Here is a 144,179-nt window from a genome sequence, read left to right as displayed (position 1 = left end):
CACTTACTATACCTCACCCATCCAGGGAACATTTGTTCTGAATTCACAACCCCTCTCCTTATCCAGAATTCCCATGTCCTCCCCAAAGTTCAAACTTGGTGAATATTTCCCTTACCAGATAGTGTTTCTCCACATCCCACCAAACATAGCTCATATCTCATTATGTCCCAGCATAGTCTTGTCACTTACTTTTTTGCATATGTAGTAGTGACCACAAGTTTTCAACAGACTCCCAAGTCCCAGGGCCTGCTCCTACCCACTACTCCTGGTCTGCATCCCACAAACAGGATCCTACAGAACTGGCCGTCCCTGCATCTACACACAGTACATTTTATGCCACCTACATTACCCCTCTGCATACCCACACTTGCTGAGGCCTCCTCCATGGTATAGCCTGCTAAGGACTCCCTCACAACCAGATACTTCATTTTCTATATCTGTCTGCATCTATCCTGGTTCCCAAAGTCAATACTATGGCCTACTGATCAACTATGCTTTGCATAGCACCACGATGGCTTCCACAGGTTCCCAAATCCCATGCCCCAGCCTAGTCCCATCACTTTCAAATGTGCTGTGGCCAACATACAGGCTCTAGACAGGGTGCAGCCTGAACCCAACCACAGGACTCTTTGTGCTACCTCCACCACCCCATTCCATACCCACACTTCTGTTGTCCTCCTCCAGGATTTGGCTTTGTTTATAAGCCCCTACATGATACGTGTTCTGCACATCCATCTGGATCTAGTCTGAGTTCAATATCCAGTGCTCGTGGCTTTTCTGCATGTCTGTCCTGTGAAGTATGGACATTTAGGCAGGAGAATCTCAAGTCTCTCATCTCAGACTAGACTCACAAATCCTCCTGTACTATAGCTAACATTGAGGCTATGCTAGGACCTGCCCTACCAGAATCCATCCACAGGTCATGTTGTGTAAACTGTACTACATTACTATTTATTCAGACTTTCTATGTCTTCCCATGGGTCTAATTTGTTGAGTACAACGCCCCCCCATTCCATACTTGCTTTTACATATAGTGCTGGACGGAGGCCAGATCCCATAGCCAGTGTCCAGGCTTTCCCCAGGAGCCTCCACTAGCAACCTCTAGGGTTCCTAGTGCCATCAACTTCTGCTGTGCTGGAGTCACTATCTAGAGTTCCACCAAGACCACCCCTCTGTCATCAAGCCACAGGCTCTTTGGATGCATACATCACTCTCTCCATTCCTTTCCAAATCCTCCTCCAGAGGTGAGACAGCTAAGTACCCTGCTGTAACTGATAAGTCTTTCCAGTGGAGTCAAGACTGGATGGAATATCCAATGACATCCCTATATTATCTGCTTCCTCTCACTAGTAGTGACTTCTAGCTTTTGGCAGGCTCCAAATTTCTCTGCTCCAGCCTAATCATACCATGTCCTCCTGTGCTATAGGCGACATCTATGTTCCTGTCAGTATCCACTGTAACAAGACTTACCCACAGGACAATTCATGCTACCTAAACAATCCAGTTCCATCCCTGTGGGGCATTTACCCACCAACTCCTCAGCTCCCCAGAGTTTTATTGAATGTGAGCAGCAGGAAATATTAGATAGAAGAATTTATTGCAGAGAATCTTGCAGAGATAAACAGAAAATAAAGGATAGCCTCGAGAGGGCCTGGAACCTTTTCCAACGGGCCCTGACTGTCTCTGACCCAGGGTACTTATAGAGACACCAAGGGGTGGAGCAAAAGACCTCCTCCCCCAGCACAGCCAAGTGCAGACCATCTCAGACACCTGCACTCAAGCCCGTGGTTCTAATCATCCTCTATGTGGACCTTCTGGGTAAAGCCATGAGGAACCCGAAAACAGGCTCCCACACATCCCCATATTCCACAAGTCCTCTCCAGAGTCAAGCCTGTTGAGTAACCCTAAATTACTCTTGATACATGTGCTTCCACATCCTGATGAATCTATCTCAGTACCCAAGCCAAGTCTGAGAACCTACAACACATAGTAGGAGCCTCTAGGCTTCAGAAGGGTCCAAAATCCTACACCCCTGCCTAGTCCCACCACCTATTCCTATGCTACAGCTAACATATACTTCATTTACTACATACCTTAACCACATCCATACAGAGTACATAGTACTGCCTATGCTACCTCTCTCTGTATCCAAACTTCCTATGTTCTTCCTCCAGAGTCTAGCCTATTGAATATTCAACAATCAACCTAATACTTCTGTTTCATATCCTGCAGGATCTAACTCATATCCCTCAGGTAGTACACCATGGTGGCCCTGTCTCCTTGCCTTGCAGTAATGGTCTCTAGGCTTCAATGGGGTCCCAAATCCTAGACCCCAGCCTATTCCCAGCATTGCAGCCTTTACTATAGCCAACATCTCTGGTCCCTCCAGGTATTACTCTACCCACATATACCTTGAAGAGACCTTGTGCCACTTAATCCACACTACTCCATAACCAGAATTCATATGTTTTCCACCTTGGTTAGCCAGGTGAGTACCTCCCTATCTGATACTTGTTTTTCACCATTCTGCAATATCTACATTGATCCCACAACCAGTGCCCATGCATGGTCTGGGCACCAGCTCCATGTGGTAGATAGCTCTTTGCTTCTACAGACTCTAATCCCTCCAATTGGTCAGGTTCTACCACATTGCACAGTGCTGTAGACTACATCTATACTCCCAACAGGAACCATCTTACCTGCATCCATCCACAAGACAAATTTAGATGATTAAACATCCTCACTACATAACCAGACTAACCACATCCACCTCAGTTCTACCTAGTGAATAACCCTTACCACACAAATGAATTCTTGATTTTCCACAGGCTGCCTGACCTACTCTGGACACATGTGCCTTGCATTTACAAGCTTCAGGCTTCTACAAGTTTCCAAGTCCTTCACCAAATCCTAGTCCCATCAACTCCTTCTGTGCTATAGGCAGCATCTAGATTCCCTCAGCACTTCACATACCTGCACCCACCCATTGAACATTTGCTCTGCATTCACAAACCTACTCCTTATCCAGATTTCCCATGTCCTCCCCAAAGTTGAAACCTGGTGAATATTTCCCCTACCAGATAGTGTTTCTCCTCATCCCCCAAAACATAGCTCTTTTCTTTCTGCCAGTGTCCCAGCCTAGTCTTGCTACTTACATTCCTACATATTGCTATAGAGATCACTAGGTTACAACATAGTCCCAAATCCAGGGGCCTACTCCCACTACATACTCCTGCTTTGTATCCAACATACAGGTCCTACCAGGACCCGCCTACCTGCGTCTACACACAGTATGCTTTGTTCCACCTGCAGTACCCCACTCTATATCCAGATTTCCAGAGGCCTCTCCACGAATAGCCTGGTGAGTACTCCCTCAACCAGATACTTGTTTTTCTTTGTCCTTCTGAATCTGTCCTGGTTCCCACAGTCCAAACTCGGGACTAGTCTGATCAACTGAGCCTTGCAGTAGCAACGTCTAGGCTTTTAGCAGGTTGTCAAATCCCATGCCCTGACCCAGTCCCATTAATTCCAGATGTGCTCTAGCCAACATACAGATTCCAGACAAGGTGCTACCTGTACACAAATACAGGACCCTTTGTTCTTCCATCACTACCCCACTCCATACCCACACTTCTGATGTCCTCCTCCAGGGTGTAGCTTGGTATACAAGCCCTACGTGGTACTTGGTTTGCACATTCATCTGCATCTAGCCTGAATTGAATAGCCAGCACCCCTGGCTGGTCTAGCTTCCTGCCCCTTGCATTAAGGACTTCTAGGCAGTAGAGGCCCAAATCCTACAGCTCAGACTAGTCTCACAAATCCTCCTGTGCAGTAGCTAACATGCGGCTTTTGCTAGAACCTGACTACCAGAATCCAACTCTGTGTATACGATACTTACATTACTCCTTATTCAGACTCTCCATGTCTTCTCAAGGGTCTCACTTGTTGACTAAAACCTCCACTCAATACTAGTTTTTACATAGAGGACTGTTCTAGCCAGATCATATATTCAGTGTCCAAACCTTCCCCAGCCTTCTCCCCTAGCAACCTCTAAGATCCCTAGTCCCATCAACACCCCCTGTACTGGAGAAGAGAATCTTAATTCTCACTAAGACCACCCCTCCCTTATCAAACCACAGGAGCTTTGGCTGCCTACATCCACCTTTCCATGCTCAGGATGTCCAATATCCTGGAGATCCTAGACAGGTGGTTTGTGGTGATGTACTGTGCACCCCAATAAAACTTATCTGGGGAACAGAGGACAGAGCCAGCCACTATATTAGACATAGAGGCCAGACAGTGATGGCACATACCTTAATCCTATCACTTGAGAGTTCCAGACCACATTGGGAACAGAGCCAGGCATGGTCGCACACACTTTTAATCCCAAGACTTGAGATCTCATTCCTTTGCTTGGGAAGCACACACGCCTTTAATCCCAGCAAGTAAGATGACAGAGCAGAAAAGGGTATATAAAGCATGAGAAAAATAAGAACTCACTCTCTTGAGACTGATGATTTCCTAGAAGTAAAAACTTGTGCCTGGCTTCTTCTACTTCTCTGATCTTTCAGCTTTCACCCCAATATCTGGCTCTGAGTTTTTTTTTTTTATTAGACCTTTTAAGATTCGTGTTACAGAGAGTACCCATCTGCATCGGATAATTGTTTTCCAAATGCTCTAGAGTCCAAACTGCTTGGAACATCATCAGGTAACCCTAGAATAGCTGCTTGCTCTCACTAATAGTGACATGTAATTTTTCACAGGGTCCCAAATCTTTGCTGCAGCCTAGTCCTACCATGCGTTCCTGCGCTAGGCAACATCTCAGTTCCTGCAATGACCTACCACTGTAACAAGACTCACAGGACCATTTCCATATCTCTACAACACAACTCTGTACTCAGATTTTCCTTGTTCTCTGCAGGATTGAGCCTGTGGAGCAACCCCAAACGTAATCTTGACACTTTTTTTTCCACATCCTGCTGAATTATCTCAGTACTCCAGCCTAGTCAGACAACCTATGAAATATAGTAGGGGACTCTAGGTGTCAAAGGGGTCCCAAGTCCAAGTTGCTAGCCTAGTGCCAGAATTTCATCTTTTGCTACAGCCCAAATCAATGTTCACACTAGGACTTATACTACCCATATCTTCCCACATCTACCTTCAGGACACCTTGTGCCACCTAAACTACTCTATACCTAGACTTCCTGTGTTCTCCTTCTTGGTTAGCCTGTTGAGTACATCTCTACCTGATACATGTTGTTCCACAATTCTGCCATGTCTAGATTGGTCCCACAACCAGTGCCCATGCCTAGTATTGCTATCATCTCCTTGTCATAGATAGCTCTAGGCTTCTGCAGACTCTAATCCCTCCAACTGGCCTAGTCCTGACACATTCCATTGTGCTGTAGACAGCATACAAACTCCCAAAGGGATCCATCCCACCTGCATCCATCCACAGGACACATTTAGATGTTTAATCCACTTCAATATATAACCAGACTTATCACAATCCCCAGCTCCCAGTATTTAGCCTGTTGAGCAATCCCCAACATACAAATGGATACTCGTGTTTCCAGATACTGACTAACCTACTCTGGCCACCTGAACCTCACAGTTGAAGGCTGTAGTCTTCAAGATGCAGAAGATATAGGAGTATCAGTTAGGTCTAGATTCTAAAAAAAATGGAACATAAAGCCCAGGAGAGAGGAGTCCATGTTTTTTTTCCCATTATGAAAGTGGAAGAAATCTAATCATAACTAGATTGAAATAAACTGTTTTAGTACAATCTCTTTTGGCCTCCACTTGCATCTCTGGTTCTTATGATCTCCACTGAAAGAATTTGGAGGAGGCACACAGTATGAAATAGATAAAATAAACAGACATTGTTGCATAATAAAGTTATATATTCTTAAGGTAAGAATATGGGAAGTGGATATTGGCAGGGAAGAAAGCATTTGAAGGGACATGCTACCAGGGATGATAGTAGACAGTGGCCAGAGAAAACATTGTGAAGTTCTACATGGTTTAGACAGGCTTTATACGATTTCTAAAGTCTCTGAAATGGACATCTTCCTTTAGGGTCACATTTCCATTCAAAGATGAGGCTAGAAGGCCCATTCGGATTGACTCTTTTTTTTTTCCTAACCATAACCCAAATCCTAACTTGATTTGAATTTTAATGGGGTTCTTTACTGAAAGCTGCTTACTAGATTTCTTCTAAATTTCCTGGAAGATCACAATATTATCTGTCTACCCAGGGCTAGAGTTAGACTCAGAGCCCATTCTTTAGACCCATAATGATATTCTTTAGCTTGATTTCCTAGTTTTATAACAGATTAACTGATCAAGAAGAAAAGGTCAATCCTCATGAGAAAATGTTGTAGAGGGAAGAATTACTAACTGTAAGGATATTCTTAAAAGCCATATAGAAATCAACAAATCCTATTAGCTACTATTCCATAAGTATAATTTAACCCCACACAGTGGTTAATACTTGAACCAGATACTTGAAGCCATGGGTTGCTAAATAAAAAGCCTGGTGCCAGGTATGGAAGGTGTGGAATTTCTCAACTGGAGTTGTTGGTCAGGGATGCCTTAGACTATCCCTAAACAATACAGGCTATTGGCATTGTTCTCTCTTGCCCACCAGAAGTATATGGTAAGATCCTATTACTGAACACACCACATGCTTTTCATTCCAAGACATGGAGAAATCAAGTTGTTACTGACCATATAGCTTCTTTCCTGCTGGCTAGTTTTTGTACTAACAGAAGGTGCTGTGTAGGCTGGTGTGTGTGTATGGATGGAAAGATCATTTGGCAGTCTTACCTAGCTAAGAATCTTGCAAGCTATATTAATGAACAACATAGCAAAATGTGTCCATGAATGCAATAGTGGAACAAACTTTATGGGGATAGTCAACTGCTTAAGAGTGAACTTAAGGCCTACTTCACAGAAAGCAACACATGCCTACTGCTGTAACCCCTGCTGAGAACACATGGTTATGGAAGACAGAGGACCCAGGACTGAACCTAATACTATTATTTTGCTAAATGAATGAAGTAACACACTGTACTATAATTCATATTCCTATAACTACAGATTAGTGCACTTCTTAGAACTCCTCAGAGAACTTTATGCAGTAGATTGTGGTTTAAAAAGGCATTCAGAAGTGGTCATCCTACAAAACATCAGTGGCTATGAAATGCTCAGCTACAAAATGGACCTCTGCACCCATCTCCTCAAGGTTCAGAGACCATTGCAGAAAGAATTTAATAAGATTTTAAGAGTCAAAGGTGGCAGAAGACAAGAGTGAAGTAGTGTCCTCTAGACATGACAGGGCCATTGCTCTGGTGAATTCAAAGCAGTTGTAGTTGCATGAATAAAGACTGCATAAGATTTATCCAGTGAATATTCCAGGATGCACTGGGGGAGGGCTCAGGACTCTCCACTTCTAATGGATGACCTACTGACTGTGGCTTCTAGAGAATTATGACAAAATGAGAATGAAATCCATAATATCATTTAGTCACTAGTTCCTTTTTAAACTTGATTTTTAAGGGGTTTGTTTTTTATAACTTAAATGCAAAAATTAGGAATAAAAATATGAATGCTTAGTCACCAAGGAGTGCAACTATTTGGGATAGATTGGAACGTGTGGCCTTGTTGGAGTGGGTTTGGACATGTTGGATCAATAGACTAGTAACTAAGGCAGGGAAAAGGAGTCAGTTAGTTTTAAGAGCGTCATCTGTGGTAAGTCAACCATGCTCAAGTGGATTTTCCACACCCATCATTATATGAGGAGATTGGACTGAGTAGGTTACTATTAAAAAAAAGAGACATAAGTGGGTAGGGAGGTTGGGCTTGGATCTGGGAGGATCAGTTAGAGGAATGGAAAGACAATGCAGTCAAAATATATTTCATGCATGTACAAAATTTTCAAAGAATTAACAAATATTATATTAAACACATATAACTAGGCACCTAAATTTAAGAAACAGAAAGTATTACAGTAAAATAATTTTATTTAAATTTTGGCTAAGCGTGTGTGTGTGTGTGTGTGTGTGTGTGTGTGTGTGTGTGTGTGTGTGAAACTGAAAGCCCATAATAACTGTTGCTATCTTCCAATTTATAGAAAGCAGTGAGACAAACTTTCAAGTATATGAGTGAGACTGGTTGGCCCTTTCATGGAGACCTTGGGCACAAACAACCTCTGTTCTTAGATGTGGTATCAGTTCTGGGTAAGGGAAAAACAAGGACTTAATGGTTTTCCATTTTGAAAATGAGAGTGGTTCTTCCTGGGTTGAAGTCCCACTCATTAGGCAGGAGTCCTTGGTCCATAAGCTCACTCCTGTGGTCGACATAGAGCAGAAATCTTTGTTCCTTTTTCTTTGGAATCAAACTCCAGCTCCCCATTCCTGTACTCCTGTTAATCACATGATTTTACCATATAAAAAAGAAGGTGCTAGCCTTTTAGTATAACTAAAGTGAAGGAACATAACTATACCTACTTAAAATATTTTCCCTTACCAGAGCTGTCGAATAGGGGCAATTTTATACTAATATGTATCATACATTTTCATTTCCTACAAGTTGAGGCTATGATAATATACCTATGCACTCTTTAGTATAAAAACCACAGTCTTGTCTCTTGTTACATTTATATTCTAGTTTTATTAATTACATTCATATTTTCATTCCTAATTGTTGCATTTTAATGACATAAAAGCACCACTTTAAAGAAATCAAGTTTAGAAAGGAACTAGTGACTAGTTGATATTATGAATATGGACATCACAGCATTATGATTACTTTTTCCCCCCATTTTCCCCTTCCCATCTTGTTACTAAATTAGTCTTCTGTCAAAAACATTCTCAACATATCCCTTCTATATAGTCAGGATTTTTTTAATCTACTGTATATTCTGGCCAGTTTAATATCACAAGACAGAGTCATTTGGGAAGAAGGAATCTCAACTGAGAAAATTACCTAATCCAAGTTTAGCCTGTAAGTAAGCTTGTGTGGCTCTTTTTTGATTGATAATTGATGTTGAAGGGCCTATCTCACTGTAGGTGATACCACTCTTGGCCTAGTGGTCTTGAGACCAATAAGACAACAGGCTTAGCAAGTCAGGAGGAACAGGCCAGTAAACAACACTCCTGTGTGGCCTCTGCATTAAGATCCTGCCCTATTTGAGTTCCTACACTGACTTTCTTTCATGATGGACTGTGAGATTGAAGTATAAACAAAATAAACCCTATCCTCCCTAAGTTACATTTGCTCATGCTATTTTAACACAGAAATAGAAACTGCAACCAACACACTATAAATTGACAAACTTTTATGCTTGTTACATAAATATAGGTAAGTTTAGAACATAGTAATAGATTATATTTACAGATAATATTTACTGACAACATTGGAGGTGTAAATAAATTTTGTGTAACATCCGATGTACTCTAAGAAGTTAAGTTCAACCACCTATCCTCAGCAAGCCAATTAAAAGTTCCAAATTAACAGTAGAAAGAAGAAAAGAGAGAGCGGGGGAGAGGGAGAGGGAGAGGAAGAGGGAGAGGGAGAGGGAGAGGGAGAGGGAGAGGGAGAGGGAGAGGGAGAGGGAGAGGGAGAGAGGGAGAGGGAGAGGGAGAGAGAGAGAGAGAGAGAGAGAGAGAGAGAGAGAGAGAGAGAGAGAGAGAGAGAGAGAGAGAGAGGGAGAGGGAGAGAGAGAGAGACTTATTCAATGTGGGCAATTTGGAAAGAGGGATAAGGAGATCCAGAGACCCTTTGAAATCTCTGATGTACATCTGAGGTTTTGAAGTGAGATTAAAGTTTAACTAGAGGGCCAGGCATGTTCATATTTAAGCAGTTGTGGTCAAGATGTGGCTTCCACTCACCATCAACCCAACCATCACTGTCTGATCTTTAGTCTTATCTGGCAAGTTGTTTTGGTAGTTAGAATTGTATGAAATTGCTTTAAGGAGATAAGTTCTCCTTCTGGCTAGAGATCTTTCATTCATCAAGCATGAGACAACTATAGAAATTCACATTACTTTAAAATCTATTGTTTCAGTAGTCTGATAGATGGAGAGACACAAGTGTCTCTTTAGTATACCCTCATCTCTGCTAGGCCTGTCATAGAAGCAGCCCACTCTGAAGTCCCTGCTACATCCCAAGTTTCTTATAAAGGATGATGAAGATTATACTTGTCACTTTCAATTACCATTACTTTCTCTGAGATATGATTAGTATATTCTAATATGCTAAGTGTTTGGTGCTCCTGAAAGACTTTACTTACATTATAGGGTGAGGTATAAAAGCAGCAGTTGTCTAAAAGGTAATGTGTCTTCTCTTTGGGGGGATAGTACTGTCACTCACACACATCACCTCAGATAGGTTGTGGCAATCCACACCATTGAGTTTTGCCCTGTTCTAGTAAAATACATTGGTTCAGGTACCTAGTCTTCTTCATCCATCTCTAGGAGATAAGGTAAATAGAGGAAATTTGTTTTCAATGCCCCATCCATTATGTCAATTTGTCTGACAGTGCATTTGTGGTCTGGCCCTCAACTCTGTGGGGCCTGAAGTCCCTTCTTTGTCATATGCTTACCGAAATTCCCTTCCTTATTATATACCCAGCCAAATTCCTTGTCTGGCTTTCATCCCTATAGCACCCCCAAGACCTGTCTTGCTATATACCCACTCTAAGTACCCTCTGTATCATACAATCACCTAAGTTACTTCTCTGGCCCCCAACAATTTGAGACCAAGTCTGTTTCTTCTCATATACCCATCCAAAGTCCCTCCTTTATCATGTGCCAATCCAAGTATCTTGTCTACCCCCAACCTTATGAGACCCAGATCCCCTCTTGTCATATACCCACCCAAACTCGCTCTCTTGCTGTATACCCATTTCTCTTCCTCTTTACCACTTCCACTATTAGTGACTAATGCTCCCTCCTTTATATCCATGGGTCTGATAGTTCATTTGTGGTCTGTCCCTCAACTTTGGGGGGCACAAAGTCCCTTCGTTGTCCTATGCTTATGCAAATACTCTTCTTTGTCATATAGCCAACCGAATTCCTTGTCTGGCCTACATCCCTATAGCACCCTAAATACCTGCCTTGCTATATACCCATGCAAAGGCCCCTCTGTGTCATACACCCACCTAAGTCACTTGTGTGGTCCTCAACCACTTGATACCAAGGTCTGTTTCTTTTCATATATCCATCCCCAAGTTCCTCCTTTATCATGCAACCCCCCCCAAACCTTGTGAGTCCAAAATCCTTCCCTTGTCATATACCCACCCAAACTTCCTCTCTTGGTCTCATCCACCATTTCTCTTCCCCTTTACCAGTTCCACCATTAGTGACTCACAAAGACACATAAATTTTCAAATTGGAATGCATTTATTTTTAAAAATATCATTTTGAATTTTATTGTTTATAGGAATGGGAATTTCCCATCTTCAAGATAGCCATCTATTGGCTATCCACATTGAGATTCATGGAGCTTGCCTCAGAGGGGCTGGGTTGATCTTCAGCAGGCTTTGAGTGTTGATGTTCAGCTGGCTTTGCAGGTTGCTCCACCAGAGGCTGTCGCTGCTCTATCAATGGTGAATCATTGCCTTTCTTCTGAAAAGGTAGAGTTACTTCTTCAGCATCAGTTGAGGCGCTTTCTTCAGATGTACTGGGTTGATCTTCAACATGCTTTGCAGTTTGTTCCAACATAGGCTGTGGCTCTTCCATCATTGGTAAATCTTCGCCTTCCTTTGCCATGGGTGGAATTACTTCTTCAGCACCAGTGATGGAGCTTGCTTCTCTAGTAGTGGGTCGATCTTCTGCAGGTGGTGCTGCTTGATCTGCAGCAGGCTTTGCATTGTTCTCTGCCAGTGGTTGTGGCTCCTCCATCAATGGTGAATCTCTGCCTTTCTTTGGAGGGGGTGGAATTACTTCTTCATCATCAGCCATGTAGCTTGCTTCACAGGTAGTAGGTTGATCCTCAGCCGGTTTTGTGGGTTGAAGCTCAGCAGGCTTTTCATGTTGTTCCACCAGAGGCTCTGGCTCCTGCACCATTGGTGAATCTTTGCCTATCTTTGGCATGGGTGGAGCTGTTTCGTCAGCATCTGTCATGGTGCTTGCTTCACATGTAGTTGGTTGATACTTAGCAGGCTTTGCAAGTTGGTCCACCAGAGGCCATGTCTCCTCCATCGGTTGTGAATCTTCGCCTTTCTTTTGCATTGGAGTTAGTTCTTCAGGATCAGTCATGGTGCTTGCATCACAGGTAGTGGGTTGATACTTAGCAGGCTCTGCAGGCCATGTCTCCTCCATTGGTGATGAATCTTCGCCTTTCTTTTGCAGTGGTGGATTTAATTCTTCAGGTTCGGTCATGGTGCTTGCTTCACAGGTAGTAGGTTTATCATTAGCAGGATTTGCAGGATGCTCCATCAGTGGCTGTGACTCCTCCATTGGTGGTGAATCTTTGCCTTTCTTTTTTACGGGTGGAGTTAATTCTTTAACATCCTTCTTGGTGGAACTCCTTTTCAGGGCACGTTTCCCATGTTTGTTGGCCTTTAGGGCCTGGAATGACAAGAGGGAAGACACAAGAGTTAATTTAGGGCAAGGGTCTGGATATGCTTGTGAAGGGTTCTTTGTCAGAACAGGTGAGGATAGGTAAGGGGATTTAGGCCAGGCTAGAGAAAGGTAGTACTTTAGACAAGAGTAAATCTCCAGAAGAGGGTGCTTGGGTAGGATGGTTATCTTACCATTTTATTAAGAAGGCCTGGGGGATAAAGTTTGTAGGCTGCCTTGGTCTTTATCGGTGTGACAGGCGTAGCCACTGCTTGAGTATTCATCGAAAAAGCAGAAAGATCCATTTTGGATGCAAATTTCTTGGTCACATTCGCCATTATTAGGATTTAGTTCTCTTACACTTGAGAGGTCTCCTCAACTGCCCGAGCAGAGCAGGCCACACCCCTCAAGCCTGATTGGTCATCAAGGTCTTAACCAATAGTAGGGGAGCTCGTGCTGTGACATCACAAAGCATGGCTCTGACCCTGGTGAAGGAAAGAACAGCAGGATGTACCAGTAGGGACACTTCTTATGATGGGGGGAAGATACTGAGAAGGCAAAGAGACTCCAGTCTTAGAAGGAGACTTCCCTTTAACAACTCTAAGACAATTTTCCATGCCATCCATCTTCATATACCCACTTTAGTCATGGCAGAACACAACAAAGCATTTGCTTCTTCAACTTCTTCCCCAAGACTCCCCCTGCTCAATGGTTTATTCCAACATGTCTTCCTTAATCTTGGACTAAAATCTTGAATGTCTTCCCTAAAATCATTCCCAAGTAAGATTTCTGTATTTGAATATCAGTATATATGTTAGCCATCCTACCAACTGGTGCTATAGCAAACATCTAGGCTCCCACCAGGACCCAGCCCCCTACTCACAGCCAGCTACAGGATACTATGGACTGTTGGGCATTTTGATGTCTAATTTCTTGAGTTCTTTATATATTCTGGATATCAGCCCTCTGTCAGATACGGGGTTGGTGAAGATCTTTTCCCATTCTGTAGGCTGTTGCTTTGTCTTGTTGACCATGTCCTTTGCTCTACAAAAGCTTCTCAGTTTCAAGAGATCCCATTGATTAATTGTTTCTCTCAGTGTCTGTGCTACTGGTGTTATATTTAGGAAGTGATCTCTGGTAACAATGCGTTCAAGACTACTCCCTACTTTCTCTTCTATCAGGTTCAGAGTAACTGGATTTATGTTGAGGTCTTTGATCCACTTGGACTTAAGTTTTGTGTACAGTGACACAAATGGATTTGCAGCCTTCTACATGTTGACATCCAGTTATGCCAGCACCATTTGTTGAAGATGCTTTCTTTTTTCCATTGTACAGTTTTGGCTTCTTTGTCAAAACTTACATGTTCATAGGTGTGCGGATTAATGTCAGGGTCTTCAATTCGATTCCATTGGTCCACATGTTGGTTTTTATGCCAGTACCAACCTGTTTTTATTACTGGAGCTCTATAGTAGAGCTTGAAGTCAGGGATCGTGATGCTTCCAGAGGTTGTTTTATTGTACAGAATTCTTTTGGCTATCCTGGGTTTTTTGTTTTTCCATATGAAGTTGAGTATTGTTCTTTCCAGGTCTGTGAAGAATTGCATTGGTATTTTGATGGGGATTGCATTGAATCTGTAGATTGCTTTTGGTAAGATTGCCATTTTTACTATGTTAATCATGCCTATCTATGAGCATGGGAGAGCTTTCCATTTTCTGACATCTTCAATTTCTTTTTTCAGGGACTTAAATTTCTTGTCATAGAGATCCTTCACTTGCTTAGTTAGAGTTACCCCAAGGTATTTCATATCATTTGTGGCTATTGTAAAGGGTGATGTATCTCTGATTTCCTTCTCAGCCTGTTTATCAATTGTATATAAGAGGGCTACTGTGGTTTTTTTTTTTTTTTTGAGTTGATCTTGTATCCTGCTATGTTTCTGAAGGTGTTTATAAGCTGTATGAGTTCCTTGGTCGAATTTTTGGGGTCACTCATGTATACTATTATGTCATCTGCAAATAGTAAAAGCTTGACTTCTTCCTTTCCAATTTGTATCCACTTGATCTCCTTATGTTGTCTTATTGCTCTGGCTAGAACTTCAAGTACTATATTGAATAAGTATGGGTAGAGCAGACAGCCTTGCCTTGTTCCTGATTTTAGTGGATTTATTGTTTTTTCTGCTTTATTTGTCTTTTCCTCTAGGTTTGTTTTTATGGATTTCTTCCCATTTTTTGTTTGACTTTTCATTTTATTTATTGATTTCCTCCACTTTTTTGTTTATCTTTTCCTCAATTTCATTTTTGATTTCTTCTTTAAAGGCCTCTAGCATCTTCATGATGCTATTCTTAAGGTTGCTTTCTTCTGCTTCTTCCACTTTGTGATGTTCAGGTCTAGCTGTTGGAGGAGGGCTAGGTTGTGGTGATGCTGTATTGCTCCTTATGTTGTTTTGTGTACTTCTGCCTTTATGTCTACCATCTCCTCGTGGATTCGTTCTCGGTCTAATCAGGGCTCTTGGTCCAGTCAGAGCTGACAGATTTGGTGTTTCAGGAAGCCTCTCTTGGTCCAATGAGAGGTGGCGGATTCTACTTCTCAGAAAGTCACTCTTGGTCTAATCAGGGCTGGCAGATTCCCTGTCTCCTGAGTTTACTCTTGGTCCAATGACTGTTCTTTGTCCAATGAGAGCTCGCTCTTTCTCTGGACTGGATGGGAGCTCTCTGGGCTAGATGGGAGCTCTCTGCCTGATGAGAGCTCTCTGGGCCAGATGAGAGCTCTTTGGGTCAGATGAGAGCTCTCTGGGCCAGATGGGAGTTCTCTGGGCCAGAAGGGAGCTGGGGGCTAGTCTGTAAATCTCAGGAAGTGGCAGGAGTCTTGGGTGGATGGGTGTGGGGGCAGGGAGTGTAGATTGCAGGGTCCGCTGGGGGATCTTGGAGAAGGGGAACCTTCCTGCTGGAGCTCTGCCTCCTGGGTGGCAACTGGGACCAAGTTGGGCAGGTCTTTCCTGGGAATGGCTGGGGCCCAGGGATGGGACCTAGGGGCAGGCCTCCCTGGGTATGACCCCAGACACTCACCTCTGGTCTGGATGGGAGCTCTGGGTCAGATGGGAGCTGGGGGCTGGTCTCTGTTTCCCATTTTTTAATGTGGTAAAAAAAATTCTCTTTTAACTAATTTCTCCCTTTAAGATATCTTAATTGACTTACCAAATCTGTCTACTGTGTAGAACAGTAGAAGACCAAGGGAATTTCAAAGCAGCTACCTAGTGTGGTGGCAGTCTGAGATGGGAATCCAGAGACAACCCACCACCCACCAGGAGAGAAAAATCCAACGTGGGATGGAGATCCGGCAGCTTTCAGCTCAGGCCTGGAGGGGGTTGGGGGGGTATAAGGCCACAAGTGACTTATAGTGAATTCTTGTAGATAAATTGCTAAATGGTCTTATTAAATAAAAACCCAGAGCTAGATACAGGGGTAAAAACCTGAGAGATCAGAGGAATAGGAAAAGCCACAAGCTAAGCTCACCTTACTGGCACCTCAATCTCCAAAGAGACCTACTTCCTATATACCCATGCCTATATGCCTTTCTGTTCTGTTATATCATTTGCTCTCTCCTGTCCAGCTACATCATTTCCTCTTCCTGCCCTGCTCTGTCACTTCTTGTCTGTCTGTACAAACCTCCAGACCTCCATGGCTAACTAGTGTTGGAATTTAAATCTTGTGCCACCATGCCTGGCTCTGTTCCCAGTGTGGCCTTGAACTCACAGAGGTCTGGATGAATCTCTGCTTCCAGAATGCTAGGATTAAAGGCATATGCTGTCATTGTCTGACTTCTATGTTTAATATAGTGGCTGGCTTTTTCCTCTGATTCTCAGATAAATTTTATTGAGGGACACAGATAAAATATCACCACACCTAAGGCTTTGGAAAACCAAGAAAAAAGACACCCCAAATCAAATAAATAGATGGAAAGAATTAATTAAGATAAGCAGAGAGATTAATTAATGGAATCAAACAGACAACAATGACAACAACAAAAACAAACAAAACCCAAAGAATCAATAAAACAAAAAGTTTATTATTTGAAAAGTTTATTATTTGAAAAGGCAAGGCTGATAAACTCTTAGTCAAACTAAACAAATACGTAGAGAGATGTGAATTAACAAAATTAGAGAGAAAAGGGGAAATTACCCATGAAATTTAGAAAAATCATTGAGATATGCTTTAAAAGTCTATATTCCAGACTTAAATACGTCTTCCATCAAGCCTGACGACCTAAGTTTTTAGCTCTAGGACCTATGTTGTCGGAGAGAATAGACTTCCACAAGTTGTCTCTGAGCTCCATGTATGTGTCATGGTACTTGCACACTTCTCTGCATCTCTCTATATATCTCTGTCTCTCTCAATAAGTGTAAAAATTTTAAAATTAATACTCTGCTAAATTTTAAACCCAAGATCCTGAGGATGTCATTCCTTTGGTAATGATTGCCTAGCATACATCAAACCCTGGATTTCATCCCCTAGATTACAAAAATCTAGATGTGGTGGCCCCCACTTGTAATTCCAACACTTGGGAGATGAAAGTAGGAATATCAGAAGTTCATATTGTGTTTGAGGTCATCCCACACTATGATGTATATAATGATAATGGTAATAATAATAATAGTGAATAAATAAAAGAAATTAACACATAGATGCAATATGACCAAAATTAAATCAACACAAGTCAATTTAAGTATCTACAGCAAGCCATGAGAAATCAGGGGCAATAAAAAACATTTTGCATTGATTGTTTCTAGGCAAGCAATGTCCTCTTCGCAGAGGAGAGTTTATGGTACATCTGAGAAGGACTGCAACTAATAGGGGTTCTCTGATTTGGATGAACTCCAGCTTGACTCTAAAATATCCCAAATCCAATCCTTTGTCTGGACCTATCTTCATTTTCTGATGAAGTAGTAAATTAAATTGTGGCAGATTGTGTTGGTTGACTAGCTGACTACCATATATAACCTTCTACCTTACCTATCTCTCGATACAGGTTTGTGGTGGTTTGAAGTATTACAACAAGAAATGAAAATGGCCCCCACAGGCTCATAGGGAGTACCACTATTAGGAGGTGTGGCCTTGATAGAATAGATGTGGCCTTATTGGAGGGAGTGTATCACTAGAGATGGGCTTTGAGGTTTTAAAATGCTCAATGAAGGCCCAGTGTCACTCTCTCTTCCTGCTGCCTGCCAATTCAGATGTAGACTTCTCAGCTACCTTTCCAGCACCATGTCTACCTGTGCACTACCATACTTCCTGCCATGATGATGAAGAACTAAACCTCTGAACTGTAAACCAGCTCCAATTAAATCTTTTCCTTTATAAAAGTTGTTGTGGTTGTGGTATCTCTTTACAGCAATAGAAACTCTAACACGTACCAGATACTGGGGTATTACTGTGATAGGCCGGGGCATGCCTTTGTTTGGAGGAATATGGAACACTTTGGGCCTTTGGACTAGAAAAGCACCTGTGAAATAAAATTCCTCTCTGTCACATTTGATTGAACCTGTTCCATTACAATCTGCAAGCTTCTATTTCCCACTCAGTGGCATATACATGTTCCCCTGGATCAACTTTGGGTCTGCAGTTTTGTGTGTGTGTGTGTGTGTGTGTGTGTGTGTGTGTGTGTGTGTGTGTGTGTGTGTGTGACATTGCACACATTTGGAAGTCAGAGGAGAACTTGCAGGAATGAATTATTTCCTTTTACTATCTGGGTTTTGGGAAATTGAACTCAGGTTGCCAGGCTTGGCCACAAGCAACTTTACCTGGTGAGCCATCTCATTGACTCTGAAGCATAATTTTGGCAATATGGTTACTTTCATCGTCTTCCTACTGTTCAAATTTACATAGAGATATGGATTATATGTTAAGCATATCCTCCACGATATTTCTAACCTCTCTTCCTCCCCTCTTCTCTTCCATTTGCCCCCTTTGCTCTCTTACAATTTTATTTCCATTTTCATTTTATATATTCATAAATGATTTTATCTAAGTATATAAAACATAGGAACGACAAATGAGAGGAAACACACAATATATATATTTTGGAAACTGGCTTAATTAACTTAACATGATTATCTCCAGTTGCATCCATTTGAATACAAATGACATTATTTCCTTCTTCCTGTGTGAAGAAACTAATAATGCAACTCCTCTCTTTTTACTAAGTATATGTAAGTGAATATAAATTACACACAGATATGGCATACTCATTTGTACTTAGTTATTAGGGTCATAAATATCCCATCCATCGGCCTGAAAACTAACAGGAACTGTAGCCTTTTTGTGATCTAACAGGAGATACCAATATTTCAGAGGAATAAGAACAAATTCACATATGCTCATGGCATAGCTTTTAAAAATAGATGCATAATTTCATGGCTTAGAGCAGTAGGCACACACTGTTTCTCTTGAGTATATAATTTATTATAGATAATTCTGATCCAGGATAGCTCATCTAATTGCTAAAATCACTGGATACTCTTTTTAAACTGAATTCTCTGGTATGGCCTCACTCATGTGTCTAGTTTCTTTTAAGCTAAAACAGCTTAAGTACCTCAACTGTGAAGATTCATTTCTGTTCTATATGGTGTCCAGTCTTCTTCAAAGTGCATAAAAGACAATACCAAGTTGTCAAGTACTTTACAAGCCTTTGCTTCTGTTGTGTTTATTATTTTTCTATTAAACATAGCAAGTCATATTCTATGTATATATAATATACTGTGTGCATATTTGCTGAAACTATCTGGCCCAGCCACCTGCTGGTTAAAATGCATGTGGTGTCATTTCTCTCACTGATGTTCATTTTCTTTTATATGTAAAATGTAGATACTATTAATATTATGTACCATTAAAGATGAGTAGTTATATTTAAAGTTCTTTGCACTTATTTACATGTTAATTTCTCATACCTTAAGCATATTTTAATGTTTCCTTCCTAGGAGCTATAGAGGAGACAAATGTAAACAAAAGACATTCACAAATTATCTCCTGTTTGTAGACATTCAAACAATTTCCCTGAAAAATGGACCAGGTTTTGTATGGATTTTCCCATAGATGTTTTGCATTTAATATTTTCCCATCATCCCAACCTTAAAATATGGTCATGGTAGAGAGATATGTGGCAATAAGGAAAGTAAAACAAATTCATATCCTAATGCTGAGCAATAACCATTTCAAGCATCTTAGCAGATTACTCCCCCATCTTGTTCCCCCAATAGATTCTGATCTTATTAATAGCTTCAAAGGAAAGATAACATTTCTGAAAAAAGCAAATGAATTTAACTATGGCCCACTTTGAAAACTTATTTAAAGTATTTGTGTGTGAAATCCACCATAGACTACTGGCAATGGTCGAGAGAGTGCCTGAGCTGACCTACTCTGGAGATCGGATGGCTGAACACCCTAACTATCATCATAGAACTCTAATCCAGTGACTGATGGAAGTAGATGCAGAGATCCACAGCCAGGTCCCAAGCAGAGCTCCAGGAGTCCAATTGATGAGAGAGAGGAGGGATTCTATGAGCAAGAGATATCAAGACCATAATGGGAAAAAGTACAGAGACAACTCGCCAAACTAGTGGAAACACATGAACTGTGGACCAATATCTGAGGAGCCCCCATGGTACTGGACTAGGCCCTCTGGATAAGCAAGACAGTTGATTAGCTTGAACTGTTTAGGAGGCCCCCAGGCAGTGGAACAGGGACCTGTCCTTGGTACATGGGCTGACTTTTTGGAACCTAGGGCCTATGCTAGGACACTTTGCTCATCCTTGGTATAGCGAGGAGGGAACTAGACCTGCCTCAACTGAATCTACCAGGCTGGGCTGAATCCCCAGGGGAGATCTTGCCTTGGAGGAGGTGGGAATGGGGGGAGGGGGGAATTGAAGGAGAAAGCTGGGGGTGGGAGGAGGGAGGGAGGACAGGGGAATCTGTGGTTGGTATGTAAAATGAATAGAAAATCTCTTAATAAAAAAAAGAAATAAGAACTGACTGAAATAACATTTAAATTTCATTTGAAATATTGGGAATGGTAACTGAGGGATTGCCTTGACAGAGAAAAACCTCCATGTGCTTGCTTGGTGGCAAAACAACAACAACAAAATCACAACCACTGACAAGTTACAAATGGATCTATCCCATTTCTATTGTTTAATCTAAAAAGTTCTCTATATAATAAAAAAAATCGAATTTCTTCACTGACTTTTTGGTGAAAAGCCAGAAAAGAAGAATACAAATAGGTCCGTATCTATCACCCTGCACAAAACTCAACTTTGAATGGATCTAAGAGCTCAACATAAAACCAGACATGTTGAAACTGATGGAAGAGAAAGTGGGTAATATCCTTGAATGTATTAGCACGGTAGACAACTTTCTGAAAGGAACACTATTAACACCAGCTTTACTAAAGTCAACAATTAATTAACGGGACCTCATGAAACAGAGTTTTTGTAAGGGAAAGGACACCATCATTCTGACAATACAGCAACCTACAGAATGGCAAAAGATTTTTTGACCAACTACACATCCAGTACAGGGATAATAACCAAGATATATATATATATAATGTGCAACTTTTTGGCTGGAATCTCCAGCTCAGCCCCATTCCTCCCTCTCCAAAATCCACCCTCTCAGAAAGACCATCAAAAGTCCAGTTCTGAATTCCTGGTGCTCACAGTGGGTCCTCCCCTAAGGCTGCCAGATCACCAAGCCCCACCCAGAGTGTTATAACTGGGCACAAACCCAGCTTGTGGAGGATATTGCCTTGTATCTACAGGGTATTTAAGAGTATTGACGCCCCCTCTTTTAGGCCAGCCATGTGATTTTTCTCTGGCTTCCTTCCCCTGCCTTGCTCATTCAGGGCTAGAGAGTCACCCAAGAGTGCTTTGCACACTTGGTCTTTTGCTTTTTAATTTGGCTTGATCTGGCTTACTGCATCAGCAGATAAACCTATTATTGGGGTCCAGAAAACCTATCATCAACAACAACAAACCCCCAAAATTTAGACATAAGGAAAACAAATAATCCAATTAAAAATGGGGTAGAGATCTAAACAGAGAATTCTCAAAAGAAGAAACTGAAATGTCTGAGAAAAACTTAATGAAATGTTCAATATCCCAATAGCCTTAGTTGGCATGGACTGCGTGGTGACCACTGCTGCTTGACAAAGTTCCATCAATTTGACATTGCGGACCACACTTCTCCAGCACCTTTTTACTTTCATTTTTAATGACACTCAATATTAATGCCTTTCGCTTTGGGAAATTTTGTGTGGGTTTTGGAAAAGGACAAAAATGTGTACAATGGTAGCCTCTCTAAACAAAATAATTCTTTGGAAAAAAAATTCCCACCACCACAGACCAGGAATTCCATTGTGCCCTCCTAATTACACCAAGCAGGAATGTTAGAGAGTTACTAGACAGACCTGATCCCATGGATGAAATGCCTATAATTCAGACCCAGAGCCTGAGGCCATTAAAGGCAAGAGTTCAGTTAATAAATACAGAGAAATCAGAATGGTATGGTATAATGGGAAAAGAGTACAGCATCAGTGTTACAATTTAAAAATGGCAGGAAGGAGTCACGCCATACAACAGGGCTCATGTGGGGGGTTTATTGGAAGAAGAGAAAAAAGGGGCAGAGAAGGGGCTATAGAAGGGGGTAGAAAGGCGGGTAGAGACTGGTCCCTGGGGACAAGAGTGGCAGGAGAGAAAGAGAGGGGAGGTGTACAAGGCCCATCTTTTATAAGCAAACATAGTGAATGCACACAGGGGGTGCTCTTAGTGGCTGCAGCTGAGGTCTATCCTGTCAGGACCCTGAGGGCAGGCCAGTACAGATGCCTAAATGCTAATATTCCTCCCTTTTGTTTATTATAAAAAGGTGAGGGGTTAGAAAGTGGTAGCAGGTGAGGTGGGGATGAAGACACCATGTTCTCAAGACTGCTTCCTGTTGACCTTGGGGGCATCAGTCATCTTTGAGGGACCTAGGAAAGCTGGGATCCTGGCCACATCTTGGAATAGCTAGCTGATTTACTTCACTGTACAGGCTCTGTGGAATCTAGCAAAATGCTGTTTGAGGTGGATCCAAGTTGACTCCCTGGAGCTCACAAGAATTTTGAGTTTACAAAAAGAGATAAGTGTAGATGAATTTCTAAATGGTCTTATTAAATAAAAAACATGGAACCAAATAGAGGGGTGAAAGCCTTAGAGAGATCAGGGAAATAGGGAAAGCCACCAGCCAACCTTACCTCACCAACTCTGCAGCTTCCAAATGTGAGTTACTTCCTGTCTACCCACACATGTATGCCTTGCTGTTCTGCCATCTGATTTGCTCTCTTAGCCCAGCTACATCACTTCCTCTTCCTACACAGTTCTGTCACTTTCTGTCTGTGTGTACAGACCTCCAGACCTCCATGGTTAACTAGTGTTGGAATTAAGGTGTGTGCCACCACACCTGACTCTGTTTCCAGTGTGGCCTTGAACACACAGAGATCCTGCCTGCTAAGTGATAGGATTAAGGGCATGTGCTACCACTGCTTGACTTCTTTGTTTACTTATAATGGCTGGCCTTCTCCCTCTGATCTCCAGGCAAGCTTTATTTATTAAAGCACAATAAAATATCACCACAGATAAGTTTTACATACTTTAGAAAGCAAAAAAAAGGGTGGGGAATTTAAAATCCTTAACTTGTGCCTATGATCCTATAGTGGTAAAGTACAGTGTTTAGTACCCTGCCAGAGCTAGATTAATAGCTCATCAGAATTCCATCAATTGATGTCAAGATTCTAAACAGTAACATAGTGAGAGAGAAAAATCTGGAACATGTTTCATTGTAGTTAGAAGCTTTCCTGTGCCCTGGCCGGCTGGCAGTGGGGACAAATCTCTCCCACTTGCATCCCCCAAGTAAACACACAGAGGCTTATATTAATTATAACTGCTTTGTCATTAGCTTAGGCTTATTACTAACTAGCTCTTACACTTAAATTGACCCATAATTCTTACCTATGTTTAGCCACATGGCTTGGTACCTTTTCTCAGTTCTGCCTTGTCATCTTGCTTCCTCTGTGTCTGGCTAGTGACTCCTGACTCAGCCTTCCTCTTCACAGCATTCTTCTCTTCTGCTTATCCTGCATATAATTCCTGACTGGCTACTGGCCAAACAGCACTTTATTTATCAACCAATCAGAGCAACACATATTCACAGCATACAGAACAACATCCCACAGCATTTTATTCTTTCATATATCTTAAATCACTTTCTCCTTATCAGCACTTAAGCTTTCCTATCTTTACATACACAAACTTTAAAGCACCTGTTCCTTTCCCATCACCACAACATCACCTTGACACATTCTTTCTATTGGTTTTACCAGGAGAGAGAGGTGATTGATTACTGACAGCAGTCAATAGTAAAAAGTTACATTGAAGTCTGTTCTGTGAGTTTATCTCTTTTCTGATCTGGTAACAAGGTAAACTGTGTCTAGACCTAGTAGTAGCTCTAGGAGAGTGAGAACTGTGGCCTGAATTTTACACATAAAAAGAACTGAGGAGGCAGCTGAAGCCTTAGTTGCTGCTATTAAACTGACAAAGTCATCACTAGCCCAGTCATCAAACAGCATCAGAGTTCTGAGAAGGAAATTTTACCTGAGTTAGTGATTAAAAATGACAGAGACTTACTTGATGGCTACCTAGACAGCCACCCCAGGGTCCTCCATGGTCATTGAGGACAGAGGTGCTGTGGGATGGTCTGTATGTCAAATTGCTCTGATTGGTCAATAAATAAAACACTGATTGGCCAGTGGCCAGGCAGGAAGTAGGTGGGACAAGGAGAGAGGAGAATTCTGAGAAGCGGAAGGCTGAGGGGGAGAGATACTGCCAGCCGCTGCCATGACAAGCAGCATGTGAAGACACCGGTAAGCCACCAGCCACGTGGCAAGGTATAGATTTATGGAAATGGATTAATTTAAGCTATAAGAACATTTAGCAAGAAGCCTGCCATGGCCATACAGTTTGTAAGCAATATAAGTGTCTGTGTTTACTTGGTTGGGTCTGAGTGGCTGTGGGACTGGTGGGTGACAAAGATTTGTCCTGACTGTGGGCAAGGCAGGAAAACTCTAGCTACAGAGGTATCAGGGCAGCATCAATCTTCAGCTGCCACGCCCAGAAGATCTGACACACTTAACTGTGCAGTAGGAAATTGTTGGGGGGACCAGCCTACCTTGTCTAGGCAAAATGAGGCCCTTGATTTCCTAATGTCCTGTTGTCCACAGTCTAAACAGGGTCTCTGCAGAAGTTGAGGTGAAAGGCAGTTTGTTTGCTCAGTGGCTAGCATTGCAACATTTAAAACAAGCTTCTAGGTGAAGGTTCGTCTGTGCCCATTCATCTTTGGAGGAGCTAGGGGTGCTGCCAGGAACTGGCAGTGTCTCTCTATCATGAAAAGCTTTTTTATTAAACAGATGCCGTATTCTACAGATATCTGAAGCATTTGAGGAATGTCTATCTATTAGGTATATTTGAATAGACAAACTTAAATGCTTGTTTTTAGTTACTTGTCTTAAGCTTAACTTTGAAAACACATAAAGGGGACTAAGTAAGGCTTATCCCTGTAATTAATTATGTTAATACTTAGCATGACTACAATTAAAGAACTTATTTATAAGGTGACTATTAACTTATAGTCCTTAACAATCTATAATATGTGAGTTTACATTCCATTCCTGTCAGGTTTAGCCTTAAAAACAATGATTTTGAATTGAAGTTCTTGTAATATCAAAACAAAACTTTTTAATCATAAATAATAGGCTCAGTAAAGAAATCAAAACAGCCATTCCATGGCTGAAAAAAGAACAAATTTGTGCCAAACTGTTAAGACTGTCTCCTGGGAAGGCAAGGAAAAGTGACAGGGGAAGATCCCCAGGGCCAAATGGGAACAGGAGAAAAGGGGCCTGTGAGCAGGCACTGAGGAAGCACAGAGGCCAGCATTGCCCTTGACAAGCCATGGGGGCCTCCGCCCAAATGCCCAACTCTGGGAAAAGGATTCTCAGGGGACCAGAAACTCTCTCATAAAATTATATCTTGTTTATCATATCAAATACTCTATTTATCAAACTTATGTCATCACTTATTTAAATTCTCTAGAAGCTTGGTGTTGAACATTTGGCAAAGATATAAGTACTTAGGTATGAATCTAAATCAGTTTTTGTTAATCTGAATAGACCTTTATATCTTTAAATTTTTATCACCATATAGAGTATATTCAAAACCAGAGTTGAATCAAATATAGCTTTACATTTCTATCATCATAAAAAAGTCCATACCAATCCAAAATACTTGAGGCTTGTTGCTTGCTTACTGTAGAAGGAGATACAATGAACAGAGAGCTCATTAGGACTAAGAGGTGTACTCTTTAACCTTAGTAAAAGATGGCTGCCAGCCATGTAGCTACTTACATCATGATGAGGTCACCAAAAAAGAGGGAAGAGAGGCACGTGGTTGCTGTTTAAAACATGTTTTTCTAAACAATAGTTACATGCACATATACACAGAGTTGAATCCAAGTTACATACACATACACACAGAATTAAACCCAGCTTACATTTACATATATAGGGTTAAATCCAAGTCACATGCATATGCACACACATATATTAAATAGGATTTGAGGAAATAAATATAAAGGGAAAACTGATGTGTGCTGAGAAAGAAGCTGGCTTCTCCATCTGACCTCCACGTTGCAGCAAACAGTCAGGACATTTAGAGAGGGAGAGCAGACAGATACAAGCAGGTCTTGGTACAAATGAATAGAAAGAAAGTGAAGAATTCTTTCTTGGTTCCCAGACTGCCTGGTCCAAAGAATGCTGAGGCCAGTCTTATATCCACAGGAATGGTCAGAGGTCGGTATCCCTGCCAAAGAACCAATTGTTGGTTTTGAATGGAAGGCAAAGGGTTGGTGAATGAGAAAGCAGGCATGTCACAAGTGGAAGAGAGCAGGTCAGAAAGCAAATTTGTTGTAGGTGGAAGAGTGCTGTGGATATCACTCTGTATGCTGTGAATGTGTTGCTCTGATTGGTTAATAAATAAAATGCTGATTGGCCAGTAGCCAGACAGGAAGTATAGGTGGGACAAGCAGAGAAGAGAATTCTGAGAAGGGTCAGGAGTCACCAGCCAGACACAGAGGAAGCAAGATGTGAAGGCAGAACTGAGAAAAGGTACCAAGCCATGTGGCTAAACAAAAATAAGATCTATGAGTTAATTTAAGTGTAAGAGCTAGTCAGTAGTAAGTCTGAGCTAATGGCAGAGCAGTTTTAATTAATATAAGCCTCTGTGTGTTTACCTGGGTCCAAGCAGCCACAGGGCCATGGGAGCCAGACAGGACCAGGAAAACTTCAGCTACAGAAGAGTAGATCTGTTGCAGGTGGAGCAAGAGGGTAGGGTTCTAGCATGAAGTGAGTACCTTTGACAGGTCCTGCCAACGTATGCCACTAAACAAAACACACCACACAGAACAGAGTTAGTACAGGAGGTCTATCGGAGGGGGGGAGTGAAAGAGTGAAAGGCTGTGTTGGAGTGGGGACTTGAGAGAGGCAGAGAAGCAAGAAAGAGAAGAGGCAAGAGAGGAAAGTAGAGACAAGGAGAGGAGTAAGAGGCAAATATAGAGGCAAAGAGAGCGAGCACTGACTGATGGGTACTTTTAAGGAGTACACATGTTGCACAGCTGGCGCGCTGGTGGTGGCAAAAGACCTGGTAACATGTAACTGCTTTGGTGCAGAGGCAGGCTGCTGCTGTGGCTGCAGAAACCAACATTGGGATTCTTTCATGAAAGAAGCAGAGTTAGACATCTAAGGCCCAGTTTTTTTTTTTTCTATTTGAGAGAGTTAACTTAATGAATGAGGAAATGCAGCTTATGAGGCTTCATAGCTAGCAGGAGCTGAGTAGAAGAACAGGAAGAAAAAACAGAGGGAGGGCCTGGAGCAAAGAACAGAGAAAGCTTGGATGTAGGGAAAGGGGAATCTCTTTCCATTTCCTCAATCGCTCATAGTAGTCATAAAAGTCCAGAAAAATATTGGGATCTAGGATGCCATTATGCAGCCATTTGGATTGGTTATCTAAGGGGTATTGGGGCCAAATTTGGTTGCAAAGATGAGTAAGTTTAGGGCCCTTCATGTCAGGAGTCAAGTGGAGAGGCTGGAGGTTTTCTAAGAGGCATCTCAAGGAGTGGGGAGGGTATAGAAGACATGTTCCCATGGATGAGAGAGGGAAAGGAAAGAGTCACTGCAGCCTGTATTCGTGGGTGGCCCCAGAACTCAGGGAGAACCAAATGAGGACCAAGCTATTCAGAGGGTTATCACCCAACTCTGGCTAAGCCAGAGGAAACTCATTGCCTGGTACCGGGGCTTCTGTAGAGGCTGGAAGGCATAGATGAAAACTGAGCTCTAAGATGGGTCTCATCCACAGGAAAGGGTCAGGAATGGGATCGCAAAAGCCACAAGGGCCTAGAGGAGCTGTGGGATTATGGGCAGTTCTGGGGAGAAGACAGGAGAAGAGATCAGGAGGAGACCCAATAACCAAGTTGGGCCTAATGAAACTGCAGGACTGTAGCTCCAAGGATGGTGGGATGGGGTCAGGTGAAGAGAGCCAGCCATAACCTTAAGGACTATGTCTGGGGGTACCTCCACCTCTAAGAGTACCGGAGGGGTGCTAGACAATCAGCCGTTTCCCTGGACTGAAGGGGGAAACTTACATAATTGGCACTGGCGGATGAAGTGCTGAGCTAGCAGTGAGCCTGAAGGTGAGCCTGCTGTGGGAGCACTGGGGATGAGGGAGAGGATCCCAGTGCAGCTCAGAACACAATGGGAGCACAGGCCCCAGGAGAGCCTATCTGAGTCCCGACACCAAATGTTATCATTTCAGAACAACAGGAAGGACTCACCCCATACAACAGGGCTCAGATGGAAAAGGAGAGAGAAGGGGCAGAGAAGGGGTATAGAAGGGGCCAGAGAAGGGGGTAGAGAACAATCCCTGGGGACAATAGCAGTGGAAGAGAAGGAGACAGGAGATAAGCAAGGCCCACCTTTTATAAGGGAACAGTAGCGAATGCACACAGGAGGTGCTCTTAGTGGCTACAGCTGAGGATGTATCCCTTCAGGACCCTAAGGACAGGCCAGTACAGATGCCTGAATGCTGACAATCAGGACCTTCCCTTTGGGGAGTGTTATCAGGGGAGCAGGCCCATATAGTAACACTAAGAAATTATAGTATGGTGTCTGCTCCCCAGAAGAAGTCCTTTTCCCAAGGTCAGGCATTTCGATAAGGGAAAGTTCCTGCTTGATAAAGCCACCATTCTTCTTATCTCTAGCAAGAGGAACTTATGGCCCTTTCATTAATATATGACTGATGCCTATTGTCAAGGTCAAGGCTAGCTTCTTCAACTCCTGATCTCAAGCCTCACCCCAGGTCAAATGGCCTCGACTCTCATTTAATCCCATGTGTCTCTTTTCAATTAAACACTGTTGACAGCCATCCTGATTCACCCTCAGATCATGTCCATCTCCTCCTTCTCTACCCCCTGCCAACTCCACACATCCTCTTTGGGCCCTGAACATGTCCTCCACCCCTACCAAAGCAAATATGAGGCACCTAGACATCAGGGAAATGCAAATCAAAACTACTCTGAGATTCCATCTTACACCAGTCAGAATGCTTAAGATCAATGACACAAGTGATAGCTAATGCTGGTGAGGATATGCAAACTTGTACAACCACTATAGAAATTAGTGTGGTGGTTCCTTGGGAAAATGGAAATTGATTTACCCCAAGGTCCAGCTATACCACTGTAAGGATTATGTCCTTAATTATGTCAGCAGCCTGCAACGGCATCCCAGCCTAAAAAGCGGGCGTGTCCTCTTTCTCCCTCTCTTTCCATACTCTCTCTCTCCCCTTCCGTATTCTCTCCCCTCTGCACGGTTTCTCTCTCTGTCTCTCTCTCTCTGTCTCTCTCTCTCCTTTCCTCCCTCCCTCCCTCCCTCCCTCCCTCCCTCCCTCCTTCCCCCTCTCCCTCTCCCTCTCTCTCCCAATAAAACTCTACAAAAGTAACCATGGCTGGTGATTCTTCCAACACTGCAACATCCAGTGCTCTCCTCCATCAGCATGGCCGCTGCGGCAGCCAGCCACGAGCACCGCCACTTGACCAACAACCACTCTTTGGCATATGCCTAAAGGATGCTTCATCCACAGAGACACTTGCTCAACCATGTTTACTGCTGCTCTATTTGTTATTTATTAGTGGTGCAGTTATTATTCATTAAGTAGCACTGTTTACCATGTGAGAAAAGCCATACAGTAAAACAAAACCCACTATAAGAGTTTATTAAGTCTTGGCAGTGGTGGCACACATCTTTAATCCCAGCACTTGGGAGGCAGAGCCAGGGGGATCTCTGTGAGTTCGAGGCCAGCCTGATCTACAGAGGGAGATCCAAGACAGGGACCAAAACTACACAGAGTAACCTTGTCTCCAAAAAAACAAAAAGAAAAAAAAAGAGTTTATTAAGAGAAGGGAACAGAAGGGATGTGCTTAGGCCTATAGAAAGATTGTGCAGGAGGAGGAGGGATACATGGAACCTGCTTTTATAGATTCCCCACCCCCACCCCCAAATCTTGCACATGCACATATGGGCTTGTGTAGCTATACCACACATGCGCATAGATTATATGATCAAGCTGTGTGCAAGTTATGTGATCACACAGTGCACTGCATGGATTATGTAGGATGTAAGGCCCTGAGATAACTAAGCACCTTGCCAGCATATTCTCAGTCATGGGAGAGTGGCTAGGAATTCTAACACTATTCATAATAGCCAGAACCTGGAAACAACCTAGATGCCCCTCAACCAAAGAATGGATAAAGAAAATGTAGTACATATACACAATGGAGTACTACTCAGCTGTTTAAAAAAAATGACCTCATTAAATTTGCAGACAAATGAATGGAACTAGAAACAAATCATCCTGAGAGGGCTATCTCAGACCCAGAAAGACAAATATGGTATGTATTCACTTATATGTGGATATTAGCTGTTAAGTCACTGATAGTCAAACTACAGTCTGTAGAACCACAGAGGTTAGGTATAGAATAAGTGACTGCAAGGATGATAGATTGTTAGGAAACAGTTATAGGATGGATGTGGGGGAGTGGAATAGGAGAATCAAGCAGGGAGGGGGAGGGGGAAGAAGACACGGAAGGGAATACAGGGAGATAGAACTAAAATTAAGGGCCATTTGAGGGGTAGTATGGAAGCTTCCTAAATATATACAAATATGAAATATATACAAATATGAAGGCTATCTAAATGAAATCTCCAAATACTGGGAGAGACAGACAACTGGACATCCTTTGTCATCAAATGAAGCTTCCAGTACTGGTGTTGGGTTATATCTAATTGAGTTGTTGGCCAAAGGGATCCCATGTTCATGATTTTGAAGGCAATTTACATTACAAAACCATACCTAGGTCCCCAATGCCTGATTTAGTGCACACGGGGCACAAAGGTCAAATTCAGAGGATGGTCAAATTGAATCATCAGTGCAGTAATCTTCAGTGAGAAAAGACATGGATACATGATACTTGTAGTTTCAGCTATGCAGGAAGTTCAGGTCCGGGTGTTTGAGTCCAACCCATGCAATAGCAAAACACACTTCCCCAAAAGAAATAAGACTGATAGAGGCAGCTCTTGTAAAGGACCTGGGTTCAGTTGCCAGCACCCACATGATGGCGCACAATACAAAATACTTTCAAGCTTAAAAGTCCTACAGTCAGCCTGTCTCGAAAAACCGGAAAAAAAAATCCTACAGTAAGGACTGGGGACTCTGGGAGAGCATGTGTGCTAGTAAATGAGGGAGCATGTTTAATGTTCTAGAACAGTGACCCTCAACCTGTATGTTAAGACCCCTCTGGAGCCTACCTAAGACCATCAAAAAACACAGATATTTATATTATGATTCATAACAGTAGCAAATTTACAGTTATGACGTAGCAATGAAAATAATTTTATGGTTGTGGATCACCACAACATGAACAACTGTATTAAAGGGTCACAGCATTAGGAAGGTTGAGAATCAATGATCTAGAAAGTTTCCAAAAATGAAGAAACAGGGCTGCAGCTGACAGAACTCCAACATCCTCTGGGACTGCTGGGGTGGGGAAAGGGATTACCTTCAATCATCCCCCATCTACATCCCAAGTCACATATTAGTATCCTTGTATAGGAAGGAGGACAGGAATGAGACCCTTATCTAGGAGGGAGGACATGGATGTGACTTTAGTGGTAATGGGTAGAAGTCCATGGAAACTGGAAAGAAATAATTTCATCCAGTCTTCAAGAGAAAAATAGGCTGTGGCTGGCCTCTGAAATAGCACTAAGAGGACTCTGCATGGTGGAAGTGTTCTATTCTGTTTTCCGTGGTATCTATTAGCCATGTGTAGCTACTGTGTACTTGAAATACGGTCAGTGTGACTGAATTTTAAGTTAACTGAAACATTAAATAGCCACATGTTGTTGGTAGCTACCAAACTGGAAAACACAGTAAAGTATGCAAAACATGTATTGACTTGGGTCTGAAGATTAGAGTATTTATATAGGCTTAATTTTTACTACTATTTGTGAATTTTGCTACCCATGTGTCTTAGTTTGGGTTTTATTACTGTGAAGAGATACAATGACCAATACAATACAATATATGGCAATTCAAAAAGGGGAAGAACCAGGGCATAGTCACAATATGAACACAGCAAAAGTAAACTCCAATAACTCATTCAATATCAAGTGTCTGGGATCAACTCTCATTCTCCTGGGCTCCTCCATAATCTGCACTGCTTTCAACATTTTATAAACTTCATTATATTTCTATTGAAAATATGTTCTCCTCTCATACACTACATCCCGATCACTGTTTCTCCGCCCTCCACCCCTCCCAGATACCCCCCTACATTCTCTCTCCCCTTGACCCCGCCTGTGCTTCCTTTCAAAATAAGAGCAGGCCTCATAGAAAAGTATGGCTCTATTTGCATTCTTCTACATGCAGATGTCCAGTTTGACTAGAATTATTTGTTGATGGTGCTTTCTTTTTTTCCAGTGTGTATTTCTGACTTCTTTATAAAAAAAAAATCAGGTGTCTATAGGGGTGTGAACTTATCTGGGTCTTCAATTTGATTCCATTGATCAACGTGTCTGTTTTTATGCCAATACCATGTAGTTTTTATTACCATAGCTCTGTAGTACAACCTGAAATCTGGAATAGAGATATCTCCAGAAGTTCTTTTGTTGTTCAGGATTGTTTTAGCTATCTTGTGTTTCTTGTTTTTCCATATGAAGTTGAGATATAGAAGAGACTGCGCATTTTTATAAGTGAATCTTGTATCCTGTCACTTTGCTAAGAGTGTTTATGAGCTGTAGGAGTTCCCTGGTAGAATTCTTAAGGTCACTTATGTAATTTAGCATATCATTCTCAAATAATGATACTTTGACTTCTTCCTATCCAATTTGTATTCCCTTTATCTCTTTCATTTTTCTTATTACCCTAACTAAAAGTTCAAGTATTATATTGAATAGATATGGAGAGAGTAGACAACCTTGTCTTATTCCTGATTTTAGTGGAATTGCTTTGACTTTCTCTCTATTTAATTTGATGTTGGCTATAGGCTTGCTGTAAACTGCCTTTATTATGTTTAGGTATGTCCCTTGTATCCCTAATCTCCCCAGGACTTTTATCATGAGGGATGTTGGATGCTTTCAATATTCTTATCTTCCAAGCTCCCACAGAATAACTCACCAAGCTTTGAACACTCATGGATTTTCTAGCCCAGGGTTCCAAAATCTTTCCACAATCCTTCCAAAAACAACATATTCAGGTCTGCCACAACAATGCCCCACTATCTTGGTACAAATTTGTCTTAGTTGAGTTAGTATTGCTGTGATGAAACACCATGACAAAAAGCAACTTGGGGAGGGACGGGCTTATTTGACTTATACTACACCATCACTGCTCATCACTGAAGGAAGTCAGGTCAGGAACCTGGAGGCAGGAACTGATGGAGAGGTCAAGGAGGGATGCTGCTTATCTGCTTGCTCCCCATGGTTTGCTCAGCCTCAACCTGTTTTTTTTTTTTTTCTTTTTGAGACAGGGTTTCTCTGTGTAGCTTTGTGCCTTTCCTGGAACTCGCTTTGGAGACCAAGCTGGCCTCGAACTCACAGAGATCCTCCTGCCTCTGCCTCCTGAGTGCTGGGATTAAAGGCGTGCGCCACCACCGCCCGGCCTGCTTTCTTTTTTAAACTTTCTTTTTATTTATTCTTTGTGTCTTCCACACCATGCATCTAGATCCCATTCATTTCCCTGTCCCTTTATATCTGCTCTCTGTCCTTGCGACCCTCCCCCAAAATAAAATAAAATACAATTTAAGAGAAAAAAGAGAAGAAGGAAAACAGGAAAAATCAATCTCATCCTGGAAACTGTAGTGTGACACAGTGACTCACGAAGTAAACCCTTTTATCCATATGTGTTTACTTGCAACTGTTCACTGCAAAGAGTCATTGGTCTGGTTCGAGACCTCTGGTTTCTGCTACACTATCAATGCTGGGCCCTCACTGGGACTCCTCTTGGATATCCGGTTGTTGCCCTGTGTTGTGGAGATCCTGTAGCTTTGGGTCTGCAGGACCTGCACCTTCACCTGCTCCTGCAGATCACAGATGGGGCGAATGTTGAAGTGAGCCAAGTCATAACCGTGCTTCTGGGCCTGGGTAGTTGCAGGGTTGGTCAGTCTGACAGCTCTCTCTTGTTCTCACCACCAGGGTGAGCTCTTCAGGGATGGCACCACCCACAATAGACTGGGCCCTCCCACATCAATCACTAATTAAGAAATGCCCTTCAGGCTTGCCTACAGCCCCATTGTATGGAAGTATATTCTTTTTTTTTTTTTTTTTTTTTTTTTGGTTTTTCGAGACAGGGTTTCTCTGTGTAGCTTTGCGCCTTTCCTGGAGCTCACTTGGTAGCCCAGGCTGGCCTCGAACTCACAGAGATCCGCCTGGCTCTGCCTCCCAAGTGCTGGGATTAAAGGCGTGTGCCACCAACGCCCGGCTGGAAGTATATTCTTAACTGGGGTTCCTTTCTCTCAGATGACTTTATCTTGTATCAAGTTGACATATCAAACATACCATGGTAGAAGGAGAAAACCTACTCTTTAAAGCTAGCTGTCCTTTGACTTCCACATTCACACTGTGGTACATGCACACTCCCCCACATACACCACACATACAAAGTAACAAATAAATACATAAACAATAAGAGCTGGAAACAGCGGCATCCTCCTATAATACCAACACTTGGGTGGCTGAGGCAGGAGGATCTACACATTCAGGGCCAAGGACATCCTGGATTATATAGCTATACCTTTTTTTCAAACAAAACAACAATAAAACCAGTGGGTGAATATTCTAGGTGCTTGTAACTTTTTTGTATGTGTGTACATTCAAGAGCTAATGAGGCTTTTTGTTTGTTTGTTTGTTTCTTGGTCGAATCGATGCTATTGGACTGTTTCTCCAGAAGCAGCTTAGCCCAATCAGTGTTAGTGGGTTCTGTCTCAGGGAGAAGTTGTTCCCAATTGGTGTAAGGTGGGCTTATGGCCCCAGTGGTTGTTGTCTTGGTGAGGGGGCAGGGAAAGAGGCCGCTGTCCAGTCCCTGGGGGCACCAATGCTGTTGCCAGTTGGTGTAGGGTGGGCTTATGACACCAGTGGTTGTTGGGTTTGCAGGGGCTGTTTTGTTTTGTTTGTTTGTTTGTTTTTTTAGAGAGCAGGGAAAGGTAGCTGCCTGGTCCCTGGCGTGGCGATGAGTAGGGCCTAGGGGCTAGAGACCTGGTCTGCCAGTCCAGAGATGGGGCCTTACCTGTTCCCAGCAGCTCCTTCTATGTAGACCTGGCTGTCTCTTTTTTTGGTTTTTTCAAGGCAGGGTTTCTCTGTGTAACTTTGGAGCCTGTCGGGGAACTCCCTCTGGAACTGCTCATCAAAGCCTAACTGCAATCAGCTCTGTGTATCCCTTATTGTCCTTGGTCCAGACAATTGACCAAAACATATTATCTTATAGTGATGGCCAAAGTACAAGAAGATACACGTGAAAAGTTTTAAATACAGACAATTATTTCTTTGGTCTTTTGTTTCCAACGTCTCCCATAAATTACAGAGAGGTTTGTTGAATGTATACTTGTTCCTTTATTACACCTTACTTGTGAAAATTATAGATATGTTGTAGTGTACTTATTCTTTTGTATGAATTATAAACATTGTACTCTTTAAAACTTTTTTTCATTAGTTCTTTGAGAATTCATACAATACATTTTGATCTTATTCAATTCCTGTTCTGGCATACTACACAAAGCTATGTGTGCTGGTGTGCACATTTTATCCCAGCACTTAGGAGACTATGGTAGGAGGTTCAAGGGTATGGAGGCAGCTGGAGCTACATAGTGAGTTCCAGTCTAGCTGGGATACTTTGCAAAACCAAAGACTGAGGGTATGTGTGAACATGATAAAGTCTTAAAGTGGAATAATAAAACAGGAAGGATTAAGTTGGGGTGGAGGATGGGATGGTAGAGGTAAGAATATAGGGATTGATAATACTAAGGATCTTTCAAAAAAGTCATATGGAAACATACTACTGTATGTATATAAGAATTAAGTTCAGTAAACTATAATAGCAAGTGTATCACACACCATGACCTTTTTATCCTGAGTACATCAAAACAGTATTTTCTTTTCTGGGGTATATTTTTTAATCATTAACAAAGGATTGCTTTTGCTCTTATCTTTAAAAAAATATTTAAAGGTCTAGACATTTGTCAAGCATCCAGCACATTCAAAGACTTCCCAGGCTATTTTGCCAGTTAGGTGTGAAGCAATGGCCATGAAAAGCAGCTCTGAAATCCCCCTAGAGAATTAGCAATAAAAAACGAATTACATTTAGAAGTAAATCTTCTTTGGTTGATAGGATAGAAATTTTCTAATTTAGGATTACCTGCTTAAGTACAATTATATAGGCTTCAAGGATTAATAATAAATAATAATGACAGAGTGACTGAAGTAGAAAATAAAAGCTTTGAAATAAATACAGCTGCAAGTATTCATAATGACCACTTCATTGAAATGAAAACATGACCACATTTCTAGAAAGAACAACTGTGGTAGACTGGCATGCGGAACCAAACTTGGATTCTCTACAAGTGAGGTAAGCTCTTTTACCACTGAGCTATCTTGGCAGTTCATTAACATCAGTTTAGAAACCACCGGGGTAGTACTTTACATTTAAATTCTCAGGCAGTTTGTTTTAAAGAAACACATTGTGGTGGATTGAATAGCTATGACCACCATAGACTCATGTGCTTGAATGCTTGGCCTATAGGGAATGGCACTATTAGGAGGCCTTGTAGTTGTGGCCTTGTTGAAGTAAATGTGTCACTGTGGGGGCAGGCTTTGAGCCTCATATGCTCAAACTATGCCCAGTGTGGGACACAGTTTACTTCCTGTTGCCTTGCAGGTCAGGATGTAGAACTCTCAGCTCTGTCTCCAGTGCTATGTTTGCCTACATGCTTTCACACTTCTCACCATGATGACAATGGACTAAACCTCTGAAACTGTAAGCCAGCCCCAGTTAAATGTTTTCCATTATAAGAGTTGCTGTTGTCATGGTGTCTCTTCACAACAATAGAAACCCTCAAACACATCTGTATGAATTTATCTCTTGGTGAGAATCTAGGCTGGTTCCTCATCTTGGCTATTGTGAATTGCAACAGTATACATAGATGCGAAGCTATCACTGTGGAATGATGATTTAGAGTCCTTTGAACATATAAGCAGAAGTGGTATAGCTGAATCGTATGATTCGGTTCTTGGAAGTGGGGAGCACAGTTGAGGAATATCCATAATGGCATACTGATTTCTACAGAGACACAGCAGTTTACATTCTCATCAGTAGTGTGTGAGGGTTCCTGTGTCCTCTCAAGCATTTATTGTCATTTGTTTTCTTGATAATAGCCATTCTCACTAGAGTTAGATAGAGTCTCAAAGCAGTTTTAATTTCCCTGATATCTAAGGATATTGAACACTTTTTAAAATACTTGTTTAACATTTGTATTTCTCCTTTTGAGAAAATCTGGTGGAATTTTATTCAGTCATAAAGAAGGAAATTGTGCCCTGTCTAGGAAAATGGGTATGACTGGAGATCACCATAAATAAACTGGAGCAGACCGAGAAAGACATATGTCACATTTTTTTCATATGTAGAACCCCTCTATATCTCTTGTAGAGGGGGCTACTATTTTGGGGTAAGAAAGGGATGATCACAAGATGCTAAGATGGGATGGGAGAGGGAAGTGGAGAAGGGAACTAAGAGCAGCAGAGAATGAGTTTATATAGAATAAAAAGGTTTAAAGGAAATTCATTATTGTGCACATGAAATTAAAATTTTAATGAGAAATTAAAAGAAATATGCCTGTTTAGTGGTTCATGACTGTAATTCTAACTCTTGACACTTGAAAGGCAGAGGTAGGATTGACACAAATTCCATGCCAGCCCAGAATACATAGAGAGACGCTGTCTCAAAAGCAAGCAAACACACAAACACACAATCCTGGACTGAGATGTAGCTAAGTGAGCAAAGTGCTTCTCTAGTAATCACAAAGCCTTGCATTTCATTCCTACATACAAATAAACAATTTTTTGAAGGGAGATTATTGTGTTATATCTGGACACAGTGGCATACACGTAGGGGTGTGGAGGCAGACAGATTATACATTCCCTACCACACCTGGCTACATAGTGAGTTCTAGGCCATCCTGAGATACAGGAGACCCTGTCTCAAAAATACAAAAGTAATAAAAAATAAGCTAGGCTTGGTGGCCTGTATCTGTAATCTCAGCACTTGGAAAAGAGATCCAAGAGGATCAGGAGTTCAATGTCACCTTTGGCTACATAACAAGCTTTAATCCGGTCTGAGAGAACTGAAACTACGTGTCAAAAAAGAAGAAAGAACCCCCAACACACACACACACACACACACACACACACACACACACACACACACACACACACACACACACACGGCTCAGAGAACATTTCATAATAAATAGCAGAAGGAATGTAAGAGCCAGAGGCTAGGGAGGCAGGCTTTGAAATGCTGTCTTCTGGGCACAACACAGCTACTGTGCTTGTGAACTCACTGAAGCTGCGGAAAGCTGCACACCATCAAGCCAACAAGCATTCCGGAAGGCAGCATTAATTGAATACAGTGTACTACAGAAGAAGTAAAGGAGAGAACATGAAGATAGGAGGCAGACTTGGTGGAGGGGGTCTGTGGGGGTGTGGGAGGGGGTCTCAGATGTGAATATGATCAAGATATATTTGTATGTATATATGAGATTATCATATAGACATATATGGGTAAATAAGTCAAAAAGGGAAAGAAATAAAGTAAGGCAACGAGACTGAAATTCTATCTCCTTTGCAAGGACATTCAATATTTTCCAGGCTTTGTTAACCTCTTTTACTTCCAGAAAGAGTCTAAAATTCATGCAGTCTCTCTTGACTTCTCACATGGCTACTTTGTGTGTCATTACAGTTTAGATATTTAGTGTTAAAGGTCTGGTCTCCAGCATAACACTGATGACAGTTGATGACCATTAGTGGGAAGTCCTCTAATTAGCGAGTGGTCCGTCAAAAGCCCAAAGAGTAAAAGCAATTGGACCAACTAATTATGGCCTGAAACTTTCAGAACTGAGCCACAATAGTCCATTTCTCTTTATAAACTCACCTATGATTTGTTATAATGATAGGAAGCCGATGTGTGTATAGTAGTGTGCTAATTACAATCTTCCAACAGAGGTTGCATTTCCTAATCCCCCTTCAAATAAAGTATATGGTTGCTGTTGGGATTTTTTTTTAAATCTTTACAGAGTTCTGTCTCTCACTTTCTATGTTCCCTATTTCCTCTCTCTGTCTCTTGTTTGGCCTTTGTAGGCATTGCTCACTTTGACATGGGTCTTCAAACACACAATTTTTTTTTGAAAGGAGGTTATTGTGTTTTTCCTCCTCTCCTTTGTATTCTTTTGGTTTTAAGACCCATGTCTTTGGTTTTCTTCTCATCAGTAAATGGAGTGCCTTCCAGGAAAGCCTCTCTTGATATGATTAGCTGAGATGAACAGGAACATCACTTCTGTGCTATTCTTACCCAAAACAGGACTCGTATACTTTGGGAGCCACCAGCATTCCATATCTAATAAAGTCTTGCTGTATCCTCAAGGAAGGCAGGAGGAGAAACCCAGTGTCACAATTCTTTATGACGCTTTGTTAAAAAGTCAAACAGTATGGGTATATACAATAGACATTAAAAGCCTGCTTTTCCATAATCCACTAAGAAGGCACTATTAATAGTTTGGTGTCAGCTTTCATATGGCCCTCAGCAGCGTTCTCTACTCATACTACAGTGGCCATATTAGAAGACAAAGTACTGTGTCATTTGTAATAGTTGGATCATTATATGCAGGAACTAGGTCCAGGATTGCAACAATAGTTTGGATCATTTCCATTAAGTATTTCTCATTTTGCCTCAACCTTTAAGGAGAATGAAAAAAGCAGAGAAGTGACTCCAGGGCCAACTTTTAGGGGATAAAATGGCTAACCAGCTCTTCTTCAAGTAAAAACTCAAGTGTTTGATTCTGAAACATGAGATGGAAAATCATTCCATAAGCACCAGGACGTCCATCAGTTATGAAGTGGCATCTTCTTGTATTTTTAAAATGTTTATTTATTATTATTGTGTGTATGATGGGGAGCGAAAATGTCATGCATACATGTGGAGGTCAGAGGGCAACTTGTGGTGTCAGTTCCCTCCTTCCACCGTTATGTGGGTTCCAGGGATTGAACTCAAGTCATCAGTCTCACCAGGTCTAGAGTGGCCTTTGAAAATGTCCTTCTTTCAGGGTGTGCTGACCCACACCTGAAATCTCAGCATGTAGGAGGCTCTGGCAAGAGGATTGCTGAGAGTTCTAGGCCAGCCTGGGCCACATAGTGAGTTTAAAGCCAGTCTGGGCTACTGAATGAGACTATCTCAATAAACAAAACCAAATTAAAACGAAAAATAAATAAAATCCCATTTGCAATTCATTAGAACGGTACCCCCCTTTTACAGCTAAAAATAAGTTATTTTTGTTTTCTTTTAAACTTAAAATATTGTTCTTTTCCTTTCTTAATTAAAATAGAATTATATACTCTTTTGCCATTTCTTCCTCCAACCCCTCCCATGGCTCCTCCCTCCAACTCCTCCTAATACCCCTCTCTACCCCATCTCTAATCCATGGTTCCTTTTTCCTTGATTATTATATGTGTGTATGTATACCTACATAAGTACAAGCTGAGTCTGTTTAGTGTTGCTTGTTTGTATATGATTTCAGGGCTTCTTAGACAGTTTCTCAATATGTATTCCATCCTGACGTGGGTGTGCTCTTTCTGCATCAACTTCCTTTTTTTCTGGATTTATTTATTTAATTTTATGCATTTGGGTGTTTTGTCTGCATGTACGTGTGTGCACGTGCATGGTGGTGCCTGAGGAGGTCAGAAGAGGGTGTCGGATTCCCTAGAACTGGAGTTACAGATGGTTGTGAGTCACCGTGTGGGTAGGTGCAAAAGGAATCCAGCTTGGACCCTCTACAAGAACCACCTCTTCAGACTCTATTCAACTTACTTTCTGCTGTTATTTCCTGAGGTTCTTTTTCATGATACCAACCTTGTTAGCAATTACTGTCATTGCCTTTGGACAGTTCTGTTAGCCTCCAAAGGCCATTGCAGATGGCATCCGCCATGCTGGGCCTTAAACACTGAGGCTGTCTCTGGGATACAGTAGGGGTAGGTGTGTGACAGCAACTTCTCAGAGAGTCTTTCTCTTTTATTTCTTTTCCTGGAGCCCTTGTCAGAGCCAAATCACCCTGCTCTGCAGTCTACTGAGATAGGGAGTAAAGCCAGGGCCTTACATATGCTATGGAAGTGCTCTAACAATGAGGTACATCCTTAGCACACTTCAGTATTTTTTAAAATATTTTTACTGAGAAGTTTGACTGGATAATCTGCCTAGTGTGGAGGATTATTATGGCCATTTACTACATGACTATCCATATCAGTCTATTTTCCCTTATCTTCAGTAAAAAATTGGCTTACATGCTTTGACTGCATAAAGTAGTAGAAATCTTAGTGTGGGACATACCAATCCAAGATGTCAAGAGACCTTACAATTTCTACGTTCCTTCCTTGGAACCAAGATTACCATGAGAAGATGTCTGAGCTATCATGCTTGGTAGGTAACCCAGCAATCAGGGCATGCTGGCTCACAGCTCCAGTTCCTTGACAAATGTACGAGAGCAACTGGGGTCAATTAGCCTCTAGCAGCTGGCCAACTGACTGTAGGCTCAGGAGTAATTCAAATGAGTCCACCAGAAATGTCTCTATTGCAACCAGCCCAGATCGATGATATACAAAATTGTGATCAATAAAATGGTTGCTGTTTCAAGACACAAAGTTCTTTTATTGATGTTATTAGCAAAAATTAATAATACATGATAATGGGTTTGATTCTGACATTTCCATAAATGTACATAATCTACTTTAATATTCACCCCATTAATCTTTCTTGTTCCCTTTCTACTCCTATAAATCCCCTTCCTCTTTCCAACTACCCCCTTCCACTTCTGACATTTGTGTGAGTGCGACTGAATGAGTTGCATTAGGTTCTTTGTAACAGCATGGGTGGGAGTTTCTTACAGGTGCAACTTACCTGTGGCTACACCACTGAAGAAAATCTCTCTCATTCCCCCATCAACCGTTTATCTGTGCCTAATTCATCAGGGAGGGCTGGAGCATCATGGGTCCCTCCCTTTCCCTATGACAGGATGTTCATAGACCCAATCTTGTGCCAATTCTGTATAGGAAATTACAGCTGACAGGAGTTCAAGAGTGCAACAGCCGAATCATGCCCAAATTCAGCATTCCTCACTATGCTTGACATTTCCTCCAGCTGTAGGCAATCTTCTGTTTCATTGTAATAGACAACTGATACATGAAGTCCATTATTTATCAAAATCTTCAACTAAGGCAGGCATGGCATTTGGTGTACACCTGTCATCATAGCATTCAAGAAGCCAAAGTGGCAGGAGGGTCATGTATTGGAGACCAGCCTTGGCTATGGTATTGAGAACCTGTCTCAAAAAAACCCTTAACTGAAATTTAATTATTTATATATATTTTTGACAGAGTCTTACTCTGTAGCCCAACCTGGCCTGGAATTCACTGGGTAGCCTAGGCTGGCCTCCAAATTCTGCCAGTCTTCCTGCATTCAGCCTTCCATGTACTGAGATGACAATAATGGATCATCATGCCAGGCTCTGAGGTGAAAGTTTACTACCAAAACATCATTAACTTAACTTCTCTTATTCGTTATTCTGAGAAGATACTTATGTGAAACACACTAATGCTCTAGGCATAGTTTACTAGAGTAACAAGTTCTTTGTTGACAGAAGTCGATTTTTTTTCTTCTTCTGATTTCAGGAAAATGTTTGCGCTTACATAGTTAAAATGGCCAAGTTAATTTGGATCCACCACAGTCAGCTGATTACAAAGGCTTGGTAAGAAAAACTGCATCTTCCTCTCTCCAATCCTTACCCTTAGGGGGACTAAAATTACCTCTGCTAAAGCAATATTTAGAAATAAAGCTCATTATTCCTTAACCTAGAAACCCAAGAACAGAAAAAGAAATAGTACAACCCTAAGGCCATTGACTTTATTGCAAGCTACATCTTTATTCAGATGGTTTGGATAAAAATCTTTTTGATGACTTTCTACAAGAGAGCTCCCAAAACAGCTTGGCATCAAAACAGTGTCTTTGACGATACCATCATAGTTGGGTATTTTTAGTATCTCTATATACAGCATTCTTACTGACTGCACAATGAGCAGAAATGTGTCGTTACTTCTCTTCAGTAATAATGAATTCAGATTATTCAAACACAAAATATCTTATCATTATTTTAAAACAATATGCTAAAGGCAAAAATATTATAACTTCTTTTTACTTTTTTATCTTTTAGATGCTGAGGATGGAATCTGGGCCACACATAGGAAAGGCAAGTGTTCTATCGTGGAGTTAGTTTCTTATTCTATTTAAAATAGTTTCCCCCCTACTCTGCAAAAAGCTAAGGAATTAAGGCGTTAAAATTATTGTTTCCATAATTGTTTTATGATTGAAGGAATTTAACTGTTTGTAGCTTATTGACATTGGGTTAAATCTATTGTGACTTTTTGTCTCATATAAATGCATTTTTCATACAAAATACTTATAAATTAGATTATTTACTGTTTTCCAAATTAGTTTGATTTTAATAATTCATGCCACAGTGCTTGTGCTCAAAAGACATAATAAAAATGCTGATGGCTTGTGATAAGATATTATTTTTAACCTTATAATTTTGTACAAAAAGTGAAAGGTACTAACCAAACAATGAAGAGTGAAAAGTAATTTATTTTGTATTGGGACTATAATGGGGACACCGTTTGGCCTTGAAATTAATTTGTCTTATATTGTCCCAAGCCAATCAACTAAGAATATATTTATACTTGCATAAATTTAGGAAAATATATAATGTATAATAATGAGATAGTGCAATTGCTAAGTGTTAAATTATAAGGTATGAAGAGAAATATTATTTTGGGTGTGGTGGTACATGCTTGTGATCTCAGCACTTGGAAGACTGAGGCAGTAGGATCACAAGTTCAAGGCTAGCCTGTGCTGAGTACTGTGTTCCAGTTCAGCCCTATACAGTAAAACTGTCTCAGACAGTAACAACAGCAAAAACACACAAAGAATACAGATAATTTTGACTTTATAAAGGTTGAAAAGCCCAAGGCAAATCAATGACTTGTGAAAATGTCAGTGGTGGTAAGCTATTAGTCAAGCCTTTGTTTTTACGATCCTAGCACTGTAGCGCGTCTGTCTCCCAGGGACACTCTGGTGCTTTTCTTTAACTGTGATTACCAAAGACCACTTTTTCCAGTACACACTGCGGGTAGTCCACAGAGAAGCCTGACCTCAGGTAGCAGTGCCACCTAGAGGCTAAATTTGTTTCTTTCAAGAAGGCAGTGTTTCTAAAAGTAACCAAGGACATTAGAGTCTATTTTAAATGGCCTTTGGCCAACTGATAAAATAAACAAGTGATGCACTTGGAGAAAAAAAGAGGAATTCTATTGATACACTTTTCAATTAATTTCAATAGCATGTTTTATATACATAGGAAGAAATGGCTCAGCATTTGTCCATTTCATGATAATTTAACTTCAGCTTTATTATGTCTAAATTAAAGCTTGATGTGGGCTTGGCATGTAGCTTATTAGGTAGAGTGCTCATCTAGCATGAATGTAGCTCTGGGTTTGATCCTCAGCACTGCAGTGTCAGGCCTGGTGACTGGAAGACAGAGGCAGGAGAATTAGAAGATCAAGATTATCCTTGGTTACATAGGGAGTTCATGGCCAGCCTGGGCTAGAAACCTGGAATCAAAAATACAATTCAATTAAACTACTCAGTAAAAATCCCCACTGAATGTGCTGTAATCCCAGCATTTAAGAGGGTGAGGAAGGAAGATCGCCCCAAGTTTCAGGCCAGCTTGAACTACAGAGTAAGACCCTTTCTCAAAAGAAAAAGAAAAAGAAGGAAAAATGAGAAAAGAAACAAAAGACACAACCATTAATTTCAAAGACCTGTCTACTAGGATCTAATAAAAGAAACACAGCTTCACACTGTGCCATCACTAGTTCTTTGAGTGAGGACAGAAATCCCTAACTTAGGCAACTCAGTTCCTTGGGTCAAGTCTAGACTCTGGAGTTGGGTATGGAAGACTCCTTCTTCTTTAGTTTTGAAGGCCATCTGTTTTTGCAGGGAGGCCCACATAGTAAACAATTTGTGCCTCTCAACTAGCCAAATACTGTTACTAGAGTTAATTAGGAGGCAGTCACTGGAATCAGCAGGCTATAGCACATGCAAAGCTGTGTGTGTAACAGGTATGAGCCTCTGAGAAGGAAGGAAGCCTCTGTGTACACTTTAGAGAACATGGTGTGTACAAATTGGATACCTGTCTGTCACAAACTTACTCCTAGTGGTGTAGCTGGAGAGCTTCTCTCCAGGTCCCACCAAGCCCCAGCAGTCTGACAGCCCACTTATAAAATAAACACACAGATGCTTATATTATTTACAAACTGTATGGCTGTGGCAGGCTTCTTGCTAACTGTTCTTATAGCTTAAATTAATCCATTTCCATAAATCTATACCTTGCCACGTGGCTCATGGCTTACCAGCATCTTCACATGCTGCTTGTCATAGTGGGGGCTGGCAGTGACTCTCTCCGCCTTCCTGTTTTCTCTGTTCTCCTCTGTTAGTCCTGCCTATACTTCCTGCCTGGCCACTGGCCAATCAGTGTTTTATTTATTGACTAATCAGAGCAATTTGACATACAGACCATCCCACAGCATAGTGGTCACTGTTTGTTCTGCCACAGAATAGCTCAGAGTTTTCTTTATCATTGTACAGGCTTCATAGAAAAAATTAACAATCTCTCAACAAAAATACATACTCTCTTTGGGGAGGGTGTCATTACCAGGCAGACATACAAATTTACACTTGATATATAGAATTAAAGGTTAACACTCAGACTTGGTGGCATATACCTGTAATCCCAGTAGTTGAGAGGTGAGGCAGGAGGATTTGGAGTTTGAGGTCATTCTCAGCTCCATAGCAAATCTAAGACATGCCTGGGTTACAGGAAGCCTACACAGACCCTGCTTCACCTCCTGCCTCAACCTCCTACTCAAACTGAGTGAAGAACTCCATTCATGGGATGGATATATAAACAATGAAAGTCATGAAAAGACCCCACCAACTTTATTTGCTGTTAGTTATGTCTCTTCCATTAAAATCTATTAGATCCAGCAACTAGAAGCAACATCTCAATGAGTGTGAGCAAAGAGGACTAAAATATAATGGAAAAGACAACAGCATGGGTGAAATTGGGTAACAGGTCTATTTCAGAGCCCAATTTTCCCTTTAATACCAAATGTTAATCATGTTTCTCTCACCCTGCCATTTTATTTTACCCACATTTCTGTCACCCTTTAAAGGCATGTTCAAAGACTAGGTATGGTGGCACATTCCAGTATTCCAGCACTCTGCAGGAGGATCAAGAGTTCAATCCCTAGCTTAAGGCCAGACTGCCTACAAAAGACACTGTAGGGCACGGAGTGGGGGATGAGAACATAGGGAAATGGGAAGGTCAAGCTGAAACAGGGATGGAGTGGGAGGGCAGGGAGGAAGATACCATGATAGATAAGAACATCATGTGAATAGGAAGAGGCAGGGTGCTGGGGAGGCTCTCAGGAATCCACAAGGTTGACCCCACCTTGGTCTGTTAGCAGTGGTCCAGAGGGTGCCTGGACTGGTCTACTCTTGTGATTGGTCTAGCGAATACCCTAACTGTCATCATACAGCCTTTATCCAGTGACTGATGGAGGCAGGTGCAGAGATCCACAGCCAGGAACCAGGCTGAGGTCCGGGAACCAATTGATGAGAGAGAGGAGGGATTCTGCTGGCGAGGGACATCTAGATCATGATGGGATGATGTGCAGAGATGACTGGCCACACTAGTGGAAGCCCATGAACTGTGGACTGGTGGCTGTGGAGCCCCCATGGGACTGGACTAGGCCCTCTGGATATGAAAGACAGTTGTTTGGTTCAAACTGTTTGGGGGGCACCCAGGCAAGGGGATCAGAATCTGTCCCTGGTGCATGGGCAGGCTTCTGGAAATCCAACACCTTGCGCAGCCTTGATGCAGTGGGAAGGAGCTTGGACCTGCCTAGGCTCAGTGTGCTGGGGTCTGCTGACCCCCCATGGGAGACCTTGATTTGGGGGATGTGGAGATGTGGGGTGGCTTGGGAGATAGGGCTGGGGGATGGGAGGAGGGAGGAGGCAGGATCTGTGGGTGGTATGTGGAGTGAGTAGAAAATTTCTTAATAAAGAAAAATGACAAAAAGGAGGGGACTTTTTAAATTTTATTTTATAATTTAATTTAATTTTACATATCAGCCACGGATTCCCTTGTTCTCTCCCCTCTCCCCCGCCCACGTCTTCCCCCCAGTCCACCCCCCATTCCCATCTCCTCCAGGGCAAAGACTACCCTGAGGATTGAGTTCAACTTGATAGATTCAGTCCAGGCAGGTCCAGTCCCCTCCTCCCAGGATGAGCCAAGTGCCACTGTATAAGCCCCAGGTTCCAAACAGGCAGCTCATGCACTGAGTACAGGACCCAGTCCCACTGCCTGGATGCCTCCCAGATTAAGCTAATCAACTGTCTCACTTATCCAGAGGGCCTGATCCAGTTGGGGGCTCCTCAGCTATTCATAGTTCAAGTGTTTCCACTAGTTTGGCTATTTGTCCCTGTGCTTTTTCCAACCTTGGTCTCAACAATTCTCACTCATACAAACCCCCCTCTTTCTCGACAATTGGACTCCTGGAGCTCTACCTGGGGCCTGGCCGTGGATCTCTGCATCCAGTTCCCTCAGTCACTGGATGAGGTTTCTAGCACTGAACATTAGGGTGTTTGGCCATCCCATCACCAGAGTAGGTCAGTTCAGGCTGTCTCTCGACCATTGCCAGTAGTCAATTGTGGAGGTATCTTTGTGGATTTCTGTGGACCTCTATAGCACTTTGCTTCTTCCTATTCTCATGTGGTCTTCATTTATCATGGTCTCTTATTCCTTATTCTCCCTCTCTGTTCTTGATCCAGCTGGGATCTCCCACTCCCCTAAGCTCTCTTTCAGGAGGGGACATTTTAAAAACAATATTTAAAAAATACATTGTAATTAAAATTGAATTACAATACTTCCCCCTTCCTCTAGCCCCTCCCATGCTCCCCCTCTCAAATAGATAGCCTCTTTTTCTTTGATTATTGTTATATATGTATAAATGTATATATATGTATGCACAAATAAATAAATACAACACACCAAGTTTACATTTTTGTGTCTGTGTGTATGGAAACCCTAATATTTTAATAAAGTTTATTAATCTTCAAGTTGTGCAAAACACGTCCTTGATGTTTGGGGGGTGAAATCAAAATGATAGCTGCAGTGATTATTTTACAGCTATGGGTGATTTACAACCCTTTCTAGCCTCTTTTATTTTCCAGTTTTTCTAAAAGTAGTAGTACTTTCATTCTCAAGCAAATAGATTTATTTTTTAAAAAAACTAGACAGAAATGCTCAGTTTACAAAGAGCTCCACTGTCAGTTGAGAAATCAGATACACGGTGTGAATTAGCAAATATTCACCACCATTTCAATTAGATTGACTTGGTACTTGCTTATAATTAATCAAAGCAATGGCTTCTAAACAAACTTACTGTTTTCTCCTGTAAAATTTGCAGAGGGAATTTTATGGAAAATTAAATGCTGATAGTTTCTATTGAAATTGGGAAAGATGATGAACAGATGAAATTAATTCTTTGGGAAAATAAAGAAACAGTTAAAAGCTTCCACTTGGGGAACACTGAACTGCTAATTATGATATTTTCATAAGACTGCCTTCTCATTTATCAAGCCCTCTCCTGCCCTGGGGGATATGAGTATAAGAGGGGAGTGAGTGGGGGTTAGCTGCATCCTTTAACGTCAGTATATTCTATTGAAGAGACTCTGGGAATGGGAATGGAAAGGCGGAGTTTGTTCCATCATATTTTATGAAATAATATTAGCAACTAAAGTACTTTTCCTCTCTAGTAAACCTTCAAGTTGTGCAAAACACAAGGTCAGCATCTTAAGTATTTGGGATGACAGATGTATATTTCTTATTTTCAAGGTTAAACACTTGAAAGACATTAGTGAAACTGGAATAAAAATGTCCACATCATTCCAATCTTGTTTAGGCAGTCATATTGTTGAGATAACGTCGGCATATCTTTCCTGTCATTTCTAGGAGACACAATTTCACAACAGACTTCCAAGTCCTCTGTCTCAGTCTTTCTGTCCCCTCCTCCTCAATGTTCCCTGAGCCTCAAGTTTGAGGGTTGTGATGTAGCTGTATCTACTGGAGCTGGTCATTCCATGGTCAAAACCTGAATAATGATAAGACCAATAGATATACTATCATGGAAGGGAGGAATCTCATGGGGCTCACCCCTAGACAAGTAACTATAGGCAACTAAGGAATGTTGAAAGAGGGAGAATTAGGGTTCCCCAGGTATGAGTCCCTTAATTGATTATCCAATACCAAGTGGTCAGCCCTGAAATCATAAACATATAAGCAACACTAAATAGATGCAGTAAGTTGTGTTTATATATTTATGTACATATGTATCTATGTATCAGAATAATAAGGAAATGAGGCTGTGAATTTGAGAGGAAGTAAGGGGACCATGGGAGGGTTTGGAGGGAGGAGAAAGAAGCAGGAAATAATGTAATTGTATTTTAATTAAAGTATTTGCAGAAAGAAAGACAGAAAGACACACACACACACATACACAGAGAGCATGAAGAAACACTGATTACTGCTTCTCATGGCTTCCTGCCTCAGCTCCAGCTGGAATCCCTGCTCTGTCTTCCTTCAGTGATGGACTGTGATCAGGATATGTAAGCCAAATACCTCCCCTCCCCCCAAAACACTTCCTTAGCACAGCAAAAAGGAGCTAACATTTATTAACATTCATTTTTCAAGGAGTAATAAATTTTATTTCTGGGATCCCAAACTCACAGGCCATCAGAGACTAGGCATTTATGTTTTATTTTACGTACATGCAAATTTAAAATAATTCTGTTTCAAACAAGCCCAGAGGTGAATCTGGGTCACTAATTCATGACCTCTGAAAATTTAAATTACATCCTATTAATTTAATTCACAAGCTATAAAATGCACACTTTTAAGTATGTCACTGGTTTTTAGTACCGTCATAAAGCTGTGCAATCATCACATCTAATTTCAGGATACTTTCATCATCTCAGAGGAAAAAAACGCTAGACCTATTAAGAGTCATTTCCAATTTCCCCTCCTCTACTTCTGGCCATCAATAAACTACTTTCTAGTTCCATCCATGAACCTACAAATTTCATTGTTCTTTATAGCTGAATAGTACGCCATTATGTATATGTCATAGTTTCATTATCCATTCATCAGTTGAAGGACACTGAGGTTGTTTCCTTTCCTAGCTATTGTAAATAGACGGTGATGAACATGGCTGGCCAAGTATCTCTGGAGTAGGATGTCTCATCTGTTGGGCATTATGTCATGGAGTGGTATAGCTGGGTCATATGGTAGACTTATTTTTAGTTTTTTTGAGAATGCTCCACGCTGATTCCCAGAATGGCGGCACCAGTTTTGAATCCCACCAACAGTGACCGAGGGTTCCCTTTTTCTCCAACCCCTCTGCCAGCATTTGTTGTCAGCTAATTTGTGATCTTACTGGAGTAAATTTTATACTGAGTGAGGGAACCAGTCCCAGAAAGGAAAACATTGCAGGCCCTCTCTTACTGTGAACCATCACTCCGAATCGTTACTTTTGAGTGGATAACCTGCAGTAACCGCAGAAGCCAGGAAAGGAGAAAGGGACCATGGGGAAGGGGTGATCAGGGAAGAAGGAGCTCATCTAGAGAAGGGGAGAGTAGGACACAGGTGCTATGAAGGGGGGGAAAGGGAAGTAGTATGGGGACTGGGGAAGTGTAAGACAGAAGGAAAAGGAGAAAAGAGAGTTAAAAAACACTAAGAACAGTTGACAAAACTATAGGAAAACACTATTTATAAGCTTACTTCAAATACATATAACAGTATCTACAACATATAAAATGTATATATGCATGTGTGTGGGTGTTAAATGGAATTAGGCCGCACAGGGTGATGATGCTCCCCTCCAGGAGTCACAGTCTATCCAACGATAACCCTAGTGCCAGGCATGGGAAACCTCTTTTCCAGTTGTTGGTCAGGGGTTTCCAAGAGGCTCCCATTGCCTTACTTGAAAGTAAGACCCATATGTTGAAGGCACCACACACTTTGGACACAGAACTTGGAGGAATCTGGTTGGAACTGACCTGGAAACCTCCTTCCTGAGGACTAGTTCTCACGGTACCAAGAAGACACTATGCAAGCAACAGCTGTAAAGTCTGCGAACCACAACAATGACTAGCCTGGCAAGATATCCCCAAGGTACGATAGTGGCATTATTATCTTGGAGGTAAGCAACATCTAATTGAAGCTAAGGCCTGATCAATAGAAAGGAATGCATGCCTGGTACTATAAACCTAGCCAGCTACCCATAGTTGGAAAGGGCATAGATCTTAGAAGAAAAACCACTACTACCATTTTCCTAAAGCAATTTACTTTCTAACTACATTCTAAATACTTATCCTTTTACCCACAGATAAAGGTAGCTCTCACACCTCATCAAAGGAACTTCATTTTGCAGCACATAGTGACTATTACAAAGATTCACAATTGTTAAAAAACAAAGAATAAGAGTCCTTGGGGTGCCCAGCCCGAGTTGACACATCTACAGAGCAACCCCTCCACTAAAAGCTCAGGGAAGATCTCCGAACGGAAGGCAGAACAATTTTAAGAGACAGAAGACCTGGAAGCTTGCTGCTAGATAGTGTCTTTTCTATATGACAGGAAAGCTGATCCATGAAATCTCAACAGTATGGCTGCCTAAACAAAATCTGCATAATGACAACATTAATCAATATACCAATGTAGATGGGTGAAACCTCACAAGGCTTTACCACTAGGTAAAGAGCTGTAGGCAGCCAGTGGCAGCTAAGAGACGGAGAATCAGTTTTCCTCAGAAATGAACCCCCTAATAAGTTATACACACATATGATAAACACAAAATGGTTTCAGTAGGGAAGATTTTATATGGGTGTGTGTATATATATGTATGTGTGTGTGTATGCATTATACATACATATATATATATATATATATATATATATATATATATATATATATATATATGAATTTGAGGAAGAGTGGAGCTGGGGCACATGAGGGGAAGTTGGAGAGGGAGAGAAAAATGATATAAATACAGTACTCAGAAATTTAAATGAAAAACTACATTCTGTCTCTAAACATTTGCCAATTCTGGACGTTTCATACAAACAGTGCCATACTACACATGGCAGTTTTGTCTATCTTCTTTTACTTTGCATAGTATTTTAAGGCTCAGATGTTTTAACTTCCATGTACAGTCATAGAACTTTTGCATATCCACTCATCAATGATTAGATCATTTGTGCTACTTTCTATTATGATTAATGTTTCTATAGAAATTCATGTACAATGACCCCTGGATTGAAGTTCAGAATTTTTAATTTTGTAATTAGTTCATTAACAAGTATTGATAGTATGCATAATATCAATGGTTTGGGTGTGTATGTGTGTGTGCTTTCTCACTTGTTTCCCTGGTGTTATATTATCATTTTATTCTGCATCCCAAAAGATCAGCACAAGTAAGAATTTGTGTTTTAACCTGGAGTTTCAATCTAGATTAGGTTGGCCCATGGGCATGTCTATGGGGGTTTGTCTTCTTAGCTCATATGAAAGGACCCAGACCACTGTGGACATTTCATAGGCTGGGCACTGCACTGTATAAGAATAGCGAGAGGAAGATGAGCAATAAGCAAGTAAGCAAGAATGTCTTGTATTCTTTCTTTGCTCTTGACTACAGACGTGATGGCATTAACTGCTCAAGTTACTGCCTTGACTTCCCCCAAATGATGTAACTTTTAATTGAAAGCTAAAAAAGAAAAAAAAAATTTCCTCCTCTAAAAGAGAAAAGAAAAAGAAATTTGTATTTTTCTGCAGTTTCAATTCATTTGCATATTTTTGTATTACTTGGTGAAAATAGGGCTTCATGTATTCTAGCCAAGTGTCCTGTTAATGGGCTACATCTTTATTTTTGTCTCTTTTTAATAGTAAGGTGGGGTACCCACACCCCAAAAGGTCACAGTGGTGGTTTTAATGAGAATGGTCCCATAGGCTCATACATTTGAATGCTTGGACCTCAGTCGGTGGAACTGTTTGGGAAGAATTAGAAGGTGTATCAATGGGGGTGGGCTTTGAGGCTTCAAAAGCCTTTAGCATTCCTAGTTAGCTTTCTCTCTGTCTCCTGCCTGAGGGATTTTCTGCTTCTAAAACCATCAACCAATCAAAGCTTGTGTAAATTGATCCAAGGAGAGGGACAGTTCCATCCCAAGCAAGCAGATGGAGTTGTCAGCATTGTCCATGTGGTCTGACATTAGAGTCATGAATATAGGAGCAGAGGGGGATGTGGAATCTCGTCTCTGTCCTTAAGGAAGTAATGCTGCTGAGGCCAGACGTGTGGAAGGGGTGTCCCTGCATTGAGGCCCAGAAAGGCCATTCATTGTGTGAAGCTGTGAAAGTGAAGTCCAGATTGCCTTGGAGAACCCAAGATATTGGAGATGCCTGAACTGTGGGATATCTGCCAAGGAGAGCCATAGACAGTGGAACCAGTAGAACAAAGAGAAATGCGTTGCAGTCAGCAAAGCTAGAGGAGAAGGGCCATCTAAGCCTTTTGATATCAGATGTGGAGCTACAGGATTTGTAGTTAACCCTGCTGGATTTCAATCTTGCTTTTGTCCAGCATTTTCTCACTATGCCCCTATTCCTACTTTTTGGAATAGAAATGTATATACTGAGCCATTATATGTTGAAAGTATGCAATTTGCCTTTTTGATTATGTAGGGGGCTACAATTAAGAGACTGCCTTGAATTTCAGAAGAGACTTTGTGCATTGAAACTGTGTTGAGACAGTGGTAGTCTATGGGAACTTTTGAAGTTGGACTAAATATATTGTACATTATGGTATGGCTACAAGTCTATGGGAGCCAGGAAGTGGAATGTGGAGGTTTAAATGAAAATGGCCCCATAAGCTCCTATGTGTGAATTATTGGTCCTATATTGGTGGGAGTCTTTGGGAAGAACTAGGAGGTGTAGCTTTGTTGAAGGAGGTATGTCACTGGGGGCGGGCAGATTTTGTAGTTTCAAAAGCCCATTCCATTTTAACATCTCTCTCTTTCTGTCTCCTACTTTTTTTTATAAGGATGTAAGCTCTCAGCAATTGCTCCAATGCCATGCCTGTCTGACTGCTACCTGCAATGATGGTCATGCACTCAACCTCTGAAACTGTAATCCCCAATAAACTAAGACAGTCACTGTACTCCCTTAAAATGAGTTACAAGAGCAGTTTGATGGTGTTTGCACCATTTTCCATTAAGTTGTAGTACTATGACATACTGAATGTTTTTCTTAAACTTCAGACTGTGCTGACCTTCATTTATGAAGTTGACAATACTGATTTCTCACTACCAAATGACAGGCTAAATTATTTAGTTTTTGTTACTTTTGAATTGATGCTTGTACTCTGGCTTTTATATCCTTTAAAATTTAAGCTGTATATTCATTGGTGTTTACATTGTTAGATCTACAGGAGGCCAATGCTGTAATGACCTTGCTCACTTATCCCAGAAAACTAGACTTAACAGTGCAGGAGGATTTTAGTGCTTTTCTCCTACAACAAACATTAAGCTGCTGTTGTCAGATATTGTTTAGAGCTCTTTAGACACCAAGAGACATTGTTATTTATGAATATACAAAAGAAAATTCTGTCAAAGTCACTTTTTTTTTAACCACATGAGGATTGCATTATTTAACTAAAGAGAAAAATACGAATTTTGGTAATGCCTGTCAACGTTTACATTGTAATCTATTTCTTTTCTATTTGGGGTGACAGAGAAGTCTTAAAGGAGGTTGGACTGTTGAATAAGAGGGGGTGACAAAATGTATGTAACAAGAAAGTAGAAGGGGGCTCTTATTTGGGGGAAGGATCAGAATGGCAAATAGGAGCAAAGTACAATTATATGTGTGTGTGTGTGTGTGTGTGTGTGTACAAACTGTGACAATTAAATCCCATTCTTTGTATGGTAACCCAAACAAACAAAAAAGACAAAATAGGGTGATAGTTTAGTGCTGTATGAGCAGCATTTTACAACTGGCTTGGTGTATTCAAGTCAATCATGCTTAATTAATAAATATATGATTTTTCACTGTTTTATACATCAAATATGCTTATGATTTGATATGCTTTAGTGATTTGATTTTGTTTTTGTGTCTATGCCTGCAGGTGAACACATAAACTTAGCTTTTTTAATAACGTGTAAAAAGATTGTATTTTTAATTTTGTGTTTGTGTGTAATAGTGCATGAAGGTACAGATGCCTGTGGAGGCCGTAAGAGTGCACACGGTCTTCTGGAGCTGGAGTTCCAGGCAAGTGTGTGCCATCAGTGGGGATGCTGGGACGTGAACTTGGGCCCTCCCTCTGCAAGAGCAGTACATGCTTCGAACTACTGAGCCAGGGCTCCAGCTCCCGGCCAAGCATAATTTTAAGATTTTGGGAAGGTATAACCAAACACTTAGTTACTTACTGAATATTTATTACCAAATATTTATTTATTTACTGAAATAAATGTATAATTATAGCCTGTCTTCCTTAGTTTAAAATGAACATGAGCCACCTGTATACATTAAAATGTACTTGGGTAAAGTGCTAAGTGGTTGTGATTTTAAGCACCACAAAAGATATTAAAATGCTCTCTCCCATGAAATCTTCCATGTTCATAAGTTACCTGTTTCATGTTACTTTTCTTATTTAAAAGAAAGGTGCCACACTTATCCAGGAGTTGGCCACTGGCTTTTCTGCTCATTCTAAATGTTTCCATTTGTTTCTAGCCAGTGTTCTCATTTTCTTATGACTGGATTACAGTTTACTCAACCAACCTTTCTTTCATGTGTGTTTTGATGATTGAAACATTTTGAATTAGCAAAATTTACTTGTGAATGAATAATGTAACAGTTAAAAACTAATAAGATTTATCATGTTTAATAATGTTGATTAAAGATAGATGTGGTGGTGCACTCAGGAGGCTGAAGCAGGAGGATCACTGTGTGTTCTGGCAAGTATGGTGTACGTTATAACACATCTCAAACACACATTGAGAGAGAGAGGGACAGACAGAGACAGAAAAAATTGTTTTAAAGCTACTTAATTTTAATAATCCACAAAAAATTAAAAAGACTTGAAGTTCTGGACATGGTAGCATATGACTTTTATCCCAGCAGTGGGAAGATAGAGAGGCAGTCAGATCTCTGTAATTCAAGGCCAGCTTGGTATATATAGCAACTTACAGGACAGTCAAGGCTATATAGGAAGACCCTGTGGTGATACTGTGTTCCCCAATATAGCATGCATCCTAATAAATTTATCTGGGGTCAGAGAACAGAACAGCCACTAGACAGATATAGAGGCCAGAAAATGGTGGCACTCAGTTTTAATCCTAGCATTCCAGAGGCAGAAATCCATCTGGATCTCTGTGAGTTCAAGGCCACACTGGAAACAACCAGGCATAGTGACTCATGCCTTTAATCCCAGGAAGTGATGGCAGAAAGCAGAAAGGTATTTAAGGCATGAGGACCAGGAATTAGAGCCTGGTTAAGCTTTTAGGCTTTTAGCTGCAGTTCAGCTGAGACCCATTCAGATGAGGACATAGAGGCTTCCAGGCTGAGGAAACAGGATCAGCTGAGGAATTGGCAAGGTGAGATGGCTGTGGCTTGTTCTGCTTCTCTGATCTTTCAGCATTCACCCCAATACCTGGCTTCAGGTTTGTTTTTATTAATAAGACCATTTAAGATTCCTGCTACATCTGGCGCCCAACATTCATGGTACAAATTCATAAAAAAGCTACTTGGCTGTGGCCTTTCAAGCCCCAGCTCAGACCTGAGCTACCAACTACCGACAGCCGGTTGTGGTGGCACACGCCGCTGGATTTGCTGAAGGAGGAGGGGGATCCTGAGTTTGAGGCCAGCCTGGGTGGCTTGCTAAGGAGAAGCTGTGCCCGTTGCTGAGCCACAAACCATGGCAGTGTGACCATGGAGGCAGCGGCTGCTGCTCCAAATTGCTGGCTGCTTCTCATTGTGTTGGTGACTGCGGTGATGATGCTACCTGGACAAAAGGTTTACTGCTGCTGGTTCAGAGAAGAATTGCCAGGACCATCGTGTTACAAGAAAGCATCGGCAAAGGTCACTTTGGAAAAGTTTGGCAAGACAAATGGTGGGGAGAAATTGCTGTGAAGATTTTCTCTTCTAGGGAAGAATGTTCATGGTTCCAAGAGACAGACATTTATCAGACTGTGATTGCTCCAAACCACAGAGGAGGCAAAAACAACAACAAAACAAAACAAAAAACAAACACCTGCAGGGAACCATGATAACACCTAACAGCAACTTTGAAATCTTCAAAAGGATGACGGAACCCCATGAACTATGGTAAAGCCATTAAGCTGATTAACACCAAGGAAAGACTGGATTACAAACTGCTCAGGACAATTTCGAGATGGCTAGCTGAGATGATCCAGATTCCCAAACTACTCGAGCAAGGACTTGAGACAAGCCCTGCCTGCACTTTCCCATTATGCAGACTGAACAAATGGTACAGGACTTGACAACCCCAAAATTTTCTTTTCAGGATTCCCTAAAGATGTCTTTGCCCCCAGAAAGCAGGAAGTAATTTTAAGAAAATGACACCCACATTCCCAAGAGGTGGGGTGGGTGGTTTTTGGTCATTCAATGGCTTGTGGATAGTTGTCACTGTTCATGATGGTTGGTTACAAGTTGTTAATTGTTAATGGTCAGGAAAAAAGCTGAACAAGGAGATTAGATTCAGAGTTTTTGTTTGAAAAAAAGGAAAAGAAAAAAGAGAATATAGATATGAGGTAGATCATTGAATCTACTCTGAGAAAAAAGATAAAGAAATAATAGGCTAAATGGGTAGATCATTGAATCTACTCTAAAAAGAAAAAGGGGAAGATATAAAAAGACAAACGGTAGATTAGTGAATCTATTATGAAAAGAAAAAAGAGAGAATATGGATATGATAAGATAAAAAGGTCAATTATTGAATCTACTTTTTAAAAGGAACTATTTGTTTTAAATAGGATAAGTAATGAAAGTTTTTGTCTGAATCTATCAAATGTTAATGGATTAGACATTGTTAATGTAATTGTTGACTGTATATATTGTATATTGCTTTTCTTGTATTAGTTATAAGCTTTTTAAATTTTAGGGGAAAAAGGGGGTAAAATGTGATATTGTGTTCCCCAATATAGCATGTATCCTAATAAACTTATCTGGGGTAAGAGAACAGAACAGCCACTAGACAGACATAGAGGCCAGAAAATGGTGGCACTCACAGTTTTAATCCTAGCATTCCAGAGGCAGAAATCCATCTGGATCTCTGTGAGTTCAAGGCCACACTGGAAACAGCCAAGCATGACTCATGCCTTCAGAAAGCAGAAATGTATTTACGGTGTGAGGACCAGGAACTAGAGCCTGGTTAAGCTTTTAGGCTTTTAGCAGCAGTTCAGCTGAGACCCATTCAAATGAGGACATAGAGGCTTCCAGTCTGAGGAAACAGGATCAGCTGAGGAATTGGCAAGGTAAGGTAGCTGTGGCTTGTCCTGCTTCTCTGATCTTTCAGCATTCACCCCAATACCTGGGTCAGGTTAGTTTTTATTAATAAGACCTTTTAAGATTCTTGCTACAAGACCCTGTCTGTGGTGATATTGTGTTCCCCAAAATATTGTGCATCCCAATAAACTTATCTGGGGTCAGAGAACAGAACAGCCACTAGATATAGAGTCCAGAAAATGGTGGCACACACACCTTTAATCCTAGCATTCCAGAGGCAGAGAACCATCCAGATCTCTGTGAGTTCAAAGCCACACTGGAAACAGCCAGGCATGGTGACACACGCCTTTAATCCCAGGCAGTGATGGCAGGAAGCAGAAGGGTATATAAGGCATGAAGACCAGAAACTAGAAGCTTTTGCCTGGTTAAGCTTTTAGACTTTTAGCAGCCGTTCAGCTGAGATCCATTTGGATGAGGACTCAGAAGCTTGCAGTCTGAGGAATTGACAAGGTGAGGTGGCTGCGGCTTGTTCTGCTTCTCTGATCTTTCATCATTCACCCCAATAACTGACTTCAGGTTTGTTTTTATTAATAAGATCTTTTAAGATTCGTGCTACACCCTGTCTCACAAAAAAACTGAAATACACCAATGCAGAAGCATTAATGCATTGTTTATTTTACGGATCAACTGTAGAACAATATCTTGAGATAGATGGTGGCATCAGTATGAAAGAACAATGGTGTGCCAGAGCCCACTGACTAACGCAGGCAGACGGAAGCTGAGGCCAAGAATGAAAACTGTAGATATATAGGTCTCAGGCAGGTGAGACTCAGCTGCTGCTGACTGCGGGCCTTGAACACGTACTTTCCGGAAGTGCTGAGGTAGAAACTGTTCAGTCTGCTCTAACAGAATGATAAGGTGCTCATCATTCCAGAAACGACTTTTGCTGTGACTTACTCCTCAGTGTGCACGAACAAGTGTAAAAAGGTGGCGGCTGTGTCTGCTGAAACATCTCTGTGAACTGAATGTTCATATGTAAATGAGAAATGCAAATAAGAAAGAAGGGGTCAATTTATTTTAAGTAAATTTACCATTAGTTATCAATGGGTACAATTTCAAACATTTATAAATCTTGCATTTTGTAAAAAAATTAATGTTATCTTAAAATTATTGAACAGAGATTTGCACAATTATTTACAATTAGCGCAACCTGGCTTTGTAGAAATATAGCGAAGTTTAAAAGTATCACTGCCAGAATAATTTCACAGTTCCTTTCTGTATTTATGCCACTTAAGTGGCAGCCATATCAGTAAAACCGAGAAGAGTCAATAATTAGGAACAGCACAATCAGCAGTAATTATCATCTACCATAATATCAAATATACCTTTTTCTATTAATATATCAATATTTTCCATTCTGAACTGATAAAACAAAATAATTAGGAAGCATTATTTTCATACTACATTGTTTCTTTACTATGAAACAAATATGTTTTAAAAAGTGATGTTAGGAGGCTAAATTAGTGAGTTATCACAAATAATTCAAAATATTTGCAAAGTTCCTGGTTTCACTGTGAGGCATTTGCAATGACAATTATTTTTTGCCAGTTATGGCATTACATAGAGGTGATTTTCTATCATACCAGAAAAGAAGAACATCTTATTAACAGGTAATAACATTTGAAGGAGGCTATTGGCTTTATTCACACATTTTTTTTCTCCTTGGCTTTTTAATTGATGACAATTCCTCAACAGCATCTCCAAGATGGAAAACATCAACCCAAAGTCCTGGAGCAGGACTGCTATTTGAGAACAGTATTTACTGTTATATGCCACAGGTGTTTCTCCTTCCAGCTGAGCTAATTCAGTGGTAGAGTTATAAGAAATATAGTGGAAATCACAATATAGTACATTTATTTTATTGACATTGAATATATACTTAAATTTCAAATGTTGGATTTTATAAGAAAAATTTTCTTCTGGTAAATAATATGCATAACCGTTGCCCAAAAATGTATACAGCTTGTTCTCCCCCCAAATTTATATACATAGTAGTCCACTTAAGACCAGCCCTGTTATAACTAATGTGCTCTTAATTTATAAATGGGCTACCCTCAGTATATAAAATATATAGGCATGTATGTTATACGTACAGAATAAAAAATATAAAAAGGAGAAATAAAAAACAGAAAAAGAAGTGTTCTATCTTGTAAGATCTAGACAGAAGCCATCATAATTAGTGAGACAGTGTAAAACACCTGAAATTTTTTCAATTTTGGCACCCACTGTTCAGAAAATGTCCAAGTTATCCGAACAGCAAATCATTATCTAACAATTCCTTAGACGTTTCCATTGAAATATTCAGTGATGTTGTGGCCTTCTAATAGGTAGAAAAGAAGACATTTGATCTGTTAAAAAGCAAACAAGCCAAAAGCCACTCATTTTGAAGACGTTAATAGCAAACCCCTTCTTCACACGTGTAGTGAAGAGAATCGAATCCAGGTTCACTAGCCTCGGAATAAACTGGATGACCCAGTCCAGTGGACAGGACACAAACTCATCCTAGACCTTAGAGGGCAAAGGATTACAACGATGGAGGGGTCAGCCCCAAAGGAAACTGGCCCAACCTTAACTGTCTGCCAAAGGGAAACAACAACACTAAATGTTTCTGGAGCATTCTTTCTGGTGCATTTTCTTTATTTCAGGCCATAGATCTACTTGGAGGATCATGCAGCAGGTGGTTTATGAAAAAAATCAGTCTATGAATAGTATCATTACATTATGAGACAGAATTGTCAGATTTTCTTATTACATAAAAAGCTTGCATCTTGGGAATCCATGAGGTGGTATTAGTTATGGGATACCTAAATGGGGACAGAAACCATAACAGTCAATAAGGCATATATGCATTTCAGGGGTTAAAACAATAAAGGCTATTCAATTATTTGAGCTACTAATTCCATACTTCTATATAACAAATTCCATTATTTCTCTATGATGCCTAATAGTTATAGAGCAACAAAAGTAGGCCAACTCCAAAATTAGCAAATATTACCACTATAGATAACTATTTGGCAAGGCAAACAATTGCTACCCTAATTGAATTTCAGTAGATGTCACCAAAAAGCAGGCCTAAAGATGGTGACCATACATATTTCAGAAGCCTACTATTTTTGATATTTAATGTGTAATTTAACTTAAAGACACACTACAAGTCTCACTTTCCTTGGAGTTTGGGACTTTTCATGCTATCATAGTATCAAAAGAAACAAAATCAATGAAGGTTTTCAGCTATGATTTTTTTCCTTATCTTTTCTAGGTCATCATCATATAGCAAAAATACTCAAGATAATGAAAAAAGTAATGGAAAATTTTCTAAAACAGTACTCATCTTTGCAAAATTAAAGTTCTCATGGCAATGTTTCGAGTCTTCTGGCAAACATCTCAGAAACAGAAAGAGAACAAATGTGTGCTAATTCTGTTACATGGTTTTGTAGACAGAGACTTTAGCATATTAGCATCAATACCAAAAATAAGGTATTGTTAGTACAGAAGTAGGTGATTTGAAAAAATTTATCCTTTATATGCTTGAACATGAGGAATACAGAAAAATCTTATACAATCTAATTTTAAATTCTCATGCAAATAACTCAGTTTCTCATTACTTAAAATATAATCTAATGTTCTGATGATAAAACAAATTTGTTTCATGCTTATATATGGCATTCAACTAATGATATCAACTTAAAGATATGCTTGGCACTTTCCATAAGCAAATGTTTCTTCAAAAGAATGTAGTTTAAATTTTATATCTTAAACCAAAGTCAGGCATCTCCATATTGAGTACAAGAATTAAACTAGCTTTTCCTCTAAATATAAATACTGAAAAATAGAAGCATTTACAAAATAACTAATTTCCATTTTAGATAAAAATCTGAAGAAAAATTAAAGAGTTGCCAGAAGTAGCTTCTCAATGGCAGTTATGTTTAAATTAATACTAGTGGTGCTATGCATTTCCCAACACTCTGAACCATTACTCTTATAAGAATAGTCAGCTGAAGACAATGTGCAAAGAATACTTCCATTTTATTCCAACCCTAATTTATTTAACTAATAATTGAGAAGATTTCACAAAATGTATTTTTTTAACTAAAGTAAAGAACTGAATATCTTTCCCAGTTTTAGGGTTTTACAGAACTCAGCTAACAATCTGACCAAAATTCTTGCAAGAATGGATCTATTTAGACATACTGAGAACATTTTCAGAAGTCTCAAAAAAATCATGGACATCTTAAAACCAAGATGGTTAATGTTAACATTTACAATTTAACTTTCATCAGTCATTCTGAAATTCCTTTCAGTTAAAAATTAACATTTCTACTTTTTGCTTTTGATTATTGTTGCAGCTGACAGCATCATGTAGACCTTCAAAGAAATCATCAGATAAGACTTTTGAAAATGTTTAAGCAAAGTCATAGTCCTTAATTCTAACTGTCCCCAAAGATGAACTGATATAACTAATTAGGCCTTTAATTGATTTCTGGATTTTTAAACATAGGAAGAAGAAAACAAACACTAAAAAGCTATCGGCTGAGTTACACATAAACACATGAAAGCTAACTAATAAAAGTTGTCTAATTGAAAGAGTAACTAACCTGAGATGTACCTTGCTCCGATTAACATTACCATGCTACTCACTATAAAAAAGCCCAAAGGCAGACTACAGAAGATACTAGGGTCACCTGTGGTCATCCAAGGAGAAGGGAATTCCAGTCAAGCAAACCAAAAGAGAGACACATAATTACAATATTTATGTTAAGAATCACATGATAGCAAAACAAGTTATAAAAATAGCATATTCATAAAAGCTGGCAAAGAGTTATTACTTTAAATCAAAAGTATAATCAATATCAAGGCTTATGAAAGTTAATGAACAATACAGATAGCATGCCACAAGTAGCCAAGAACATAACACATATAGCCAACGTCAGCTTTCCACGGGCAAAGGCAAAGAGAGCTTTTTGGGAGGCTGTGGGTTTGTGCTTTCTACATTATTCTCCCAGTGACAGAAAATAAGCAGTACAATTCACCCAAGAATATATTAGAAAGGTTTTATTAGTCTACTTTATATGAGCTTAAAACTCTTTTTATATATAATTTTTACTGAATTTGTTCTTGGACAAATATATATATATATATATATATATATATATATATATATATATATATATATGAAGTACGCTCTCTAATCTCCCCGTTACCTTTATTACCCACTCCCATATCTCTGTAAGTACTTTCCCACACTCAGGTCTTTTTTGTTTTAAACACTGACTGATCTTGTGTTAAACTAGATTTTGGTATATAATGAAATCAATCTTGAAGTACTCCTGAAACTAAAGGGTATAATAAAACTAAATTTTATTAGTGGAGAACATGAGTACTTTTGTGGTCTGAGTTCTCTTGAAATCCTTTCTTTTGAAGCATATGCATTACACGTAGCATTTACTTAAATTGAAAAACTATGTACCCGCGCACGCTGGCACAGTGGCTCAGTGGGTAAAAGTGCCTTCTGTGCAAAGCTGGCAGTCCCAGTTGGGTCGGTTCCCAGTACCCTGCAAAGGTGGAAGGATGAAAAGCAAGCCCACACATCTGTCCTCTGACCTATACACACACATGTGCATGCGCACACACACTCCTCTACACACAATGTAGCTCAACTATTTAGTACGTTCTGGGTTGTTAAAGATTAAACCTAGGGCTTTGGAGCTACACTTCCAGACCCTAGAATATAAGGTAATGCTCCAGAGTTCTGAAAATCCACTATAATACAGGGCATCATTCAAATACGCCAGATAAGGATTCTCCTGAGCGTATTTTATGCTATGTAGTCTGAAGATTGTTGTTTCTCTTTTGGAAGAGGATTTTCTCCCACTCGTCATGGATTTCTTTTCCCTTAGAAACTGGATTTTCAGTCGAGTTCAATAAGCCATTTGCCTTTTTCTGTCACTGTTGGTTACTTTTTCAAGTGAAAAATAAATCTTTTTATTTCCAGATTTGTAGAGACCATATTTTAGCTTTATTTTAGAAAGGAAAATGCCTGGTTCTCTTAAAGAAAGCCATCAGTTTTAACTTACAATCACTGATTTTTCTGATGTCCCCACAGTGAGTTCCGGTGTGAAAAGATCGGAAGATTGTGGCTAGGGGATACTTGCCTAACATTCACAAAGCTCAAAAAATTTGATCTCCAACACCACAAAAATGAGGTGGTACAGATGGAGGCATAACTTCTAGAAGTTCATGGTCATCCTTTACTACACAGTGAATCTGAGGCTAACCTGAACTACCTGAGATGCTGTTTCAAAAATAGGAACAAAAGAAAAAACAACAAAAAGATCTATTGAGCATCAGTTTAGGTAGTACCCATTTGATGAAGCTATTTCCTTTCCAGTGGGATGGTCACACATCTATGTTACATAAGTATTCATATATTTTTATACAATAAATTCATATTTTATGCATTTATAGCTGTGTAATATATTTAAACCAATTTGAACTATTTTCAAAGTGTTTGGTGTGTTGTAAATCCAAAGCCAAGTCATTACAATAGGCTTTCTCTAAAAACCCTCAAACTCCTGAGCTGGGTATGGTGGCTCACACCTATAATCCCAGCAGTCTGGAAGCTGAGGCTTGAGGTTTGAGTCTACCCTGGGCTACACAGTAAGATAAACTGCTGGGTGTGGTGATGCATGTCTTTAATCCCAGCACTTGGAGAAAGAGGCAGACAGATCTCTGTCAGTTTGAGGCCACCCTGGTCTATGTATCATTATTATTATTTAAAAATTTAAAAATAAAGCTGGGCAGTGGTGGCACATGCCTTTAATCTCAGCACTTGGGAGGCAGAGGCAGGCAGATCTCTATGAATTCTAAACTAGCCTAGTCTACAGAGCGAGTTCCAGGACAGGCTTCAAGCTACACAGAGAAACCCTGTCTCAAAAAACAAAACAAAACAAAAAAACCCTTTATCTCCTAATGTCATCTATAATATTAGTATATTGATATATGTGATTATATTATTATTAGCTATATAAGTAATATTTTATTTTTAAATTATTTATAATGCATTCAAACACATTTATAAACAAAATAATATGGTTGCTTCAACAATGACAACTCTTTTGGAAATTAAGTAATATAATATCTTTTTCATAAATTAAACTAAAGAGAATAAGTTTCAAAGTAACAATTCTAATATCTTTTTGGTTTTATTAGGTTAGGGCTCTATCTGTACTACCATTATCATACAATTTATACAAAATATAAGCTGCCATTATAAAATTTATATTGTTTAAAGGAATACATTTAGCAAAATCTTAAATATTATTCTGAGTTAATTATATAGCTTAGAGACTGCCCGTAGACACTGTACAGTTCAATGCTTTCATAAAATTATTGAAATATTTTTAATCATTTGTATAACTGTAACAAATATAAAATTAAGAGCAGGATCTGCTGGTGCAGACCTTAATCCTGGCTACCTGGGAGTCTGGGTCAGGACAATCAGTAAGTTTCAGGACTGGCAAGACTGCAGCGTGAGTTCAAGGGCATCCTGAGCAATTAAATGAAGTCCTATCTCAAGATATAAAGTAAAAAGATGGCTAGACACAATGAAACCCATTACTCTGTAAGCGAATTTTTAAAAAATGAATAAAAATATATAAAAAGAAAAAAGAGAGCTGAGATATAGCACTTGCCTAATGCATATGCCCTGGGTTCAGTCTTTAAGACTGAAAAAACACTGAAACTTAACAAGTGAAATCACCTTTACTATTGATGCTGGTAGCAGAAAATAAAGAGATGTAAAATTTTAAAGCTGGGCATAATGGCATCTATCTGTAATCCCAGCAGACGTGGAGACAACAAGATCACAAACTCAAGCTTTTACACAGCAAGTTCAGAGCCAGCTCAGGCTAGATGAGACTACACACAAAAAAGGGAAGAAAAATGAAACTAAAACAAGAAAAAAGACAAATTCAATTTTCGTTTTCTTTTTTTCAAGTATTGAAAATTCATTGACAACAAGAAACATAAATGGAAAATGGTCAGTTGGGCTTGTGCAAATGTTGAAGTTAACATATCTTCAACAGAAAGTAAAGAGAAATATGTATATAAGGTATGGGGGAGGAGAGAGGAAGCCAGGATGGTTGTATCATTAACAAAAATTCACCTAGTCCAAAAAAATCACATAACTAACTTGGCATAGCACTGATTAAGGGGAATAAGTGAAGAAATCAGAGTCCACATTTGTTATATCTCACATAGTGAGTGCTAAAGAGTAGTATTTATGACTGAGAAATGTAATTGTAAAGTGTCTCACAATTTGCAGTCTTAGCAAAAATAAGTTAATCCACCATCTTAGAAAGAAAACTGATCCTGGGGTATGTATAAGACTTAATAAATATATTTTTTTAATAGAAAGGAAAAAAAGAAGCCCAGTCTCAAAACCAAAAGCATATTAAATTTACTTAGTCGGAAAAGGGAACAATTTTAATAAGGATCACCCAGGGCTAAAAATACAGGCCACAGTGAATTACAAGTGTCTCCCAAAAGCCACGTGCATTAAAAATGGTTGTATACTACTTCACTGATAGACTCTTCCCCAGTAAAGTGTGTCATCCATTCATTCTACTCCACATCTTGGAAAAGGACTATAATACTGCGTCATCAAAGGCAGCCCACAGCTATTTCAACCTGAATACTTTATTAAACCTGAAGACTTTCCTGCCTAAGTGATCTGAAAAGTAAAACCGTCCTTTATTTTCTGCTAATAGCATTTCTCAATTATAAAACTTCCAACTAACTATATTTAGTTTACTTCCTTCTAATTTCATAGGAATTCACACTTCAAAATGGTTTACTCAACCTGAACACTTTCCATGAAGTGCCTAGAAGTTAATATATACTTCTCGATTGCTTCAGGGGATAAAGAAAGCCTCCCAAAAAGGTAGATATGATCAGGGAGAGGGGAAATAAAAGAGTCTAGTTGATTTTTTTCATAAGAAAGGAATCAGAAATAATAATTTTACTTTTGGAAAATTCAGTTATTCATTGACATGCCAGGAATGAATCAACAAGGAATGATATGGCAGGCTACAGTGAAGGTATGCATATTAACCTATAATTTCCATTTTATGTTTAAAACTCTAAAGTGTTTTCAAAATGTGAGAAACATTAGATGCTGGATAATCCTTTTCTTCAGAGCATCTTGGCTTAGTATAAACAAGCCATACACTTATATAAACTATTTAACACACTAAGAAAAATGTCAACAATAAAATAAAAAAAGTGCCAATAATAGCCAATAAAAAACACTTATTTTACCACTTTCTGGAGACTGAGTTGTAACCCAACCAATTGACTTCATCACAGCTTTCTTCCATGTGGAATAGCGGATTTCACTTTCTAGAATTGCAAGAAGGAAAACCATGTGAGATGTAGTTTGTTGAGGTGGTCAAAACAGAACACTTAAAACTGGTTACACAGCAGTCCTAATAGCTCACACTGAATCAAGATGAGTCCTTCCTGGACCACAGATTTGGCAGGCTTGTTGGTATCTGGCAGTGAGTGGAGGAGATACTTAGAAGCTGGAGGAAAGATTTATGATGGAAATTCAGCGGGAGGCTAAGGGAGATTGGGAGACGGGCTATCTGCTCTGAAGACAGGACTATTAATAAGCCAGTGGTGGTGATTTCAAAAGGAAAATCCTATTTGATTTGTTTTCTCTCCTTTGTGGGGGAGAGCTGACATGGAGAGAGAAGTGATGTGCAACATGGACAAAACAGAATTGATTTTGGTCCAGTTGAAGAAATTAGCAAATACTGATTGCTCACAAGATTCAAATCATAACTGTCCCATCTCTAGCATCTAAAAAGTAGGATTTCTAGTGTGAAAATCTGTAATATGAAAAGTACACAAAAATGAACATCGATGCTGCTCTTCTGCATAGGACTAGTTAACAGAGTAGATTTCCCTTCTCACTTGCTTTAGTTTAGTTTTTTTCTTTTTCTTTTCCCTGGGACAATGTTTTGCCATGTTGTCCTGGTTGTCCTGGAACGCGCTCTGTTGACCAGGCTGTCCTGGAACTCACAAGAGATCCGCCTACCTCTGCCTCCAGAGTGCTGGGATTAAAGGCGTGCCACCACATCTGGCTTTCCCGTCTTACTCAAACAAACAAACAAAAACATCTAACAAACCCTAAAACCCTAAAAGCTGTAACTGACAGCTTAGGTTTCTTCTCTCTTGTTTGTTTTGTTGTTGGTTTTGGTTTTGTAATTGAAGTGGGAGTGTTACTCTCCTAAATAATACAGATGGGACCTATTTCCCCTCATTTATTCTTGCTCAGCAAAACCCAATATGCTTAGCAGCCAAATTATTTTACTCCATAACTTGTGAAAAAATCAAAGGGTAAAAGTTTCCCCACATGAAGGCCATTTTCAATGTATTCCATTAAAAGTTTTATTTTTTATTTGCATTCTTCTACATACCAACATCCAGTCAGACTTGTACTATTTTTGAAGATGCTTTCTTTTTTCCATTGTATACTTTTGGCTTCTTTGTCAAAAATCAGGTATCCATAGATGTGTAGATTTATGCCTGGGCCTTCAATTCCATTCCAACAATTAATCTGTCTGTTTTTATGCCAAAATACCATGTGGTTTTTATAGTGCTGTACTATGGCTTGAAATTGGGGGTGGTGATACCTCCAGAAGTCCTTTTATTGTACAGGACTGTTTTAACTATTCTGGGTTTTTTGTTTTTCCATATGAAGTCAGGTATTGTCCTTTCAAGGTCTGTAAAGAATTGTGATGGAATTCTGATGGGGACTGCATTGAATCTGTAGATTGATTTTGGTAAGATGGCCATTTTTACTATGTTAATCCTACCAACACATGAGCATGAGAGATCTTTCCATCTTCTGATATCTTCTCCAATTTCTTTCTTCAAAGATTTAATGTTCTTGTCATACAGGCTTTTCACTTGCTTGGTTAAAATTACCCCAAGGTATTTTATATTATCTGTGGCTATTGTGAAGGGTGTTGTTTCCTCGATTTCTTTCTCAGCCCACTTGTCATTTGTATACAGGAGGGCTACTGATTTTTTGAGCTAATCTTGTAATCCAGCCACTTCACTGAAGATGCTTAACAGATGTAGGAGTTCCTTGGTAGAATTTTGGGGGTAACTTATGTGTACTATCATATCATCTGCGACTAGTGATACTTTGACTTCTTCCTTTCCAATTTGTATCCCCTTGATATCATTTAGTTTTTTTATGGATCTAGCTAGAACTTCAAGTACTAGTAGATATAGTAGTAGATATTGAGTAGATATTGAGAGAGTAGACAGCCTTGTCTTATTCCTGATTTTAGTCAAATTGCTTTGAGTTTTTCTCCATTTAATTTGATATTGGCTACAGGCTTGCTGTAAATTGCCTTTATTATGTTTAGGTATGTCCCTTGTATCCCTGATCTCTCCAAGACTTTTATCATGAAAAGAGGGTGTTAGATTTTGTCAAAGGCTTTTTCAGCATTCATTGAGATGATCATGCACTTTTTTTCTTTCAGATTGTTTACATAATGAATTACATTGTCATATTTTCTAATGTTGAACCAGCCCTGCATCTCTGGGATGAAGCCTACATGATCATGGTAGATGATCATTTTGATGTGTTCTTGGATTTGGTTTGTGAGTATTTTGTTTTATTTTATTTTGGTTTTTTGAGAAAGGGTTTCTCTGTGTAGTTTGGTGCCTGTCTTGGATCTCGCTCTATAGACTAGGCTGGCCTCGAACTCACAGAGATCTGTCTGCCTCTGCCTCCCAAGTGCTAGGATTAAAAGCATGCACCACCATCGCCTAGCCCCAAGTATTTGATTAAGTATTTTTGCATCAATGTTCATGAAAGAAATTAGTCTTTAATTCTCTTTCTTTGTTGAACCCTTATGTGATTTGGGTATCAGGATGACTATGGCCTCATAAAATGAATTTGGCAATGTTCCTTCTGTTTCTAAGTTGTAGAATAATTTGAGGAATATTGGTATTAGCTCTTCTTGGGAAATCCTGCAGAAGAGGGAAACCTACAATCTGAGGAAGGATTGTTGGAGCCAGAGGGGTCAAGACACCAAAGGAACATAGCCCACAGAATCAACTAACCAGGACTCATAGGGGCTCATAGAGACTGGACAGACAATCAGGGAGTCTGTATGGGTCTGACCTACATCCTCTGCATAGATGTTATGATTGTGTAGCTTGGTATTCCTGTGGGACTCCTAACAGTGGGAGCAGGGACTGTCTCTGACTCTTTTGCCTGCTCTTGGGACTGTTTTCCTCCTACTGGGTTGCCTTACCCTGCCTTAATATGAGGGAATGTGCCTAGTTTTATTATGACTTGACATGCCATGTTTGGTTGATATCTTTGGGAGGTCTGCTCTTTTCTGAAGGGAAAGGAGGAACAGTGGATCTGGGACAGGATGGAGGTGGGGGGAGGACTTGGAAGAGAAGAGGGAGGGGAAACAGTGGTAGGAATATAATACATGAGAGAAGAATACATTTTTTTTAAAAAAAGTATTATTCTTTAACTATACCTTCAGCATTGATCTGAGGTTCAAACCGCTCCATTGTGACAGCTGACAAATCCTCGGGTTCAAGACTCCAAACACCAACACCCTCTGCAGCTCCAGCCGCCATAGCAGCTCCTAGAGCAGTTGTTTCAGGCATGGATGGTTTCACTGAGAGGAGAACACTACGTCAAGAATTGTGTAGTTATACATGCCTGAAGGATCAGTTCTTCCCAACATTACTACTTCTGGGCTTTAAAGGAGTGAAGGATTACCAACCTACTGGAATATACAGAATGTCGGCTTGTAGCTGCATAAGAATCTTATTGCTGGTCATTCCTCCATCTACCTGCAAATGACTGAGTGGAATTCCACAGTCGCGGTTCATGGCATCCAAAATCTTAAATAAACCAATACAATTAGCATGATGAGACCACTTCACAGTAACATGTCTAAAAATGGCAACCCTTCATACACAAACCTGGAAGTATTTCTCCAAGCCTGCAAGAATGAAATTGAGACACCGTATTCTGCTCTTCCAAGCCCTCCTTGATCTGGTTGCAACCAACCTTTTCTGGCATTCTTTACTCACTCTGCTGTTCAGCAAGCTAAGCATTCTATTTTGCATCTTCATTTCCTGGATTCGTATTCTGCTCTTCCAAGCCCTCCTTGATCTGGTTGCAACCAACCTTTTCTGGCATCATACTTCTTTCCTCACTCTGCTGTTCAGCAAGCTAAGCATTCTATTTTGCATCTTCATTTCCTGGATTGATGCCTCCATTTGTGTTCTTTCCTTTGCCCAATATGTACCACCCTACCGCCTAGTCTTCTCTCCAACGTCAAATGCCCAGTGGTTGGTGTTGAAGGTATTTACAAGATAATGACACTCAGAAGGCAGAGCCAGGAGGATCTCTGTGAGTTCAAGGCCAGCCTGGTCTACAGCATGAGGTCCAGGAAAGGCACCAAAACCACACAGAGAAACCCTGTCTCAAAAAAAAAAAAAAACCCAAAAAAAAAGATAATGAAAATGGCAGGGGAGAGAGGGCACACTTGTATTTAGAGCAGTGTTTATGTAGGCTTCATTTTTCAATTGGAAACATTTAAAGTACTTAATAAGTTTCAGGCATAAATATATAATTAATATTTAATGGAAGGGTGATAAAATGGATCAAGTATAAGAAAAATAGGCCTAGATTCATTACCTCTCGGGTTTGGAAACAAACAGCTTCTAATGCAGCAAAAGCAATATGACATTTATTGGTGAACTGAGTGAGTCCACAGATGATCCTAAAAATACACACAAAAGATTTTCAGACTAGAATGATATAAGTAAATCCATGATTATTCTTCCCTCCCCAACCTCTGGCTCCTACAGTCTTTCTGTCCTTTCTCTGTCAATGGTCCCTCACTCTTTGGGAGGGGGTGGAGCTATCCCAGTTATAACTGAGCACTTTACTGACACTTTGTTCTGCGCTCTGGCCAGCGGTGAGTCTCTGTACTAACCACCTCTTCTCTGGTGAGGACTGAGAGCTGCACTAATCTATGAGCAAAGAGAGACCTGCTTCAATGAGTGCTGAGCCATAGCCCAGCACTGCGATTAAGCCACTGATCTTATGTCTCAAATATGTAAAGAGTGAATTCAATAGACAAAAATCTAGGCAGGAAAGAAAATTGGATATATTCACTGAGTAGTTCAGAATGTCTTTATAGGCCATAACCCTATATCCACAGGAAATGTCTGTGATTTAACAGAACAGATGATATTAACATAAAATCAAATCTCTTTCATTTAGATGGTAGTGCTTTAAGGGTCTACAATGTACAAGTGAAAATAGACAGGAAATAATCAGTTAAGAACTAATTTAGTAAATAATCAAGACCCCTCCAACACATATTGTCAACCTTATTCCTCTTTCATTATTGTTCTTAATTTTTATTAGCATATATTAGTTAAACCTAATGAGATTCATCATGACGTTTTCATACATCTACATAGTGCTTTTTGAACATAGGCAACACATTATTCTCTCACTCCTAATAATCCCCTTTCTCTTCTCAACTAGCTTGCCTTCGACTTTCATGTCTTTTATTATCATTTACTTTTCAATTAATACATAATAACTGTATATTTTAATGAAGTGTTGTTTGATGTTTGGAGACAGGTATATAATGTGTGATGAGGCATGTCTATCACTCCATGCATTTATCTTATGTTTGTAATAGGAACATTCAATATCCTCTTTTCTAGCTGTTTAAAAATATGTAGTAAATTACTTGTAACTATGAAAGTACTTACCCTCTTGCACTGGGCTCCCAATAAGGTGCATATAACCCTGAAAATGCTGGAACAAAGTAGCAGCCATAAGAAGTACCCACTTCTTTAGCAAGTTTTTCTAGGATTGAAAAACGAAAAGCAAAAAGAAAATCAAATCAGTATCTCGCTTTGTTAAATAAACATATACTTTCAAATTTAGATCAGGATTTTTCATTTCTAGTTCACTAGTAGAAAAGCTATAATAGAATGCTAAGAGCAGTAAGAACATTTCCCCACATTGAATGCCCTCACAAAAACTGAAATCAAGAAACTGGATTCATTTCCTTTGGGCATTTTGGTTCATTTCCACTTGTATGTTTGCTGTACTGTGTACATGGTGAGGGTGTGTGTGCAAGTAATGACCAGAGGTCAACCTTGGTTGTTGTAACTTGGGAGATGTCCATCTTGTTCATTGAGACAATGTTTCTCACCGGCCCAGAACGTGCCACAAAGGCTAGACAGCCCCAAAGAGGTAGCCAGCCCAAAGGAGCCACCTGTCTGCAACTTTCCGGCTTGGGATTAGATGTGGAAGTCAGCAAGCTTGTTTTTTCCGAATGTAGATTCTGGGGACCAAACTCAGACCCTTGTTCTTGCACTGCAAACACTCTACCTACTGAACCATCTCCCTAGCCCCATTTCCATGACTTTGAAGTTTCTTGACTAGGAGGTGGCTTCTCCTCCACCTAACCAGAAATGCATTTCTGATGGTCTTACCTTCAGGCAAAGTTAAACAAGTTGATGAAACTGGGAATAGCTGAGTTCTAATTACCCATAGCCGTACTAATACTAATTTATAGATACCAGTGTTTTAATATTCACTCTAATCCAGAAGTTAGAGCTCTTTCTCATCAGAAAAATGCAATTACACTGCTCTACCTGCAGATCCACCAGGCATTCTTTGGTGTTCAATTTCATGCATGGATAATTTTTATGTCCCATCTTACCACTTTATTAATATCCATCACAAATTACATCAATTTATTGTGTACTAAATCTTCATCAAATAGTCTTTTCTGGATAAATCAAATTTACATAGAGGGTTTTACATAATTCATAGATCAAGTTAGGGGCAAAGTAGGTATTTACAGACTGCAGGGACAAAACAGTAACCTTTTTCATCCTTTAGAATGTTTCCTTTGAAGCTCAGTCTTGCTCTGGGGTTGGGGCTGCCCTGTAACTTGCTGTGTAGACCAGGGTGGCCTGGAACTCACACAGATCCTACCTCTGTTTTCTGAGTATCGGGATTAAAGGCGCATACCACAACGGCTGGCTTTCTTTAGATACTTTAACTCTTTACAAGAAAACCTACTCACCAATTTCCTCTGAGGACTTAATAATTCCCAGGTTGTCTCTTAGCCAGCGGATGACAGCGCCGGCTATTGCTACGGAGCCCTAAGGGAGAAAGAAATCCAAGCTGGAGTATGTGCCACCACGAGAAAGGCACTCTCCATGTATGATGCCTCGAAGCAGAGAATAGTCAGACAATTCCATTCTCAGCTACCTACAAATAGGAAAACTATGACTTCCAATAGAAACCGTTTTACCCAGACTATGAGACAGGGAAAAAATGGACTCTTGTAGCACATCCTTGAACCCATCCGAAAAGCTGACCATCCACCATGTGAGCACTTTGATCTCTGTATAATCTGATAAGCTACTGAGGCATAGTGTCACCTATTTAAAAAAAACTTACATCATCCACAGAGCGAAAAATTTAAGTATGATATATATATATATATATATATCATACTTAAATATATATATATATATATATATATAGAGAGAGAGAGAGAGAGAGCGCACAGAAAAAAAAATCAAACAAAAATCTAGCAGACATAAGTGATTATTCTGTAAAATCAATCACATTGTCACATGGATAAATAAGGTGCTGGATTGGATCTCTAGTATCCCTCCTATACCCAGTCAATCTCCAGGGGATTGGGAGGGAGAAATAAGGAGGAAATGTAGTCAGATGTGAGTCGAGTTTTAGTACTTAATTGCTATGTGATCTCAGATAAATTATATAGGCTTTCTGAGGTCCATGTTTTTACCTACAGAATGATGGTAACTATTACAATACTTATCTAAACAAACTACCATACCTCTTACTATGGGCATACACATCAAGTTCCTTTCTAAACATGAACACTGGCTTCCTTAATCTTTAATTGTCAGTAGCATAAACTATGATCACATGTATATGAAATGACCAAGATCAGTAAATTCATAGAGAAAGAAAGTAAGTTAATAGTTGCTCAGGTCTAAATGAGGCAGGGTAGGATGGTATGGGGTAGAGCTGTAATGGGGTTTTTCTTTAGGGTTATGAAATATTCTGGAGTTGTTGTGCTGTTGTTTGCAAAAATGTCGATCTTAGTCCTCAGGGGAGGCTTTGCCCTGGAGGAGGTGGGAATGGGGGGGTGGGCTGGGGGGAAGGGGAGGGGGGGCAGGAGGGGGGAGAACAAGGGAATCCGTGGCTGATATGTAGAACTGAATGGTATTATAAAATAAAAGGGGGAAGAAAAAAGAAAAAAATGTACAACTATACTAGAGACCATAGATTTGTACACATGATAAGGTAAATTTGGGGCTAGAATTGTAGCTTGTTGGTAGAGTAATTTGCCTAGCATACACAAGGCCCTGTTTTCCATTCCCAGAATCAGAAAAAAAAAAATGAAAAGATAGAAAATAATCTTAAAAAATATTTTGGTGCTTGGACTTAATAAAGCAGTTATAAAAACATATTAGACCAGGGTTTTGGCTCTGTGGCTGAGAGCTTGTCTAACATGTCTAAGGTCCTGGGTTCAACCCCAAATCCTACAAAAACACAAACAAACAAACAATCAGATCCTAGAGGCAGAAAATATATCAAAAACAATATTTAAGGATTCAAATTTATTGCTCTGTAATTTCAGCCATAAAATTATTTCTGTTGAGTCATTCCACACCAAATATCAGATGATATTAAGTGTAAGAACCTGTCACCAGGTCAGTTAAATGAATTTCAAATTGTGTTTCTGGCCATCATGTTGCATATTTATAATTCCAGTACTTGGGGAATGGAGTAGTTCAAGGCCATCCAGGGCCACTTAGTGAGTTAGAGACCAGCTTGAGCTCCATTAGGTCCTTCCTTCAATTAAAAAAAAAAGAGCTGGAGAGATGGTTCAGAGGTTGAGTACTGGCTGTTATTCCAGAGAAGCCAGGTTCACTTCCCAGCCCCCAGATGACAGCTCACAACCATCTGTACACCAGTCTCACGTGACCCAATGCCCTCTTCTGGCTCCCTTGGGCACTGTAGAAAAGTATGAAGGCAAAATACCCATATACATAAAATAAAAATAATGGTTAAAAAACAACCAACCAACCAACCAACCAACCAAATGTCCCTTTTGGATGTCAGTTGCCAAAATGCAAATGAATCAGAGAATATACTGATATCCTCTACCAGTTTCCATGAGAAGTCACTATATGTCTTCACAAAGAATAATACACTGTTTTTCTTTATACAGTAACTTTATATGCAAAATTATTAAATAGTAAAATAAATAAAAATAAAATCAAAATTAAAGTATATTTAACACACTATATTAATGTAAATTTTAAATATGTAATAAATATTAAAATCACTGAGTTCTTCTTTGTATTGAGTTTAATATCTATCTAAAATATCTTTTAAAATTATGATTATTATTAATGTGTGTGTGTGTGTGTGTGTGTGTGTGTGTGTGTGTTTTCACATGCCCCTGCTATATAGTGTGCATGTGGAGGAACCACTTTCTGGAGTTACAAGATGGTTCAGCAGGTAAAGGATCTTGCCACCAAGCCTGTTAGCCAGAGCTCCATCCCTGTGACTCACATGGCAGGAGGAGAGAACTGACTTCCACGTGCCATGCCATGTATCTCCTCAATAAACACATGGAAGAAACAGGAAAAAGGAAGCAGCTGGGTACGGCGGCACACCGAGGCTAACCTGGGGTAAATCAGATCTTGTTGAAAAACAAAAGCGACAACAGACAGCAAGAGCAGCTAAAGGAGTAATACACAGAAGGAAAACCAAGGTTTTGATTACAAGGTAACAACTACAGAGCATTGTCTCAAGGAAAGCGAGTGCTCTAAAAACTACAAAGCCACGGGGCTCACAAGATGGCTCACGAAGTAAAGGCACCGACTACCAAGCCGGAGCCAACCCCCAGAATCTCCATACTGGAGAAAACTGACTCCTCAAAATTCTCCTCTGATTTCCACACCTGCACTGTGACATGTGTGCTCACAGCCACTCAATAAATAAAGATTTGCTTTTCAGGAGATAAGGAATGTTTTGTTCTAATTGAAGAAATAAAGAACAATAAAAGTAGCTAAAATGTGTATCTGAAACAAGAATGTAATTTGTTATCTTGATCTAATACATAGTATGGTTTAGACTTTAAAGAAATTAATAAAAATGACATAAACCTCTTATTTGAAGAGACAAGCATGTAAGGGGTTGGAGAGATGGTTGGTGGATAAGAGCATTTACTGCTCTTCCATTTCCAGCACTCATATCACCGGCCTCACAACTCCCTGCACCTCCAGCTCCAAGGGATGGGAGCCCTCTTCAGGCCTCTTTGAGTACCTGCAGACCCTTACACAGACAAACACACATGCACATAAATAAAAAGAAATGAATTTATTAAAGTGAATCTAAAAAAGATATGTGGTTTTCTGAATTCAGAGGCAGGAGACAAAATAGAATATAGCATGTTTTGAAGCTGGACAGGAAAAACCAAAAGTGTCTATTCAAGTCACCAGGAATTGTATCCTAAATACAAAGATGCAACTTTTCAATGTCTCGCCTACAAAGAGGAATGAGCCTCAGTTCTAAGTCTTAACTCATTGGTAAAGGTGCATGTAAGCATATAAGCATCAACAGTTGCACTCTATGGAAGACTCAATAGAAAACTGAGACGGTATTAAAAAATCAAATGATAATACAAGATGAATGTATTATTTACACTAGGCTGGGATTGCTGGCTAGTGATCCCTACAAAACCACTTGTCTCTGCCAAGTACAAATCATAATGCCCAGTTGTTTTCCAGAGGGGTTCTGAGGATCGAACTCAAGTCCTCATGCTTATGAAGAAAGCACCTTTACAATTGAGCTACCCTACTCCCTCCAAGAATGTACATTATAAAAGTCCAAAGAATGTTTATTAATGGCAAATATTTATATTCTTAATTGATATAGTTTTCATAATTTCTAATGTTCCCACTCTTTTATGATTTCCTGTACAATGGAACCAATCACTCGCTGCTCATCAAAGGTGGAAGGATTATGCAAAAATTATGTGATTATGTGGCAGAAAACCACTGCTCTGTCTTGCTGGGCACTCTCCTGCCCCTGTATTCTCTGAGGAAGACAAGGGCCAAGTTGAGAAGCCCCATGGGGCAAGGAATTACAAGAGGCCTCTGGACGCTGAGAGTGGTCTCCAGCTGATAGCTAAGAAGAAACTGAGGCCCTTTATGGTGGTATTTTATTTGTACTGAAATGTGATTTGTATGTTAATAAATAAAGTTGCCCAGGGTCAGAGCTATTAGAGCCATAGCAAGAGCGTGGCGGTGGTGGTACACACCTTTAATCCCAGCACTTGGTAGGCAGAGCTAGGTAGATCTCTGTGTGTTCAGGGATACAGCCAGCATTGGAGACATATGCCTTTAATCTCAATACCATAGAAGACCTGGAGGGCTGTACATACAGGCAGTGATGAGGCAGTCATGTGTTTGGGTTTACAACCAATGAGAAGGCAGAACAGAAAGTCTATATAAAGACGAACAGACAGAAAGTAGGTCTCTTTTGGAGAGGTCTCTTGGCTGAAGAGGCTAGCTGCAGGGTAAGGCTCTGAGCTCTGACCTCTTGGCTTTCTTTTTTGCATTGGTTCTGTGTTTCTTATTTAATAAGAAGGTTGGTTACATCTACAGCCCTTTGTGGGAGAAGGAACTAGATTCTGGCAAAAGCCTTTATCAGGCTGAAAGCAGATGGCATGCCAGATAAGCCCAGAGCCTCAGTCCACACTTAACTATAGCCTTTCGAGATGCTAGATAGAGTACCCAGAACTGAGAGGCAATAAATGGGTGTTACTTAAGTCACTCAACCTTGTGGTCATATTGCTATATATCAAATAACTGGCTACTACAGAGGCTTCCACTGAAAATGTACAAGAAAGATGAAAATCTCAAAAATAGTAAGTATTAACATGGTAATCATAAATCACACCAATGTAGAGGTAGACAAAGAGACCATTCAGGAAGCTAGTAGAAGAACATAAAGAAGCTTCTAATGCTTATATTTAAAAGGAGAAAAATATGGCTTAACATAGGCTTTAATCTTGTTTATATTTTTGCAGGCCGTTAGAATAGAGGGATATGCAAAACAGTCTGGCCTCTGAAAGCCTATGATGGGGGTCAGCAAGTATTCCCACTAGCTGCCCTCAGACCTCACACACATGCCATGCCATGTTCACTGCACATGCACATGTGCGTGCACACACACACACACACACACACACACACACACACACTTTTAAAAAAGCCTATGTCCTAATAATAAAATACAGAACATGGAAGTCTCAAGCTATAAGGTCAAGTTCATGACCAAATTACAGGCCCCCAAAAGGGAGGTTTGTTTTGTGAAACAATACCTAGAAAAAGAAGCAGAACAAGGAAAAGGAAAGCATGGCTTTGGGAAGACAGTATCCTGCTGACCACTGACAGAGGGAAGACAGAAGCACGGAAGTGCCCTCCTGTGGTCTGCTTTCTTCCACCATGGAGAAACATTTTCCAAACAGAAAGGGCAGGACAAATTGAAGCAGCTTGATACAAGACTGCAGTTTCAGAATAAGATAAAGACCATGTGCTCCAGTTCCTTTTCACATACGGTCAAGTGAGAACTCAGAGATAAAAATATTAAGCCTAGAATCACCTGCCAGCAGCCTGGGAGGAACAGGGAAACAATTTTCTTGGCAATGAAGACGATGCAGATGCTTACATAAATGTAGTCAATCGTATTTTTAAAATGCTGTTTGTTTTCAACACAGGATAACGGGCAAAATAAAGAAAGACATATAAACTAGTACACCCTGACTTAAATGCACATTAACATCTACGTGGACAAGACTGGAAAGGTGCAGCACAGTGAGACTGTGGCTTCGAGCAGGATGGCTTCTGATCGATTTCTCTGTGTGTGTGTCAAGAAATAGGAGTGGTAGCCAGAAACTGCTCCTTTAGAGGAAACTCGTCCAGAATGTTCTGTGCAAGACAGGGAGGACAATCAGGCTCAAGGCTTGGAGCCAGAGGCTTAGGTAGATCTCTGGTTGCATAGGGGTGTGGAAAAAGTCAACTTATTGGCTAAGGCTATACCATACTGGAAGATGAGACTGGTACTAAAAAAAAAAAATCTTAAATTCATAAAGAAATCCACAATAAAAGTTCACCTACAAAACTTAACATCTGGGATAAAATTCATTTCAGTCTGACAATGACCTTAACATAAGTGCTAAAAAAAAAACTTGAAGTAAATTAGGGCATGACTTCCATTAAAAATAATAACAACAAATCCAGACATAGTGGCACACATTTATAATCCAAGGATTTGGGAGACTTAAGTAGGAAGCTGATAAGTTTGAGTCCAGCTGGGACTATAGAGTAAAGCCCTTTCTCAAAACAAACAAAAAATTGTGAATCAGTGAGAGAAAAAACAAAATCCGCTAGATTTGAAAAACAAAGACTCCTTTAACTAAAAATACGAAATGAAATAAAGCTTCAGACCACACAGAGATGAGTAGATTAGTGATCCTCTACATTGCTGTTGGAGTAGGAGTTGAACTCAGTACAGTGACAAACTGTTTGCAACATGGACTCAAAGATATATATATATACACACACACACACACACACACACACACACACACACACACAATCTTTGGCTTAGAATTGTACTCTTCTAGAAAGGTGTCAACACATATACCCAAAACTACAGCAATAAGAAGGAGTGGAAAATCAGCTGTCTCTAATGACATGGGTCAATTTCACAAGAATAACGCTGAGTGAAAGAAGCCAGACCAAAGAGGCAGGACTCAGACTCAAATGCATACATTCATGTTTATCTTTCCCCACCTTCTCTAACATATAAGCTATCATCACCATGTAAAACCAAACTCTAGTGTTTGAGGTTACAGATTTAAGTCTTAGGACTATAAATAAACATAGGAAACGATTATGCTAAAAGTTAGGACACTGTTTATCTCAGGGGAACAGGGAGGCCATTGTGACTGTGGGTGGCATAAAGCGGCTCCTAGAGGTTGGTGGTATTCTACTACTGGACCTGAGAAGAGATTACATCATATTCTCTTTATAATAATTTGACAAGATGTACAGCAGGATTTAATTAATATTTTCATTACTTTTTATTTTTTAAAGCAATTTTTAAACTTAAATATCTTTTATCATATTTTTTCCCTCTCCCAATCCATTTTTTTCAAATCTGTTTTTATTTTATGTTTTACCTGTATAGGTATTTGGCCTGCATGCAGTGCCCTTGGAGGCCAGAAGAGGGAGACAGATTCCTTGGGACTGGAGTTACAGAAGGTGGGAGCCAACACACTATTGCTGGAAGTACAAACTGGGTCCTCTGAAAAAGCAGTCAATGCCCTTAACTGATGAGCTATCTCTCCAGCTCTAATTTGTATTTCTTCGGGTGTCTTCACATTTCACAATGCAAAAGCAAATGGATTTTATGTATTAAGGTTAATTTTAAAGACAGAATTTGGAAATGGAAGGTAGATATTGAGTAACTCCCCAGGGGTGCAGCACAGAGAAACAGATCAAATATATATAAACAAGGGTAGTTAAGAGACATGGAAGATGGGCGGAAAAGTTCCAATATTCATCCAAGAGCAAGTCCAGAAGAAGAAGGAAGGAATGGAATAATATTTGAAGAGATAGTTGCTGAGAATTTTCCAGATCTGATGATAAATTGGGATCCAAGTACCTAACAGGACAAATAAAAATAAATCCAAACCCAGGAACCTCACAGCTAAAGAGCACTGATGATAAAGAGATGATGGTAAAAGCTCTCAGGCAATAAAAGAAATAATCTGTAAAGGAATTCCATTTAAACTGACGGCAGTGGTCTCGTTAGTACCAAAGGCCAGCTGTGCTGGTTCAGACTATAGCTCCAGTGCTCAGGAGGCAGAAGGAGGAGGATTTAGAATTTGTGGCTAGTCTAGGCTGCAAAGGAAGACCATGTCTCAAACAATCAAATGCACCATCATAAGGGATGTGGAAAAACTAGAAATTTATACTTACCCCAAATGAGGACAAAATAAAAAGCCTAAAAAAGAATGGGATTACTATCCTACATTCTTACTACAAGAATTACAAGAACAAAAGAAAACTGAATGGAGACATAAAAGGTATGGGACCAAAGAAATGGCACCGGGGCTGGCTGTGGTGGTGAATATACAGCATGTCGACACTTGGCGGGCTGAGACAAGCATGCTAGAGGCCAGCTTGGCTTACACTGACAGAGTAAGCCTCCAAACAAGGATACTGGATACAGAAAGGGATCTAATGAGTCAATAAATATGATTTATTCTCAACTGCAAAGCAAACTACTAATGCTATGTTAAAGAAGAAAAAAAAAGAGAAAATGTAAGCTTTCAACAACAGAATTCAACATTGTTAGCAGAGTTTCTAGGAATACAGTATTTGAAATCCTCATCAAGGTTGGGAAACAAACATATGTGTGTGTGTGTGTGTGTGTGTGTGTGTGTGTATGTTATACACATGCACACACACATATACATACATACATATATATGTGTATATATATATACATACACACTTTTAGAAAACTTCAATTTTTTTAATGTAAAAGAAAAAAATCACTAAACTGAAAAAAATCTGATCTGTCAAATCAGCAGGAGAGTGAAGGAAGACTCGAATAGCTGGATGCGGCGGCTCAGATCTGGAAGTCTTTCATTAGGCAGGCACAGAGGCAGAGAGGCAGGAGGACTTTCCAGGCTATCCAGTGACATCCTATCTCAGGACTCAAAAACAAAATAGGGTGAAGATAGACAGCTATGGTTTCAGTTTCTAAAGAGTGCAGAAAGTCAAAATTTCATAGCTTTGATTTCAAAGCCCACTAACAATGTATCAAATTAAAGGCATGATTATTATATGTATTGAAAGGCTGACAAATAACAATTAGTATAAATTTACTAAGTTTTATCAACCTAGCGTTATTCCTCTTTTTTAGTTCGTTTTGATTTCTTAAAATGTTTTTAAATATTTGTTAACTGACAAAAAAGTTTAAGGAAAGAAAAAAGGGGGGATTCTACCTACTAATATTTTTAAAATTTGGTTTTTAATGGATGGGTGTGCAAGCATATTATGGCAAATGAAAAATAACTGAGACAACAGCACAACAGCCCTGTATAACCATCTTGAAAATAAGAGGGAAATAAAGTTCTCAATCAGATTAACTGAAAAGTCTTCTACAAATACACAGTGGAGCAGGCATGGTTTGTGAAAGAGGATATTTTAGCAAGTGTTCTGAGAACCGGTGGTGTACAGCAGGTATTAGACTAAATTAAATAAACTCTCAGGCCAGAATAGCAGATGCATGCTTATGGTGAGAGAGGCGCAAAGCACACTGCTGAGTAACCTTTTCCTCTCCAGGAAGACTGGAGATGTGGAATGCATCTAATACAGTATGTGAGTGATTGACACCAGGGCACTCAGGCGGTTGAAAGCGGACAAACTGAGAGATGCCTCCTAGCACTTGAGACCTACAGATGACCTAGGCCCATTACTAGGGATGTTACTAAGAAAATGTTTGAAACTGGGTGTGGAGGCACATGCCTGCAACCCCATCCTTCAGGATGTAAAGGCAGGAGAATCAGAAGTTCTAGTTCACTCATCCTTAGCTACGTAGCAAATTTGAGGCTGCTTGAGATATACAAGGCCCTGGAACAAAAAGAAAAAAAAGAAAGCCAACAGCTTAGAATTCTAACTTTTCAAAAGAAAAAGGAGACAAGAGGAAGATTTCACACTGGGTGAGAAGAGTAGGTGTCCCCGTCCTTGAGGCCTTTTCCAGATCTAAAATACCTAAAATTCTGTCTCTCATGCAAGATCAAAGAAAGCATAGTAATACTACTCCAGCTGCTGCTAGAATTATAGTATCCTCCAAACCATCCATTTTTTTATGTGAACAGTGCTGCCCTGAGCATTCGCCAAAGTGAGGAATAAAGGAGAGAAAGGGCTCATGGGATTTGAAATTCCAAGAAGTGTTAGGACAGCTTTAGATGCCTTTGACTAAAGAAGAGGGCTTGAGATTGCTGTGCATATAGTTCAGTCACAGTGTACTTGCTTAGCGGCTTCAATTCCCTGAGCTCAGCCACTGGTGCCACAAAGAAGGGGGCTGTAGGCCTACCAGCTGAGATATTTGAACTATGACTAGACGTCTAAGTCCTTGACTAAATTATCATCAGATATTCTTAAAAAAAAATGAGTCCCCATAAGTTCTCAGGTAGTCCTTCCAATGTTAATTATACAGGGTTAGAAATGGAGCTTCTAGTTAGTACGCATGAGGCCCTAGAGCCAATCACAAGACATGTGTCTGCTTTTACAAACAAACTATTGCTCTGTTTGTTTCTTCTCATGATTCTGGAGCCTGAATCTAGGATTCAGCTGGAACCTTGAGAATATTAGACAAAGTACTTTATCCCTGAGCTCTACACCAACTCCTTTAATGTCTCTTGTACAAACCTATCATGTCCTACAGATTTAGATCGACATAGTCCTACGATAACTTGCAAATGTATTTGCAACAGATGTTTCCTCTCTTTCTTTCTCACATCCATATATAACATAATAATAATGGAGACACAAGTAAAGAGAATTGCTCTGCCTTTCTGTGCCCAATGATTCACTATGGAACACTGGGGCATTTCAGTTACTAAGCAGAAAGTTTTAAGTTGAAAGAAGTGCTTGAGTCAGCCAAGCCCTGCATTAAAGTTTAAAGGCAGAAAATGTTAGGTTGTACAGCAGGAAACTAACATGCCCAAGGTGACAAAATCAATTGGTACCAACAACTAAGGAGATGGTATATTCTTGTCTCACGGAAGTCTTGACCCCTAGGTTAGTTTAGTTCAAGGTTCTTTCTACACAATCAAAGGACAAAAAAGTGGAATGTTCGAGTCCTATATATTAAAATTATGAGAAAAGAGGTTAGAAAACATGGCAACTTTTCCAGGTGTGGCAGTTCATGTGAGCGCAAGAGGAGAAGGACTGCCATAAGTTCAAGACCAATTTAAAAGGACAACAGAGAGCTCTTGAGCAGCCAGGGATACACGACAAGATCCTGCCTAAAAGTAACACCTCTTCCCCAAGAAGGCATGGTAATTTTCCATAATTGTGAATGGATGTCAGATCTGTACTGACTGAAAAGAACTTACTTCCAATGCATAATACACAGGTTTGTCTCTGCCAAGCTTATAAGCCACGGTGGTCAAAAGGCCATGTTCAGAAAATACACACTGTAGGAAAGAAAAACAAAGATTTTAGTGTGGAAAAATTTAAAGGATAGTATAAAGCCTTTTTTCTTTTGAGATAAGGTTTTACTGTAGAGTCCTGGCTAGCCTAGAACTCAGTAGACTAGGTCTGCCTTGGACTCAAAGACATCTGCCTGCTTCTGCCTCCCAAGTGCTGGGACTAAAGGCATATACCACCATGCCCAGCTTCAGTGTGAAAACATTTTTAAAGATATAATAGAATGTTTATTCATAATAATTCCATCAATAAAATAATAATTACTAAAATTAAGTCTTCATCATTGGTAGTAAGAACACACTCAGACTGCTAAAACATTATTACTTGTTTCAAATTAGATTTTCACAAAAAATCTGACATGACACTAAGTCTAGAATTTCCATTAACACAATCAAAAGAATATATAGGAATTTTAACAAAGCATAAAAGGCCTCTTGTTAGAATCACTCCAATTTCATGATTTTCAACATTTCTATTGAACCACGTTAAACAATGATAAAGATTAAGTAAAAGCTGAAGACCCAAAAAGCACACTAATAATGAATTAGATTCAAGCATTATATATATGAATGTAAACAAGACTTTTATCAAAGTGAATTTAGAAGAAAAACCAACCTTACGGCCTGTGTTACACAGTAAGAAGCACCCTGTTCCATACCTATACATGGAGGAAGAATGAACAGCATGAGAATTCTATCAAAAGCAAATAGCAAAATCTTAGTACTACCAATAATCAAAAACTGACATTTAACTTAGCACAATAAGTCATTTTATGAAGGCTTTTAAAAAGTGTTGAAAGCTACCAAACATAACACGCTAAATATTCTTTTTAAGAGTAGTTTTTAAAAATCAGTCTAGAAGGACATAGATTGAGAATAATTAATGGGGAAAATGCAGCTATAGGATTTAGCATTTAGTCAGTCACAGGCCAAGGGTATGTTTGTAAAGTATGACTAATTACAACAAATTCTACAGTCAGTCTCGTTAAGTGACTACCAGTCCACATATGGTGACGCAACATGACTGGGAGCCCTTCGCCAATTGAGTTGGCCAGCTTAGCGCTATCACTAATAATAGCTAGGAACTGAGAAACACTACTATGTTCTGGCACGGTGAAAGGATAAGCATGGACCAGCAGACAGGACAGCTGGAAAACTAGGCCAAAAGTGACCAACAAGGAGAAGCTAGTTAAGGCTTACTGATCTCATTCTCCCTGCAGGGTAAAGTATGCCAACACTGGTGGGATAATCACAACCAGAACTCAACAGTGCTGCTATGGAAGAACAGAACTTCCTTTGTGGTAGTTTACCAGTATTAGCTCTGGACTCTGCCACAAATCCGGCACTTGGACATAATGGACAGTTTTGACTCAGGTATGTAAAATCAGTTGCTATCCTCAACTGATACAGGGAAGGGTCACAGAGAAACAGTTTTCTGGTTGTTGTTTTGTTTTCTTTTTAGAAACAGGGTTTCACTGTGTAGCCCTGGCTGTCCTGGAATTCACTCTACAGACCAGGCTGGCCTCGAACGCAGGCAACAGTCTGCCTCTGCACCACCACCACACAGCTGAGAAACGGTTTTCAAGTGAGCAGAGGTACCAAGGCTGCTATAGCTACCATTGACTCTGCCTAAGTCTAGAATTCCCGTCTCACAGGTCTTGCTCCTTTGCTGTGTGCTGGCATGGTTATAACTTCATTGGTGACATTCTAAGAGTACCTAGTCTCCAAGCTGGCAGAATGGTGATGGCAGAATCTATGACTACTACCATGATGGCTTCATTTGGGGAGGGGGGCAATAAACACAAACCAAATGCATTTTTCCTGATAATATTTTCTTCATACACTATAAGAGTAATGTTTACCTCCAAATACTCCATCTCTTTTTACCCAAGTAGATTTCTGGCTGCTCAATGCACAGGTGATACATCCAAAGGTATGGGACCACTGAATATTGCAGTTTGAATGGACACTTACCAAATACACTAAGTGCGGGCAATACATTTACAAACTGGAGCACATGAGATACTGGACTTTTTTGCTGCCCATCACTAAAACGGAAACTGATTGTTTTTTTATGAAGCAGAGTAGGGATTTTATTAAAAGTAGAAAGAAAGGCACTCAAGAAAAAAATAAAACGATACCCAGGAATATGGATGTCGATGTCTCAAAGAAGAGTTGCAATTTACTGAAAGGCATTTCAAACACAGATTTTATGCTTTTTTTTTACTAGACTGTGTAGCCCTGGTTGCCCTGAAACTCCCTATGTAGACTAGGCTGGCCTTGGAACTCAGAGATCTGCCTTTAGAGTGCTGGGATTAAAGGCATGTGACAACCCACCTGATAATTTTATGCTTTTAAAAGGCAAACAGGGGATTGAGAGATGGCCTAGCAGCTAAGAGCTCTTGTTACTCTTGCAGAGGACCTGGGTTCGATTCCCAGCACCCACATGGTAGTTCACAACCATCTGTAACTCCAATTCCAAGTTAAGTGATGCTTATTATTATTATTATTATTATTATTATTATTATTATTATTATTTGGTTTTTTGAGACAGGGTTTCCCTGTGTAGTTCTGGTGCCTGTCCTGGATCTCACTCTATAGTCCAGGCTGGCCTCAAACTCACAGAGATCCTCCTGCCTCTGCCTCCTGAGTACTGGGATTAAAAGCATGTGCCACCGCCGCCCGGCCCTGATGCTCTTTTTGACTTCCGTGTATACCAAGCACACATGTGGTACACAGACACCCATGTAGGCAAAACGTTTACAGAAAACAACTTACACTAACTCACTTCTTCACATTTCCCTGTGTGTGCAATGCATAACTTAGCAGTACCACAAACGTGTTCCAAACACAGCTTCCTTCACTGGACCTCTTCCTTACTTTGGCTAATCCTAACCCTCCATCCCTGGGTCTTCTCCCTTGACTCTCTGCAGCACCCTGCATATCCCTGTAGTCTTCCTTTCTGTCCCCATCCTCGGAGTCTGTAACATTAGGATATAGTGGTTTATACGACAGGTTCTTGGCCTCTGCCTTCTCCTCGCTTTGAGACCCAAGACTGTCATCATATTAACTGACAGCTCCAGTCACACCTAAACACCAACTCATAAATGTTCAGAAGTTATCCATTCCCTATCAAGGCGGAGAAAAAAAACAGCAACCAAAAATCAAAAGAAAACAGAAAGAAAAATCTTGATCTGAAATTGCTTTCCAGCATGCTTGTTATGGTACAAATGAAATGCCCCTCACTGGCTCATGATTTGAACATTTGGTCCAGCTAGTGCTGCTATTTGGGGAAGTTATGGATGCTTTGGGAAGTGGGGCCTAGCTAGTGGGTGTACGTCCCTTGATGTATGCCTCTGAAGGTTATACTAAGTCCTCAATCTACTGTCCTGTTTCTTCCTCCTATCTGCCATGATGGGAATTTCTCCAGTACATGGTGCTGCCACTACATTGTTCTAAATACCCACCCGCCCCCACAGCCCTGTTTGGTTTTTTACACTGACTCGCCCAGGCTGATGTGGAACTCACCATTTAGCCCAGACTAGCTCCCAATTACCTGGAATACAACTCAGAGCCGCTGGGCTCATCTTGTTCTCTACCATTTTCCTACTCCAGGGTTCTCTACGTTCTCTATACTAAATCCTCCTCCTCATATCCTTGCCGAGTGTCTCTTCCACTCTCCAGTATTGCTCTTCCTCTAAAGCATCATAATGTTTTCCTTTTATAGTGCTGGGATCAAGTCCAGGGTGTTGTGAATGCTAGGCGAGTTCTCTTGAGCTTGCCACTGAGCTATATGCTGAGGCCATTTCCAAAATCATTTATGATTTGTCTGGACTCACTCTGAAAGCCAACGGCATTACTGCAACGTTTCTTATGCCATGCAAGCTCTAGTTTATACACCATCAACTGGCTATCTGTGTTGTTTCCCCTCAGGGTAAGAAACGTGAGATCAAGATCTTACGATTGGCCGTTTCCCTTCTCCAACCTGCAGTAGCTACACAGGCACTCAAGCAATTATCAATTAATAATTTATGGACTTGGCTGACAATGGGAAAGAAAGAAAGGAACAGAAGAGGGAGAAATGAAGGCTATTTTCCTGTGTCCCTACCATGTTCTATTTATCGTGCTAAGTAATGGACACACAGAGATAGCATCTGATTTACTAGCATTAGTGTTCCTGGCAGAGGAGGAAAGGGAAAAAAACAGCCTAGTTTTCTATGACTCCTGATTCAGTTGCTGGAACCCTGATTCAAAGAAAATGTTTTCACGATTATGTTGGCTCAAGTGTTCCTTCATAACCTGAGGTCATCACAGCCTACAAAGAATTTTCATATATCCTCTTCCCAACCAACTTTCATTCAAATAAGCTTACTCACTCACATGAGGGTGGCTGACCCTGCTGAGCAGCATTATTTTAAGACTGCTAGATATTTCATTATTTGCAGAGAAAGAACTTAATTACCTAAGTCAAAAATAAAAAAGTCATCATGGTAGCACATGCCTACAATCCCATCATTATTATCCCAGAACTAGCAAGATAAGGACAAGAGTATCATAGCAAGTCCAAGGACAGACTAAGCTACATGAGACCTTGTCTGAAATACAAGTCAAGCTACCAGGAAACAAGATATCTCATGAGAAGGTATAGTGATACATGCCTCTAATCTTAACACATGGGAGACTGAGGCAGGAGGATGATAAGTTTCATGGCACACTGAGATGCATAGTGAGATCCAGGCAAACCGGGCTACATAGCAAGACCCTGTCTCCAAAAAGAAAACAACAAACAAACAAACAAAACGAGAATAACAAAAACCCTTCAAAATCCAAACCAATGAACAAAAACTCTTGATGACAGAATTACGAACTCATCATGAGAAGAACCATTAAAAAAACAGTCTTTAATGTTTATGAAAATATTTTCTACACAGTATAGACAGTAAATAAAGCATAGGAGTTAGAGCCACAATTAAAGAATACAATGAGTTAAGGTACAAATATTGTGCCTCCGACTTACTAGATGCATGACATTACCTAGATTAGTTACCTCTCTAAACCTTAGTTCCCTGACATAAAATAGGAATAACTGGATTCCCATATAATAAGATTTATGTGGATTGAGTAATATCTCAAGTATATGGACCTTACATAATAACACAATAGCCATTGTCTGAGTATGTGTTATAATTGTCACTATTATTTCAGCTCTTGGGACATATTGTTTCTGCCATTCAATATGGGGTAGGCACTTTTTTTAATAAAACAAATTAAGAGAAAATAATAGGAGGAAAATATTATCAAGTCTTCATTTCTTTCTGTTCCTCATCAGTGGAGATACTTCAGATGAGAGAGAAAGCATCATGTCAAGAAAATGGCACTAAATATCCTATAAAAAATATACTTTGAAGATTGGTCACAGGTAGAAACATCTGAGCAGGATAACACACTGAAAAGTAGAATTCGTATTACGGCTTTTCCTCATTTCTTCCCAATGCCACCAATGTAGCTTTAAAAAAAGGAACGAATATGGCCTTGGGGTAAACAATAAAACAAAGCCCTAGAACATGGGGAGCTGAGACACAAGGATTTCCATGAATTTCTGACTAGTAGTCTTAAGCTACCTGGTGCAAGTTTCAGGAGGTGAGAGTCAGGCCCATCTCAAAAAATGCCAAAACCAAATTGAAAATGAAAGACAAAAATCAGAACAGGGGATGTAGTTAACTTGGCAGAATGCCAATTGTATAAAACTGGGTGTCATGGGAGATGCCTGTAAATCCTGACCTGAGGATCGGGGGTTTCAGGCCAGCCTGGGCTATATAAAACTCAAGGCAGAGAGAGAAAGCGGGAAAGGGGGAGAAAGGGGAAGACAAATTATAAAAATAATGTGCAGATCCATACTGAAGTGACTAAAGTATTGCATTTTGGCTGAATTTCAAAGCAGCAGGGAAGAAAAGAAAACAAACCAACATCGCTTCTAAGCGCTTTCGTCGACTCACGTGTTTTTGGCCTGTCCATCCTGGAAGCACATTTGTCCCACCAAAGCAGCAGACTGGTCCCCCAAACACTGAAATTATAAATGACAATAAAAAATCCTGAGTCACAGGTTGCTTTTTGTGTATTTTAATTTATCAAGGAGTGAAATATCTGTGCCTTACATTTTCTCCCATTGGCATTACCCCCATTTGATAATCAAGATAAAAGGCATCTCAAAACATAATCTCGTGTAACCCAGGCTGGCCTCTAACTCACTATGTGGCTGAGGCTAGACTTAAAGTTGGGACCCAAAGTATTGGGCTTGTACTGCATCACCACGCCAGGCTTAGAATTTCCTCAAAAGATTCTGAGTGACCGACCCTGTGGCCCAGAAGAACAAGAAGTGGCCAGTGGTGCCGCTCTGACTTGTCCTCCCCAGTTCAAGAAAAGGCAAGGACTAAGACCGAGGAGGAATGCAGGATAGAGACGGAGGTGGGGATGGGGGATATGACAGGAAGATAGTTGGTACTGATACTTACCCCAGATATTGGCACTCCTTCCAAGGCCCCAGCTTTCTGATAAAATTTTTAAAAAGGATTAGAAACAGTCACAAAATGTTGGCTCTTCTAACATAACTTATACAGGAATGAAGGAGAAGAGCAACATGCCAAAGGATGTGAGCAGACAAGACAAAGCTAGTGTCTCAACTACATGAGCAGGACAGAGACAGAGACTAAAGTACTCGTAGAAATGACAAGAAGAGACATGGCATTGCAGAGGAACAGAAAACACTGGACTAGCCGTCAGGAGACATGGGCTCTAGCCCGGGTTAGTTAGTGTTAGACCACAAGCAGGCCGCTGAATGGCTCTACACAACTCGTTTATTTACAAACTGACAACTGGGCTACGTGATCACAGATCAGAGTTAGTGTTTTGATATTGCTGCTGCTGTTATGAAACAACAACCGAGATATTTTTAAATAACTATCAAACTAGCATGGAACATAGTTTCCGGAAAGCTGTATTTTATCAACTCTTCTCTCTACTCAAACTGCTTTTAAATACCAAGAGTGCTTAGATTTCAGATATTTGTTCAGAGAAAGTTAAATTTGGACAAGTAACAGTTAATTTATGAATGTTGTTTTTTTTATTTCAATCAGTATTCCCAGCAAGAGGTAAAGTGAGATTTTAGTGGCTGGTTACCAAAACTTCATAAAATAGTTTTTGAAAAACCGTATTACAAGGCTGAGGGTATATCTTGGTGCTACAGCTATTGCCTAGCATATGCTGGGCCTCAGGTCTGGTTCCCAGGGCCACAGCAGGGAAAACATTACAACAGAGCAATTTGTGCAGATATTAAGGAATTAGAGAAATTAAGGAATGAGATCCCTAAAGTAAGGATGATGTAGCGGAAAGAACACTGAATGAAAACCTTCAGACTGTCTCCTGAGCCTACCATTTGTGAGCAAATGGCCCTGGGATCTGTAACACCTAACTGTTAACATGAAGAAGGTAACACTAGTACCCTCCTCATGTATCTTTGATAGTAGGAAACAACATTTTATATATATACATATATATGTGTGTGTGTATGTATGCATGTATATATATGTGTGTGTATATACATATATATGTGTGTATATATGTGTGTGTGTGTGTGTGTGTGTATTTATGGAAGTCCTTATCAAAATAGAAAATGTCCTCTAGATTCCTACTATTACTTTCTTTCTTTAATGCTTTCTAGTTAATTAAAGATTAGCTATTTTTCAAGGTTGGACTTTTAGTGCTAGGGATGAAACTCAGCGCCTACTGAAAAGTAAGCAAGTCCTCCACTACTGAGCTACGTTCCCCGCCTACAGCCTGATATTTATTTCTTATATATATTCTTTTAAAATGAGCCTGGATACTAATAAAGATTAGACTAAATAAAAAGGCCTAACTCTAATCATCAGGAAACCTAGAGGCTTTCTATCTTGATAATTTATTATAAGAAGTCTGCTTATACTTTCCAACAATCCAACTTTTAAAACAATCTAAGGAAATGTTCAGGCATGTAAAGCGCTCTGTTTTCTTTATGGGGAAAGGCTTCTGGAGGATTCCAGGAGGGTCCTCTGAGGAAGCATGCAAAAAAAGTGACAGTGCATTTCCAACTAACTGGTCTGAGACATTGGACAAGATATTAGAAAAATAGATACACAGGCTATTTAAAAAGCATTTCTAATTTCCCTACTAGACTAAAGGCCAAAGTACACCACAACTGTACTTTGCAATGAGTAGCATCCAAATCTCTGGAAACCTCCCCCAGAATTTTAGAAACATCTATTTTAATCTTAGGGAAAACAAATAAACAAGATTCTGCTTCCTTTCAAAAAATAAAATATGACTACAGCTTACAATATTTTGGAAGGTTATGCAAATTCTAGAAACATTTGTTTAGTGAATGGACTTGTGCTTGTCTGAAAATAAATGGAAATGCACTGTATCTTTTCGAAATGAATGGGTAGCATAATCGGTGGATAGCCTACTCACCAGACTATGAGAGATTTTCTATAGTCAGCAAGGGGAGAGAGGGGACAGAAGCATAATATTTTCAATGCAAGAGAAAACTAGGCTGAATAAATGTTTTCTTTCTATTATTCTCTGAGGCTATTTCAAAAGTCACCTCTTTTGCTCTGATCCCAGTGATTCTGTGATCATTCTGAAACTATGAAAGCACTATAGATAAGCAGGGACTATGCCTGCCTTAAGCAATTCCACATTGCCTTCAAAAGCCTTATTCTACAAAGAACACTTAAAAATTCTTGCTCAAGCATCAGCTAGAGCATTTGGCAGTCAATTCTATTTTTATTAACTGCATGAATGGCATTCCTAATATTTTTCATGAAATGGCTAGTTTTGAAGCTTCCTTAAACTTTTTCTTAAGTTTTATCATAAATTTCAAATTTGTGTGCTGAAATACCAGTTCAAAATCTCCTAAAGGTTTCTCGTCCTGATACTTGACTACAGATTTTCAGTGATGCTAAACACACTTACTTTTCTCCCTCTGGGTTTCAGTAAAATGCCCGTTGTGGAAATTGCCTTAATTTGCAACCTAATTTAGAAACAGACTCTTTGCTTTCAGTTTCTTTGTTAAATTCTTCCAAACTGACAAAGAATGAAATATACAACAATGGTTCAGTCATTGAAAGGGATTAACTAGGAAAAAGAACACTATTAAGATGGGAATAGTACCTGCTCTAAATTAAAAGCAGACATCACAGCTACTACAGTTATATGGAAGGGAAAACTGGCTTAAACATTCCCACACCACTGTTGAGAGTTAGGTTATCGATAATACTTCAAAATATTAATATTCAAAAGACAAAAACAATATTACTGAAAGAAAAGCCAACTCAAGTTTATAAATATAAAATCAATTGGTAGTAAGGACTTGAAGTTTTTAGTTATAAAGCCATTTAAAAACATTAAATCCTTATTTTACATACTACGGACATTCACAGAGAAAGTCCCAAATCCCAAACTATAAAACATAATAAAGTTGACTGTTGAATTCTAAATGGCAAAGTTCTTTCTTTTTTAATAAAATCCCCTCCTCCTACTATTTATTTTACCATTAGGCCATAGATCTCAGAAGAACTCCGGACATTGGGAAGAATTTCCTTTGGAATTCCAAAAAATCTGAAAAATAATAGCTTTGGGTATATAACACTGTTTGAATAAACTTGGAAACATTTTAAATATAAATAATTAGAAAATAGGTACATCTGAGCATAACATAGCGGTATGTTTGAGTATTTAACAGTCCAACCTTAACCAACCAAATCATTACAAATTTTAAAGCATACTCAGAAAGCAAAGAACTTTTCTAAAAGAGGCTAATCCATAAAGAATAATTAATATGACCTGTTGACCTATGTGCCATAGCTATGGTTGGCGAGCTGGCTCAGCAGGTAAAGGCACTTATCACCAAACCTAAGGACCAGAGTTTGGTTCATGGAATCCAAAGGGCAGGAGAAAAGTGACTCATACAGGTTCCCTCTGGCCTACATACACACATCATAGCCACTGTGTCCTTGAACGTGAGTGTGTACACTCCCATATAATATATGAAGTTAAAACACAAACACATGATGAGGGCAAGGGAAAGATGCCACCTAGAGAGCTGTCCCTGTCCCTCACCTCGCCTGGGTGACCATGAGGGTGGGGGTGGGGGGATGGGGGTGGCAATGCTGGACAGCTCATCCTGGTGTTAAGGACGGGGGCGCCCCCCCCCCGCGCTGATAGGCTGATCATCCTTGCAACTACACAGGTCCAGAACCAGGGTTATGAGTTGGCCCAGCAGAACATCCACTGTCTATGATCTGGTGGAGCACATGAAGGGGCTGGTCCTGCAGATCCAAAGCTGCAGATTCTCCATGACATAGGGCAATAACAGGGTACCCAAAAGGAGCCCCAGGGAGGCTGTAGTAGAAACCAGAGGCTTCAAACCAGACCAATGACTCTTTGCAATGAACCCTTGCAAGTGAAAATATATGAACAAAAGGATAACTCTCTGTGTCACACTATAGCTTTCATGATGAGATTTGTTTTAATTCTCTCTCAAATTTTATTTTACTTTATTTTGGAGAGGAGGTTGCACGGGTGGATATGAAGGGATGAAGAAATGAATGAGATCGAGATGCATGATATAAAAGACACAAAGAATAAATAAAAAGAAAGCTAAAAAAACCCACACACACAATAGAAACTGTGTGTGGTGGTTCATACCTATAATCCCAGAACTAGTGAAGCTGATGCAAGGCAATCACCACAAATTCAAGATTAGGTTGGGCCAAAAAATGCCGCCCCCGCCCCCAAACAACCAATCAAAAACCCACATACGAAAACAGACTTGCAAACTGTAGTTGAAATGTAACAATGTTAGTATACAACTACCATCTGCAAACAGTAAGATTTAGATTCTAAATAAATAACGCACACAAGCATGTATAGAAAAAAAACTGCACTGAGGTCAAACCATAACTTACTCGCAGAGTTCCTTATCCCATTCCAAAGAATGGATGTTGAAAAGCATCGTCCTACTCGCATTTGTTACATCTGTACAGTGGACACCCCCATTGATTCCCCCTGTCAAACTCTAGACAGAACAAAAGGGACAGGTTAAATCTGAACTAATCTGCACATGTATTTATATACTGTCAAGGGCAATGATTAGCAGCAGGGCACATAAAACAAATGGAAGAACCAAACCTTTCAATTATTGTGGTTTCAGCAGCATTCCATAGAAATTTGAGCTGAGCTACACATGTAATTTTACAATGTCTAGTAGCTGGACCTGCAAGATCCAGCTTCTCAGGTAAAGGCTTGATGGACCTGAGTTAATTCTGGAACCCACATGGTAAAAAAGGAGAGAACTGACTCCCACAAGTTGTCCTCTGACCTCCACACACATGTCATGGCATGCACTCACCATCCCCCACACACAAATAAATGGGATTTAAAAAAGTAGCTACATTAAAAACACAAAAGAAATAGAACTATAAATACACCTATAATTCCTGTATTTCGTCTTATTTAGCCAATCTGTCTAAAATAACATTTGAACACATAATCAATGAAAAACATTATTAATACATTTGACTTTCTTTTTGTCTGAAATCTGCAGAATCCAGTGTGTATTTTACACTCACAATATACTATAGTTCAGAATGAGAGCACTCAGATGTCCACAGACTCATGTGGCTACTCTATTCATACAATTCTAGCTCATTTCTGATTCAGTGAAAATCAGTACTGTTTTTAATCTTCTCTCTTTGGAAAATTCAGAGCCTTAAAATTTTGACTAGGTGGAATGTTACCTCCAAAGGTTTATAGAAAACTTTCTATATTCACTTTTTCTTTTTTCATAACACATCCTTTTGCACACATCCTGAAAGCAGTTTTCGATAACACCTTCAGACAGAGATAGATTGGAAATCACTGGATATAGTGACACATGTCTGCATCTCAGGACTCAGGAGACAGATATCAGAGGATTGGCACAAGTTCAAGTCTAATAGGGTCTATATAGTGAACTGCAGGTTGATCAGGTCTATATACTGAGACCCTATCTAAAAAAAAAGCCAAAACAGAAAAATGTGTCATATAAATATCTAAGCCATTAATTTCTACTGGTCTGTGTTCAGCTATAGACAAAACATTTTAATATTAACTTGTGCTATGATTTAGTTGCATATCCTGGCATGATTTCACAAGAGAAAGCTATGAAATGTTGACCATGAAGAAGAAAAGTAGTTGCGGCAGTTTAATACACAAAATAGTTATTTCTTATCTGGGCAGTGGTGGTGCACGCCTTTAATCCCAGCACTAGGGCGGCAGAGCCAGGCAGATCTCTGTGAGTTCGAGGCCAACCTGGGCTACAGAGTGAGTTCCAGGACAGGCACCAAGACTACACAGAGAAACCCTGTCTCTAAAAAAAAAAAAAAAAATGGGGGCTGGAGAGATGGCTCAGTAGTTAAGAGCACTGGCTGCTCTTCCAGAGGTCCTGATTTCAATTCCCAGCAACCATATGGTGGCTCACAACCATCTGTAATGAGATCTGGTGCCCCTCTTCTGGCACCAGACATATAGGCAGTATGTATACATAATAAATAAAATCAATCTTTTAAAAAATAGTTATTTCTTCTTAGAAATAACTAGTGGGATAGAAGGAGATGCTAGGCTTGAGAGAAAAGCTACCTAAATGACATGCTCCAATGATAAGACTTATGAAATATGGTTTTGGTAATTATCTTCTGCTGTCACTCAAATGAAACAAGAAAAATAAAAAGGGAAGTAGACAAAAATGTCTCTCAAATGGAGACAGACATTCTGCTGCTTCGAGTAGTTTTTCCTCAATAATGATGCTAAATAAAAGTCTAAAATGTTGGACAAAAATAGTAGGTAGGACAGTTAAAAAAAATCCCCCAACCATTCTCTGTGCATTCATTACATTTAAACATACCCAAATGAGCCATGAATCAATGGTCCCAAAAAGAGCTCTATTTTCTTCAACAGCCTTCTGAACCGTTCTCACGTTGTCAAGGAGCCAACGAAGCTTCACCGCGCTGAAGTAAGTGCTAAGTGGAAGGCCTGTCTTGGACTAGAACAGTTCCACAGTGCAGTCAGTAAATTACACCTACCACAGTTGAAAACAAGACTTCTAAAGAAAAGAAAACAACAGCAACAAACTGCTCCAATGGGCTTTCAAATGAAAGTACCTTTCCTATCCCATGGGACAGAGAAGCATGCTCATGACCAAAGAGCAGAGTGATTATGTTTGCAGTTCAAAGAGTATCACGTAAGCAAGGTAACAAGAAAACTAAGTGACACACCATCTTTTAATTAGTGACAGTGCAATGTCAGTTTGCAATAAATTGCTCATCTGTAGATCTAAACCAAAAGTTTGCACTTCTTTTTCTTTTCATGATAGACTGTGAACATAATAGTCATAAATTAATAACAATAACAAGAAAACTACTTTCAAACACATAATTTAATGACATATCATATTTGTGTGTATACACATATACATACATTCATACATACATATGGAAAATAAATAAATAAATAAAGCAGAGGTCAATGACATGCCAGATTAAAACCATACAGAATTGCTGTCCATAAGAAAGCAGCTGGCTAAAGTCAGCACATACAATGACTTGAAGAAAATGGAACTCATGTGTGCTTATTGCTCTTTCTTGAGAATGAGTGAGGTCCAATTCTTGTTAGCATATTAAATATCCAATTTCTTCATAAAGTTCAAGTAAAGGGATTAGAGATATAATTAAAGTAACATAAAAGTCATACAATTAGCTTTCTCTCCTTCTTATCCTATGCCCCTATTCTTACCTCATATGAACATATGTCATGAAAAAACTCAAATCACAGCTGATGTGCTATACTGATATGTAGGTGCCTATAATCTCAACATTTGAGAGGCAGAAGCAAAAAGATTGCTGAGGAGCTGGAGCGAGGGGCTTAGCACTTAAGGCACTGGCTGCTCTTCCAGAGGACCCAGGTTTCGTTCCCAGTACCCATATGGTGTCTAATAGCTGTCTGAAACTCCAGGCCCAGGGAATCGAACACCCTCTTGCCTATGTGGGCACCAGGCATGCATGCAGTGCACAGCTAATACATGCTGGCAAAACACCCAGACACATAAAATAAAATAAAAGGTATAGAAGACGATTGTTGCAAATTTGAGGCAGGCCTGCTTGGTATATACAGTGAGCTCCAAGTCAGCCAGGGAGGGCTACACAGTAAGACCCTGTCTCAAAAAATGCTTTCCAAATTTTTTATTGAAAAAAAAAAATCTTCGTACAATATATTCCGATCACAGTTCCCTTTCCACAACACCTCCTCACACCCCCACCCACTCAACTCCATGTGCTTTCTCTCTCTCTCTAGTAAACAAATAAGCAAACAAACCATAATTTTAAAAAAGCAAAGAGAAAAGACAAAAGAAACACACACACACACACACACACACACACACACACACACACAGAAAATCCATAAAAACATATAACCAGAAACCATTATGTTCTCAAATATTTTAATTCCAGCGGCAAGTTAAAAATCTTAAGGTTTCTAGCTTTTGGGGGGTTGTTGGGGGCAGAGAGTATCAATGCTCAGAAATAATGGAAGACAGTAACACATGGAAATATTATTTGAGTTGCAAGGTCATCCGGCAGAGGTACAGGCTGTCCTCCAGAAGATCCTGCAAACCTAATAGACACAGTCTTAAATGATGCAGACAGGGAATGTAAAAGTTGCCAGCAGTGGTAATGCAGGGAAAACTACACAAGCCTTGAAGCTCAGTGCAGACGGTCGGAGGCAGGGTTATGCAGGGTGACAAAACAAAGAAAAATAGAAAATAAATGGGCAAGACAAGCCTGAAACTACTTAGGCAAGGAAGGGAGCAGACATGGGATTGTCTGCTAGCCTGTTATAATTAATGGTATTTGAATATTAGCTTCAGATCCAAGAACCAACATAGTTCCCACTGGCAAATAAAAAGGGGACACATCTCATTAAAAGAAAAAGAACTTCTTCTTTTTGGGTTCTAGAAGAACTTGAACTTGCTAAGAAATTAACTTCACTTATCTAAAGAGAGAGATCTATATGAGGATTTAAAATTAGACATATTTTATTATTCTTTTTCATGTGAAAAAAGTTTGTTTTATTTTTTGCTTTGTTTTATTTAAAAACAAAAACAAAAAAAGGTCTTTAGTGAAAGTCTTGAATACTACTTACTTTTTCTTTCTCACCAAATCCAGGTTACTAAAAACTCAAAAGCACTCAGGACGTTCTTCAGTGGACAATAGGGAACTATGCTGATGGATTCTGAAAGTATGGGCGAATTAAAGAAAATAGCCCTTGGGGAATATGATTTAAGCTACTGAGACATTAGGATCTCTACCAGTCTGTCCTCTTGGGGTATTGTTATTTCATTTCCCCACAGAACAAGAAAGAAAGCTAAAGACTTGATTTGACCACAGTTATCTGAAAGAAGTATTCTACAAGTTGTATAAAATAACCATTTTACCATAGGTTGTAAGACTGAAATAGTCTTTCTCATGAAATCTGCGAACTTTTTTTAAATACACAGTCTTACAGTGTACTTCTGAAAAGATTTCTTACCTTGACAAAGTTATTATTTCCTGGAATTCTTTTACTAAGGTTCTCAACGGTAGACTGGGTTCTTAGGTCAAGCCACACTATGGATCAAAACATAATAATACATAAGAAGAACATCATAAAAATGAGAACTTAGCAAAATCACTGTCACAGATAAGAGACTGATTAGTTTCCATAAGCAATTAAAATGCTATAGCTTTTAAAGGATAGAAATTAGAAAATTAGAAATGAATAGACATACTGTTAGAAGAAAATATATTTACAAAGGAGAATTGAAAGCTTTTATGCAAAATTACAGACCAAATTATAGGAACAATACAAACCTTGGGATTTTTATTTTGCATTATTTATTTTGTATTATTACAGGAAAGACAACAACTATGAAAGAGCATTTGGAGTAGGGATTTTCTAAACACACTAATAGAGAGAAGACTTAAGAACCGGGCAGGCTAGTTGGCAGTGCAAAACGCACAGCTCAGGAAAAAATGTATGTCTTAGAAACCTTGGGAGAAGACTGTGACAAAGACGAAGTAGAGAAGCCGATGGGATGCTTATTTATAATAAAATCTTTCAAGGGATGCAAGATCTGAAATCATTATTTTCTTTCATTACAATCCATTTTGTTGCTGGATTATATGGGGAAAACTCGACTTTAAATGGACCACCATTTTCTTTCCTAAGTTTCTGTTACCTGCTTTCTGAACTCCAAGCAGAAAAGATCTCATTTTGCTTTGTGACAGAAGCTTGGGGAGGAGAATGCACTAAAAGCTATAAAATAGATTGCATAAGTGATCAATAAACCAGATTTGCTATCTTTTGTTTTTTAAGAGACTGGGTCTATTGTATTTAACTTTTATAACTTTTAATCTACTAGTGGTAAGTCAGTATTTTTAGGACACTATGCTCAGATGCTTCCTGAAAAAATCTGAGGCCCATAGTCTATTTAAAGGACTCCAGGGCAGATAATGCAAGCTTGCATACTACATTTTTTAATGTTGCCAGATACCTTGTTTGGTTCACTTAACAGTGTTATTCTGTTCTATTCATTTAGAATCAGTTCTTCACTGGAGTAAATTTTTACAAATTCATTCTAATTATCTAAATAGCTCTGAGCTTCATTTTGACAGTACTAATTCCCATGAGATTTAAACTAGAGACTTCAGGATAAAATACTGGTTTCCGTAGGTATAAAAAGCAGCAAGCAAGTGACTCACATGATAACCAAGAAAAGAGAAGGAGAACAAAACTCATTAAAATAGATGGCCTATAGGTAAGATCTTCATTTGGTACCCAGCACCTACTCCTGGATTCCGGAAGCATTATCTCAAATTTCAAATTCCCTTGGGAGATTTAGATTTCTATAACCCTCAGCTGTGTGGTTTATCGAAGAATTTCCCCTACCCCAAGTTCCAGGGTGAGGTGTGAACCCTAAGTTCTTACATAAGAGATTTCTTGGCCAAATCACCGAACCGAGATTTATCGTCAGCCTTCAATTGTCATTTTCAGCTACATTTGGCACTGTGTGTTTTGGGCCTGCTATTTTCATGACAGGAGATCTGAGTCTGTCATGTGAGGAGCCATCTTGGAAAAGATAGACTTGAAGGGGATACCAGTGACTTTCTGTATTCAGAACCAATCAACACCTAAACTACGCTACCACTGGGTGACTAGATCCATTAGCAAAATAAACTGCTTTTATTATTATTTTTTTCACTTGACTTAGTTGCAGCTGAGTTTTCTAGTACAATGTCAGGACACAAACCATTAGCAATATCATCAGAGGTGGCAACATCTCCCATATCAAGGGAACAAGAGTCAGCTCCATTTTACATAGTAACAGTACTGTGTGATGATGGCAAAAATAGACTTTGCTCACAGATAAACAACCTTAGCAGATGTTATTGGATTAACAAGAGTAACTTGGAAAGTGGAAGGATTCAGAAGAGAGCTTTTAAATCTGTGATATGTATGATTAACAAGCACATCTTAATTCTCAGTGTTTTCAACTACAATGAGCTATGAGGTGAAAAATCAATTTAGTGAGTTTTGATTCCTACTTCAAAAAACTAATGGTAGATTGGGATAGCAAATATTAGAGTTTACTGTACTTCATAGGATAAAGATCAATTTGGGAAACATTTGTTTTAGTTATATGGCTTTGTTGAATCATAATATAAAATACATTTCTTAGAGAGGGATCTAAACAAATATATTTGACATCCATAGACTCTTGGCTTGCTGGCCTCTTTGATAATATAAGCCTCCTACATCTGGGGTTCTCCCTCCTTCTCTGTCTCTTCCTCTCCTCCCGACCACCCTGGCCTCTCACTGGGGTTAGGTAGAGATGGAATAGGGGACTTCCCAAATGCCATGCAAGTACTCTTCCACTGATTCCACACCAGCAGTCCCTGTTTATCAACATCTTAATGGACACAACACTTACTGGGGAGCTGAAAGACAGGCCCCATACTCCACGGCTCGGGCAAAGTAGAGCTGTGAATTGGACCCACAAATTTGTCTTTAAATAAGTGCCCTCCTTCCAAATACCACTACTAGAACTCCACGGCAGTGATTCTTTCTTAGGAAGCATAATAGAACAACCTAGGAAATTTGAACTTATCTAACCATGACCTACCTTGCAGGATTCTGGTTTATGTACTTTTCTATGAGTATTCCAAGTAGTCCAACACAATACTAATTGGTGAGTATGTCTTTTGTAGGGCATGTTCTTTAGTGTATTAATGTGCTCCAAATAATTAATTCAAAACCAAAGCAAACACTGACAGTAAGGTAACACTAGGAATCTCAGTAGTCCAATGACTTTATTGCTCTTAACAAAGACTAGTTAACCAGGCTTGTAGTTAGGCTTGACAACAGTGGTATCCGTGGAGTTAAATCCTCACTACAAAGAATCAAAACACTGAATGTAAAATCATGAAATCAAAGTTCTAAGTTTGGCTTTGCTACCAACAAGCTTTATGACTTGTGCAATTATTTAAATCCTCCTTGACCCGGATCCTCTAAATATAAAATAAGGATGCTGGAGTGGATGGCATCTAAAATCCTTTTCCTTCCACTGTTCCAGGATTGCAGAAGGCTGCCATGACATTTATTTATTTTTTTATAATCAAAGAGTACATGGCAATTAGAGTATATGGAATGAATTAGTACAAATGGCAAAGAAAAAAGATGTCAGTGGTTGTTGATATACTACCAAAGCAACTCACAAATGTTCAAAATTAATTGAATTAAGAACAAAACAATTAGAAAACTCATTACAGAAGCTAAGATGGCAGAATTAGATTTGCAGAATAAGAGATCAAAAGCCAAAGAGAAGACCCCCAAAGCTGGAGGCCTAAGCCCCTTGTGGAGGTAATTTCTGAGATCAAAAGAAGTGACAGATCCAGATCTGGCAGCAGCAGTCAGTTTCCCCCAACGTGTCTGAGTTGGGAGGCTGGGACGTGAGCAATAGCCAGAGCACCAATACCTGAGGAAGTACCAGCAGCTGGAACTGAAGAGCCAGAGGGCACAACGGCAACTGGAACTGAAGAGCCAGGAGAAACTGGAGCAGCTGGAGCATTAGGAGAAATAACGGCAATTCATGCTAGAGACAGCCAGGTTCAAGGTCTATGTATGCTTGTTTGGAAATGGCAGATCATTTGGGCAAGTTCATCAGAATGAATAAAGTTCATCAGATTGAATGTTTTTTCTACACATGTGAATGTAGAAAAAGAAATGGAAGAGGCATGGAGTAGAAGGGAACAAAGAAAGTCCAGTCTGAATGTCTGGTTCACTAGCACTTCCATTTGGATGAAAACCATGTAAGTGTGTGTTTCATGTTCAGAAAAATTCTTCCCTACTTGGCAACATATATGCATCTTAGTTCAAAAAAACCACCGAACTAAAATCATGCATGATACATTACAAGAGCACATCTTCAGGGGATGTTAAAAGAACATGTTACAGTCCCTGCTGTGGTCATATGCTGCAGGACATGAAAGAGCTATTTTGGGAAAGTACAATCCCAAGAAAGTACTTTCCTCATTGGGTAGCTGGAAGTAAAATCATTTCCATAGACAGGAACGGCACTGTTTACTAGGAATAGGGAACTGCTAATTCTTAAAGTTATAAAGTAATATATAGTAGGAAATAAACTCTAAGGAGCACAGAATGCTATATAAACCCCTTCTAGAAGTTATTAATGGCTTTTATTTAGACTGAGGAAATAGGAATTTCAATGGTCCAGACCATCCAATGAATAGTTTATAAAAATAATTTGGATGGTGTGAATAAAGTCACTTCTAATATATTTAGTTTGTCCTGATAAAAGAGTTTTATGAGTGAAGAGAAATGTAGTTGCCTCAATCTCTATGGACCATTGTTAGTTAAGTGATATACACAGTACCGAAGAAATCATCATCTTCAGAGGATATTGAATAATAAATCACAAATCTGAACAATTTTGGCTAATCATCACAACAGGAAGCAACAAGCACATCTAAGAAAATGAAAATGGAAAAAATCACTAGGAATCATCTATATCTGGTTGGCTAAGCACAAAGCAAATAGTGAGTCTCCTCTGAGATGGTTTGTCCTGAGCAGTTTGCAGTGTGGTAAGATGAAAGGAAGGCTCCATGTTATCCACCACACCATAAGCAAGGACCACCAGAGTTTTATAAAATGTTGCTGGCTTCTTTCCTGTCGATAATATATGAATTGTAAGTGCCAATAGTTAAGCCATGAATTAAGCTGGTTAAAAGGTCATATACAAGGAAGAAGAGACTATGCCCCTCATTTGGTGATATTTTCAATAACAGAAAGGGGCCAAAAGAAAAATGGGGAGTAGGAAAGGTGTGTGTGTGTGTGTGTGTGTGTGTTTACAAATGCATATACATGCAGAATCTGAAATCAACTTTAGCTGTTAGTACATAAAAGCCAAAATGCCAATGACAGACCTCAATGTCTGGGAAGTAGTGATGTAAAGTGAACTGTACTACTGTGTATCTTATTAATTCTAATATATATTAGAATATATATATATATATATATATATATATATATATATATATATATAAACATATATGTGGACAGCTAACAATAGGTCATATGTACCTATGGGATCCACTGAACTTTCATCTGTTTATAGCTGGAAAAGACAGCAGTAAGCACACAGCTTTATTGCAAGTTAGCATAGCCTTTGTCAGGATTCTGTTTGTTGGATAAACCTATACCATGGCCACCAATTAATTTAAGATCTTATATCTTATTTCCCCCGTTCCTGTACTAGGAGTAAATATATTCACTGTTTACCATGCATATAGTAAAAAACAAGGCCACATGAAAGGGATTTTCTTTTCATTTTGTTTTATTACATTTTTCATTCTCTCTCTCTCTCTCTCTCTCTCTCTCTCTCTCTCTCTCTCTCTCTCTGTGTGTGTGTGTGTGTGTGTGTGTGTGTGTGTGTGTGTAGAGGTGCGTGTGCCTGGCATGTGTGTGGAAGTCATGTGACACTAGCAAAGTTAGTTCTCTCCTTCCACGTATCCATCCCAGGGCTCAAACTCAAGTTATCAGGCACCCAATAAGCCATCTCAGGGAAATTTTAAAGCAGAAAAATACAAACTTCTCAGTTGCTGGTTCATAAAAAATATTGTTCATCAGTTACATAATTCAGTTGAGTCAAACCAGGAAAATGAAAAGAATAGGCTAGAGTGACAGCTTTACAAGAGGAAGAGGAAAAGGAAGAAAAAGAGTGCTCTGAACTGATTTCACTGTTTTGTTTTGTTAAGAGTCATGTATATCCCAGGCTGCCCTCAGATTCACTATACAGAGTGTGTGTATGTGTATGTGCGTGCACACACACACACACACACACACACACACACACATATGGAATATCTATATATAGTGAATATGTATATATGAACTCCTGATCTCCCTGGCTCCATGCCGCAAGGGCTTGGATCAATGTACCACCAATGATTTTGGACTGAATATATCATAGAAAAAAATCATAATGAACTCCTAACCCCAAATTTGAAGGAGTTAGGATGGGAAGCCCTTGGGGAGGTGATTAGGTTAGAACCACAGAGTCTCACAAATGGGATTAGTACACTTATAAAAAGACTGGAAAGAGTTTGCTTTCTTGCACCCTGCTCTCCACCATATGGAGATCAAGGTGCCAGCTGATTTGGTCTTGTGAGGGCACCTTCATCTTAGCCTCAAACTTTTAACGTCCACAACTATCACAAACACAAATCTACTGAATAAGCCACCGAGTCTATGGTATTTTGGTTCTAGCAGCCTGAATTAAGATAGAGAAAATTAAAAGTGCAAACATCACACCATGATAAAAACAAGCCAAAGAAGCTTGACCACATATCCATGGGGCAATCTAATTCTGTTTCCACTAATCCCATGTGATCTTTCTTTTGAATAAAGCTGCTAAGTATTTAATACCATGATGAAACTCTCAACTGGAACCTCCATGGATGGATGATAATTCGATGTTTTTCTAGGTGAAATGAAGTTGAAGGAAAAATCTCTCCTTGTAACGGTTAAGCAGCTTCTTTCTCTAAATCTTTTCTCTTCTCCAGTTCTCCTGGCATTTCTTCTTCTAGCTGCCAAATTTCTACTCCTCATTTCTGTGACACAAAGCTAAACGACAAGCCTCTCCTTGGTTTGCTGAGGTATATTTAGGGGTCACCACAGAACATGGAACATACAAAGGTATCTAGCCAAGCATTTGGATTTAATTGTATATTCCTTCCTATAGTGAAGTCATCTATAATAAGTTGAGATGATCACATCTGTGCTGGAAATTTCCAAATCTGCTTTGAAAGCAATTTATTTATTTATTTATTTTGTTTTTTCAAGACAGGGTTTCTCTGAGTAACTTTGCACCTTTCGTGGATCTATAGCCCAGGCTGGCCTCGAACTCACAAAGATCTGCCTGCCTCTGCCCCCCCCCCCCCCCCCCGAGTGCCAGGCTGGCCTTGAACTCACAAAGATCCGCCTGCCTCTGCCTCCCGAGTGCTGGGATTAAAGGTATGCGCCACCACCACCCGGCCTTTGAAAGCAATTTAAAGCCAAGTGTAGTGGTGCACCCCAGTAAATCAAACACTTGGGGGGTGGAGGGAGGAAGACCAGGAGTTCAAAGTTATCCTTAGCTACATAATGGGTTCAAGACCAGCATGGAACACTTAAAACAAACGAAGTCCATCAAGACAGCTCAGCGGGTAAAGGTGCTTGGTGCCCGGCCTGGCAACTTGTTTGACCCTTGAGATCTACAAGGTGAAAGTAGAAAAGTAACCCTAGTCAGTTATTCTCTTTTTTCCACATGCCTGCCACAGAATGCATGCCTGCCTTCCCTGAAAATAACTAAACAAACGCAATAAATAAATGGAACAAGAGCTTTCAAGCAAATCTTTCAAAACTATAAATAAATAAAAACTTTCAAAACAATCTAATTGCTAATTGCTAGAAAATAGCTTCAATCAGAAATTTAATATCTCATATGAAACAAAAAGCTGTTTTCCTCCCTTAAAATTACTTAACTAACTTCCATTCTCATAAGCTCTAATTTATTTTTTTTTAATTTTTCTATCATCTCTTTTGTGAAACAGTGCTGGGGTTTTGCTAAAGATGTAATACAGATTTTAAGCACAGTGCTAAGAAGAAAAGAGGGATCCAGGAGAAAAAAAAAAGACACAAGCTAGAACACGAGTGTGAGCTTCTCAGAGAATAGTCGCCTCCTTCATGCTTAGGACTTCTCCAGTGCACAAACCCACCGTTGGATCTGGCCTCTAAGAGGTCTGGCCAGTTTTTCTCCTCTTCGTTTTCACTGCACTATCTCAGTAACTAACTAGCAGTTTCAATGAATAGCTTTCACCGCACAGAAAAATCCTGTCCTTTAACAGATACATATTTAGATTTATATGTTTTTATTTGCTTCCCATTCTTGTTTCATATTCCTTTCCTTCTTTTTGAAAATCATTCAGTTTCCCTTCTTTATAACTTACTATGATAATCACACATTATTTTATCTTTTCTTTTCTCCTATTGTTCTTTTGAAACAGAGTTTTCCTTTACAGCCCTAGGTGACCTAGAACATGCCATGTAATCCAAGTTGTCTCTGAACTTGAGACAATCTTCCTGCCTCGGTGCTGGAATTTTAGGCATGTGCCCTCATAGCCAGCATGATTTCCTATTTGTGACATAAATCTTTTAATGGGTATAGATTTAGAACGCAACTTTCCTTTCAGGAAGTAGCAGTATCATTTAGTGCTCTGCAACTGTCATGTGCTAAGGATGATGCTAGTCTCTACTCAGGGAGATTTACATCTAAGATGTGACACCTACTGGTAATCTTCTTGAGATTTTTGAGCTTTGTATACCCTACGAAACAGTTAAATCCATAACAGAATCATCTAAAATTCTGATAATTTATGTTAAAAAGTTCAAATTTTTAGAGAGAAAGGACCAATATACAAATAGGTTATAGACAATTTTGAACACTTGAAATTTTGAGTTTTTAGGGTAGCGGGTAGAAAGATCTCTGAGATGTCAGAAACACAGTGGGGGTCATAAAACAGTTCTGGAACTATCCACCCATTTATATGATTACAAATAATCAGCAAAAGGAGAAAGCAAGGGAGAGAGTTAATAAATATGTGAATAACTATGATCTGAAAAAACTGAAGAGAACTCTGCTGCCCATCTCCGATTATAGGAAACATGAACCTACGGCTTTCCAGTCAGATGACTTAGTGTGACCACCTCTGCAAATGGAACAAGGCTTGTGCTGCACCTCTGCATGATGGCTTACCCACGGCATTGTAGAGAGGCTCTCCAGTTAGCTTGTCCCAGACTACTGTGGTTTCCCTCTGGTTGCTGACACCGATGGCTTTAACAAGAAAGTCAACAGAAAGAAGACATTAAACATGTAGAATATTACTTCAGAATAATAGGAACAACTAACTTTTTTTAAAACCTTGCGTTTTGTTTTGTTTTGTTTTGTTTTGTTTTGTTTTGTTTTGTTTTGTTTTGTTTTGTTTTGTTTTTGAGACAGGGCCTCACTATGTAGTCTGGAACTCCCTATGTAGATAGACTGACCTTGAATTGACAGAGACCGAGCCCCCACACACACACTTCTGCCTCCAGAATGCTATGATTAAAGACACAGGCCACCATACCCAGCCTTCCATTTGGAATATTGGTAGTGATATCTGGTTTATTTTCCTTAAATACCCTTGGGGGGAAAAAAGCAAACATACAATGTAAAGTTGTTAACGCTACAGAATCCTTCTACGTCACTTGAAGCACACAATGACATGGATCCTTATCATTATTGAGAAAAGGCTCCAGACTGTCTCAAAAGATGTAATAACTTCACCAGTTTACAATAACTGATTTGGTATTATGTGCAACAATAAACAATTTGTTTACTAATTGTTATGGGAAATGTCCCTTCCTATAGGTGTACATATGAGCATACACGCATTTTAAGGAAATAGCCACAGCCAGGCACGGTAGTAGGAATGCGTGCCTGCAATCACCGTGTTTAGGAGGCTGAATGAGGAAGGAGACCAGAAGTCAGGGTCAGTCTAGGCTACATAGGGAACTCAAGGGTTACATAAAGGAGGCACTGTCCCCGAAGATAGACAGGTCAGTGAGATGGCTCTGCAGGTAAAGGTACTTGCCACACAAGTTTGATGGCTTGAGTTTGCTCCTTGGAATCAAGATAAATGAACAGAGAACTAACTACAAAGACTCCACAAAGTTATCCTCTGACCTGCACACACACTCCCGTAGTACATACACAACCCCACCCCCAACACATACTGTCTTTACAAAGTTCAGAAATATTAAGGAAATATTCAGTAGCACTTAGGCTCACCAAAGCCAAATATCTACTTGTTTAAATTTAAATTCCAATTTTTTTTATGATGGTAATTGTTTCTTTATTAAGTCTAAAATTCATTTAATATTTCTTTTTTTTTATTTTACTTTACAATACTATTCAGTTCTACATAATAGCCACAGATTCCCTTGTTCTCTCCCTTCCTGTCCCCTCCCCTTCCCCCCAGCCCGCCCCCCATTCTTGATCAGGAGGAGGTTAAATTCCAATCTTGAGTCCCCTTATTTTGTCTCCTTGGCGTTTTATTTCTTGTAAAGTGGGTTTTATTTCCTGTAAACATTTCTTGTAAGTTCAAAGTCCCCACCTAGCAATAAGTCACTACATATTAAAACAAATGTCTGGTAGAAATAAGTAGTGAACAAATGTCACTCAGAGCTGCTGTCATCATCGCCACTGAGTGCAGAGACTGTTGCAGACAATGAGCCTGGCCTGAGCAGGATAAGAGAATCCCTTGGAATCTCAGATGGTACAGCAGCAGGAGCCTAGCAATGGGTGGCTACAGTGGAATATTGCGAAAGTGATACTTGTTTGAAAATGAAAACTTCACAATGTGGAACCACGGTGAATTCACAACTAAAAGAGTCCATTTCCTCATTGCTAATTTCCCTGTAAATCAGCTGGCTGCTCTTATTAGTCACAGTCCTCAAGTCACATGTCTGTCATGCAACCTTTCTTTATTGGCTCCTTCTGACTCACACTGAGAATCTAATCTAGAGCTATTTCCATCTGATTGTTGGGTCCAGGATTTCTCTATAAACCACTCCCTTTCTCCTCTGTCTTAATTCCATTCCTTCACGACAAGTGAAACTGCTTTCCTTGCAGACAATCAAAGTCCACTGAAATCGCTTTTCAGGATTCTCTTCAGGCCACAGGTATCTTTATTAGCGCACACAGGTCTGCAATGCCACTGAGCTTTCTCAGTGTTCCAACACTTGCTGTTCTACCCTAAAATCCTTTTCAAATTACATTTATATATACACTTATTTATATATATATATATATATATATATATATGTGTGTGTGTGTGTGTGTGTGTGTGTGTGTGTGTATGTGTGTATGTGTGTGTATATTACACTTATTTATTGAGTAGGAGGCTTGAAGGTGGAGGTCAGAGAACAACTTGCAGAAATTAGTTCTCACCTTCCACCATGGAGGGCCTGGGGGTTGAACTCAGGTTGCAAGGCCTGACAGCAGTTGCCTCTAACCACTGAACCATCTTACCTGCCCAAAGCCTAGCATGGTGGCTCATGACTACAATCCCTGCACATTTTGGAGACTGGAGTAGGAGGTTCACTATGGGTTTGAAACTAGTCTCAGTACATAGTAAGTTTCAGACAAGTCTGGACTACATATCCAGATCTTATCTCCTATCTCAAAGACAAACAAACAAACAAACATAAAACTACACATACATATAGACGAACAAAAAGTTATAACCACAATTAAGAAAATATACTTAGAAAAAGTCTTTGTACTTAAAACTTGAAGTCTTAGTAATTATTATCTAGGCCATATTGTGGATAATATGAATTCTTTGAAAAATAAAACAGAGTAGGATACAGCTGAGTGATTATCATGTGTGGGGCCCTGTACAGAATCCCCAGCTAAAATCAGTAAATACTGGTTTAATTTAACATTGCAACACATTTTGGAATTAAAACCTCTAAATGTACAGAGAAAAATAATAAGCTTTACAAAAATAGCTTTTTTGCTACTACAAGCAACATGTGGGAAGATGTATTAAGCTTTTCACACTGAGCTTGGTGGCATATACCTATAACCCCAGCATTTAGTAAGCTGAGGCAGGAGGATAGAGTTTGTGGGTTCAAAGCGAACTAACTACACAGCTAGTCACTGTCTCAAAATAAAAAACCCTTTCTGCTTTCCAGGCAGTGAAAAACTGTGTGTAGTTTTACACGTAACATGTATACTTGAAAATTAAAAATGAGATATGGCCACTAGTGGAACTTTATTTTGCAGAAAAAGGTGCTTCCCTGAGACTATCATGAGGTTCACACACGTAAGACATGACAGCAGTCTGTGCATTAGGGTGAAGGAGTGGATGTGTGAGTTTTCCTTTACTCTATCACTAAAATAGCTGCTGTGAATGTAACTCCTGAGGACCTATGGCCTCGTTTTTGAAACAGTTTTTGCCTATCACTTAACGAGAACATCTGGCATTGTAATTTTGTGTATGTGGTAACTCTTCAAATGCCATTAAAGGCAAACATAACTGCCTAACACAGACAGAGCAGCCTACTGCCCGGCTTTAGGTTTAAATGTGCTATAAAACTAGACAGTATATTTTAATTTAGGAGACATTATTCACAGTGGCTTAAGTTAAAAAAAGACATTTTTATGGTGAGGGCGTCTGAAAAAGGTGTCTCAATTCAGTTGATCACTCTGATCTTGAACTCATAAGTAATCCTCTTGCTTAAGCCTTCCAAGTGCTGAGAATATAGACATGCATGATCACACTCAACTTCAAAGTCAGTACTTTTTGATAGATGGAGACAACTAAAATGAATGAATCAGGAATATGGGAAAGGTTTATAACCAGATATGATGAACTCTGTCAATGATTATCAGATAAGACTAAATGATACTGCTCTTCACTGGCAAAGCTCATTCACTTGTTGCATAGGAAACATAAATTAAATGTTTTGGGAGATTATTAACAATGTGGCTCAGGGAAAAAACTGAGTTATAAGAGCAGTACTTAATGCCCTCTGTTAATGAACAGCTACATGTCCTACAGTCTTCTTCCTCCACTGCAGTTAGAGGAAGCTGCTTTAGGTGATTGCTGATCCTTTACAGTTTTTATAGTTCAGGTACCTATAGTTCTACATAGGAAAGCAAAAGCTTGCCCTTCTGATGACAATTCAGTAAATTATCAGGGGAAAGCAGTAGTGTGACTTGCCTAGTATAGCAGGCACTATGGGATATTCTCATTCTTGGCTACAGGCTGTTGGTTGCCGGGAAGGAATCACTTTGGTTTGGTATGACTTTTATATTGGAGAAATAGGTATATCAACAAGACAGTAGCTTTAATCCCAGCACTTGGGAGATAGAGGCAGGTGGATGTCTAAGTCTGAGGCCAGCCTAATCTACATAGAGAGGTCCAAGACAGCCAGAACTACATATGGAGGAGGAGAAAGAGGAAGAGGGAGAGGAGACAGATACATGCTGAAGTCTTACAGGCCAGGTGTTGCAAGTGCAAGACAAATTCCTTGGTGAGGAACTGTGTGTCATCTTCACATACCCCACAAACCCCAGAAAGACAGGTATACGGGTGGACCCAGAAGGCCACAATATTGCATCCCACCTTATGTGTCAGGAAGGTAGAACAATGTTAATGCCGAGGTCAGTTATCCTGGACTCTATATGAAACATCTCTTTAAGCTGTAAAGTTTATTTATGCCTCAGAGACAATGACTCTTTTGACATTACTTCTGAGCATTACTGAGCACCTATTAGTGATTTACACTGTTGCAGACTGTTAGAATATCCAAGAAAAAATAGCAATCATTTTGATGTACAGCTCACATCAATGTGGTGATTACACTTCTATTTAGATGTAACAATAGCTGGGCATTGGTGGTGCATGCCTTTAATCCCAGCACTTGGGAGGCAGAGATAGGCAGAGGCAGAATTCTCCTTCTCCAGCACCATGTCTGCCTATGTGCTGCCATGCTTCCCACCATGATGATAATGGACTAAACCTCTGAACTGTAAGCCAGCCCCAATGAAATGTTTTCCTTTATAGGAGTTGTCATGTTCATATGTCTCTTCACAGCAAGAGAAACCCTCACAAAGACAGAAGCTGGTACCAGGGGTTGGATGTTGCTGTGATGTGCCTGACTGTGCTTTTGTTTGGGGGGAAATGGAGACTTTAGGACTTTGGACTAAGAAAGCACTTGGATGCTTTAAGCAGGACTTAATGGGCCATCCTAGTAGTAACATGGAAGACAGTGGTGCTGAGGATGATTTGAACTGTGGGAGCTCAGCTCAAGAGGTTTCAGAGAAGAACTTTAGGATGTGACCTAGAAACTAATTTTGTGATATTCTGGCAAAGATGTGACTGCTTTCTGCCCTTGTCCCAAAAATCTGCCTGAGGTTGAATTGAAGAGTTGTGGATTAACAGCTTTGGCAGGGGACATTTCCAAACGACCTTCCATTGACTGTGTTGTGTGGCTATTAATGGAGTATCATGTAGATATATAATGAAAAGGAGCAAGCTGAACAAGGAACAAGGAAACTGTACACAAAATATACTGTTTAAGGAGAAAGGGTGCACCAGGAAGTGTAATGGAGCCCAAGGAGATAAGTTTAAAGAAAAGCCTTATCCTAAATGGAATAAAGGAAGTGGTGACCTTAGGGCAAGATCCCACCTAGCGAAGCCTCCAATTTGTGAAAGGGAATTAAAGAAAAGCTTAGGATCAGGTGTGGTAGTACATGCTTTTAATTCCTTTTAATCCCTGCACTCTGAGCAGAGGCAGGCAGAGTTCAAGGCCAGCCTGGTCTACAGTTCAAGTTTCAGAAAAGCCAAGCTTAGGCAGTGAAAGAAACTATCAGAACCAGAAAGCTTTGAAAATGTATTTGAACAAGTGGGCCATGTTCCAGCACCAGAAAGCAGCAGAATTTGGCAGCTTTGGCCACATGGTTTTGGCTTTAGAGTTAAGGATACAAGAAAGGGATTATGAAATCTTCCTCCATCACTAAGGTAAGCCTGCTGAGGCCAGGCATGTGTCAGAGGTGTCTCTGAATGGCCTTTGTGTGAAGCTGTGAAGGTGAAGACCCCAAGATGTTGGAGATGCCAGAGCCGTGGGATGCCTGCCGAGGAGAGCTGCTAATGGAGAGTGGACCAGCCCAAGAGAAAGAAGGGTGTTGGAGTCAACAAAGCTGAAAGGATTTGGAGATCTGAAGAGCTCTTGACATCAGTCTTGCTTTGATCCAGTATGTCCTCACTATGCTCCCTTTCCTCCTTTTGGAATGGTAATGTATATCCTGTGTCATTGTATGTTGGAAGTATGTGATCTGCTTTTTCATTTTGATCTCACAGGGGGTTAAAGTTAAGAGACTGCCATGATTCTCAGAAGAGACTTTGAACTTTGGACTTTGAAACAGTGTTGAGACTGTGATAGACTATGGAAGGGTTACTTTTGAAGTTGGACTGAACGCAATTTTGCATTATGATATGGCTACAAGCCTTTGGGGCCAGGGAGTAGAATGTGGTGGTTTGAAAGAAAATGGCCCCTGATATAGAAATTTAGGATATAGATAGGATAGGATAAAAGGGTAGATTATTGAATCTACTTTTAAAGAGCAACAACTTGGGGGTTGGGGATTTAGCTCAGTGGTAGAGCACTTGCCTAGCAAGCGCAAGGCCCTGGGTTAAGTCCTCAGCTCCAGAAAAAAAAAAAGACAAAATAACAAAAAAGACCAAAAGAAAAGAGCAACTTGTTTGAAATATTTTACATTGCTATGGATTTTAGTTTATTGACAGAAATTTAAAGTTAATTTTGTTATACTGTATGTATATTTTTACTCACTTAAGGTATTATGTTTATACAATGCATTTAAAATTGTAATGTATCATTAAGAAATATAGATTAATAGCTAATTATCTATGATAATCAAACTTATAGTCATGTTATATATTTCAATTAGGTAGGTAATCTTCAAACACCTACAGAATATGGCATTTAAAATGTTTTAAAAACTTAGACTTTTCTCGACAATGAGACAAACCTGTCTGCTCCTGGCAGCACCGATTTACTTCAAAAAGGAAGATGAGGCATCTAAGACACTCTATATGGAGTTTGTCTTCTTCTTGGCAAAAATAGCCATTTGGGCAAGAAACTGCTCGTGTCTGGACTGCTTGATAATATGTTGTATAAACTGGACATACAGGACCCACTGGAAAATGGCCACTAAATTTTGCCAAAACAAGGCAAAATGGTCCTTTAGTTTCCTGCTTTGCAGAGGAGACTGCCAGACATTCTACAAGACACAGGGAAACTCTAGGCCTATGGGCTGAAGATGGATGCCCCAACATTACAGAGGAACTTTGGGTGACTGTCCAAGCAGCCAGATGTCTCTGTCATTCTAGATTTTTGGAAGTTGCTTATAATGCACTTCCAGTTTACTTAGGTAATATATCCTTCTGAGGTCTTTGATAGAACTGAAGACTAGATAGTTATAATTTTAGCTTTCCTTAGTCATGATAAAAGATAAATTAGATATGAAACTTTAGACTCACAAAATAGGATAGATGGTAGAATATTTTCTAATTTTGCCAGATATAAATAAACTAGATATTGTAACTGTAATTCCTGCTTAATAACTGCTTTGTTATATATAATTTTACCATATTAAAATTAAAACCTTCCTTTTTGATACGACAGAAAAGGGCAAGTGCTATGGGATGTCTTTCTGTATGCTGTGAATATACATTGTTCTCATTGGTTAGTAAATAAAGCTGTTTTGACCTAGGGCAAGAAAGCTTATAGCCAGGTGGGAAATTCAAGTGGAGGGACAGAGAAAAGAAGGGTGGAATCTGCAGAGAGGCTGGCCACTGAGAAAGGAGCAGCAAGATGCCAGCAGACTGGTAATGCCATGGCCACGTGGCAACTTATAGATTAATTGAAATGGGTTAAGTTATAAGAGCTAGCTAGTAAGAGGCCTGCCATAGGCCATACAATTGGTAATTAATATAACCCTCTGAATGATTATTTTATAAGCAGCTGCAGGATAGCAGGGCTGGGTGAGACCAGAGAAAATTCCAGCTACAGGCCCCCAAAGGGAGTGACCCTATTAGTAGGTGAGGTCTTGTGGGATAGGAAGTGTGTCACTGGAGGTGGGCTTGGAAGTTTCAAATGTTCAAGCCAGGCCCTATATCTCTCTTCCTGCTGTCTCCTGATCTAGACATAGAACTCTCAGCTCCTACTGAAGCACCGTGTCTGTCTGAATGCAGCCATGCTTCCTGCTATAACAGACTAAACCTCTGAACCTGTAAGCCAGTTCTAATAAAATGCTTTCCTTTATAAGACTTGCCACAGTCATGGTGTCTCTTCACAGCTACAGACTATGACAAACCTGTTTAAAAATCAAAACCAAAAGAAAATAATACCAACAAAAATAATCAAATAAAGAAAAAATCCAATTAGGACAAAAATCTTAGGAGTATGGTAAGTCTTGAAGCCAAGAGGCTATGAATCAAAACACCAAATGCCTATAATTCCAGTACTTAAAAAGTGGGAGCAGCCAGGCAGCAGTGGCGCACGCCTTTAATCCCAGCACTTGGGAGGCAAAGCCAGGCAGATCTCTGTGAGTTCGAGGCCAGTCTGGTCTACAGCATGAGATCCAGGACAGGCACCAAAGCTACAGAGAAACCCTGTCTCAAAAAACCTAAAATATATATATATATATAAAAGAAAGAAAGCAGGAGCAGGATAATTATAGCATATTTGAAGCCAGACGGGTCTATTTATTTAGCCCTTGTTTCAAAACAAAAGTCAAACAAATATTCAAACAAAACTTAACAACACAATACAAGCTATAAGAGACAAGAAGCAGCAACGACCACATTGATTTTTCACCCTATACAATGTTGCAGCACCCTTGGGTAGCTAAGTAACCTTTTCTCCCTGTATAAATAATAAATAGCCAAGCATAGATCTTCTACCAGAAACTAGGAATTCATAGAGAGATCTACAACAAACTCATTCTTTCAGACAGTGATTTCATAGAAATTCCCCCAAAGCATTCCTCCCCATCGTGTTTCTCTTCTTAATAAAAGGCATCCCCACCTACCCAGGAGCAATGTACAACCAGATACAGCAAAACAAAATAAAACAAAAACTACAAGACTCTGAAGCATCACTTTTGGCCCATTTCTTCCCCTTGCCCGACGACTACTCACTACTCTCTCTACTACCCTAGGAGCCAGCCAGTCAGCAAGCATTGACCTTTCCTCCTTGCTTCTCTGTGACTGCTGTCAGTCAAGGCCCCATACTCTTTCCACACTTCTACAGGAGCCTCACACTGGTCTCTCCATCACAGTCCACTTTCTACACATCAGGTATGGAACTGTCTCTGACTGGAAAGTCATGACCTGCGCCCTCTGATATTAAAACTAACAATCACACTCAAAAATATGCTGAGAAGACCCCACTGATTTCTCCAATTTGGGCTCCATTAAACCCCTTATCTACCCACTCTGTCCACTCAACTTGTTTTTAGGACATGTTGGTCTTCTTTGTGACCCTAGACTACCTTGGTTTAGTCTCACCTTGGGATCTTTGCATGCAATGTTTATTTTTCTTCAAATGTTTTTCTCCCAACAGTCACATGACTGACCCCTCATGTCCCTTGAAATGTCAGCAAAATAATCACCTCCTCAGAGAAGAGAAGCCTCCCATGGCCATCTAATCTAAGGTAAGCCCTTGTCGGTACACCCTATCATATCACTCATTTTTTAATTTCCCACACGGAATTTATTAGTATCTGAAATTAACTTGTATTGTCTTCTTTTATTTTTCCTTGTGTTCATGTGAATAAAATGGCTGTGTGAACAGGGACTGAATCCTGTTTATTGTTGTGCCCACAAGTTCTCACAAAAAGGCTTGTAGTACATAAAGATTACTATTCAATTATGAGCTGAGAGGATAAATTAATGAAGGGGATTGGCAGAGCTGTACTAGAAGATGAAAATACTCAAAATACCTTTGATGTTGGAAATATCAATATTGAGCTGTCCAAGTTTTTCACATGTTTTCTCTATACACTCATAAACAGACTGCAGGATTTCCTTCGGGTCTTGTTCTACCCATCTTTGGAACAAAAGGATAAATGTGTTAGTCTCCAAGAATTCATTACAAACCTAACATGTTTCCACAAATAAGTTAACTCATTAGATGTGCCTAGCACATAAGTGAAAAAAAATATAGGCAAGCAAAGCATATCTATATTCTACATTCTAAAGTAATGAAAAAAACTATTTCCCTTACATTTTTCTTATTCTTCACATTGTAATAACCCATTCTTCTAAGGATGGTCACTAGCCAGGTGTGGTAGCTCACACTTCAAATCCCAGCACTTGAGAGGCTAAAGCAGGATGACTGTTTTAAGTTGCAGAACAGGCTTGTCTATAGAGTGAGACTATCCTGGTTCCAAAAGCCAGAAAATAAAGCAAAACAAAACAAATCTCCTAAACAGTCACCATTTTAGCACCATTAGTAACAATAAGGACACAGAAATAAATAACTTCAGAGTTGATGCAGAACTGCTGATGGTTACTATGCCTTTGATGTGTTACTTATATTAGACTTTGCTTTCCATTGCTGAATTCCTAAGCTACTCTTGATAAACTACTGCATTAGAGCTGCATTTCTTGACCAATCCCAATCTCTCAGGTCCTCTCAAGATGGTGTCTGGCTAAGTTTATCAAACCAATCCACAGAGTACATGGGGTGAGGAAAGCCAATAATGTGACATGTCTTTACATATTAAATTAAGAAACATACCCTTCTCTTGGGAATTCCTGTTTTATTTCTACTTGATGATGACTAAGAAGTTCAGCTGTTTTTGAATTGAAAACCTGAAAAACACATCAGTATAATAATGCAGGTTGATATAAAATCTGTTTAAAGTTACTGAGCAAATGAAGTTCTTATTAACATATATAAAACAATGAATCAGATGACATGGCCACCAATGAAGAATGTTTGGCTTATTCTTCAGGCAGAATCATAAAACATTACAATGTGGTTGGCTGTAGAGATGATTCAGTGGTCATGAGTACTTACTACTCTCCCAGAGGACCCGGGTTCAATTCCCAGCACCCATATGGCAGCTCACAGCCCTCTGTAACTCCAGTTACAGGAGATTTGATACCTTCTGGCCTCCATGGACATCAGGCATGCATGTGATACACAGACATACATACAGGCAAAACACCCATACACATAAAATAAAAATAAATCTTTTTAAAAAATAATTGAAAGAACTTCTCCTGAGATGGTACTGTAAACATGGTCAGGGGCCTTTGGCTAGGCAGGATATAGGCTTAGCAGGGAACCTGCTACTACTGCTTTGCTATATGGACATGTTATTAAACTGCCTTCTATGTATGCATGTTTTTACCCATAACTTAATGCTGTTCGCAATCTTCTTCAGAGAAGCTTCTTGTAGCTGTGGGTGGCAGTTAATACAGAGATTCATTAGTAATCCAAGTGTCGAGAATAAAAGTGATGATGGATGACAGGACATCTATATCATCCTTTCAAGGCTCATGGAACATCCAAGAAAAGGGGATGAGGACGATGCAAGAGCTAGAGGATGAGGAAGTGTATGGCACAAGAAGATGTCTTTGGGACATGACATGGTCATTGCCCTCATGATGGGCTTACCTGCACAAAACCTACACAAGATTCGATCTCTCAGTGCTTCATCAGAGATGGAGAGGGGCTCAGGAGGCACCATCTCCCTGACAGACCTTTGGCAATGGCACCCACACTCATGCAAGCAACTCTGATTAAAGTCAGAAGGTCACAGATACAATAAAAGGGAGAAGCTAGAGCAGACCTTCTTCAGCAGAAGGGTTGCAGCAGGAAATGGAGGAAGGAACGAGAGGGCAATGGGCGTGAAAACAACTAAAATCCACAATACATATGATTGGATGGGTCAAAGAATAAACGTAAAAACATATGTAAAAGATGTTCTCCCGAGAAAATAAAACATAATAACCTTTTTAATGAGGAAATTTTCTGCCAGGTGTGATGGTATACACCTGTAACCCCAACATTCATTCTGGAGACTGAGACAGTAGGATTGCCTGGAGACAAGCCTGAACTACGTAGCAAGGCTGTGTTCAAAAAAATCAAATATTATGATGATAATAATAATAGTGGTGGTAGTGCACACCTTTAACCCCAGCACTCGGGAGACAGAGACAGGCAGATCATTGAGTGTGAGGCCAGCCTAGACTACAGAGCGAGTTCCAGAACAGCCAGGGCTACACAGAGAAACCCTACCTCAAAATAACAAAGAAAGAAAAAAAATGGCTCTTTTTCCCTAAATAAGCCAAAATGGAAATTAATACAATTAATAGCATAGATTTCCTTGGTGAATAGAAAAATCAAGAAAAATAAGGAAGTTGACATAATACTGATGGTAATAGCAGCTTTCACTCCTCATTCATCTTAGATGAGAAGGATGCTCACACAGGATTGGTACTTGTGAATTCCTTTACAGAGAGATTCAGTAGTGTCTTTATCATGCTCGTTTACCAGGAAAATAGAGCCCTATCAGCAAGGAGAAAAATAGCTAACTGGAGGCCTCATCCACCAGGCAGCTGTGCCATAAATAGCAGACCCTTGATATAAAACATTAAAACCAGGGGATGAAAGCTAATAAAGAAGCTATACAATTCACCACAATTTCAATGAAGTTAAGCAGCACTTTTTAAAACTTTAGTAACAGTTTTTCTTAGACATTGTTTCTACCAGTTAGTACCTGTACTTGAATACCCATTTTTTATGGTTTCAGAGTAAGAATTTATAATTTAACTACAATTAACTCTCCAAGTCACTGTAACTATAGCATAAAGTTCATTTCTAATTAGTTCAGAGAGTAGCTCCATGCCTCAGTTTCCTGTGAGGGAAAATACCTGTTGACTACAGACTAAAAAAAGCAAAAATAAAGAGAAAACACTCTCTGGCAAGTTGCTTCCTTCCATTGTTGTGATGCACACCACTTTTTCTGGAGAAGTGATAAATACAAAGCCAGAAGGCAAGTTCTAAAGTTCTTTGAGGAGATAAAATATCTTACAAGTCAAAGGTTAACTCAACATCATAAAGAAATAAGCTGACAGAACCCCATTTCATATCTTATGATTTATAGCTCAGTACTAAAGTATGTACCTAGGATGTAGGCTCAATTGGCTATGTTTTATTTATGGACATATGCCCAGGACACAGAACAGTACCTTGCACACTTGTTGAAGGTCTGAAAAAAGTATACTCTATTATAAGTACTTACTTGAAGAAAAATTATCAGATAAGAAATAGCAGAGGTGGTACGGTGGCTCACATATGTAATCTAATAAACGAGGAAACAGGGGCAGGAAAATGGCTACTGTGAGGTTAAGGCTAGCTTGGTCTTAGATATCTACATATTACTGAGCTATAGGTCAGCCAGAGGAACATAGGAAATAAACAAACATCTCAAACAAACAAAAAGGAAGAAACAAAGGAAATGATGGGTAAAATGAGATGGTAGAATGCTAGGGAGATAAAGCCGGGCGGTGGTGGCGCACGCCTTTAATCCCAGCACTCGGGAGGCAGAGCCAGGCGGATCTCTGTGAGTTCGAGGCCAGCCTGGGCTACCAAGTGAGTTCCAGGAAAGGCGCAAAGCTACACAGAGAAACCCTGTCTCGAAAAACCAAAAAAAAAAAAAAAAAAGAATGCTAGGGAGATAGATGCAGTTCATGTGGTAGAATGCTTGCCAAGCATGTGCTATATATACGCCTTGGGTTTGATACCCAGAACTGTATGAATCTAAATGTAATGGTACATACCTATAAACCTATAATTCATTCCAGCACTTAGGAGGTAGGAACAGGAAAATCAAGAATTCAGTGGCAGGCTTCACTACATGAGACATTGTCTGAATAAATAAATAGCGAGGCATGATGATGCACACCTTTAATCCCAGCACTTCAGAGGCACAGGCAGGCAGACCTCTTTGAGTTTGGGAACAGCCTGGTCTACATAGTGAGTACTAGGCCAGCTAGAGATACCTAATGTGATCCTGTTTCAAAGTAAATAAGAAACAAACAAACAAACAGAAATGGTAGATTAGGAGCTAGGTATGGTAATGTATACCTGTAATCCCAGGACTAGGAAGGTTAAGACAGGAAGACGACTCTCAAGTTTGAAGCTAGCCTTAGCTACATGGTAAGTTCCAGGACAGTCTAAACTATACTGTAAGAGCCTTTCTTTCTACAGATTGGTGGAGACTAGGATGACAGCTCAATAAAATCATCTTTCGAAAAGATAGTAGAGAAAATGGCTAGGGAGATGGCTAGGTGTGTGCCAGGACTTGCTTGATGTGTGTGCAAATATGAGAAGCTGAATTAGAAAAACCAGCACTCATTATTAAAAGCCAAGCATGACTCCATGTGCCTATAACCTCAGCACTGGTGCTGAAGACAAGTATATCCCTGGGGCTCACTGGCTGGCCAGCTCAGCCAGAATGACAAGTTTCCCTATCACTGACTCTGTCTTAAAGGAATACAGTGAAAAGCAGAAGAGCAAGACACATGTTGTATTCTTCCTGTCTCTGCATGTGCATACATGGACACATGTACCCATACGCTCACATTCATGCAACGTACACACCACACACATGCATAAAAGAATAAAGAAGAGACCCTTTCTTTTTCAAGCCCAGCATGGTCATAATTCCAGCACTCACAGGGCTGAAGCAGGGAGATTAGCATAAATTTGAGGACAGCCGCAACCACATCAACCACATAGTGAGTTCCAGACCAACATGGAGTACAAAGTAAGATCCTGTCTCAAATCCAAGGAAGTAAGGGAGGAACATAATAAGGAAAAAATAAAAATAGTCAATAGTCACATAAGGCTAGGAAGTCTGCAATACATTATTGTTTACACATATCAGGGGTCACGTGAACAGTCTTAAGGAATTCTATGGTGGAAGGTAACTAACTGCACATAATAACACATTACCAGTAGCTCTACTTGGCTGTTACAGGTTTTTTTCCCAAGTTGACTTCAGAAGCCACTGTCAAGCCTGCCAGCACTTGAAAGGATGAGGCAAGATCATGAGTTTGAAGCCAGCCTGGGCTCCAGGAGACCCTGTCTCAGAAAAACAAACAAAACCAAAGCACAATGCGGTTATGGGAGTAAGAAGACATGCTCGAGATCCTGTGGCCCAGCATTTTCAAACAGTGCTATTACTTCTCTAGAACTTTTCGGGAGCTGGGAAGGAAAGACAAAAACCTCCAGTTGAGCCTGCAGACTAGAGCCTACCTGCAGATCATATTTGGACTTCAGCTCCCATCTTCAAATTCTTCAAAAAATAAAGTTAACAGTTTTATGATCAAAACCAAAAGACATTACCAACTGGACTTCAGCTCCCATCTTCAAATTCTTCAAAAAATAAAGTTAACAGTTTTAAGATAAAAACCAAAAGACATTATCAACCGGAACCCATGGCTCCAATACACTATACTCATATTTACCAGGTGAGGAGCCAGACTAGATAATACTGAGAAATGGCTAAGGATCAGATTTCTCAATACCAATTCAGTGTATGCTGGCTAGTTTTATGTCAGCTTGACACAAGTCAGAGTGATCAGGGGGTAGGGAACCTCAATTGAGAAAATGCCTCCATAAGATCGGCTATAGGCAAGCCTGTAGGGTATTTTCTTAATTAGTGATTGACGGGGAAGGGGCCATCCCATTGTGGGTGGGGCCATCCCTGGGCTGGCAGTTCTGGGTTCCATAAGAAAGCAGGGGCTGGAGAGATGGCTCAGTGGTTAAGAACACTGGCTGCTCTTCCCGAGGTCCTGAGTTCAATTCCCAGCACCCACATGGTGGCTCACAACCATCTGTAATGAGATCTGGTGCCCTCTTCTGGCCTGCAGGGACACATGCAGGCAGAATACTGTATACATAATAAATAAATAAATAAATAAATAAATAAATAAATAAATATTAACAAACAAACAAATAATCTTTTAAAAAACATAAAAAAAGAAAAAAAAAGAAAGCTGGCTGAGCAGGCCATGAGGAGCAAGCTAATAAGCAGCACTCCTCCAAAGCCGCTGCATAAGCTCCTGCCTCCAGGTTCCTGCCCCGAATGAGTTCCTGTCCCGACTTCCTTTGATTATGAGATGTGATGTGGAAGCATAAACTGAATAAACCCTTTCCTCTCTAAGTTGCTTTAATCAGGTATTTAATCACAGCAATAGTAACCTTAAGACACAGTCCTTTCCTACTTTGACATCATACTAACAATTATTTATTTTTCACCATCTATTCCATGGCAGTGATACAGAGAAATCTTCTCACATAGACCTGCTAGGGCTATGAAGAGTAAAAGACACATCTCATCCAGACGTGTGGGAGTCAGGTAAGGGCTCCCAGAAGTGTTAACCTCTAAACTGGTTAAACAGAAATGTGGCCACGTGATGCAGGAAGTGCATGTGAGTGGGGTGTACAGGTGGGCGAGAGTACATAATGCTCTCTCCTGCTATGGTAGAAGCAGACGGAGACAAGGCTTGGCCCAGGAAAGCCACTCTATTGTACCTATAGTAAGAATAAGTATGCCACATGGAGGGTTCCTTCAGGGAAGCAGCCGCAGTTGGGACTGAGAGACTTGAAATCGAAGTATGAGGCTGCAGCAGGAAAAGGGGAAGCATTCCGAAAGGACACAACTTGTGGCAGGCTAGCATGTGGAGACAGCGTTTACAGGACAAAGCGGGGCAGTGTAACAGCTGCAAGACAGGAAAAAAGGAGCCAGGTTGCAGGCTTCAGTTTAGACAATGCTCGCTTGAGGTGTTGCTCTGGCTCAGAGTAAGGATGCCCAGCAGTGAGTCGTTCCTATTTCAGGTCATCCGTTTCAAGAAGTATCTGTTCTCAGAACTTCCTGTGGGCCAGAGAAGCAGACAAGAACTTCATGTTTGGCATAATTCAGAAGCAAAAAAAGCATAGGACCTGGAGGCCCACAAAGCAGGGGGAGGTTGAGCCTCCACCCTGCCCACATCAGCTGTTTGACTTTCATTTTTTCTGAGCCTCGTGAATTTTCCATCTGTGAATAGCTGGTCATGGTGGTGCAGGATTGTAATCCCAGCATACTGAGTATGAGAATTTTAGGCCAACCTAAGGTTCGATATACAGTAAGAAACTCTGTTTTTTTTAAAAAAAGTCTGAATAAAAGTAACCTGGAGCCAGCTCTTGGGAGGCTAAAGCATGAGTCTTGTGAATTTGCGTCCAGCCTGGATTATATACTGAGTTCCAAGCCAGCCTGGGACAATGAGACTCTGTCTCAATAAACAAATAAAATACATAAAGACCAAAAATGAAATGAAATAAAACAGTCAGATGTGGTTGCTTATATCTACCATCTCAGAATTTGGGAAGTAGAGGCGGGAGGATCAGGAGTTCAAGGTCATTCTTGGCTACATATAATGTTTAAGGCCATCCTGGGTTAAATGAGATCCTGTCCCAAAATGACAACAAACAAATAAATCATTTACCTCTAGACATCATGTCTCAATTCCAGATTTGTTCTGGGGAGGCTATAGACATAACTCAGTAGTAAATTATTTATTTGCCTGGGTCCTGATTTATATTTTCAGAATTGAAATAATACGGATATGGGGCTGGAGAGATGGCTCAGTGGTTAAGAGCACAGGCTGCTCTTTCAGAAGACCAGAGTTTGATTTCCAGCACCCGCATGGTAGCTCATAATCCTCTCCAACTCCAATTCCAGGGAATCTGATGCCATCTTTTGGCCTCCTTGGGCACCAAGTATGCATTCATACATGCAGGCCATACACCCATTCATAAAATTTTTTTTAAAGTAAAAGAAAAAGAGAGCAAGGAAAAAAAGTAAAGCTAATATATAGTCTGGTGATATAGCTTGGGTGGTAGAATGTTTGCTAAGAATGCATAAATAAAGCCCCATATTCAATGCCCCACATGGAATAAAGCAGGAATGGTAGTACATACCTGTAAACACTAGATTCAGCCTAGGAGAATCAGAACTTCAGGGTTATCTGCAGCTACAGAGTAAGTCTAAGGCTAGGTAACGTAGAAAAGCATTTGGCAGAGAGCAGCTACAGCACAGATCCAGTTGCCGTTTCCAACATGATATGTGTTACTCCTCCTCCTACCTTTACCCTGCTTACTGCATTACCTGCTAGAAGCAGACTTAGATGTCACGAGAGCGGAGCTGAGCAATGCGGCACACACTTGCAATCCGAACACTTGGGAGGCAGTGGCAGGAGGATCTGGAGTTCAAAGCCAGTCTTGGCTGTGTAGCAAATTCAAAGGTTTGGGGCTATGTGAGACCTTGAACTCTCACAAACACTTTTTTAAAAGTCCCCAGATCTCTATTCCACCTCTACAACTAAATGACTACTCAATTTCAGAGATAATGGGAACTGCAGAATGAAAATTGTTATTTTAAACCTTTTACACTAGTCTGCTGAAACATACTGGTGGGCACATCCCCTGACTTGTGAAGCGTCATAGAAAGATCCCATGCTCTCTTTCCTAAGTGCCCTGCAGGTTTGCTTCTGTCAGCCTATGACTAATTTAGCCATACCATCATAAACATGCATATTCATCTTCCTGCCCACACAACCTTTCCAGCAGCCTACTATTTTATGGTACACTAAAATTTACTATGTGATAAGACATTATTCAGGAATGTAGGCTGGGTGTGGTAGCACATATCTACAATCCCAGTATTTGGGTTTGGAGGCAGGGGGATTAGCAGCTCAAGATCATCCTCAACTACACGGCCAGTTTGAGGTCACCCTGCACATAAAACCCTGTGTCAAAATCAAAATAGAGCCAGGCGGTGGTGGCACACACCTTTAATCCCAGCACTCGGGAGGCAGAGGCAGGCGCATCTCTGTGAGTTGCCTTGGTATCACAAGAAGATTACAGCCATGCACCATTACACCATTTCCTAAAACTGAAATTGTAGGGGCCAGTGAGAAGGGTCACCAGGTACAGGCAGGCATTTGCTGCCAAGCCAGAGGACCTGAGTTCAATACCTGGGATTCACATAGGGGAAGGAAAGAACCAACTTTAGCAACCAACTCTGACCTTCACATACACAGAGACACACCCCCACCAAATACAATGTAATTTTAAAACATTTTGAATGAAACTGGAGCCTAGATGCCTCAGTAGCTAAGAGTACTTAGTACCCAACCATGAGAACCTGAGAAGAGATCCCAGTATTCCCAAGTGATCTGACACCTTCTTCTGGCCTCTATAGGCATCAGCACACACGTGAAGACACACCTACACAGACACATATATACAGATATATGCATACAAAAGTAAAACAAAGTCTTAAAAAGAAAAACAGGGGCTGGAGAAATGGCTCAGTGGTTAAGAGCACTTGTTCTTCTAAAAGAACGGAGTTTGAGTCCCAGCACCCACAATGCAAAAACTTTCTGTAACTGCAGTTCCAGGGGATTCAATGCCCTCTTCTGGCCTCTGTGGGCATCAGGCATACATGTGGCACACAGACTTACAACACAGGCAAAACATTCATACATGTAAAATAAAATAAAAATAAAGTCTTTTATAAGTGAAATTGTGCTGGCACCATGGCTCAAGTGTAACTATCCAGGCCTACCTGAGTTCAGTTTTCAAGACCCATTGGTGAAATGAGAGAATGCACACTCCTACAGGTACCCCCCCCCCCCGCGTGTGTGTTTGTGTGTGTGTGTGTGTGTGTGTCTATGTGTGTCTGCATGGGTGCATACGTGTGTGTGTGTGTGTGTGTGTGTGTGTATGTCTGCATGTCTGCGTGTGTGTCTGTGTGTCTGCATGTGTGCATGCGTGTGTGTGTGTGTGTGTGTGTGTGTGTGTGTGTGTGTGTGTAATAAAAACAGAATGAAACTGTAGGCTAGATGTGGTGGTACACATCTGCAATTCCGGCACTTGGAAAGTGGAGACAGGTAGATCAGGAGTCATCCTTGGCTACATACCCCATTTGAGGCCAGCCTGGGATACCTAAGGTCATCTGAAACAGCAGCAACAACAAATTCATAAAGCAAAGCACATAGCTCAGTAGTGTAGCTCCTATGTAACATTTACAAGGCCCCGGGTTTGGCCCCCAGCACCACAAAAAAAATTTATTTCAGCACATAGGCAGACATCAAAAACAGCTAGTGGTCAAATTTGAAATTTCCCAAGTTTCTCATTCAGTCAACACATCTCAGTCCCTGGATGCTCATTTGGTTCACACACTTGCTCATGGATAGTAAATAACTATTGCAAGCCTATATTAGGGACGAAACGAAGATATGGCCAAGTCCTTCATGGTCAAAATCGAAAGCTCTTAAAAGCTGGGCATGGTGGTTCATTCCAGTAAGCTCAGTATGTAAGAAGGTGAAGCAGGAAGAGAGCCTTAGGTTTGAGGCCAGCCTAGGCTATATAGTGAGTTCCAGGCCAGCCTAGGCTATATAGTGAGTTCCAGGCCAGCCTAGGCTATATAGTGAGTTCCAGGCCAGCCTAGGCTATATAGTGAGTTCCAGGCCAGCCTAGGCTATATAGTGAGTTCCAGGCCAGCTTGGGCTCCAGTGGTAAGAGTGTCTCAAAAAAAAAACGAAAACAGATGTGTTGAATGAGAAGGAAAAAGAAAAAAAAAGGAAGGGAGGAGAGAGGGGGAGGGGGAGAGAGAGAGAGAGAGAGAGAGAGAGAGAGAGAGAGAGAATCTATCCATAAGCTTTCTGACATCTCTAAGTATAACGAGACAACTAGGGCCAAGGCAAAGTTTCTTGCCAAAGTAAGCATAGAACCACAATTCTTTTCATTCTTCATACACACTGGCTGTTGGAGGAAAGTGATTACACAACCATTATCCATGGTGACACACCTGAGCCCCGCCCAGGACCCACTGAACCTGAGTCACACAAAATGATCATAACCTGAGTACTTAGTCAAAGCAGTATTTATTCATACCTTGTGAAGCCAATTTGTAAGACAATGTTTTTCTTGGTGGACAGTCATTCATGCATGGCTATAATCCTATAATCAGAAGTGACACTTGACTGGCTAGGGCCTTCCTGAATCTCTCCCCTCTTCACCATTCTCCAGGCACTGGTTCGTATAATCTGCCTCAGAGTACAAGAACTTGGACTTGAATTCTTGTTCTACCAGTTATGATGTGACCTTGGGCCCAATCCTCAAATCCTCAGCACAGTCTCATCACCCAGGGAAAGGTGCTTCCCTGAATACTATCCAGATCTCACCAAATCGCATGAGGCTAGGCAAGTTCTCAACTCTGTCCTCGACATATTGGAAGTCACAACATTCTCCAAACCACACCTTTTGGTAAACATTTGACTTAATGGGAAAAAATTAAGTTACCAAAGTAGAGAAGGAAGTTGACTGCTTAAGCTGAAACTTTTTTCTCACGAAGAAATTGCCCCTCCTTAAAACCTGTTACACTAATTCTCTTTCCAAGAAGTTCCTTCCTACTCTGCAACCTGTGTGCCAACACAGGTTCACTTTCCTATCAGACAAGTTGGGAATTTTCCTCTAGTACAAAACACTTGCACAGGATCCCACAATTGAACTCTTTGACAATTTGGTGAAGAAATAAGCATGGGGCTGGGAGGATTGGCTTGGTGGGTAAAGGTGTGTGCTACCAAACCTGATGACCCGAGTTGAACCCCGCCAGATCTACAAAAACAGGTGGAAACAAAGAAGTGATTCTCAAGCCAGGTGGTGGTGGTGCACTTTTAATCCTAGAACTATGGAGGCAGAGGCAGGAGAACCTCTGAATCTGAGGCCAGTCTGGTCTACAGAGAGAGTTCCAGGACAGCCATGGCTATATAGAAAAGCTCGTCTCAAAATAAATAAATAAATAAACAAAGAGTGACTCTCACAAGTTGTCCTCTGGCTTCCACACAAATGCCATACTGAGTGTATGTACATGTGCACACATACAAACACACAGTGAATAAATGGATAAAATGTAAGAACATTTTTTAGATCTGAAATGAAAGGTCTATGGGCTAGAGAGAAGGTTCAGTGGTTCAGAGCACTTGCTGCTCTTCTGGAGGACCCAGGTTCAAGTCCTGGCACCCAAATAGTGGATTACAACCATCTGTAACTCTGGTTGCAGGGGATCCAATAACCTCTTGTGGCTTCCTTGGACACTGCATGCACACATGTGGTACATGCATGCAAGCAAAACACCCATACATGTAAAAAAATAACAGAAATAAAATGGAAGGTCTACTACTAAAATCAAAAGAAATTAATCCAATCTGAATGGGTTTTTTTGTTTTGTTATGTTCTGTTGTTTGCCTGGTGTGGCGGCTCATCTGCAGTCCAGCCATCCAGACCCAAAGGCAGGAAGATTACTGCAAGTTTGGATTCACTTTGCGCTACAAAGTGAGACATGATCTTTGTCTCAAAACAGAGAGAAACAGAGACAGAGGCAGAGAAAGTTTATATATTTTTCTGGCAAGTTAAGGAAAGAAAACCAGAATTAAAAGTCAGTTGACCTATTAAAGGAGAATAAAAATCTATGTAATAGCCAGACATGCTATTGGTTACCTGTGATAGCAATTATTAGGGAAGTGAAGAGAGAAGGAACAGGAATTCAAGGTCATTCCTATCATACAGTGAGTTCAAGACCAATCTGGCTTTTGTGAAACTATTTCATTAAAAAAAAATCAAAGAAAAAAACTATTTCTATTTAATAGATTGATTGCTCTCTCTGTGTCAACAAAACACAAGCTTATTTGCTACACTGATGACTGAAAATTTTTAAGGAATACACGAATGAACAGGGCTTTTAAGGAGGCCATTTCCTTCAATATAACAGGTACATAATACAAACAAGGGTCAAGGGAATAAGAGCTATTGATGGTAGTATAGAAAGAGCTATACGGGGTGGGATGAGGGAATCCGTAGTTTAGCGCTTGCTTGGTAACGTGTCCGACCCTGCATTTGATCCTCAGCACCACAAAAATAAATCAGTAAGCATTAGTGGAAGACAGAAGCTATGATTAAGAGTTTGCGGGAAACTAAAGAGATGGATGGCTACTGTACTACTATTTACAGGTCGAATAGAACCATAAGAAACATATAGGGCACAGAGGAAGAGGAATTCACATTAGATGAAAGAGCAGAAATAAAGCTCTTACTAATAAAAAAGGGAAGAAAGCTAAAGAGATTACTGGCCTCCAATAACTTAAATATGCAAATTAAATGAAGACTAATTAGATTGTGTAAATGTCTTTAACTTGTGAGCTTCCTATCTATACCAGTTCCTCCCCACTGTGCCCTTACCTGAGAAGGTAGGCCATTATATTAGCTTTGAGTCATCATTACAACATGGAAGAGTAATATAGGAACAACTCCTGGGAATCACCTTATGAGTGAAGCGCTTATTCAGCAATTCAACTATCTGCATTCTCCAGGAAATTTTACAGCCAAAGGAAACACTATCTTGCTAAACCATTTCCACGTTTTCCAAATTACCCACTTGGCCTTTGAAGCATTATTTCGCAGTTGTTTCTTAAGGAACAGACAATGTTATTGATGAACATTTATTTTTAGTCATTTATCATTTATTTATTTTTGTTTCCTAAGACATGGTCTCACTATGTAGCTCAAGTTGACTTAGAACTGAGTAGTACAGGGAGCTCTCGGCAATCCTCCTACCTTAACTTTCTAAGCTCTGGGATTACAAGTACGCACCACCAGGACTGGAGAGATGGCTTGGGGCTTCTTCCAGAAGACCTGACTTCCAGTTTCGAGCTCCTGTGTCATGCAGCTCAAATCCTGGAATTTCAGCTCTAGGGGTCCCATTGTCCTCCAAAGGGACACACATACATGTCACACACACACACACACACACACACACACACACACACACACACACACACACAAACAAATAAATCTAAAACAAAATAAAAAAGTATAAACTACCACATTTGACTTTTAATTAACTTTTATATATCTTTTTCCCAGTAGGGAGGAATCTTCTGATATTGAACATTATTATTGTGCTCATAGAGGGCCCAATAACTGCAACCAAACATTGTCTACAGTACCAGGTATCTGCCTAGGGCCTTACATATTCTAGGCAGGTGCTCTACCAATGAACAATATTTCCAATTTGTTTTGTTTTGGTTTTTGGTTTTTCAAGACAGGGTTTCTCTGTTTAGCTTTGCGCCTTTCCTGGAACTGGCTTTGTAGACCAGGCTGGCCTCGAACTCAGAGATTCGCCTGCCTCTGCCTCCAGAGTGCTAGGATTAAAGGTGTGTGCCACCACCGCCAGGCTTGTTTTTATGTTTTTTTCCCTCAAGACAGGGTTTCTCTTGTGTAGCCCTGGCTGTCCTGGAACTCACTCTGTAACCAGGCTAGCCTCAATCTCAGAGATCCACCTGCCTCTGCCCCCCCCCACCCCCCACCCCCCCCACCCCCACCCCCCACCCCCGCCGGGATTAAAGGTGTGTGCTACCACCACCTGGCAGGGTTTTTGTTGTTGCTGTTGTTTTAGGTAAGTCTTACAGTCCAGGCTGACCTAGTGGAAGGTGATGTGAACTTCTCATCCTTCTGTATCTATCTACCAGGTGTGTTGATTACAGGCATATACCACCATGCCCAGCTTCTGAAACTTAATATTGTTCATGTTACAAACTAACAAATGATTATAGCATTAAGAACTTGATAAATTCCTTCTTTATCAATGTAAAAAGATGCCTCTAGGCAACAAAACATGAAGGACCAAAAACTACCATTTAACCTGCAGTGCGTTTAAAAAAAAAAAAAAAAAGACTGCTTGGCCAGGTGGTGGTGAAGCACAACTTTAATCCCAGCACTCGGAGGCAGAGCCAGGTGGATCTCTGTGAGTTCAAGGCCTGCCTGGGCTACAGAGTGAGTTCCAGGAAAGGTGCAAAGCTACACAGAGAAACCCCGTCTTGGTGGTGGTGGGGGGGAGACTGCTTGGACTACATAGGTAACAACATGAAGACCCCAAATGAAGGCAAGCTCATTCAGGCTGGCTCCTAAGAAGGAAACCTCTAAAGTTGTAAAACACTTTACTCACATTCATATAGGGCAAAGGCTACACAAACTTGCAAACAATTATCATACTTGGTTTGGTTTCCCCCAATACTCTGAGTTAGTAATTATTACCGCTTAAGACCTGGAAAGACAAGAAAAAAAGCAAGAATGTCTCGCCACAGATTCTAAAGCCCCAGCTTTGATGACAATAAATGGAAGATCTGGTATCAGTGAGCTTGTATTCCTGGTTAGCACATAGAGCTGTCTCCCTGGCCTAATACACTATTGCCAGTATGTTCTCTCCCCCCCCCCCCCCCTTCAACCTGCCTGGCCTCTGCAGCCGTTCGTGTGACAAATCTTTTAAAATTAGTTTTATTCCATCTATTTATTTGTGTGCTGTGTGTGCATGCCACAGCACACATCTGGATATGAGAGGGCAACTTGTGAGAGTTGTTAGTTACTCTCATCCCACCACGTAGGCCCCAGGGATCAAGATCAGATCATTGGTTTGGCAACAAGCACCTTTATCCACTGTGCCGCCTCTCCAACCCTTAGTGTGACAATTCCCAAATATGGCTTTAAAATTCAACCCACATGGCTGATTCTGGTGGCTTGTGCTCCTAATCACAGTACTTATGAGGCTGAGACAGAATGACTGTAAAATTCAGACCACCCTGAGCTACATGGCAAGATACTACCTCAAAATAATCAGCTCATGGTGAAATGGCTTAGCAGCTGAGAGCACTTGCTGCTCTTCCAAAGGATCTTCACTTGATTGCCAACACTCACATGGTGGCTCACAACTGTATCTAACTCAAGTTCCAGGAGATCTGACCCCCTCTTCTGGCCTCCTCAGGCATTATGCACACACATGGCTCATAGACATACATGTGGACAAAATACCCACACGCATAAAATAAATGCATTTTAAAAAATTGACCGGGCGGTGGAGGTGCACGCCTTTAATCTGGAGGCAGAGGAAAGAGGATCTCTGAGTTCAAAGCCAGCCTGGGCTACAGAGCAAGTTCCAGAAAAGGCTCCAAAGCTACAGAGAAACCCTGTCTCAAAAAACAAAGAAACGAACAAAAATCAACCTAGTTATTCAGTCCACATGTTTTAATGGTCTTAATAAGCTTAGAAGATGATAATGATTTTATAGTTCTTTACATACCAACCACAGATGCCCCTCTCCTACCTCCTCCCACCCCCCCACCCTGTCTCCCTTCCCCCACCCCTCCTCTCCTCCTCCAACAGGGTAAGTTCTCCAATGGGGGGACAGCTAAGCCTGGTACATTCCACTGAGGCAGGACCAAGACCCTCCTCAATTTAGCAGGGGTGAGCAAGGTGTCCAACCATAGGTAGTCAAGTGCAGAAAGCCAGCTCATGCACCAGGGATAGATCATGATCACACTATGCAGACTTTCTTATTTGTGATTCAGGATTATATGAACGTTTATATGAATATAAAACAAAATGAAACCTACCTTATGTGATCATAAGATTTTAAAAATGCAGATGTGAAACAGTGGTTGGGTAGCTCAAATCAGGGTTAAGTCAGTAAGTAAGATTTAAATTTAAAGTGGACTGAAAGTTTCTCAATTTAGAAAAAAAGACTTCTCATGATCACAACACAACAGTTTTTAGCCAAGTGCCAACTGAACAAAATACACATACCATATGTATAATACACATAATACACACTCACACATATAGTATAATATATAATATAATGTATAATAATATTATATACATATATATTACAGGAAGAGCAGCTGAGGGTGTAGCTCAGTGGTTGAGTGCCTGCTACTGTGCTACAGGCAAGGACATCAACCCTTAAGGGCACAAAGTAAATAAATAATTGAGGAAAATTATGTTTGATAAAGAAATAAAGGAGGTAATAAATCACTAAATATTTACATCAACTTTCCAGGTTAGTCAAATGTCCACTGAAGCATGGGCTTTTACCAACGCTCTATTTACTTAAATTACTTTTAAATGATCTCACTGAACCGAGTGCTAGATCACTTCGAGAGCAAGTTTCCTAGCTGTGAGGGAGCAGTGGTTCACTAGCCTGGCTAGTGGCTGTAATCCCAGCACTAGCCAGGCTGAGGCAGGAGGATCCTGAGTTCCAGGCTTTTCTGGGCTACAGAGGCAGACCCCATCTCAAAAACAAAACAGAAAGAAAAAAGAAAAAAGCTAAACTTCCTAACTGCAAAACTAATCAGCAGAGAGATATTTAAACAGCGCCTCTTTATGGTAAAATTCTAGTCATGCATACTAAACGAACAGAATTGCCCTGTCACATTAGACAGTCAAGTGGAGTGGACAATATTTGTTGGTAATGGGCAAAGTATCCAAATTGAAATGTTAAGCTCTAGAAATGAAAGAGATAACAGCAAAATAACTGTAATGTGTCTGTTTCCTAATTTGCTCTGCCACCCCCTCAGTAGTCTATCCTCTGTGGGAGAGGATGACAATGCATCATCACGCTAACACTTTATTCGTTCTACTGCTCCAAAGGACGCTCTGTTGGGTTACCACAGCCGTGACACAGCTTTCCCTCCATCCAAGGACGTCCTGCGCCTAGCAGGCCAAATGCTCCTGGGGAAGACCGCTGCAGTGTCAGTGTGACCACCTGTCCCCTGCTGCACCTCGCTCGCTCTGTGTGGATGCTCGGAGAGTACTCGCTCTCTTTGGGGAAAGAATCTCCCCACTGGTATGTGACCTGGCTCCACTATCAAGGCTGAGACTGTTCAACTCCGCTGCGGGGGGGTCTTGGGAGGCCAAGATACCCCCAGGCCAGGACTGGGCAACCCCAGCATGGTAGGTCCCCTTTTTGGCCTCCCTTCCTCGCCCCAGCAGCCGAGGGCCCAGGAAAGCAAGAGGCGCGGACTGAGAACGCAACACCCCGCCTTTCCTCCTCCAGCTAGCGTCCCGGTTCAGGGGCTAGGAGATGTCACCCTGGGCTCACCAAGAAACGTGTTGAGCTGGTACCCTGGTCCACTGCTCCCACCAATGGCCCCAAAACTGCTTTCTTCGCGGCTGCCATGGAAATCACTCAGCTTCAGGTCGGAGAGCTTAACACGACCGGTCTCCCGGGTGACCGTGGAGGGCGCGGAGGGCGGAGTAGGGAGAACCGAGGGTGAAGCAGCGCGCTTCTGCTGAAGGCTCGCGCGGCTCCTCGGCAGCCCCTTTACCCGCGCCGGGCCGCGTCGCCCCGCCCCTCCGGCTCAGGCCCCGCCCCGGCCCGCATTCCCCGAGGCTTCGGGGGCGCGGCAAAGGGGGCGCTGTCTTCCCGGACGGCCAATGAGCAACCACGGACAGAGGCCCCGCGGCGTGCCAGTCTGAGGACAGTCAGACGTCAAAGGGGCGGGGTCTGCTTTACGGCGGGGGCGGGGGCCCGCGCGGTGGGTCACATGGTTGGGGGCGGAGCCGCGGCTGCTTTTAGCCAGGCTAAGGCTGAGCGGAGGGCGGAGGCGGTCGTTGTCTATTGGCCCGGAGCAAGCCCAGAACACTCCCCGCAGAGCCGGCCCGGAGGCTTGTGCCGGCAGAAGGCACCCGAAGTGCGGAACCGCCTGTTCCCTCTCCCGTAGGCTGTGCGGAGCGCGACCTGAGTCGCCCGCTGGACGACCCCGTCTTTTCTTTCCCGCGCTTCCCACGCCCCGTGCGCTCAGCCCCGGTTAATAATAATAATAAATAAACTCTTCTACTGGGATTGATCCGGGGTGCGACCAGCCGCAGGAGCCACTCGAATCCCTCACCTTTGTAGGCTAGGGACAAGAAATGCGCGAGTTATTTCGGTTTATTATATAAGGAAAACATTTCAAATTATTGTCTCCAGGTAGCTCAATTTGACCAACCAAGAAAAAAGCCGCTGGCATCTCCTGGCCCTGAAGCGCCCTTGCTTTTTTCGTTTGGCTCCACTCGAATATGCCCTCCCCTACACGCCATTTCCGCTCTTTTATTAACCTCCATGGACTACGTTGGGAGCGAAATGGGATTCTCACTTGACCTTGAATTTACCTTGCCCAGATCTTTTGGAGCCCTGTGTTCTAGAGGCTTTTCAAACTTTGGTCTAGACACACAGTGAGAAATAGTTTTCAAAACAACCTGGGGCTGGTGTTTGTGGGCTCTTCATTGCACTTGCACATATTTTATGTTTAATAATTATATGCTATATAGTCATGTATATTTTTAAGTATTTTCTAAAAGCACTTCTATGCTATGCATTCTATGTATTTCACTCTATAGCATACCATTTTTTAAACAACCTGATAGAAAAAAAGTCACTAAATTGAGCTAGGCGGTTTAGTGCAAGCCCATATAACCCACTTAGGAGGTAGGAGGAGGATCAGAAAGGAGTTTGAGGCCATCCTTAACTAGCAAAATCAAGACCAGGCTAGGTTACATGATACCTTACCAAAAAGGGGGAGGGGGACCATAGAAATTATTTTGTGAGCCACCATGCTATTTATCATTTTCAAAACTGATACTATTCCCAATCTCTTTCCATCCCTTTTCCGAATGTCACACTATTCTGCAACATCCCTTCTATTTTCACTAATTTACTTTACTCTCTACCACCTCACTCATCCATATTTGTTTATATACTTTTTATATGTGTGTTAATATAGTTTTACTACATTTGCTATTAAAGCACAATTTCCTATACTCTACCCAGACATCAGAGCCTGGTGTTCCAGATGAGGAAAGTAGGCCAGCCTCTGTCAAACCTGTGATAGGCATTAATTAATTCAATAAATTATATGGGAAAGGATTTCCTTAGTTCTAGAAGTCAGTAAAAAAAAAAAGCCACCGAACTTACTATGGTGAACCATTAAAAAAAAAATCCTGACCACGTCTGAACTTTAGCACAGTTGTGGCTCAGATTCCAACAGGACAGCAAATTATTTGTTTAGCAGCACAGTAGGGATCAGAATTCAGTCATTTCAAACTAAATGGAACTAGAGGTACATGAAAAGCCTTAAATGTATTTTTACTGCGGTTCTTACAACAGTATATATATATATATATATATATATATATATATATATATATATATATATATCTCACAACTTCATTGCTTTCACCAAAACAGAAGGGAAAAGCCAAAATATTATTTGAATTTTTCATATCTCAAATGTCCTCTAAGAGACCAGAAAAGGGTCCTAAATGGGAGAGTCTAGCCCAGCCTATCTTAATTCCATAACCTAAATATTTATTCTAAACTTTCACAGATTGATTTTTCTCCCTTTTATCTGGTCAGGCTGACATGCCTGGAATTCCAGCACATGGTAGGTAGAAGCAGATGATCAGGAATTCAAGGTCATCCTCAGCTACATAGGGAATCAACACCAAACTGGTCTATATAAGACCTTGTCTAAAAAGGAAGGGAAGAAAAAGAAGGATTATTCTGTTTTACTTCCCCTTTCTCCATCCCTTCAAGCTTCAGCTGCAATCCAAAAATTCTGAATTTCTATGAAACTGAATAATAGGTATTGTGCTTCCATTTTTATATTGTCAAATGAGACAGTATGAAAATGTTGGAAGTAACACTAGGTCAGCTGAGTCCCAGAGAGCACAGACAATATACATATTTGAGACTAGCCAGCCTCCAAGACTAGAATTTCATTCTGACATCCAAGACTAGAATTTCATTCTGACATCAAACCTAGTGTCCTTCACAACAGCCTAAATGAATGGAAGCTGAAGAGACTCTGAAAGGAGAGGATCAGAATTGAATGGATAGAACAGAAGATCGTATATGCTGGTCCTTCTTGATCCTTCTCCCCATAACTAGCACAGATCTCAGGCAAAACAGTGCCTCTGCCATTCAACATTTAATATTCGTGACCTCGAATCACTTATGGCATCCTTTTGCTCTCTTGTAAAATAGGGAAAATGTCACTGGCAGTGACGTGATCGAGTTACTGAGACTTAACTGACGTAATAATGTCTCTGAAAGCACTGTACAAGCAGTACAGCTAGGCAGGAAAGGCCAAATTCGTGTAGTTTTATTGTCAAGTCTGCTTTTCCCAAAGCAATCCAGATGTGAAGGCTAGGATGTATGTTCTTCATACAAATAGTTTAAGGAATCTGAGTCATCTAAAGCTCACTGAGATAATTCTCCTTTTCCTTTCCTTTCTTTTTCTTTCACCGGAGTCTCAGGTAACCCAGCCCAGCCTCTACATTTCTATATTACTGTAGAGAATGGGGTAGACCCTTCAACCTCCACTTGCCCAGTGTTGGGATTACAGGTGTATGCCTGTATCTGGCCCTTGCTGTCATGATTTTTGACTGGTAGAGCAGGAAACTAATGTTAACCCCTGATGGAGAATCTTTCATTGTTTCACTTATTCCTTCTCTGGTTTTTCCTGTTCTTTGTTAACTTAAGCAGATCTTGAATAAACAGAAAACCTATTTCCCTAGAGAATATTCTAGTAACACTCCTTGATCTTCTCATGTTTGCCTAAGAACTCACAGTTATTAGTTAGATGTGGTGGCTGGCTTACACCTAGAAGCCCAGCTCTCAGGAGGCTGAGACAGGAAGATTGCCAAGAATTAGAAGCAAGCCTGGCTACAGCGTGAGACACTGTCCTAAAAAAAAAAAAAAAAAAAAAAAAAAAAAAAAAAAAAAAAAGTTTTACTTAATTTTCAACCTAATCAATTTGGAAAGATAACATTTTCTTAATCCTTCCTCTGTTTTAATGATGTATATAGATAGATGTAGCTAATAAAAGCATAACATGGAAAGTTAGTGTTAGAAATGTTTATAATGGAAAGCACAGGCCTATCATTTTATGGAATTGGGGTGACGAGCAGATCTGTGAAGTGTTTGTGTAATATGGCACCAGATGTAGAAACAGATAAGGAATTTAAACATACTTGAGTTTTAGTCTTGCCTCTCTGCAATTTAGAGACTCTATTCATATGCATGTTAGCCATGTGGTGCACCTGCAGTGCCAGATACTTGGGGAGGCTAAAGAAAGAACAATCATAAGGTTAATAACTGCTTAGGCAAATGAGTGGGTTCAAGACCATGCTGGGCAATTCTGTGAGACCCTGTTTCAAAATAAAAAGTAAAAAGAGTGACAGAAATGTACCTCAGAAGTAAAGTGCTTCCCTATCATGTGGGGTAGGGAGAGTTGGTTTAATATCCAGTACAAAAGAATCTGACTACTAAAAATTGTATATCACTTCCCAGTGCTGTAATCATAACAGGGTGAGACTATAACAGTATCTTGCTTGTGTTTTGTGAACTTGACAAAAACCTCAACCTATCTGGGGAGAGGGAATTGTATTTGAGAAAATATCTCCATAAGATTGGCTTGTACACAAGTCAGAGGATATAGTTCACTGTGGGTGGTGCCATCCCTGGGCTGGTGGTCTTAGGTTCCATAAGAAAGCAGGCTGAACAAGCTATGGGCAGTAAGCTAGTAAGCAACACCTCTCCATAACCTCTGCATCAGCTTATGCCTACGGGATCCTGCACTGACTTCCTTTAATGATGGACTGTAATGTGAAAGTGTAAGCCACATAAACCCTTTCCTCCCCAAGTTACTTTTGGGTTACTTTTATCACCACGATAGAAAGCCTAACTTGTGATAAAGTTAGTGATTCCCACACGCTTAGCGATTAATAAAGGACAGTCTCTTTAATACTAATTTGTAACTGGTTCTGGCTAATGCAGAAAAAGAACCAGCCTCAAACAAAGTTTTACCAGCTTATATAGGCCTTAGGTATATACATTCTACATATGCTGTCATCTAAAATCTTCAGGTCCCAGCCAATTCCATTAACACAAAACTCTTCAGTTTAGCTTCTGGCAAATTTTTAGGACAAGGGAAGAAAGCAGCCACAATCTTTGCAAAACTATCATAAGAACAGTCTAGTATCAGGGCCACTTGTTAATATTCTTCCCCTCTGAAATTTCTTGAGCTGGGCCCCACAGTTCAAATTGTCCTCAGCATTGTCTTCCATGCTCCTGCTAGGGTGGCCCATTAAGGCCACACTTAAAGCATCCAACCACTTTTCTAGTCCAAAGTCCCAAAGTCTTCCATATTCTGCTAATA

The 144,179-nt window shown here is 40.2% G+C and overlaps 2 protein-coding genes across 8 annotated transcripts; both read right to left on the bottom strand.

The window, feature by feature from the left end:
* Positions 1-11,386: 11,386 nt before the first annotated feature.
* Positions 11,387-12,973, bottom strand: LOC102921664 (uncharacterized). Its single transcript, XM_042269051.2, has 2 exons — positions 12,761-12,973; positions 11,387-12,575 (listed from the first exon to the last, which is right to left on the bottom strand). The coding sequence occupies exons 1-2, from the start codon at positions 12,902-12,904 to the stop codon at positions 11,478-11,480; spliced, it is 1,242 nt and encodes a 413-aa protein (XP_042124985.2). The 5' UTR covers positions 12,905-12,973; the 3' UTR covers positions 11,387-11,477.
* A 46,904-nt stretch (positions 12,974-59,877) lies between these two features.
* On the bottom strand, positions 59,878-139,339 carry Gk (glycerol kinase). Of its 7 annotated transcripts, XM_016006045.3 has the most exons (22): positions 139,079-139,294; positions 121,825-121,898; positions 121,025-121,131; positions 111,206-111,283; positions 105,869-105,952; positions 102,385-102,461; positions 99,704-99,841; positions 97,728-97,837; positions 96,312-96,378; positions 95,230-95,247; positions 93,240-93,275; positions 92,724-92,791; positions 87,344-87,386; positions 86,635-86,715; positions 75,460-75,538; positions 74,129-74,225; positions 73,035-73,119; positions 72,112-72,232; positions 71,860-72,003; positions 68,603-68,683; positions 63,880-63,966; positions 60,278-62,088 (listed from the first exon to the last, which is right to left on the bottom strand). In XM_016006045.3, exons 1-22 carry the CDS (start codon positions 139,154-139,156, stop codon positions 62,078-62,080), a joined length of 1,764 nt encoding a protein of 587 aa, XP_015861531.1. In that variant the 5' UTR covers positions 139,157-139,294; the 3' UTR covers positions 60,278-62,077. The 7 variants fall into 7 exon arrangements, with proteins under 7 accessions (XP_015861533.1, XP_006987587.1, XP_015861534.1 ...); XM_016006047.3 differs by lacking the exon at positions 63,880-63,966 and having other exon boundaries at positions 59,878-62,088; positions 139,079-139,293; XM_006987524.4 differs by lacking the exon at positions 105,869-105,952 and having other exon boundaries at positions 139,079-139,325.
* Positions 139,340-144,179: the final 4,840 nt, after the last annotated feature.

The sequence above is a fragment of the Peromyscus maniculatus genome, chromosome X (genome assembly GCF_049852395.1).
Source record: "Peromyscus maniculatus bairdii isolate BWxNUB_F1_BW_parent chromosome X, HU_Pman_BW_mat_3.1, whole genome shotgun sequence".
Taxonomy (NCBI): Eukaryota; Metazoa; Chordata; class Mammalia; order Rodentia; family Cricetidae; genus Peromyscus; species Peromyscus maniculatus.
This window is presented reverse-complemented; position numbering and strand designations above follow the sequence as displayed.

Coding starts and splice junctions, on each gene's coding strand:
- LOC102921664 (XM_042269051.2), bottom strand. CDS start 12,904: ATGGCGAATGTGACCAAGAAATTTGCATCCAAAATGGATCTTTCTGCT. Junction 12,576..12,760: donor CAGGCCTTCTTAATAAAATG/GTAAGATAACCA, acceptor TTGTCATTCCAG/GCCCTAAAGGCCAACAAACA.
- Gk (XM_016006045.3), bottom strand. CDS start 139,156: ATGGCAGCCGCGAAGAAAGCAGTTTTGGGGCCATTGGTGGGAGCAGTG. Junction 97,838..99,703: donor TTGATTCATGGCTCATTTGG/GTATGTTTAAAT, acceptor TGTTCTGTCTAG/AGTTTGACAGGGGGAATCAA. Junction 74,226..75,459: donor TAAGTCCTCAGAGGAAATTG/GTGAGTAGGTTT, acceptor TTTCAATCCTAG/AAAAACTTGCTAAAGAAGTG.